At 41.1% G+C, this 130,833-nt stretch overlaps 2 protein-coding genes across 5 annotated transcripts; one reads left to right on the top strand and one right to left on the bottom strand.

Moving 5' to 3' along the window:
* The first annotated feature begins 19,031 nt into the window (after nucleotides 1-19,031).
* atxn1a (ataxin 1a) lies at nucleotides 19,032-112,108 on the top strand. 3 transcript variants are annotated; one of them, XM_006787870.3, is made up of 5 exons: nucleotides 19,032-19,129; nucleotides 45,444-45,630; nucleotides 82,952-83,069; nucleotides 101,036-103,389; nucleotides 107,126-112,108. In XM_006787870.3, exons 4-5 carry the CDS (start codon nucleotides 101,548-101,550, stop codon nucleotides 107,723-107,725), a joined length of 2,442 nt encoding a protein of 813 aa, XP_006787933.2. In that variant the 5' UTR covers nucleotides 19,032-19,129; nucleotides 45,444-45,630; nucleotides 82,952-83,069; nucleotides 101,036-101,547; the 3' UTR covers nucleotides 107,726-112,108. The 3 variants fall into 3 exon arrangements, with proteins under 3 accessions (XP_006787933.2, XP_035762463.2, XP_087691007.1); XM_035906570.2 differs by lacking the exon at nucleotides 19,032-19,129 and adding an exon at nucleotides 24,948-25,048; XM_087834881.1 differs by lacking the exons at nucleotides 19,032-19,129; nucleotides 45,444-45,630; nucleotides 82,952-83,069 and adding an exon at nucleotides 92,976-93,142.
* A 3,048-nt stretch (nucleotides 112,109-115,156) lies between these two features.
* On the bottom strand, nucleotides 115,157-125,542 carry gmpr (guanosine monophosphate reductase). Of its 2 annotated transcripts, XR_015717110.1 has the most exons (10): nucleotides 125,181-125,542; nucleotides 122,612-122,731; nucleotides 122,319-122,402; nucleotides 121,939-122,112; nucleotides 121,772-121,853; nucleotides 119,971-120,077; nucleotides 118,353-118,395; nucleotides 117,543-117,702; nucleotides 116,803-117,179; nucleotides 115,157-115,480 (listed from the first exon to the last, which is right to left on the bottom strand). XR_015717110.1 is itself a non-coding variant. In XM_006787871.3 (9 exons), the coding sequence occupies exons 1-9, from the start codon at nucleotides 125,265-125,267 to the stop codon at nucleotides 116,999-117,001; spliced, it is 1,038 nt and encodes a 345-aa protein (XP_006787934.1). In that variant the 5' UTR covers nucleotides 125,268-125,542; the 3' UTR covers nucleotides 116,405-116,998. The 2 variants fall into 2 exon arrangements, 1 of the variants encoding a protein (XP_006787934.1); XM_006787871.3 differs by lacking the exon at nucleotides 115,157-115,480 and having other exon boundaries at nucleotides 116,405-117,179.
* Between the last annotated feature and the right edge of the window lie 5,291 nt (nucleotides 125,543-130,833).

Below are 130,833 nucleotides of genomic sequence, written 5' to 3'. Positions count from 1 at the left end.
ACAGTGACTTGGAATTAAGACTCAGACCTTACTCATTAACCATAATGGTACAGCACTGGTTCCAGTTGAATCAAACAATCCAGTCAGTCATAACTGAACAAAACGTTTGGATGCTACTTACTGTGCAAAACTCTTGATCCACCTGTCATTTCTTTATTTTGTTTCCAAAGAGCCAGACCTCCCTGTAATTCTTAAAGTGGTCTCTAGTGGCTTTCTGAAGGTCTTCAGTCATTTATCTGTTGTTCACTCATTTTTAGTGCAGTCTTTGTGCCTGACCAAAGACTGGGCCACTTATTACTGACCTAACAAATAACTTTGCAAGGAACCAATTTAACAGATTTTTTTAGCAAAACACAATTTGTTCCCATTTCTTTAGTTGAATCTACCAAAGATTCTGAATTTAACACAGTTTGACAGACATAAAACAGTATTTTTGCAACAACAAGGTAATTCCCAAAGAGCTTCTATCTAAAGTCTTATATCTCACATTACAAAATATGAGGAAACTGGACAAAGAAGTATGTCTAAAAAGCTATCTACAGCAGATGAATGGCATCTGAAAGTCATATCCTTAAGAAATAGGAAGGAATCCAACAAAGACACAGGACCTGAGAGATGCATCTGGCTCTCCATGTGATCCATCTACTGTTCACTGAAGCCTCATCAGAAATGTGTCAGTGGAAGGGAGGCTGACTGGAAGCCATTCTTAAGGAAGTGAGGCAGAGAGAAAAGGCTGAGGTATGCCAAATATCTAATAAGTACCAATACTTGTGGAACGATGAATCCAAGCTTGAAACTTTTGGTTCAAATCATCGGATAGAGAAATACAACAGTAAGAATCTAAAGCCATCTGTAAAACACAGTGGAGAGTCTGTCGAGGTTTGAGACTGCTTTTCCATAGCTGATATCGGGAATCTTGTCAAAATCAACATAGATAAGTACCATCAGATTTTGATCCACAGGTAACAGATTCCTTTTTCAGCATGACAATGATCCCAAACACACTTTCAATGCATTAAAAGCATACCTGGACAGAAAAACAGTGGATTGGCCTCCCCAGAGCCTCAACATTACTGAAGCAGTGTGGGATCATCTTGACAGAGAAATGAACAAAAGGCAGCAAACATCCAGAGAAGAACATGTTCTCCGAGGAGCCTGGTGAAACATTCCTGAAGACTACTTAAAGAAATTAAAGGAAAACTTGGATAAAAGAGTTCAGGCTTTGTTGAAGAATAAAGATGGTCATACCAAATATTGGCTTTCAAGCTTGGTTTTTGACTTATGCGCTCTATTTCTATGTATGGTTGCACATGTTTCAATAAATCACCAAACCTGTTTCCCATTTTCCAAGCAAATATAAAGAAACGAGGGGTTTTTGCACAGTACTGTGCAAAGAAATCTACAGCAGGTATAGCTCCCACTGGCACCTCTCACACATAAAGACTCAAGATACCTGCCTGTCCTTTAGGAAACATGATCAAGTTGTTATTCAGAAACAGCTTATTTAGTTATCATAGGCTCATAAATAACTTCAGCTACAGCTACTTTTTTTCCTAGTGCCAAATTGTTGAATTTTTATGAGCCGTTTTCAAGCAGAGATTAGCTGGAGGCATATTTTGTCTCATGGTCCCATTGGGAAGACACAACGCTCGCTCGGCTCTCCTCAGAATGGTAGTTTTTAAATAGCAACCATTAATCCTAATGAATTAGTAATCATCACCAATCTCTTGCCAACTTTCTCACTCCAACATGCTCACAAATGACACTAATGAGAAATCACAGCCACCATTCACGACTTTTTACTAACTCTAGTCTTTTAATTTCATTGTCTTTACTGCCAAAGCAGATGTGGCTTACCCTCCTGTTTTCATCTGTATATTTCTTTCATAGCTTTATTTTTAAAAATTCTTAGCAAAATCTGGCCTTCGGGGACCACTAGATCAACTTGTAGGTTGCTCTGACGCCCACGTGTGTGGCCTGGAGCTCCAACAGGGGTAGAACATATGTAAATGCATCATCTGAATTATAAATGTATAGCACCCTCCATAAATTTTGAGCTAGTAGAACTTAGATATGAGTTTAAAAAGAGGATTAAAGTCCTTAAATGGCTTTGAGGCAACAGGAAAATTAGCTTTCTGCTGTATAATCTCTGTGCATGGGAAAACTATCCAAACATTTTGTCAGCTATTGTGCATGATTTTAAGAGTTCATCACAGTTCGTCCTTCAGTAGCAAGTTTTTGTGCAGAGAGTCATGAGTTGTTCTCTGTGCCAGGGAACTGAGAGAGGCTTAGCAATAATTACGCCTCGAGTGGCTCTAATACAAATTTCACAGGGAGACAGAGTGGGGAAAGAAAAACAACAGAAAGTGTGAGACACAGAAAGGGATTAAGAGAAAGACAAAAGCCCAAGAGGAAGGAACGGATTGGAAAAGAGAGTTCAAAATGAGAAAAGAGGGAGAGTGCAAAATGGGAAGAGACGATGAAGAGAAAGAGAGGAAGGGAGTGAGAATGAGAAGGAGTGAGTGTGAGAGACTGAGGGACACCATGCTTGAAAATTCTCTCTGATCTCTGAGCTGTGGGACCAGAGGCGATGGAATACCCCGCAGAACTCTATTAAAATTCACCCAGCCTCACTTAAGCTTTCGTTATTATACAAGAGATGCCCTGCAAAGCTCAGCTTTCTCTGTTTGTGCTCTGTCGCACACACGCACACACACAAACATAGTGCATGAATGCACATGAAAAAGACAAACAGCCATGGCCATACACACACACACACACACACACACACACACAGACACACACACCCACACAACACAAACCAGCACTTTGTCCTCACTAGTACACATACTAATGACGGTGCCTTTGAACTGTACTTCATACAGTATACACACATACTTCCTGCCTTTATATGCAGTCCGTTATTGTAATTGTGAAATTTGTACAAACTTTAAGGAGTCATCATCTAAAACACAAAAGACTAAATCGAATCGAGCTGGAAAGACTGATGTTTCTCCAGTGGTTATTTGGGCTGGCTCCAAAAGTGGTATAATGCCATAGAAAGTGCATGCAGCCACTAGATTTTAAAGCATCAGCAGTAGCATTTATTTATTTATATTTTTGTCACACTTTGTTTTGGGGGCTGGAAGTCATGGATGACAGCAGTGGAGTGCAAAGCTTCCTTAGCAAGCTGCAGCCTGTTCAGGTGCAATGCACAGACATAGCGGCTAATTAGTATAGGTAATGAAGTAACTGGCTAAACTGGCCTTAGCCACATTGCATGTCGTATTATTGTTAGGCTAATCCATTAAAATTCTTCAAATGTCACCAACAGCAAAAACATGGCAGAGAGGTTAACTTCTTTGACCCCAATTAGCAGATCCCAATCAGCTCCAGCAGCCTGCATCCATCAGTCAAAAGTGGCTATGCCCCTAAATCTAATATCCAGGTGGAAGAGTTACATAAAAACTCTTCTCTACACTTTTTAATGCTTTAAAGTTTTTATTTTTAACATGTTAACTTTTAGGGAATGTCACACTTTTGGATCCAGCCTCACGTGGCCACTAGAGGAAGTAAAGTTCCTGTAACAAGAGTTTGGGATTTAGAGTTTTTAGCCGTTCTGCACTGATGGGGCTTGATCAATCGTCATAAACTTCCATATAAAAATGCCCAAATTTAGAGCCTGGCTCAAAAAAATTGTTTGGGCTATATCCCTGATTTCCCCTTTCATAACAACCCCTAAGTGGGAGGTGTTTTGGGCGGCATGTCTATTAAAAACCAAATGATACACAATATTACAAGTGCGGGTGCTTTGACTGACAGGTACATGCTGACACCTGTCTGTAGTCTGTACCTGTTAGCTAGGCTTTGAATATGCTAATTCACGTAACTGAACTCCTTCTCTTGCGTAGGCTATTTGCACTTAGTGTTTTTATGCATCTATTTGTAAAATTAAATGGCTCAGAATGCTCTTAATTGTTCTAACAGACTGTCAAAGAAGTGTGTGCTGAATGTTGAGTGATTTAGTAAGTTAGCTAGCATGAATTAGCACAAATTCCAACTTGCTAACCAAGCTAGTTAGCATTAAACGATAACTTAGCACTCAGTCATCTTGATTAAATGCAGTCACTTCTGACTTCATGCAGTGGCCATAAAGCCATCCTGCCAGGCTTCAAAACAGGGCTCACAAACAGGTGACAGTGGCTACCTTCATGTTTTATACAGAAACAAAAGCTGACAAAACTATATGCCTGTTAGCAAACAAATGGACACCATAATAGCTTTCAACATATTTAATATGTATTATATATATTTTAATTGATTCAATTTGTCTTATAAAGTTGATCTGGCAAACTTACACACAGAGTAGTTAGCCTACATTTAACAGTTATGGTGAAACATTAGCTCTACCTTCTAAGGGAATTGTTTAGGTGCTGAATACTCTGTGCCTGAATGTTAAGTGTGAGGGGAACTAGAAAGGTTGCGAGGTTATGATACTATGTGGGATCATCATTTCACAAAACACCTTTAAAGACATGACAAAATTCATTCAGTGGTGTAAACGTCACTAACAGTATTAGAGTAACTTCATCACTGCCTCACAGAGAGACAGTGAGAAGACCAGAAGATTCACCAGGTCCAAAGGAGGTTACGGGACGCACTGGTATAAACTGTGACAGCATTTTCTACTTGACTTGCTTTCTTTTAGTAAACTAAGTAAAGTTTATACAGTCACACACACCCACACACACCCACACACACACACACACACACACACACACACACACACACACACACACACCTGTAAACTCCACACCATAAAGAACAGATAGAACAGGACTTTCCATGTGACTCAGCAAGCTTACATTTACTGGAAAATTTCTTGAAAGGACACCCCCACCCTCAGATAGCTTGCAAAATATTGTTACAAGCCTTTGGATGCTTTCCAACGCCGCACACAGCTGAGCAGAGCCAGGGAGCAGCAGCAAACTGGTTGTGTGTGTGCGTGTGTTTGTCTGCTGTAATAATGAGAACGTTTTGTACTGTGCATCATCTGTGAAATGCAACAGAAACCCATCCCTTTGTGTGTAAAAGTGAGCAAATGCTAAGTTGTGTTACTGTGTCTACTCAAGCGTGTGGCAGCGACAGGCTGTATGGCAGCAGAGCCTCTGTCTGATTAATACTGCTGGAAAGTGGAGGCGAGAATAAGTGACTGAAGAAGAGGTAAAACTGGGAAGTAGGACAGTAGGAAGGGTTTGTATAACTGATAAATTAATATAATGGCTGGTGGGATTATGTCCAATTCAAACCCTTTAATTTCATTAAAACATTTTTATTCTATCTAATCAGATGAATTGAGCCTCTCTCTACACTGCCCAACAGAGGGAGTTCATTTTAAACTGTCTGCTTCCCAGAGCCAGCTCTTTATTGGTTCTCCAGTGGCGTCAGTGTCGGAGGCAGCTCAGCCAATCAGCACTCTTCTGGGCCACAAACATCTGAAGTAGTAATAATGTGGAATGTGCTGGCTCGGCATGAGCTGTCAACTGGAGCATGTAGTACTATACTATATACAGACGGGGGGAGGAGACGTGTGGAGAGGAGGAGGAAGTGGTAAACACTCGATGACAAAGCAGCAGTCTCATTGTGCGTGTGTGTACAACCCGTACTGTCAGCTGTTCTATTGCCTAATATGCAGAAATGCACCACACCCTCTCCTACTCTCCCTTTTCATAAGAAGTCATGCACACGTAAATATAATTTCCTAACAACTGCACTCTCGCACAGCTTAAAATGCCTTTATATTCAAATCCAGGGTCTGGAAGAGCAGTCTATGTCTAGGCATGCATTTCAGGGCTTGCAGCGTGAGAGATGAATATTGCTGTACTAATGTTGCATGCAGTCCTCCAGGAGACTCAACCTGGAGACTGTGACCTCTGTGAGGGTGCATTGCATGTCTGACACGTTGGTTTTGGGCTTCTAGGTCCTCACAGTCAGCAACAAACCAGGATTAGTGCATCTGGTGGGGCCTCAACAAACCCAACACCAGCTTGCCTCTGGTGGAGGTATGCACAAAATGTCAGCGGATTTAAAATTATCCTCAAGTTGGCCCCTGGCGTGGGTGCACCGTATGCCCATATGTGTGGATGCGTGCCTGTTAACAGGTGGCATTTATGTAGGCGATTGTCTGTGGCTTAGTGGTGCCCAAAGGACACAGGAGAGAATCACAAAGCACAAATGAACAGGTTACTAGGAAAGATTAAGTTAGACTTGTACAGATATGCAAATAAAAGTTATATATCGCTGCCAGTCTCCAAGTTAGTTAGCTGAAAACCCCACCCTCCTCTCACAGATGGCAGCGTCTGATAGGTCATAATCTGGCGTGATGATTGACAACATGTGCTAATGCAGTGTCGGCTACTGAGGTCTGCTATTAATAGCAGCAGGCTAGCACACGTGCAAAGAAGAACAGACACAACATATTGCACAGATCAACACTCTGCTGTGTTATTTAACTGCTGGGGTTCATTAAGTACTACATGCAGTACTTAATAATAATATCCAGTTCAGGTAGAACAAGAAACGGGCATACTGAAGGTATCAGCTGCCACTGAAGCTATTGTTAACATTTCCTTCTAAATTGACTCTCTTGTTATCAGAGCTTGTGGCTAGGACTTCCTCTCCAAATGCTTCTTCGTTAGCTGCCAGTGCCCGGCCATAGGATTGGTTGTCTATCCTCCATTATCCATAATACTGTGTCCTTTTTAATTTGCACACACATCTTGCACAGCATGGCGGTGGTGAAATGTGCCTCTGCCCCAGTTGTGAAATAATTTATCCATGTTCGGAGTTCACTGATGGAGGTATTTATAGTATTCGGAAAACACAGTGTTTTCCACTGTAAATGAATCATATGCCTCAGCGTGCGCATGCACACGTGCACTCACGCACACAAGGGGGAAACCATCAGCTGGGATACATGACTCAAAGAGACGTGCCGTTTGGAACGACAGTGAGTAAAGACTTTTGTTGAGTTGTGGGGGCATTTGTAAGGCAAAGTACACGCTGCTACTTTGAGCGTTATATCAAATAAAGTCTGTGCTGCAGATTTTATGAGCAGACAAGAAATGTGTAATCTAATAATGAAATTCCAAGTGGTACATTCAAACAACTGTGCATAGATGAAATTCTACAAATCCGATGAAATAAAGAGCAGGAGAGCTACAGCTAAAGAGTAACCGTCATTCCTAATAAGCTTCTTCAATAATTGGCTTCTTCTAATAAATCTAAGTTAGAACTTTTGGCAGTTTGCAGGTCTGAAGCCAACTGAGGTCAGTGTTGTGTCACAATCTTCCCAGGATTGGACGTCCCAGCAAATTCACACCAAGGTCAGACTCTCCACTGTTTAGAAAAAAACTGCAGAAAACCCAAGAGCTGCATCTCAGACTTTGCAGGCCTCAGTCTTTGGGCTTGTTCTGCAGTCACGGGACTTGGGCACCTTGCAGTCATTGACTCAACCGTGAACGCCTCTGTATACCAAAGTGAGGCAGAGAGCTAAAACTGAGTGATAGATGTGATATTAAGACGAATACTCAAGCAAGGTGTGGTTGCAAATTCTTGACACTCACCCACATACAAGAAAACAAGTTCGATGACATCACGTATGGGAAAACGGTACCTGCACAAGGCTTTATCAGGGCTGCTACTATAAAGTTAGTAACCAGACAAAACAACAAGGCAGTTTTGATTTACACTTTTACACTTCTACACACAATCTTTAGCTTCATGTAAACATATTTATTAAAAAATATGTTAGCGTGCTTTGAGGCATGCATTAATAGTTCACTTTTGTCCAGCCATTGCTGTTACATTATTTAATCTTGTATTTCTTTCTGTTTTTTTAAATATCCATTTTGTTTCTGAGCTCATGACAAGTGGACTGTACCAAGTGTAGAAAATCATGGGGGCCACCTGGAATCGGTTACCTTAAGTATATTGTGTAGTTTATTTGGCAGTGTTAAGTTAAAGTAACTGTTAGGCTACTTGTTTTTGGTTTTGGTTTTTTTGTGGTATTAGTTAAGTTGTGTTGGTTTCCCCCGTGTGTGTCTGTGCCATTGACAGATATTGTCTTAGATAGTTGTAAGTGTTTTATTTACTTAATTTGATTTCTTTTATTTTTTAACAGGGTTAATGATCATTAATAAACTTTGCTGGAAATGCACCAGAGTAAGCGGTTGGATAATTTTCATCCATAGTCACTGGCTAGATCTTGAAAATAACCTAAAACCCAACAATTTAGTGAATAATACCAACATTATAAAAACATATAAAGGCAAAAAAAGGAAACAGACATAATGAAGATGGCAAATAGGGGAATAAAACCAACTCGGCTCAGACAGAATTGATCAATCAACCATGTAACCATTATTAATTAATAGCTAGGCTCTAGTGGCCTTTGTTTGTTTGACCTCTTTTACCTGCCCAGAACTTCATTGTTTGACTCTTTTGGAGCTTGATCAGCCGTTTCTGTGAAAAACACCAGCTTATTGTATTTCAAAGCTTGTGTCCCAACCTCGTCTCGTACCAGCTGAGCCTCTTGATGATAAGCCTCCAGTTCACTGTTTGCCAAATCTATAAAACTTTGGGCTTTGAGATGTCAAGTGAAGCATTCAAAACACCAGGAAATATCTTTGCCACTCAAAATAATTATTTACATTTCGCCCACATTGACTGCACATAAATCAACACTGTTCAGTAAGTGTAAGCAACGTAATCACTTAAAATGATGAGAGTTTCTCACTGAGAAGGCTCTTCTTCACTTATTTTGATGACTGCACATGCAGAGAGGCGCGGTGGTAACGATTAATCGACAGGGTTTTAGCGTTTGTGCGAGCTCAACGTTACGAGGCCTCTTGTGGCCAGACGTCTAGGGAAGCAGTGCGTTGATAAGACGGCAACTTTATTGATTCAAGTTTTTAAAAGGCCTTTGAAATCGAGCGTCTAGACGATCTGGCCTTGTGGATGCTCATGTTCAATTACACTGTAAGAGCAGAGCAGTCAGTTAACTTTGGAGGCAAAAATGAAACGGCGAGAGAGATTACAGAGGAGATGAGGTCTGCTTTCTTTTTTAAAAGTTTGCATCACAGTAAAAAATTTACTCACTCGTTATTGAATTAGACGACCGCTGTGAGCGTCTTGTTCTCTTGATCGCATTGAGAATTTTAAACCTGTTCCACTTGTAAGTGAAATCAAAGTGGTTCACATGAGAGAGTATAATTAGAAAGAACCGATTAAGGAAACTTCGGGGAAATCCAATCCTAGTATGTACAATGCAGGATGACACTTTTATTATAGGAAGAAGACAACATTTGGAAAATATGCTCATTCCCTTTCAGAGAGACTAAGAGAAGATCAGCATCCCTCTCATTACCCTGACTCTGTTAACAAAATTCACCACTGCTAATGCTTTATTACTACATTATAACTTTCTTAAAAATTAAAGGGAAAAAACAAATATAGAGTGTAAACTTCTGTTTTTGATGAAGAAATACTTCAGAAAATCCTCCCTGTACAAAAGATTTTGGTATCACAGTGGTAATAATGTCAGTCCTGGATACAAAGGGGGGCTTATGTATGTCACCAAATGTGCCATTTACACTATTTTTCTCATAACAATGAAACAGCCTAAAACATCTGTGTTTTTCTATCAACAGACTGATGGTGAAAATAACACTGAATGTGTACACATGGAAAAAGGCTGCGCTCCGAGGCGTCTGAGAGACGTGTGAAAAAGCAGCTCTAACCTCAATATACACATGCTAAAGATTGTGGTCAGAGGCTGAAGGCACAGAAGGAGTATTGATCAATGAACGTGACTCGCTGTAATCAATGCCTGTTGGAAGACAGTGCATTGACAGATGTCTCCTGTCCTACTGCTCCACTTTGTCCTCTAACGAGATTTGGAAAAATCTAAATCCAGAACTTGATCTTTAGATTTTTGTTTTCAGTAATGACTTGAAGGGAAAAAAGTCTTTTTCGAGGGAAAAATGTAACTTGTTTTGTTGTTTTGTCTGACCATCAAATTACATTCTGAAGAATTTATAAATTAGGAAGCATTCAAACATTCAAATCCACACACTGGAAAAGCTCGACGTGTTATATTTTAAGATACTCTGTATCAGAATGGTATTAAATTAACTAGCTAGCTTTATAGGTGCTGATGGGTGGAGACTTGTCGGCTGTTTCTCCTTGCCTCCAGACTTGATGCTTGATTTCCCCACTCTGTGCCGAGCATGGCATCTTCCTCTCATCTACTAGTAAAAAATGAACAAACACATGCACTCACCGGCCACTTTATTACTACTTGTTGAACAAAATATCCAATCAGCCAATCACATGGCAGCAAGTCAGTGAATTTAAGCACGCAGACATGGTCAAGATGATCTGGTGAACTTCAAACTGAGCATCAGAATGGGGATGATCATCGATTTAAGTGACTCTGATCGCAGCATGGTTGTTGGTTATTTTTATTATTTCAGAAACTGATTAACTGAGATTTTCTCACACATCCACCTCTAGTGTTTACAGGGAATGGCCTGAAAGGGAGAGAAGCAGTTCTCTGGGTGAAAATGGCTCAAAATGCTTTAAGCTGATAGGAAAGGAAAGTAACAACCAGCCTCTTCTCACAATTGAGCTATGAAGAAGAGCGTTTATGAGGAGCAGGTGGTCTACAGCAGCACAAGCCCACACCAGGTGTCCCTCCATTCAGATAAGAATAGTAAACTGAGGCTACGATTCGCACAGGCTCACCAAAATTAGACACCAGAAGTTGGAAGAAAATCGAGTCTCAGTTTCTTTTCAGAATTTGGCCTTGAAGAATTGAAAGAGTATTAGCAGGGTCTAACTAAAGAAAGTGTCCAGTAAGCGTATCTCCCATGCATTCTTTTCACTTGACTGATCATGCTGTTAATACCGCTCTTCTTAGCAAGAAGAAAAAATTAAAAAAAAAAAATCTGGGCCAAAGTCTAATGTGCAATCATCTAAGTTTAAGAGGAATTTCTCGACGCCCTCAGATGCCGCCATCACAATAAATCAAAAGGACATTCTGCTCTATTTTTCGCCTCCCAGTCTTTCTCCCGCTCACTTGTGTTGCCAAACGTGGCTCGTCAGACTGTCAGTTTTTCTTTCTGTTCCTGCGACACAGTCATACTGTCAAACACGCACAAAAGGGAAAAATCATGCACCCGGGCAGATAGACAGGGTGTAAGGGGAGTGCCACAGATTTGTCAGCTGCCTCTTTCAAGCTCATCCATTATCCAGCTGACTCCACTCTGACCCCAGAGTTAGTGGCCGTGTACTGTAGGGACCTGTCCCCATATCACTCACCTGTGCATGCGCACGTGTGAACCTGTATGTGTGTGCTTTTGTGTGATTCCATCCCTTGCCCGGTCAATTATTAAAGTGACTGCTTAGCAGGATGAGAGTGCCTCAGACATATTAGAAAGAAAAAAAAAGAAAGTGCTTGTATTTTGTTTGTTTGTTTTGGGGACAGAAAGTTGAATCTTTTTAGAAAAAAAGGTCTTCTAGTCTTCTACGGAAGAAGAAATTACGATAAAGGTGAAAGTGAAATTAAATAATACAATCAACATGATTGTGTGCAGAAAGCCAGGGGCTGAAAGGGTGAAGCAGCAACTCGGAATCTGTGTAATAATAAGAAAAACATTCTGTGCCCCTCTAAATTTGCAGTTTCATCTACAAAGGCAGCAGTCTAATAATAAGTTCTAGGTCCAGAACTAAGAGCCAATTATTTTTTCATACAGATGGAGCTCGGCTGTAAGACACACACACGTACACACACACACATCGGCGCTCACGGATCTCATTGTTCTGCGCCTCTCTTTCAAGCTTTATTTATGTTTTATCAAAGGCAAAGTGTAACATTACTGCTGATCTGGTGCAATGCTGACAGCAATGGTGTGAGCACGAGACATTTAGGTGTATCAGAGTTTCTCCTTTCCAATTAAGACTGCGGGGTTTTTATACACATCACAATGAGACACTTTTAGATTACTTCCCAAATTCTGCCTCCCCGAGACAGCCAGACTCAGTTGGTTGCTGTTAATACACAGATTAGGGAACTCTCTTTGCATCCTAATCCTCCCCGCTTTCCTTCTCCCTTGTTGCGGAATAGGGAAGGTGAGTGAGAGCAGGTTAGCCGATAGCAGGCTTTCACTGTAGGATTACACTTGCAAGGGCGACTCTAAGCCTGTGTAATTTGGTTGCTGGGGAGGTGGTGAGAAAATGACGGCACTTTAGCGAGATTTGAAAGGTTACGCACCGATTTAGATGACGCCGAATCATGATTTTAGTTTCCTCAGATTCTGAATTTAGTGAAGATATCATAAGATGCATAAATGGTGTTGCTGTAGAAGACTATATGACAAAGCGGGAGAAATGCCAAAGCAGCTAAATATATTGATGCATGTGTATTTTTTAGTTCACCTTTTGCCTTCGGAGCTTCCTTAATTCTTCACGGCACAGAATCAACAAGGAACTGGAGATTTTGGTCTATATTAACATGATAGCATCACACAGTTGCTGCCGATATGTGGGAAGCACATGCATGATGGGAATCTCCTGTTGCACTAATTCCCAAAGGTTCTCTATTTGACTGGGAACTGGTGATTGTGGAGGACATTTGAGCACAGTGGGTTCTCAAATGTTATGTGAATGGTCAAGAAACCAGTTTGAGATTTGAGGCAGCAGGATGAGCAGCATTACTCTGATAGGCTATGATCTTACTAAGTGTTATGTCCTTGTCCTCCTGTGCCATCCTGTTACTTTCACTTTCTCTCCTGTGTGTGTGTCTGTGGTTGTAATTCTGCTTGTGTGTTTCACTGGCAGAGCCTTCTCCTGCATCACTCATCTTTTTCCTGCCTGTGCACCTGGAAGCAGTTTCATAACCACTCACCTGTGTGCATTATGATTACTCAGACACTACTTAAACCTGAAGAATTCTGTCAGTTGCTGCCAGGTTGTTGTATCTACTGTGGCAGTGTACTCTGGCTCCTCAGTCGGTTTAAGAAAAAGAAAAAGAAAAAGCTGTCTTTGATTTGGACTTACCTATGTCTCTTTGGAGAAGATGCTTCCAGTCATTGTGGATTTGTGGGGAAACACCAGTGTGGAAAAGGGAAAACTGTGGAAGACAGCAAACCTGTGGGGAGAAAGAAACCGTTGAAGGAAAATGATTTTGGAACAGGCTCTGTTTATTCACCTGCCTGCCCCTTTGCTCCCTGCCTAGAATATAACATTTTAGTCATGATTGACTGAGAAACATCAGTGAACAAAATAAATCTGAGCTTTTACTTTTAGTGTCTGCATTTGAGTCCAGGTCAAATCTGGTTGATGACACTAAAGGGCCAAAAGTGCACCATAAAAATATCCTCTGCATCGTTACACCACAAGCAGCAGTCTGAGCGGTGGATACAAGGCAGGATGGATCCATGCTTTCATGTTGTTCACTCCATGCTGTTCTGACCTCACCGTCTGAATGTCACGGCAGAAATTGAGACTCATCAGACCAGACCAATCTTCTGGTGTCCAATTTTGGTGCACACTACTGCCTCAGTTTCCACGTGTGTGAATTTAGAGACGCTCTTCTGCGTACCTTGGTTGTAATAAGTGGTTGTGTGAATTGCTGCTGCCTTCCTCTCAACTCAAAGAAGTCTGCCCATTCTCCTCTGACCTGTGCCAACAACAACAAGAGATTTTCACCCAATAATCACCTTCCAGCCTCATTCTGATGCTCAGTTTGACCTGGAACATTTTGTCTTGCTCATGTCTACATGCCTAAATACGCCTACATGCACGCGAGATACTGACACAACAAAGAAGACTAGAGAAGTTAAAAATAACCCAAGTTACAATAGTGGGTAAAGTTACTGATTAGACAGATGTTAAAACATGTAGCTAGCTAACTCACAGTATCTGATGGATGAATATTTAGCATTTAAGTATAAGAGCTATAAGAAAAGGATAAATACTAGATAATTTGTTCCCCACTGTAATGGGGTAGCCTGTTACTAATGGTGTTCTTGGTGACTGTGGTGCCAGCTGCATTTTTGGCCAAACACAACAGCTTTCTCATGACCATCCTCAACCATGAGGTGAGATCTTGCATGGAGCTCTGAATAATCGCACCAACAGCTGTCACATTGTTAACAAGCTTCTTGCTAATGGTCTTGTAGCCCGTTCAAGCTTTGTGTAGATGTAATATCTTGTCCTTAATGTCCTTTAACAGCTCCTTGGTCCTCTCCATGGTGGTGGAAAGGTTGGAATGGAAGAAATCCATAATGTGGACAAGCCTGCTTAATACATGTAATGGGTTTAGATTTGGAGTATCTGTAATTGACTGATAGTCAGTCTGTGGGAGCCAGAAATCTAGCAGTGTTATAGTGGATCAAATACTTTTATGTCATGCTTGTTTTTTTTCTGGATTTTTGGTTGATTAGAGACTGTTCATTTTGTTGTAAGTAAGCTAAATTAGAAATTTAGCAGGGGATCCAATTATTATTTTCCAGAGTCCACAACAGTTCACTAAAGTAATGTAAAAATTATTGCAATAATGGAAGTGAATATGAAGGAGGATCTTAGTTCACTCCTAACCAGGATTGTGGGATGTGTGTGAAAAAATGCAGGAACCAGTTTACTAGTTAAAAACCAAAATTATTTAAAAGGTGTTTATTTTGTGTAATTACAAGCAAAGCTGTAGATAATTCTGCATTTACGCAACTGTATGCTGCAGTATGTGACATGATAGCATGTAGGGAAACGCTGTAAACCAATAACCACTTCCACATTTGAACAATGGGGGGAGCTGTGAGTAGCTATGAAACACACCACCTCCCCTCTGTGCACAGAGAGGGGACTTGGACAGAGCGCAGCCTTGAAATCTGAAGTGACAGCTGCTTTCAGAGCGCTGCTGTTCTCCTAAAAAAAAAAAGTCTGTATTGGTTTTTTGCAGAGAATGTGAAGAGCTGACACGATGATGCAGAGGTCCACATATACAAATGAAGAAAATGCAATGCCACAATGCCTGGAGAGCTCCAGCCCTTAATAGGTGATTGTAGTGTGTAGAGTAGCATGCACTTCAGACACGCTGCTTCTCTGTCACTCTTTGCTGTCCAAAAAAAGAAATGTCCATGACCATTAAAATCTTTGAAAATTGCTGTAAAGCTGCCTTCAAAGACTGGTGATGATTAATTATATATATCTCCCTCGGTGCCTGCTTTAAGCTCAGTGTGTTATTTATTTATCTGCCAGATAAACTGTCAAATCCCTTATTTGTGCATACTTCTGTCGGTTAAGTGGATGTCTCTAATTTGGAGCTGAAATGCATTAAAGCTTTTCTTTCTGGAAATAATAAAAACAAAAGTGTGTGTGTGTGTGTGTGGGGGGGGGGGGATTATTTTTATATATGACTCATTTACTATGCAGGTACTAAGGATGTCACTCTCCATGTTCAAGGGCTGTTTCCATACACGCCCCACCTGGCACACTTCATTGTACCTGAGTGTATACTGTTCACACCTCCTACAAAAAACACAGGTACATCTCTAGGGAGGAACCCAACCCTCAAAGAATCTGCTCCTCCCATGGATGTAGTTTCTGTTTTATTCCTCAAGCACGCTATGGCCCTGCACTACACACACACTGCTATGGAGTCACGTTGTGCTCTGAAACGGTGCAAACCAATGTCAATATCAAACAGAGGGCTGCTGAACTGTCTGCAGAAGATGTTTAGCATCCTATATGTAAAAATTAGATCGGCGCGTTGTGAGAGTGAGTAGGTGTGAACCTGTGAGTGCATGCAGAGAACAAGAAGGTGCAAGTACATGCTTGCGTATGTGCAGGCCCGTTGAGCTCGAGAGACACTGAGGAAGTATTTTTATTAAACTGGTGATCTATTTTGAAACGTGTGGTCAACTTACTGCTTCCGCTTGACTCTGGCCTTACACATTTGTTATTATAGGAAGTTCTATTTTAGCAACACGGCGTGAAACTGAAACTACGAGGTGCATTATGGGTGGTAGGTTAGCACAAAAGTACGCATACATCTGGCTGATGTAGTAATGACAACAATCAGTCAAATCTCAACGTATTTAAATCCTCTTTATGTCTCAAAGTTGCAGATCACTTCCACAGTTTTGATGGCCTTCTGCATGTTAGTGCACTATTTCCTTTACTACTTGGACTACAAGGGCTTCCAGGATCAAATGGCACACGTGTGGTCTGGATATTAAATGTTTGTTTGTTTTTTTTTATTTAAATGAAGCTCTTCATTCCCTGCGTACACTTGCTTGTACACCGCATCTCTTCATGAATGTAATGCTAGCCCTCTAGCACACAGGGCAACCTACCTCTCTGTCTCTTTGTTTGGGATGCATGTGACAAGAGCACAATAGAGTGCTGGACAATAGGCCACTTATTGAGTGACTCGCAGGGAGTGGGACAGATCCCTGATCGTCTGTCACTCCGCAGCCTCGTGCACCCTTTGGCTCTCGGGCAGTGTCAGGTTGCATTCTCCTCTGACGAAGAGGAAAAGGCACTTGTTGTCACATTGGAAATCTGGGAGAGGTCACGGAGGTCAAGATCATAAAAACACAAAAAAGAGGAGAAGGGGTTAAGCGGGTATTTATTTCTTTCATCTTGATAGCTTATTTCAGTGGCACAGCTTAGTTTTTGTGCTTAGTTGACACATGCTTTACGCATGATTATAACTGATAATAATTAACTTTGAACTAGAGCGAATTGAATTTAGCCCCCTTAAAGTGAATTAGAGTTAATCAGGACACGAGTGCATAAACATCTTTCATAAGTATGTTTTCTAGCATCACTCCATCGTTGTGTTTATGTTTGTAGCTATGCGTGTGTATGTGAAAACAGTCGCTGTCGGCAGCTGAGATGTTCCATCATGTCACTGTCAGCTGACTGTCAGCGACTGCCTTCAGCTGAACAGCTCCTGAACTCTCTGGCTTTAAAAAAACAAAACAAACATACCATGACCTTCTTCTCTTCTGAGAAAAAGCAGAAGTTTCCTGGTGTAGTCAAATCCAAGGATGGCATGTTTTTTTGCAGCAATTCACGCTGAAAACAGGACTAACCTCGTAGCATAAACAATAAGAACAAATATCTGAAGTGAATCTTGAGTTTTTGCTAAATTGCATCCAGAATCCACAGGCCTGCTGCGTGTTATATTTATTCATTCAGACTCCTAATATGCTTTGTGGCTTGTGTTCAGATAATATTCATTAACTTTTATGTTGTCTTCTTCATTTATCACACTTTATGGACTTTGTTTTGCTGCTGTGACACTTTTGTTCCCCTGCATGGGCTAATAAAAAATATCATCTATTCAAATTAGTGACACTAGATTACATAATACACAGATGTACCAATATACTAACCAAAAGAAAAGGAAAAGTACACAATGTGTCGCATTATTATTACATATGTTTTACATAATACATATGATATTATTAGATTTAAATGGTTGAAGCAGTGACCTGCAGCCTTTTGATATTTTAGCCAGTGGAGGTGGATCTACTTTATGACTCGTTATGCCTCCTTGCTGGTGACAGCTATGCTACGAGGCATTCTGTTTTCTGGCTGTCCATCTGTCCATCCTCTCTATGTGAAGGCGGCGTCTCTGCACGTCTGGCACAGAAGTTCACATGCACTGAGGGATGAAAGGATTAGCTTTAGGTGGGAAAAGGTCAAGGCCACTACGACTTTGTAAAAATGTTTTTGGCTGGTGCTGTGCAAAAGTTATTAGCCACATTAGATATTGGCTGCTTTTTTGCTTTTACTCATTTTCAGTCCTTGTATGCACTGAACACTGACCTATGAATTAAATGTTAATTTCTGTCTCTAGGCACTTTGTTACTAGCAGGCTGCTGGAAAAACACATAATTTGTTCCCATTTCTTTTGTTGAATCTATGAAAAACACCTAAGCTAACAAAGTGTGACAGACAGGAAACACTATTTTTACACCTCGAAGAGCTATTTGCTGAAAATCTGGCATGTCTTGAAATGGTGTGCACTGTGTCCTTGAAAAAAAATCTGAGGAAACTGGACAGGTGGAGGACAAAAGAAGAAGTGTCAGGCCTAAAAACAATCTACAGCAGATGAACAGTCTGTCCTTAAGGAATGGGCCCTTCAGCTGATCCATTTACTGTTCACTAAAGCCTCATCAGAAATGGTCTCCGTGGACGGGAGGCTGTCAAGGAGTCATTCTGAGAGAAGGGAAAGTGCCATCAGATTTTAATCCACCAAGCAATACTATTTGAAAATCAGCTGGTGGGCAACAGCTTCATTTCTCATCATGACAGTGATCCCAAACACACTGCCAATGCAATAAATACATACCTGGTTAGAAAAAACAAACAATGGAGCACGATCAGTCATGGATTTGGCCCTCAGAGCCCGGACCTCAACATTATTGAAGCAGTGTGGGATCATTTTGACACATCATCATTTTGATTAATAGATCCCCCCTTTTTAAGTGTTAAGTGTAAATGCCTCAGAATTTTACTTGAGTAATATAAACTCAATGTTGAGCTGTGCAGGGTAGTATTGTAGATAAAGTGTTTACACTGCTGAGAAGCCACTTTTTGAGTGAGGCTGAGTTAAACAGAAATAATAATACTAATATTAACCATTCTTCCTTTCACACAGCGCGCCTTTGCATTTGCTCCTGAAAACGCAGCCCAATCTCCACTGTGAGTAAAACAATCTTACCAATAAAGGAATACTGTGTATTCCCACACTCTGGCACTGTCAGTGAACCTCTCTTGTATCTCTGTGACTGCTTTCTGTGCTCCGAGCTCTCATATTTTTGCATGAGTAGTTTACAAACTGCTCCAGTTTTGAACTTCTCTCTCGCCCTCCCTCCCTCGCTCTCTCTCTCTCTCTCTTTCTCTCTCTCTCTGAAGGTGGGGGCAGAGAGCTATTAGCTGAGCGCTGCAGACATCATTAGGAGGGGAGACGCTTTCCACCGTCAGCGCCGGAGCAGAGCAGGGGAGCCCTGGCAACAAGGAGAGACACAAACTCAACAGCCCGCTACACCCCGCAGTAAGTCGCACAGAACTATTTCCACAGAGCCGCTTTCGCCAACCTGTCACCGCTTTGACGTTGTCACTCTTCTCTTTTGGAGCTGGCTAAATTTTAAAAAATGGCTGGAAGAACTGGGAAGGGTGGCGCTGAAGCTCTGGTTTACTTCAAAGCCTTAGAAAATGTTTACTTCGCACTCTGACCTATTTTTAAGTGACCACACAGTACGCGGCCACGCGGGCTGTGGGTGGGTATACTTGTCATTTGGAAACGTGAACGCAAAGTGTTGTTTAAATGGGACGAAAGAGGGGCGGAGGTTCGGCTGGATTCTGACCGAGCGAGGAGCGCGTCCGCCGGGTGAGTTGGGAGTCGGGCAGGCGCTGTACTTCCAGTAACTGCGCCACTCGACCTCGGCTCAAAACATTTCCTCTTTGCAGACTATTTCTTTGTCGGACATGTCCGAATAATGTCGCTTCGGGCCACATAGGTCTTCTTCTGAACTCTTTTCTTACTGACAGGGACTGTCAGGGGAAAGCGTTACATTTTTTTTTTTTAAAAAAAACATCTACGTTTCACTATCGCGGAAGTGTTTTCTCCACACGAAAGGAGGCGAACTACTAACCACAGTCCACATGATTTCTAGATTAAAAAAAAAGCGTAACCGCAGGTGTTTTGCATGTTTCGATTCTTAGGAAGCATTTATTGTTGCGCACGTAATACTACACAATGTTTTACGTTGTCAGCTGGTTGTAAAGGACATACGGTTTGTGATTGCAGGACTACCCGTGATGTCATTCATCCTAGCATGGACCATTATATAACGGGACTGTAGGGAAGCCTGTGATAGCAAGCTATTTTTACTCTGTTTACACCTCAGAGCAGGGTAGGCTATGCGTCCCAAGTGGTAGCCAATGCTTTCACTCCCACTATAGTTTTTTAACGAGCATTCCTAATGGCAGCAGACTGATTGACAAAGTGAATGCTCAAGATTAAAAAAAGAAAAAGAAAGAAAAAAGCTGCGCTTCTTGCCACCAGCTGCATGCTTAAGTCTTCCTCTTTTCTGATGATATCTGTGCAATTTATAGGAAAAACACGAAAAAACAGAAGTGGGTTTGCATTACTTGTTGATTATGTCATTTCTCATCTTTGAAGCCTGTCCTGTAGGCTTAAGCAATCAATGACTGGACACCCCATAGAGCGCTTTCAACACACAGATATCTCAGCGGACAGCTGTGATCGTGGTTAAACTTGCTTTCTATCTAAAAGGCTTTTGTTTTGCTACTTTTTAAACGTGTTACTGAAAGAAATAGAAAATATTAAAACACCAACAAATTTGAATCTGCAGCTTTCAGTAAAAACACACTTTCTGTTTTATTCCATGGTTCTTGTAATTCACTCACTTGCAGCCACTGTGTGTTAGCAAACTATTGCAGAGTGAACCTATAGAGTCAGTGCAGCCCGTCGGCTCCGATGTTACGGGTTTTATGGTGTTGGACATTTCTGTTAGTGCTGTCGCTAGTTCAAGAACTTCTGTCCTCCGCGGAGGATGCGAGCACAAACATACGAGTGACCCATTAATTAAATTCCTTGCTTGCTTTGACTCTTGGCTGTAAACACATATTTCAGATTTTATCTGCACTGCCTATGATTGTTGTTATCCAAGTACTGAAAGAAATGTGATCTCGTGGTTGCCATAAATCCCATATACAAGCTCTTCCAACATTAAAATAAACAGAAAAAGTGTGAAGAAAAAATGCACACTAGTTTGACTTTTGTCTCTTTTCTGTAAAAAAAAAATACATAATCGACACTGGCCAGCCATTTTTTAGGTACTGGTATTCGGTCAGACCCTTTTGAACACGCAGATCAATGCATTGAGTTGGTGGCATGTGATTGGCTGTTGTATTTGCACTTAACAACATGGCCATTAAGTCTTTATTAACCATACTGAAACTATTATGTATTTTTTATGTGTGACTGGTATTAAATACAGCAGGTTGGAGAAGAGAGGAAGGGGTTGCATCCAAGAGGTACAGCTGAGCTTCAAATCTTTAACAAGGGATGGATTCATGTATAATGATGGGAAGGATGTGGATAATGAAGTGAGTGGGATCCGGTGTTAGCCCCTGTGGGATGCCATGGAAAGGTCTTTTTAATTGAAATAAATTTCTCTGCTAGCGAGGTCAACTAGAGGCGTCCAGGAACTGTTCATGACCGAAGCTTTATAGATGTTAATCCACCGCGGTGCATTTTTAGCACGCAAATATCCACCGTTGTATGATGGCTGACAGCGTGCAGCGCGAGCAACTGGTTGCCTTTTGTCCCGTCCCCTGCACGTTCCACAGGCAGCAGCTTTGTTGAACCGCTCAGAATGTTTCTGGTGGTAAGAATGCTTATGAACGGGTCTGTCTCCTGCTGTGTGCTACCTGTGAAAATGAGCAACTTCCGCCAGTGTGCTCACCTGATTCTCCAGACTCTGGTGTTCCGGTGTGAAAACAGCTTATGGCTGGGAGATAGATGCATTATGAATGCTTGAGCAGAAGGGAGGTGTTAATATAAAGGGAAGACGGGCAGATTTTTAGAAGGGAGGTAAGCAGAGGATGTTGTAGTGATTTAGGTAGAGTGGCAGCGATTTGCCCAGTGCTAATCCAAGACTGTTACCATGAGATGCTGAAAAGTAAACTTAGATTTTGTTGTGCTAGTTCCAGTTTGAATTTCAAAGAGTTTTAGATTGAGTTTCAGAATATTTTTTCCCCACATTTCTCCAAAAAGCGCTGCCTTACTTGTAAGGAAAAGCATGAAGCAAAAGTCCAAACTGTTGTACAAGTCGTGCGGCTGTGAATCAGGCGTGCTGCTTCAGCCGCTCTCCCGCCGCACGCACACATGCGCACACTTTACCACTGCTGCCTTTGATTTGAGCCGCCACTCACTTTCAAATGGTAATGAGTGGCAATTAGAAGCCAATGTGTCCTAATCACAAGTCATTTAACTGAGCTTGGCTCATTTGCCATATGTGTGCACGGACTCACACCGTCAAACACACATGAATACACACATCTGCTAGATCACGCTAGAGTGTCGTCTTTGTGTTTGGAACTTGTGCTGTGTGTGTGTGCGCGTGCGCGTGTGTGGAAATGAGCGGGAGATTTTGTGTCAGTGTGTTTGTGAGAAAGACATAAAGAGAGAGATCATTTCCAGGTAATGATTGGGTGGAGATTTCACGCCTGAATGAATAAGTGACAGAAATGGTTTAATACTCTGAGTGAATGATGGGTGGGAGGATCAAATAGATCGACAAATGTGCGAAACAGGTGTCTGCGTGTCTCTATTGAGCCATTATGTGGAACAAAATGCTTACTCTTTACATTGGGTTGCACAGAAAATTTGACAAGTTGAACTGATCCACTTGTAGTGCAAACATGCCATAAATAAACTGGGATTTCTCATAGAAATGTATTGTAAATTCTAATTGGCAGTATTTTTATGCCAAAAAAAGACAATAAAATTATCATATAAATTACACGTGATTTTTGAGACTACTTGAGGCTACAAAAAAAAAGAAAAATAAGAAATCTATTTGTTTGTATCAATACTTGCAAATTTTCTTTTAAAATTGTGGCATGACTCTTGAGTTTCGATTTGAAATACATTTCATGCCTTCACGTGGGAAAAGTGTTTCAACCTGAACCCAAATCATTCGGGCGCTTAGATCTACCCGCGTAGTTGTGGTGCGTCAACCTAAAGAAGCAGTGAGTGAAAATGAAAGTTGAGTTTCAAATCTCACAGAAGAATATCTAAAAGCGAAACTAATGTGTGGTATTCCAACTTCAGTCTCATTTTGCTGAAAGTCTTGTGACTGGTGGTGCCGCTGCGTGCCTGCTAGTGTGGTTCTGTTGTTTACCGCGACAGTTTGCGCCCATGAAGACAAGTCAGTTAATAAACTGTTGTGACTATTGTGCGAACGGCTTCCGGGCAGTACTGTTCCTGCAACTTTCTCCAGTTTGTCCCTCGGGATCCTCAGCTACTCCCGTGTCAAAGTTGAGCTTAATCTCTCCAGTGGGTCCTACGCTGACCTTTCCCACTTGGCTTTCTGGTAGTTCTCAAACATCAAGCATCCAAATCAGGTGCCAGAACTTCCTTACCAAGCCACAATGTTCAGAATAGTCACTAAACGCCTTCATGTCTGTTGCTGTAACACCAAAAAAAATGTTATTTGCTGTGGGATAATGAAAACGATGCGAATGCAGTTGCGAGTTAATCCGTGGTTTTCTCCTTTTCTGCTAAAAGTTACCCGAGAGCTTGACAGAAAGGAAACAGTGTTTTTCAGAAATGCAGGGGTATAATAAAAAAAAAGCTCCGAAGTGTGGGATCGAATGAGGTGAGCCAGAAAAGAATGACAAAAAGCCAGTGAGGTGAGCTATGAGAGCGACCAACAACAAAAAAAGTGTGTGAGGAAAAATGGTTTTAAAAAGGTAGAGAGCAGTGGGTGGGGATGGGGGCAGATCAAGCGATCGAGCTGTCTTGTTGAACTGTGCGGTGTGCTCAGACCTTTTCAGCTTTTCCTTTTATCCTCCTCTATTCACGAGTGCGGCGAGTACACATGCACGCACTCGAGATAAAGGACACATTCACGTACAGTATGCTGCTATTAAGGGGATCAATGAACGTTTCCTCATGTCAGAACACTTCACCATGTGTTATCATGTTTTTTTTATTGACTAGTGTACAGTCCTGTGTTCCTTAATCTGTCGTTTGTGCCCTTGAATCTGCAGGAAGAGTGAAAAACATGCCACTGTTTGCTTGCGCTATTTGCCAGTATTTGTCCCGATCATAGTTTAGTTTATTAGTGTACAGCTATCACGACATTAGAGGACCTCAGAAAGGATTGCTCTTGTTTGCCACTTTGCAGCATTCGTTGATCCTTGTGTGTGTGTGCTCAGACATTAGAGCCTTTGTGACCCTGTTTCTGTGCTTACCGTCTTTATTTTGAAGTGGCTAATCAATACCAATCTTCTGAATGACCAAGATAGTCCCAGTGCCCGAATGAGCGAATGAGACAGACAGAGGAAGATAAATAGAGGGAGAGAGGACTAAAGCCATCCTACAAACTTGTGTTACGCTGTCGGGTCGATAAGCTGCTGTATGGCTCAATAACCATGTGAAACAGGGAAGCTGGCTTTGGGACTTACTTTGGCTGTGTGCTGGCTTTCGCTCTGTAATGGCTGCCAGTGGAGCTGACATGATATAGGGTCATCTGTTTTCCAGGAAAAAGGTGTAAAAGGCTGAAATAGTCTAAACTCCAGGGTGTCTAAATAAAAACAGAAAAATAGGTAAATGACGAGCACGCAGGCTACGAATTTGAATCTGTAAGCCAGTAAGATCCTCTGAACTATAAATGAAAGGCAGGTGAACATGCATTAGTTTATTCACCATGCTCCCGCTTGTTATCTCTTTTCCAAGAAGGAACGAAAAGTTTTAGTCGTGGGCCTTTTGAATGCTAAAATAAATGAAGGAGAACCAAACAGGTAACGGCTCAGCTATTAGTAGGGAATGTGTATGTGTTATTGGTTTTATATAGGGTGTAACAGAGGAGTGTCTCTTTAAGATGAGGCTTGAAAGAGCCACAAAACATTTGGTGGGATCATTGAAATCTGGTTTTATTGCTAAAATTGTTAATTTGCTTATTTCAAAAAAAATATTCCCACTTATCTCCAAACTACAAAATCCTTCTCTTCTCTTCTCTTCTCTTCTCTTCTCTTCTCTTCTCTTCTCTTCTTTATCAAAGGCAGTAGAGGATTACAGAGGGGAGTTGACGCTGACTGGCAGGCAGACAGCTCCTGCAGACTCTTCTTTTCCCCAGCAGAGCTTCAGGCTTGGGACAGGGATAAGCTGACAACCTGGGACACAGCCAGATAGATAGAGAGAATGTTAGGAATTGGGGTAATGTACATTCATTGGAGCACAAATGTAATGAGTTCTATTATTCAAACATTACATTCACAAATACTGTTTGGGTGAAGGTTATGGCACAAGGTTAACAACTAATGAATTCTCGTGCTCATTCTGACTTTATTGGAGCTGATTTATGAGGCAGTACTACGTTAATTAATCAAAATACACTGTTACTTGTGCTATAATTGATTACATCAGGTCATGTTTAACTTTATTAGTCATCCCAGACAGCTGGATAAACCGAATTGGACCATGCCATTCAAATTCTTCCTTTCATCTTTTCAATTACAAAGAACATTATACCCTTTCTTGCAAGTCGCTTTTTGTATTCATGCATTCAGTTATGTCATGTAAACCAGTCTAGTATGAGGCAGGCGTTTTGTAATTTCCCATTTGCAAATTAAACGTTAAAGTTTAACAAACTGTAGACCGAGCTGGAAATGAAGGTGTCTGGACATGCAGAGAGTCCATTACATCACGCTAACTTGTTTGAATTGTGCATTCCAGTTAAAGTGACTCTAAGTGCACCTCTATTTTTGCTGGATTTACCTCAGTGGGTAGCAAAAGCCCCATGTCCCCAGTTGCAAAGTGGGTGTGTGGGTATCAACAATGACTTAAGTCTGAGCCAGAAGGATATGCATTGAGTGAGAGGAATTCAATAACAGGAAAATGGCCAGTGATAGAAACAATCCCTGGAATACCAAAACCCACCCTTCACCAGTGTTATTCTTGGCAAAACATTGCTTTCCATTACTACTGTTTACTCCTTGTAAGGCCAGGGTCAGTGCAATGCACCAGAAAACTATGCTGCCTGTCATTTCATTGATGGTCCATGACGTGGCATGTGGAGCAAAGACGAGAATTCAAATAAGGGGCTAGATGCTCTCTCTATCTTTTTTTTGACATTGCACCGGTATGTAGTAACAAAAAATCATGGTTAAGCATATGGCCTGGGCCATACATGGGCAAACACTTGATGACAGGTTGAGACAAGTCTGTGCAACTAAACCACAAGCAGTATTTAAAACAGTGAAACTATTTCCTCTGACAAATCTGTGGTGTGGTTCGAATAGATCTGGGTGCAGTGCTACATTTCTCTGTCTATCTGTATGTCAGTCCAGCTGGCTCCCTGTCTGGCTGGTAGCTGCGGCTTGGCTAGTTCACCTTTATACTGGATGGCTGGCTTTGGGTCAGCCTCATCCGGCTGGACATTTGGCTTGATACTTGGCTGCAGGCTAGCTTTTTGACAAGCTTTCAGGGTACATGTCTGACTGACTGACTCGCTGGCTATTATTTCTGGCCTTTCCTTTAGCTATGTAGTAAGCTCATGACATTGGAACAGGGTCATTTGGCTGTGACAGTCAGGGAGGTGTGCTAAAACACTCCTCCGGAGCGATCCAGGATGATACTTGCCTGGCCGCGATCCCCAGGAGTCCATTCCCAATTACAGTTTCAGGACCTCTTTGGAGACAGTGTCTTTTCTTTTTAGTTTGTTATTCTCTTTCATCGGCCTAGACTAGAAAATATTTTCACAAAGTTACAGCATTTTCATACCCACATTCGAGTCGGCACACTGGACCGAGAAGTAGAACATCCAAACACTAATTTTGTGGTAATTTCACCCCAGATTTATTTTTTTTAACTAACATGAATTCACACTCGAATGAATCCGTCGCACAGACACTTGTGGGAATCGAACTACCACCGTTCCAATCAGTAGACAATCTATGTGCTCTATGTGCTGAGCTACAGCCTCTCTCTATTGAGGAATGCAAGTAAATAACTGTAATTTGACATCTTAATTAAAAAGATTTTCTCAGATTTTTGTTGTTTGTATAACAGTAAATTGGAAAATCTTTATAGTTTTGCCATTAAAAATATCATTTTAATAAAAGAAATGTGATAAAATATTTTGACAATGATCAGTACTGTTAATTTAGTGCAGCTGTGGTATAAAGATTACATTGGGTGGTGGTCTAATAAATTTGGTTGGCACTGTAAACCAGTGGCCCGCAGTTCTTGTTTGATGAAAGTCACTGTATTATATGCATTACTGGGTGATGAGAGCTGACTTGTACGGTGGTAGCATCACTCCTGCTTTGAGTGAGTTGACACAAGTATGGTGCAAGACAATTATAGGAATTCATTTCTGTACAATAAAGAGAATTAATTTTCTTCCTGCTGTTTTACCGTCTATAACAGTTTTCTCTTCTATGCTTTTTTTAATAGCGTCACGCTTCTATTATTGATTTGATTGGAATGGTGTTTTACAAGATAATGCGATCTTTGTTCTCAAGTTTAGAAATAATTCCTTGAGTTGAGAAAAACAAAAACTGTATATATTATGTGTAGATGTGTACGGAGCCTGGGAGCTGCCATATGGAGGAAAGAAATAGCTAGTAGAACAGGAGACCGTTCATGTGTGAAGTGATTTTTCTGACACGACTGTGAAGGAGTGAAGTTATTTATAATTTTTGTAGTATTTGTAGTATTGGTGTTGTAGAGGGTTGCTTGGGTGCACGTGGAGAGACGCCTCCTCTTGTTGAAAATGAAGTTGCAGCTTGTTATTCGCCGTGCTGTGGCTACAAAGAGGAGCCGCCCGTGTTTTACCAACAATTTGCTCGTGAGTTATTGATTTGGAAAGCTTAAATTTGTGAATACCTTTCCAACAAAGTAAAAGGGAGACTGCCTGGGCTGTCAGACAGCTCTTATTATTGTGTGTGCACAACTTAACCAAAATGGGGAAACAAAAATGGGAATAAATTGCATCTTGTGGTCACAATAAATCAAAATGCGGGAACAAAAAATGTCAAAATAAGACAAAAGAATAATCAGAAAGTTGTAATTTAGTATAGTGTGGCCTAAAAAATGCCTGCTCCTCGACTCTGCTTTCTATTATTTTTGTGTCTTCAGTTTTATAGCTGTATATTTGTGTGCATTTAGTCAGGCATTTGTGTGTTAGTTTTTGTGGATGCTGCAGCTCAGTCTCATGTTTTCGTGAGTGTGTTCAACAGTGGGTGACTGTGTGGCAGGCCAGCTGATGAGCTATGACACAGATAAATGAGGTCAATGTAAGGTTTCACTGTGGTCAGACCAGGTCCAATTCTCTGACACTATCATCTAATATTAGCTGCCAGAGAGCTCAGACTAATGGGGCCCAGTCTCATACCTGCTATGGGTATAGATATTGTTTAAAGTGAGCCGTTCTTGTAGACACTCATGCTAACATGCAGTAAGGCCGTCATGGACACAGAGTAAGAAACAACATGTACGGGATGGCCATGAATAATCTAACTCTTATTGAGATCAGACATTAACAACCTTACATGCAGCTCAGTATCAGCATATATTTGAAAATATGTGCACGGATACTGTGCTATAGCCAGCGTACACACCTATCCACAGGGACTTGCCCAAGGGAATTACCTGTGGTAGAAAAAGAAAGTTCCCTAATGGGAAATTACTAAGCACCAGAAACTTTTCTGTTTTTGTACATTCCCTAACTTTGACTGCTCTTAAGGGAACTTTGTAACTTCCCTCTTACGGGAACTCTCTTACATCTGGTAATGCATGCATACATGTGCAGTATTTAAAAATACCCGTGTACTGTTTGCAGTATGTCTACAGGGCTTGAATTTCAGCGTAATGTTGCAGGTATTGCGTGTAATTTAATTGATTCGGGCAAATCTAGTGCTGGAGGTTTCAGCACACAGTTACAGAGAGCAGTTAATGTTCAGCTCAGTGCTTCCATCGGTGTAGAACGACCGGTCAGAAGCACTGCAGAAATGGACTGACATCCAATCTGGACGACACCTGGCACGCTCTCTCTCCCTTTCTCTGTGAGACTGCAGACTAGGAACCTGCGAGTTACTATTGCCTGCTCTAACCTTCAGTCTTCGTCTCTGACCCACATGTTATTTCTAGCTGCCCACCCTAACATAGACGCCTAGAACCTGGCCTGATACCCCATCCCCCATAAACACTTCCCTTCTCTTTGGGAACCATTTAAGGTGGAATCCCCACTTAAGTGGTGTGTTGCTCCAGATATGATTTTCCGGCATGTTGTTTAACGGTCTGACAGTCTATTAGAGAAACTAAACCACAGTTCAAATGGCTTCAACTGAAGTCTGGTAGGTGGATCCCTTTAAAAGTATCTAGGTCGAGGGCTTCTTCATGTTGAGGCTTTTCTGCAAATGTTAACTTGTTTCAGTCATAGGTCTAAGCTGTGATATTGTTTCCATTTACTAATGTAGGCGTTGTGAAGAGCTATAAGATCATAACAGTAATTAAGAGCCTTGGAAATAAATTGACTGGGCTTAGCTTTCATTGTCTGCTGTTGACACTGCTTTTGTGCTCTCTGCTATTTTCCTCTGATAGCATGGCCCGTTAAGGCCACAGCAGGGCAGCACTGTTAAAACAATCTGTTAGAGAACTGTATTAGTTTTACTGTGTGTTTTTCAAAATTCAGAAATAATAATTCTGACTGAAGATTTAGTAGTTTGTATATGGGTGCTTACTACGCCTGCCTGTCAGATGTGTAACATTCACCACTAACGTAACTGTGTAACTCCCCTTCTCTTCTCTCCTCAGACCTTTCCCCTTCATTTAGCCTCAAAATTCAGGAACAGCCTTTTCGAGGGGAAAAAGATGATCTCTCTCCCCCTCCTCTCCAGTGCTTTGGTTTTGGAAACCAGCGCCTAGCCAGCTCGGTTTAATGCTACATGATGTGCCATTAGCTCTCCTAGCTATTTGCCCCCACAGCATCTCTAGCAGGGCTGCTTGAGATGAAGCTGAGTGCATTTGCAACCTGACAGGGCATGCTACCTAACTGTTGAAAGGGTGGGGGTTGAGAGCACTGAGGTAGCGTACACCTTCTAAGAGGCATTTTATGGCTACCATTTACATTCTTACCTAAAGCAAGAGAAATGGTGTGGAGAGTGAGGGAGGAGAATCCATGTGTCCATTTGGGTCAAGGGTGGAGTTAAAGCATGCAAAAACTTGAACAAAATACACCTGTCATAACAGCTATTTCAGGAAAGGGCGTAACTGTTGCAGACATCATCGTCTCGAGTTGCTGTTCAGTCTTTTCAGCTTTCATTATAATAAAATAGAAACAACAATGGCATGCTTTAGAGATAAGATGTTGTGAAAGGTAAGTGAGGTAAAGCACCTCAGTGCGTGAATGTAAATGCAGACAAATATGAAAGAGACGCCGTCATAGCGCAGAAACAGACGAACTGGTTCATCACAGCAGATAACTACATGGACACGACTGGTAATGTTAACTACACTGTGTGGTGAAATGCACAGTACTTAAAAACTGCAAGTGCATGGTGTAGTAAACAACATAGAACTGAAATGAATTCGCTTTAGATCACGATCCACTTTTCCAGCTGGAATCAGAACAATATGTGATTCACATAATCAGTCGGTACGTCCGTAGTGTAAACAACATGTGTGCGAAAAAAATTTAAGTTTATCGATAGGTTTTGAGAAATGGCAATGTGACTCTGTGCTATGACAAATGCTTACAGAGTAAGCATGCTTACTTTCAGCCCAGCCCGATTTGCTATCGTAGCTCAAGCCAAACAACAGCTTATAAAAGTTGCATGTAGAGCCTCTGAGATCATTGGTTGCGATCTACCTTCCATAGCTTCATACTATGCCATCACAATGGCATCTTCTCCCAACAGGGATAGGCTCAATCAATTAGATGTACTTTTTGTATTTGTATTGTGTTGTGTTGTATTGTGTGTTGTTGGGTGTGTCTTGTGGTTATATGTGAGCACACTGAGACAAATTCCTATTAGCTGTGTTGTTTGAATGGCTACAGCAAGGTTGAGCAAGTAAATCACAAACAGCATGAAAGGAGAAGCTGGAGTGGAGTTGGGTTGTAAAGCAGCTTGCAGTGCGCAACACATGGTGTCACGCTAAAGCAGCATAAATGTCACACAACCATATGAGATTAGCCAGTTGAATGTGTAAAGGTGCTGAACAGAAAGTAACAGGTTAATAACAATATTACTCAGTTTGCGACTTAACTGAACCGCCCTGGCTGTAATAAATAAATTAGAGGCTATTTTGTTTAATGTGCTTTGGCGTGGTAGTTTTAACTTAAACATGCACAAGAGAGTGGGAGAGCCATTTGAGGATACTCTATGTAGATGTCCAAAGCTTTTCTATTTCTTGAACTTGAAAAACAGAGATAAAACCAACTGGAAACAAGGTCTCTTATTGTGGATATGAAACAAAGCAGGGAAGAGGTTTCCTGGCCTCCTGATGGAAACCCAACAGCAACATTGATGCACACACTGCTGAGTTTATTCACTCAGATAGACCCGAGCTCTGTGATATTTGCTCTTGAACAGGGCGACCCTGAATCACAACTATTCACTGAGCAGCAGCTAACATGTGCAGATACTTTGTTGGTTGAGTTCCTGTAAAACAAATTAGAACAGCAATGGTTGGGTTTAAGCTTATCAGTGCTTATCATGATTCTTATGAGATACTATAAACAGGGCTGTAAGTGCATGCTTCATCTTCCCATGATTCAGTTTGCTAATAGGTTCTCTCCTCTTTGCACCACATTTAGTTTGTATTACACACATTGTATGATGTGGCACTTATTCATCAGTATTGTTTTAAATTGCAAGATGTGAGAAAATCTCGTGTCAAGGTGGGTGTTTGTTTTGAGGAGCTGAGCTCTATATTTAAGATTCGAGGAGGTTAAAATATGAGTCAGCTGTCTTGCACCATGGTTGCTAGTGCTCGTGGCTTGTTTATACTGTGTTGTCTTGGTAATGTCAATATATTGATAGTTAGGGAAATACAGATGTTAGGGATACTGTAAGGCTGAAGTACTTTCAATATCCTGCTCTGTGCCAGTATTCTTATTTAGAAAATTTAATGCAGCTTTTCCATGTTATTTGCATGCTATTCTGCACAATGTGAGCATTATCAATCCTTCTAACTGTGCAGCATATGTGCTTGAATGTGTGTTTTAACACAAAGTGCCAGTATGAGTATGTTTGACTTCCTATCTGCTGACCTGCAAGTCCAGGCCTTATCAGTATGACCCAAAAGCTATCTGTATTTTATCAGTTTCTCTTGGAAGTGATGTTGCATCAACAGTTCCTGAGTGATCAATGTAAAACTGGACACATCCACAACTTCAAAAGGTTCATGTTTCAAACGTGTACTTTCATTTCCCAAAATCACAACACAGAAAAATCCAGTCCCCTCTCCCTGCCTATGATCTAATTCTCAGGAAAATTGCACAAGGCTGCTAAGAAGCTGCTGGATTTGCAGGTTTCTGTTTGAACTTTTTGCACAGGTCTTTCTCGGCCCTAAGTGCGTTTGCCAAGTGCAGCACATGATCGGAGTCGACCAATAGTAATACTACTCGGTCCCGTCTGCTCCAGCTTTGGAAAAGAGATTTGTAGGGTTTTATTGTTGTTATTTACTTCTAATCTTCTAAAACTGAGGCACAGTTTCATAATGCCTCGTAAAAGTAGTAAGCTTGTGTCCTGCACTCATTTAAATGGGTTTCTGTTTGTAAGCCCCGCAAGATGGAAAAAGCCTCGGATCAGTTTGTGTATTTTCTGTCAAAATTGGTGCACGGTGTGCACATGTTGAGAGATTTGTAACTGGCATTATACCTCTACCAAGCATAGCCCAGATCAATTGCTTCATACCTGAAAGCATATGTTCAATACATCATTTTGGGATAAACTGTGAAGTATGATGCGTCTCTAAGGCATTTTTCTCTGTAAAGCTGATAAACAAGAAACCCTGATGCATTTCTCATGATTTCTTTTATTTTTGTTAGTCTCTAATGTGGAACTTAGCATTTGGAAAATCATGCAAATCTGAATTTTTAAATTCAGGGTACCACAGTACGTCTTTGGCACCTCTTGTACAGACATGTAACTGAAAGCCATTTTAGTTTTTTTGTTCCAAAGTAGAATGATTCATGACAGATTTCCAACATTTGTGCGTGACTCAGAATGAGGTGGATCTGCCAAAAATAGTGCACGTCTGTGTCTGACTACCTGAACTTTAATTAAGGATCGCAAAGGTTTGTTTTAGGTGCTGCGCAAAGGCTGCTGAAGGTAAATGAATCGTGCTGCTCCAAAATAAATGAATGGTAATTGTAATAACTGACATTTGGAATTGATTGTTTAACAAAAAAACAAACATGTAAAGCAAACATATATTTATTTAACATGAAATACAGAAAATTAAGCATTTCTGTAATAATGTAATCTGTAAAACATCTGTCCTTTGAACAGATGTGTTTGCTGTTCTGTGTTTGCTGAGTCCTGGAAGAGGTAACTGGCATCTGAATTCCCTGAGAGCTATTTTTAGTGGTTCCAGTATTTGCAGATCTGCAACTTTTCTGTGAAAAGTTCCAAGATCACAAATCAATGGACCAGATCATCTTTTAACACTGGAGGTGCAGTGAAAGGTTTAAGAAATTCTGGTCTTGCACAGAATAGCATAGTGATAGAAGCAAGAAAGAAAAAAACCCAAGCAAAACAAAAAAAGAAGCAAAGAAAATAAATAAATACTGTGCTATTTTCGAAGTAATATCTCAGATAGAAGCATTTTGCAATTCTATAGCAAGGCGAGCATTATGACTGCAGAATTTATTGTAATGATGCCTTTCAATCCCCCCTGGATATTCTTAATCCTTTAAATTGATCCTTTAATTTGTGCTCGCGTAAAAAGCTCAGGGTAAGATGTTCTTAAAATATGCAGTACTACATAGCAAAAGCAGTTTGAATTCATAATCAGCTAGTTTACATTAAAAGCTGACATATATCACATATCACATTCACACAGATGAGACATGAGGGTATCTTTCAGCAGTTAGTGGACACCCACTGAAGCAATAGGGCGCTTTATTTTTTAATATTTGGGGTGTTCTGGATGTGCTGTTATAACATAATTATGCAAAGCATCAAGTAAACAGCATTTCAGTCATTTTTTTGTTCTGCCAGCACGAGTAAGTGGTTGGTTCCTGTACTCTCCTTCATGGCAGGTATCACCCAATTATTAAGCCAACTTATGGACCTGTTATCTTGTGCTGTATTTATGCACACATAATGGACACAGGGCTACAAGTATGTGTGCATTTGAGTGGCTGTGTGTGTGTGCTGAGGTGGGCTAAAAGGAACTGCAGTAATTTCACAGAGAAGAAGAACTGTGCGCCTGCCCCACTTTCAGTCTTTTAATCATGTATAGACACTCGGGGCGCTCCTCTGAGTAAGTGTGTGTGTGTCTGTCTCTGTGTTTGTACGGCACTCGTGGTGTGTGTGTGTGTGTATATGAAAGAGACTTACAGTATGTGTCAAGGGGGGAATGCACTTAGAATTCCCTGACCTCAGACGACCGTGTGTGTGTGTGTGTGTGTGTGTGTGTTTATTTTTTCTAATGCATGCATTTTTTTTCTGCACAGAAAGGCAGAAGCAGTCACTACTAAAACCTGCCCTCATTTAAACTTTCAACTTGCACTCTAAAAGTACTGACAGAATACAGCTAAATACAGTAGCTACAGAAATACTGTAAATGTTAAGGATGTCCTAGCAAGCCTACGCCTTCGTACTTAAAAACAAAAAACCTTGCAAAACAGATGTGATAAGAAAATTCACCATTTATATATTATCTAAAGCACTTCCTTACTTATTTAACTGGGGCCATTAACAGCTAAATACAAATCCCTAAGGGGTGTGTGCGTTTGAGTGAGTGCACATTAAATTTTTGGCCCCTCCAACTATGTAATCTCAGCATGACCTTGTAGCAGTTTGTAGCCCCATGGTGCCCATCCCTGTGACTAACGCCCAGTGTAACAAGCTGCCACAAGCAAATGTACTGTTATACCTTACAAGACCACAATATAATGCTGTCTGTAGCTGGACTACAAGCTCCTACATGCCTCTCTTGCCTGTGAAGTATTTGTGATATATACGTTGATAGCAAAAGGCCATACACCATTTTAATAGCTGACCTCTTTTAAAAATAGTGCCGTATTTAGTCCTCACTCTGTGGAAGTATTTGATCCATAAGTTCCTGTTCCAGAAAAGTGCGCACAGTGAAAGAGGAATTAAGGACCTGACAATATGCAGTTAATTTACAAGAACATGTTGGAGTTTAAACCAAACGTTTGTCCACCTTCGTCCTTGAAGGTACTCTCCATGGGATTAAGAAAACTAAAGAAAACAAACCAATTCATGTATTCAAATTTGATTAATTGCTACTATTAGAGTTTTCTCCAGTGTATAACTGCAGGGCTGAGGAGATTTCACACTAAGGCATGTTTGAGCTAAGCCCCTGGAGCCTGGAGAGCAGCACTGGACATCCAAGTATTGACGCCTTGTCTCACTATGGATTGCTAAGAGGCAGCAGGGTGTGGCCAACACAGGGTTAGGTACTCTGACCCTTTGACCTTGGTTATATAATTGACTGTCGCTCTGTTGTAGGAGTGAGCGGGAGCAGTCTTTTATGATGTGTCACAAGACAAACATAACTCAACAGTGACATAAAGCCTCAAGAAGCAACTGCGCTGACTTGAAATGTCACATTACTGTTGATGTCGAGCTCCATATTTAAGCTCCTAAAGGAGGGAGTGTGTTTTTTTATGGCTTTTCCCCGGGCCTGTGTTTTTGATGAGTTTGCAGGTGTGGACGCACATAATGCATGCTAAAAATACACACGTCACTTGCAGTCAAGGTTAAACAAAGATAACTGGACCTTATTTGGGTTAAGGGCAGTGCAGCATGTTGGAAGCGAGCCATGACCTGTCCCGCACGCATGCACGCGCTCACTCACACATCTCTCACACACATATAGTACACACACCTGTCAGTGTTGGCATCTGCTCAGTTCTCTTTCTTGTAGTCTCTCTGTTCCTTTGTCCTCTCTGTCTTGGTCACTTGGTCAGGGACAGCTGGTGGGGCAGTGTGAGCACCTGTACTTTTTATGTGTGTGCATCTTTTTGTGTGTGGTTAGGCTTATCAGTGTGGCTAGGAGGATGTATCTGCAGTGTCCCGGCCAAATGTCTGTGCATCAGCATGTGTGTATGTGTGTGTGTGTGTTCAGTGTGTGTTAAGTGAGCGTATGAGCACCTGTGCTGCCAGCAGGAACCTGCCACGGGCGTAGTGCTTCCTGACGTATGCTAGTGACTTCCTAAGGTCACGCTGTGAACCCCATAATAACTATTATCTTCTTAAAGTTGAGCACAGTGTCAAAAGAGGGATGGTAAAGTATTTGGTGCAGGACAGATAACGCCTAATATGTGCACAATTATTTTTGATGTGTTTTCTTTGGTTGAACTTTGCTTTGACACTGTGTTTTGTTTTCTACAGTGTCAGTGTCCGCACAATGTCAGCACTACCCTGAGGGCAGGCCACGTGCACACACTTCTGGTGTCAGGTCTGCCTTATGTTCAAAATAGGGCTGCCACAAACGATTATTTTGATAGTCAACTAGTCACCGATTAATTTTGCGATTAGTTGACAAATGAGATGCATTCATTGGAAGTAAACTACAGCTTATTGCACCAGCAGCATCTGCTCTTATATAACTATCATTAGCTTACAGCTTTAAGTGTTTAAGGTATGTGCTAACTAAAAATAAAGACAAGATGATAGTTTATTAAATTTTAATGAAATTTGCAGATTGTTTCGGTGAAGTTTAATAAACTCCTTGCTATCTAAAATATAACGGGACATCGGAGTATATTCTCCAGCATCTCACACTTCTGATAATCATTTATCATTTATTCAGCTGTGTAAAAACTATAACTTTGATCTCAGCCAAACCGATTTATTCAGGAACAAATAAAATACTAAAAAAAAAAAAGCCAAACAATAACATTTTTAAGTTATCTAAGTGACTTATATGTCATGTTGGGTTTGAAAACGATTTGCCAGGAGTCCGGTGTTCTTACGGGCTCTAGTGAGCCTAGCCCCCGGCTAGCTATCGAGCTAGTGGGTAACAGACGTCTCCGAAAACGTCGGAGCGCTTTTAAAAATATGTGGCGTCTTGATAAACTGAACAGATATTAGAGGTTTACACAGCTACATTCTCGCCTGAACATGTGTTAAATGTTTATTTTGTGACCCAGAAAGAATAATAAGAGTAATATTAACACTAACTAGCTGCCGCCATTGTTGGAAACTGAGCTGGGCTGCGCTATGAATTCTGGGACACTGCTTCTTCTTCTTCGGGGTTTAACGGCAGCTGGCATCCTTGTACATGCAGTGCTGCCATCTTCTGTTTCAGTCCGTTATTACACTCTTAAATCCTGCTACTTATTCCTGCGTCTTTTGTGATCTTACAAAACTTCAAACAACGCGTCGACTATTAAATCAGTCGTCGACGATTTTGATAGTCGACGTAATCGTGACTAGTCGACTAATCGTGGCAGCCCTAGTTCAAACCAGAAACTGAGATTTTCGGTCATTTGTAAGGATGAATCTTTTTTTTTTTTTCAAAAACAACTTAAACTTAGTCAGCATACAAAATAGTTTCAAACAAAGCAGTTGTTAAATTAAAAGATTTAATACTGCCTGCAGGCCTTCATAATAAGATATGTATGTTTTTCTCCTCAAACTTTATCTCTCAGCCAATAGCTGTTCTTGTCAGCAGCTGTGTTTGACCCACTTCTATTCAACTCTCAAGCAAACATGCAAATAAAGTGTATGTAATGTTGTATTGCACGAGTATCCCGTGGTACATGTTTTTTTTCTTTAGATGGAGCAATTACATAAGATGCCTTATGCCAGACTAATTTTCCTTATCATTTCCTGCAGCTTTGTCTTTTATAAATTCAGTTCCTGTACATTGAGACACCCCTAATTTCTTTATATTTTTTTTCCAAGGAGCCCACTTTTATATATTTTTTTAAGTGGTCTTGAGCAGCAGTTTTCAAGGCTTTCAGAAGGTTATGCCACTTAACACTGACCTATGAATGATTGAAGCATTAAAAACCAAAGAGTTGAACCGATCCAGGTATCCAGGTAGGTATAATTCAGCACTGAACCAATTTCAAATTGCATCTTCAGGCCCTTGTTATTAGCACCCTATTGCAAAAACGCATAATTTGTGCTTATTTCCTCAGATGAACTCTATTTGAAAGATATTTCCTCAAATAAGAGAAAATGCAGGCATTGCACACTAGGCTTCTGGGTGAAAGCCCTGTTACTACCTCATGTGACCTTCATTGGTCTCCTGCTGGGGAAAGGATGGTTCCTTCAGTACATATTAAAAAAATGTATTAGTAAAAAATAAAAATAGCCGTTAAAGCTGATAGATGAAGAGAGATTTGAGGTTTAGCTCTAAATGTTTGAGTGGATTCATCTTGTTTTCACGGCGCTTTTCACTTTTCTGGAAGATGCCACCCCAACATTTGGTCCGATCGTAGCGTAGTTTCTGTCCTCAACCAGTGAACTTTAACTTTGGCTTGTACAAGCAATTATAACTTCAAGAAGAAACGACTCTGTTGGCACGGCTAAAAGCATGACAGACAAGAAAAAGAGTAGAGGTTGACGCGTCATTCAGCACATTCTGACAGGAATGAAAGTGTGGGGGCGAGTGAGACTAAACGCTTGTGTCAAGGTGTTGAATGAGGTCTCTTGAAACCTGCTCGAACAGCAACAGTTTGGATCCGCTTTGCTCTCCTGTGGTAGAAAGTCCGTAATCCGGCCATTATACGTGTTGTCTGCCTGACTGTCAGATTACTGCTCGAGAGCGCGCCTGTAGCATTAATGCTGTTTGCTGTCCCCGTTCATATTTAACTCAGCTTTGGACTTAATTTTCAGTGGTGGGTTAGCTGGTTTTGAGCTCTCGTTCATATCGGCGTCTCCTATGTCTGGGTGCATCGAGCGTTCCACACGTTTCCAGAACACATGTGCTTGTTTGTGGTTGGGAGTGAGAGAGAAAACCTTTGCAGGGAATCAGTGGCAGAAGATTATTACTATGCATGCGTGGGTAGTTCTTACTGTACAGTATGTCTTTTAAATGTTTGGAAAAATTGCAATTGAAGTAGTGCAGTGTGTGTGTGCCCATGTGTACACCTTTGAAGTGGTTTTTTCTCGGTGCATGTGTGTTCCCTGTAGGTCTTCCTCCCAGCATATTCCCCTTATCCTCGTATTCGGATCTTAGGGAGGCGATCAAAGCCGGGCTCCCTGCGACTCCAGCGTCTCCAGGCTCTCTGTGCTAACGTGGCTCGACTGAGCAATGCTGAGCAATTCCCTGAGGTGGCAACTTGCGCTCCAGTGTTCAACGCTAGTGAACTCTGTCGGCTTCACTTGCACATGTTAGCTCTGTGCTGTACCAGCGTGCCATGCAGAGAAGACCGTTTGTTCACTTTTTCCTCTCTTTTTTCCCTCTTTCACCCAGTTTTCTTCTATGCAATTGCACTTTGGACTGTGTGTCTGCTCTGAATTTTGCTTCACCCCACCCTTCAGCTCACATCTCTGTCTTGTGTCATAGTGATGTTGTTATGTTGTGATGTGTTACCCTGGAGAATACTTGCATCAGTAGACAGAAAGAGAGTATATAAAAACAAAAAAAGAAGAAGGAAGGAAGAAAAAGAGGAAGATCTTAGGGGGGAAAAAGACAAGGTGAGAGTAGGACAGGAAGTAAGAAATGGATTATGTTGGATTTGATTAAACCTTTGTTAGTTTACTTTTAATTTTCTGGTTCAAGGACACGGCACCACATAGTAATCTTACCAAGGAACTGACACCACCAACACTGATATACAAAGTGTGTTTCTACTTGCTTATAGCTTCTTTTTTTTTTAAAGCCTTTTGTAAAATACTAAACACAACCTCAATGACTGACCTTCTAGTAAAGTTCTTTGTTAATATTATCATCTCATGGCTTTAATTAGTTTATTATTATTTCATAAGTGGTGTAACAACATCAGGTGACAATTAATGGCCCCTCCTGCAAAGGCCTAGTGGAGAGGCATTAGACAGTGAGTAAGTGCTTTCAACCTAAACCTCTGAAGCATTTCCCCAACACAGCCAGTTTCTGTTGGTGCCTCAATGCTGAGTGCTGACAAAAATATGTGCACGTGTGTTTTCATCTTAATTTACCTCTGTTGGTAATCTACCTTATGAACAGAGTGTTAGAGCATTGTTTGATTGCCATCTAGGTTTGCTGCTGTCACATCAACTTTATAGTGCATTATATTATATTTTTAAACGAGGTAGCACCATAAATAATGTAAGAAGTTCTGAGTGTGACTTGTGTGGCCTGACCAAGTTTTACAAATTTGATTTCTTTTTTTTATTTGGTATAGCCCAAAATCAGTGCTTGAGCCCATAAACTGAGCATGAAAGTTTTCACTCTTCCTCCTTGTGTCTCTGGTTCTCTTAGACCATAGAGGGACACAAACTGTCAGACCAGCAAATATAATCTCAGAACAGTTTGATGTGTATTTCCCTGCCTTTCCTAGGCTTCACACCCCTCACTATTTGTGGAACATCCCCGGGCCTCCCTGAGCCTGGTTCTGTTGGAGGTATCTGCCTTCCTTGCCACCGTCGCCAAGTGCTGGCTCACAAGTGTTTGTCACATCATTGGGTTTCACTGGCCAGCGATATTCTAGTCTCGACCTTAAAACACTGAATGCCTTGAGATTACTTTTTTGTAAAATCATGAAATTGATTTTGTGTCGACATGTGACAAAGTTTGTTTGTGAAAACAGCACACAAAGAAAGAAATTACTGTCCTCAAAGTTGCAAGACTCTCTTGATGAAAACAGTAATTTGATGTCACAGACATGGAGCTGTTGGTGTACTGCTATGTGCCTTTGTTGTTTTAACACGTTCATTTTAATCTAGATTAACCCTTTAAGTGACAAACGTTACACAAATACCCAAGCAAACTAACCGTTTGAGGCAGAGGTAGATTTCAGTATTGTGTGGGATAAAATGCTGCGGGCAGAAATAAATTTTGAAAGCCGCTGTTTGTCAACACTACTCTGACTCTCTGACTATAGTGTAGAGTTAAATTAATATTCGTGTTTCCAGGCAGCTAAAAAACATAAATAACTCATACATACCCCTCCTCTTTAAACAAACTGTAACTAAGTGGAAACACTGGAATTAAATATTCTAATCTCAGAATATTTTAACAATAGTGCTTCTGACATCTGACATGTCAGAAGCACCAATTACTGAGATATATATGGTGCATGTATGAATACTGCATGAATGGCAGTAAAGACATATCTGTGTTTGTCAGCAGGAAAAAGCCCGATCATCAGGTACACAGAAGCACATTTGGGACGCTTTTTAGAGTGCTACACTTTGACCCGCAGTTGTAGTGCTGAGGGTTGCTAAGTGAGTTGCATAACCAAGAGTTCATGTTCCTGTTACAGCTTCATTGTGTGTATGGGGCTCTTACTTTCTTTCACTGTCACTTGTTTCTTTTCATTTTTAGTTAATTTAGTTTTACTTGCATAATACTTAATGAATAGAATTGGAAAAGCAAAAATCTGTCATTGTTTTGCATGTAAGAATATAAAAGTTTCAATTTAATTCAAATGAGTGAAATTCATTTGGGGATATATTTGACTGGAACGTTACTTTTGCAGGACTTAAGCCATTTGGTCATAATTCCACCTCTCACATGCAGCCAATCTTACTCTTTTGGCACATTTCAAACTAGAAAAACTGCTTGTTTATAGGAGTGTATGTTGTGCAGAATAGCCAAGTACTACTCAATTTCAGCAGAGTTCACTTCCAAGGCCATCTGCCTTATAATGCCTTTGGATCCAGAGTTTTTGAACTTTGCAAAAAGTTCAAATCAAGTACAAAGACAACACAAATGAAGATGGCTTAGGCAGGAAATCAAGGACACATGGAGTTCCCTGCCAGCCTTTTAGGAGAGATTTATTACATTTATCATATATTGTATTAGGGTGATGGTGGGAGGAACACATCGTGTGAGAATACCAGAGTTAAATTGAAGTGACATGTAACAGAAATGTGCAAGCTTAGAGCTTTTATGGGAAAGAATGTTATAAAGTATGTAGAGCGTCTGCTTTCTTGTGTCCTCTTGCTTTAGCAGCAGCAGTACTGTTGCGCTCTTTATACATATATATTTAATTGTGTCATTGTGAGGGCACTCATCAATGCACAGTGCACTGCTTTTTTTATTATGCCTCTCATCCTGACCTTAACCATCACAGCTAGATTACAATCTGACCTTAACCCACAGTCCTAATCTAAACCGTGTCACCTGAACCTTTAACCTTGAGCTGTTCTCAGATATGCACCACAGTGCTGAACTTTTCTAAACATTACCCGACCGAGGTACACGCAAAAAGGCAAATGTCCAACGCACGTGGTTCGGACACACCGGGTCTTTAACCCGCTGCTTCTTTTAACCTGGTGCTCAGGTTGAAGCTCATATCGGTGCTCGCAAAGATATCACTAAAATTTGTCCCTGTCACACGTACGCGCACAGTCTCTGTGTGACAGAGGGACGCCAGGCAGGAGACCAATAAAAAAACAGGCTGAAAGGGGCAGTGCACAGTTTCACAGGTGCACATGGAGACACACACAAAGGCACAGACACACACATTGGGGCTGCCAGTATTATTGAGTGCCCTTTGCAACAGATGGAGAACTGAATCCGAGGCTGCTGAGTCAGAGGAAAATCTTGCAGTCGTAAGTGTGAGCATTTACAAACCTGTGCTTATGTGTAAACTTTTCACAATATTTAGAACACCCCCCATTTCCAAGAAGCACACAGGCAAGGTGAATCCAAGTGAAACCCCCCCACATTGAACAAAGAGGAACATTTGATGATTTAGTGAATGGAGACATTTAAACATCCCTATATCCTGATATTAAAAAAAAAAAAAAAAACGGGACTGAAAGATGTAAATTAATGGCAAAAAATGTCTGTTTATTTTGGATTGTTGACATGGGCAACAATAGACATGGACATGTTTTGAGACCATTTTCTGAGGATGTGTTCTGTATGTTTGCTCTGCTAATTAAGCTTTGAATCCGATTTTTGTATTGTAGGCAGACTAGTACTGCCATACTTTTCATGTCTACATGTATGTGTCACTCTTTCTTCTCATAGTATTTTTTACAACATCCAATACTGGGAAAAGGACTTGCACAGCTGATGTCCAACCATATATGTTAATAGCTTCATACTTTATTACAATGCATGTGCAGTTGTTGAAAATAACCACTTTCAAGGCTTTGTCTGCTTTAACTGGGGATAAAGGTGACTTTATTCATCTATAGGAAGTGCTTATGGGTGCGAAGAGCATGACAGCCCTAAATCTGGGGCTCTGAGGCAGATGATGAGCTCATGATTTGTGCATTTCAATCACTAATAAGCACGTATTTCCTCTTTGAAAGACCCTCACATAAAGTCATCTTTGGTAAAGTTGTTGTCCTGGCCTCTGTGTATGCTGTTGCTGTTTTTTGTGTACCTTTTCCCACGGCTGTGTGGCTTTCTGTGTGTATACGTGACTCTACGAGCTGGATGTACACACCATGTGTTTTGCTTCTTTCATATGCCTGGGTGCTTGTGTGTATGTGCTTGAATTTTGTGTTAAGTTAGTGCAAACAAAAACATGCATGCTTTAGTATCACTTTCTGTCCCCGGGGTCGGGGGTACTCTTGGTTGTCACATGATCGGCTGACCTGATTTTGTGTTGCTGAGTCAATGTGTTGTTTCGGGGTTCAAGTTAACGTGCGACTCGGCCCTGTGACCTTGGGACATGTCTTTGTCACTGTGGTAACAGCCTCGGGGGTTACTTAAAATAAGGGAGCACACTGGATGGGAGCACTAAGTGTTTCTCTATGTGCTTGTGCATCAAATTAGGCACTGTACCACATTTTATTTGCCCGGGGAACATTAACTCACTTCTTTTTAATGAACATCCTGCAACAAAGCCATAAAGTTGGATTCACACCTGGGCGATAAATGATGCAACAGCGCCCTGCTTTAGGTTATGGTGGAGTGCCACTACAGTAGTTGGGAATTAAGTGCTTTGCACAGAAGATGCAAAAGCAAGTGTATTGGTTGCCTGAGCGTTTGATGCAGGGAGCTTGAAAATGGAACTTATTTCCCTGAATGGTATGCATGCAGAGTAGGAAAGCAGAAGTGCGATTCTTTCGGTATTGCTTTAGACATAGCGACTCTCGATCAGAGCTTTCTGAGAAAATGAATTGTAGCGTAAAATTGTTTAACATTTCCAGGCTATGAGATGTGGTTTTCACAGAAATACTACCTTCATTATGAGGGTCTGCTCTCAGTTTACTAGAGACATTTGGTCAGAGAAAGAGAAACACTGTCCTTACTGGAAACTGAGCTAAGTTAATGCGCAAGAACTAAGTAGTTATGATTTTTGTTTAGAGAGGTAAAAAAAAGAGGACACGAGCCTCAAACCGTGTGTCTCATGTGGGTAAACAAAGCGTGGTTACCATGCTGATTTGGCGTCAGTGTATAAATAGCATGGGTGTTTGTTCTGAATAGTCTTCAGAGAGGGAGAGAGCACAACAGAAAAAGGGAAAAGCAGAGGAAGAATCACAAGTGCAGACATTTACAAATGCACATGGTTTAAAGACTTCTATTTAAATAAGGACTGGGATTTAGCAAGTACTACAGGCATTGTGTGTGTGTGTGTGTGTGTGTGTGTGTGTGTGTGTGTGTCAGCTTTGTCAAGAAAGGCAGTGGTAGCAATTACTCTGTCATAAACAACAACATATCTACAATTTTCCTCTTCAAATTGGCAAAACCATTTCTTAACACAGAAGGCAAGTGGAGTTTTCTTGTAATAGCAGCATCACCCTGCACCTCACTAATAGTTATTTATGTAGTTTCTCTTTGTTATTTCATGAAGTTTTATGAACGAAGATTGCTTCGCTATCAAGCTCATTGTTAACGTCGACCTGTTTTGCTCTTTTCCTGCTTCATATTTTTATTCCTGGACTGTATGAGACTTGCTTTGACTCAAGTTCATCCACTGTCTGCAACAAAATGTTTGAGCTGCTCTCGCTTGAAGGACACCCTCCCTCCAAGCTAACTTTCTTCTGAATGGCTGCCCCTCGTGAACAGGGGGGGCTACTAAGGCTACAATATTACAATTTAATGGATATTGCTTCTCTATGAGAGCTTAATGTTCGAAGAGTAGCAGTGTTTCTGCACAAAACTGAAATAATTAAGAGGAAAAGAATACTGAATGATTAAGCTGATTGTTGTACTTGCAGAGCACTGGATGTGGTTATTATGCTATGATAATTGAGCTAAAGTAAGCAATAACCCAGACCTAAATAATCTCAGAGGATGTAATATTGAAGAGAGAAATAAAAGCCTCTCTGTCTCTGTTTATCTGCAGGGAATTGTGACCACAACTGCCGACATACAGACGTGAATAGACGGCGCACACTTCTTCTTCCTTCCTTTCTGCTGGTGGAGAGATCAAGGCTTCACATCAGGAACTACGACTGCAATCCGTTGTCAGCTCTCAGCTGAGCAGAAGGCTCCACCTACTCGGCCAAAGTAGCTCTGCCTCCTATTCTCAGGTAGGATTCAAAGAGGATGGAGTCAGGGAGTCAGTTGTCTCCTTCCCCTCACACCTACCCAGTCACAGCAGATGGCTGTCCCTCACTGAGCTTTCTTCCTGTGAAAAGGGAGTTTTTCCTTCCCACTGTCGCTCCAAATGCTTCTTCATATGGGTTTTCTGATTGTTGTGAATTTTCTCTGTATTTGTATTTTTTTTTCTTACCTTACAATATAAAGGGCATGTTGTTGTGATTGGGCACCATATAAATAGAATTGAATTGAATAAATTGGATTGAATTAAAAAGACTTTTAACATGTATGTCTGCGCTTTATTATCAGGCAGATTCTGGTCCAGTTGATCTGTTATGATAACCGTTATGAATACACAAGCTAAGCTGCTATTAAAATCCAGTAAGACCTGTGGTGCCCGCACAGTCTATGGATATACATGCGTTAAGTTTTAATGGGTTAAATCCATCTGCTGTATTCAAGCTGTCGAGGGATTGTTTGTAGAGGAGGCATGTATTTTTATGCCAGATCAGCGGTAACCATGGAACCATGCACGGTAACATATAAGCATCGCTTATGGTTTATAGCATGAAGGATTGTGATTATTGACCAGTTAAACACAGTCACCACACAGTAACTACAGTAACCACAGTAACTTTTGCTTCATGAGATTACTATATGAGGAAGTTGAAGCTCCAGCAACACTTGGACTATGTAGGACAATTTAATTACTTCCCCCGTATTGCTTATTATAGATAACATTTTAAATAGTGTATGAGTACAGTACAAAAAAACAAAAAACAATCGTACAGCGCCTCAAACATCAACAAGCATGTGCTGGGTTTATGATATTATGGATTAGAGCCAGTCATTCTCCCTGGCAGTAAGTCCAGTGACATCTCATACATGCAGTTATAAGCAGGAAAAGTAATATTACAATATGAAATGTAGTTCTAGTACAGGTTTTGTTGTGTTGTAGTTTTCAACACTTAGTGTGTTCTTGAAAACCCACGCTAGAGACCTTGCACTGCGTGATTTATGTCACTGTGAACGGGGCAAAAACCAACAAACGATCCGAGAGCCTGTGCTAGGCGAGCTAGCTGCATGAGCCAAACTATTCTCCGACATGACCACACGTAGCAGGCTTTACTCCAGTTCAGAGGGGTGCGGTCATGGTACACTGACACATCTCTTCTCCGAGTATATCAAGAATCAGTTATATGTTGTTGGTTCACTGTGCAACCTACGTGAGTCTGAACCAAACGAGTCGAGCTGCAGGTATGAGAGCAGATGGATCGGGCCTGTCCTTTTTCTTTTCTTCTTTTAATAGCAGTTTTCCTAAGATCTGAGGTACTTAGGTGTGCTTTGGGTGTATGTGCGTTTCTGTGACTCAGAGGATAAACTTCTTTGAATGGAACTGAGCTCCTGTCCTTCTCGCCGCCCTCCTTCATGCTTTTTGACTTTTGATTTTCTCGTTTTCACTCTTCACTTTCAATGGCCCATTGTGACGTCCCTCAACTCCTTCTCCCATCAATATTGCCTTTCTCTCTCTCTCTCAGTTTCACTACCCATCCTCTAGCTGAAGAAGCTTTCCGCTCTTTTCCCTCTTACTGTATCCTCGGCCGCTTGTATTGAAGCTTCTCTGCCAGCCCTTTATCGCCGTCTCGCCAGCTGCATGTTGAAGCTCCATTCTCTCCTATGAGGGATAGCAGGATGAATAGAAGGGCTTACTGAGGGAAAGAGCGAGAAAGCCAATCCCTGCTTTTTGTCTCACTGAACATCTTTTACTGTCTTCCTCTCTCTCCTCTCCCTGTCCTAAACTCTTCTGTGACCAATACCGTCACCGCTTTCTCCTGCTGCTCATTCTGCCTGCTCTGTGAGAGGGGCTGTTGTTGTTATGGGATAGTTGTAGACACAGACAGTATAGAAAGCTAGGATTTTTTTGTACCAGTTATTTAAAAAAATATATCATAAAACCCAAACATGATTTTTGGTTCTCGTCCCAGTTGCAGCGTGCCGCCGGCTGCTGCAAAATAAGTTTTTGTTTATCGCCCCTCAGCGTACGGTTATACTCGACTCACCAACAGCATCATTTTATTTTTGCTGTGAGCTACTTCAGGGACTTGCTTCATACCTCTACAAATATGTTTTGAAGTACAGACTAATTAGCTTATTAAATTAACATTGTACCAATTTATAGAGGACTAGTTTTGTGGATGGGGTGGGAGGAGTGTAAGGATAATAAATCAAAAGGTAAGATAAAGAAGAAACAAGGTTGATAATTGGGGAAAAAAAAGTGAACATAAAGTAGCCTTTTTGGATATTTCTTTTCTCTAAAATTCAGTCGCTCCCTGCTCCCCATGTCCTCTTCTCTTCCTCTTTCTTCAGCCGTCATTCTCGCTGACTGGAAATTACACATTTCACTCCCCGCTGCTTTCTGCTCTCTCTCTCTCCATTGTAAATTCACTGTTGACAGTTGCCTTTCTCTGAACACAAAGTCTCAGAAATGAGCAGATGGAGGGGTGACAGCCTAAAAGCTCAAACAATGACACTGGGCGGCAAGTCGCCGTGGCTGTCGGTGTACCATATAGAGACTGCCAGCTATAAAGAAGCTAAAGATGTAGAATCAGAATGAGAACGCATGACATAAATCAACTAAAATTTATGTGAAAACATTTGACACGTGGCTTATGTTGTATCATGTGAGTCTAAGAGGAGAATAAGCTTATGTTACAACACAGCTAACAAAGAGGTACCCAGCTGACAAGTGACATGTACACCTCACCTGTCACTTCATTAGGTACGCCTTGCTATTACTGGGTTGGACCCTGTTTTGCATTTAGAACTGCTTTAATCCTTTATAACATACATTTAACAAAGTGCTGGAAACGTTCCTCAGAGATTTTATAGGGTCACACAGTTGCTGCAGATTTGTCGGCTGCACATCCATGACGCAAATCTCCCGTTGTTCCATGTTCCACCCGATTGAGATCTGGTAACGGTGGAGGATGTTAGAGTGCAGTGAACTCACTGTCATGTTCAAAAAACAGTTTGGGATGATCTGAGCTTCGTAACATGGTATCCTGCAGGAAGTAGTCATCAGGAGATGGATACATTGCTACCTTACAAAGCTACCATAGAGTGGGAGGCGAGGCACACCCTGGACAGGTCGCCAGTCTGCCGCAGGGCTAACACCGAGACAGACGTCCATTCACACACACATTCTCACGTCTTTGCACTGTGGGAGGAAGCCAGACATCGGTGCCTGAATTCCGACCTTAATATCTGAATCTTGGAACAGAAATCGAAACTCATCAGACCAGACAACTTTTTTGCAGTCTTCTGTTTATCATTTTGATGAGCCTTTGTAAATCGTAGCCTCAGTTTCCTGTTCTCAACTCACATAAATGGGACTGCTGTAGCCCATCCACTTCAAGGTGCTTTCAGAGATTCTCTTCTGCATGTCTAGAGCGTTATTTGAGTTACTGTTGCCTTCCATTCAGCATGAAGCAGTCTGGTTATTCTCTTCTGACCTCTGGCATTAGGAAGGCATTTTTTAGACCGTTCTCTGTGAACTCCAGAGATGGCTGTATGGGGAAAATCCCAGCTGACTGGCAGTTTCTGAAAAACTCATATCAGCCCATCTTTTACCACGCCACGTGCAAAGTCACTTAAATTACCTTTTGTCCCCATAGTGACGCTCAGTTGGAAGTTTGTAGGTTGTCTTGGTCCTCCAGATGGGTGGTGACCATGGTGGCCATTTAGAAGTCGGCCATCTTGGATACAACTTTAGTTTTTTCCATAGGAAGAGGGCCATGTGACACATCAAACTTATTGGTAATGTCACAAGAAAAACAATGGTGTGCATCATATTGATCTGCTCATTCATTTTGTTTTCGGGGCCTGTTTGCAAAATGCGCTTGGCTTTCATTAAATTATTGCATGGAAGGGTTAAACTTATTTATGTCTTGCAGGGGGAAGTCTGACAGCTTTATGTGGATTCAATCAATTTTTTACAGATTGATTAATTTTTTTATTTGAGACTGGAATTACTCCTACCCACTCTCACTCTTGTTCACGGTTAAACTCAATGCTGCCTACAGCAACAGCTCACAGTAATCTCGGAGATGTCAAATGACTAATTAACCCAGTGATGCTTTCTGTAATACAGTTTCACAGGAGCCTCTGGATATCCAGCAATGCCAGGGGCTGTGAGTCCTTGAACAAATGCTCAATATATAAAATAAGCCGACCCAGTCCCTTTTGTTGGTCACAGGCTAAAAAGTTTATTGCCAATTACGTGTCACTTGTACAATACGAGAATGTAATTAACATCAACTCCTCTAAAGTAAGAAATCTAGTAGATCTGGGGCACAGTGCTGCCATGAGTATGTACACAAGTATATAGAGAAGTCATCCCTTCTATGTGTGTGTTTGTGTGTGCGTGAGAGGGAGGATGGATTTCCCCTTCTCTGTTTTCTTGTAATCGCTACGCTCTGCTTTATTTGATCTGGGCCCGACTCTCATAGTAGAATTGAATTGGGTTTGGAGAGCACGGGAAACACACACAGACACACACACACACACCTGAGAGTGCCAACTGCAACAACAGCTGTCACGAATTATAGTGACAGAGAGCAAACGAGAAGAGGGACAGCGGGAAATTAAGGTAGAGTTTTTAGAGTGACCAGATATTATGGTGGTATCTTTGCATCCCTTTTGATGTTGATAGAACAATTAGCTGATAAGTAAGATCATATCTTTCTCTGTACTTCTGCTCTTTCTGCTTTATATGTCTTTTGTCTCGCTGTCTTTGCTCGTCATGCCGCCGCTCTCCACAAAAACACTGACGCACACACACACACTTGAACTGCCTCTGCACACTAAACAGTTAGTTAATTACCTTGCTCAGTGTTGTTGAGTTCATCCAGACTGAATTACTGAGAAGAGAGGATAAAGGTAGAGAGCAGAGGAGGCAGAAAAAAGAAGTGAAGTGTGTGTGAATGAATCGATATAAAGAGAGACATTCACAATTGGAGGAGCGACCTGATTTGTATACGCAAGAGAGCAAAGAAAAAGGAACAAAACTTATTTGAATTTTTCATCCAAGTCTGTTCTTTTCCAAGTAAAAAGCCTCAAAATTTGGTAAAGAAACGTTTGTACGTACATTTCAGATCATTTGAGAAATGCAGCTTTGTCTGATTCTTACTTTACCCCCTAGAACTTGCTTGTTTTTATACAGTAGCTGTAAAGATGTTGAAGTCTGACTTAATAATCAATCCACCTATTAGTTAATGAGGTCAGTATAATTACCTATTTTTATGGATGTTTATGTGCATGTTTATTTTGTTTGTCTCTTTTTTACATACTGAGGTTGTGTAAAAGTATTGAGCCGGCCCTCATTTCTTTATATTTCACCTCCAAGGAGTCAGACTTTCTTGAACAATATGTCTCTGAAGGCCTGTTTTTCTTCGCTGCATTTTCACTAATTTCATGAATTTCAGCTCAGTCCTTGTTCTGGACCATTTTAGAGTCGAAAATCAGCCTTTGCTACATTTTTTTCTGACACACTCATTTCACTAGCCCCTCAGTTGATCCATCCACCGTTCACTGAAGCTTCAATAGAAGTAGAAGGCCTTGGATGTATTCCCAGTTACACTGAACCGAAAATCAGTGGCAACAGGCTGGATGGAGTGACTGATATAAATTTGAAAATTTTGTTTCAAAATGTTGTAAATGTGTAGGGAGCGTCTACAGCTGTCTGTAAAACACGGTGAAGGCTCTGTCATGGTTTGGGGCTGGATTTCAGCCAGTGCTGCTGCTGGTCAAACTGTAAACGCAGACCCCAACCGCAGCAGATGGCCCCGCCCCTCCTTGAGCCTGGTTCTGCCGGAGGTTTCTTCCTGTTAAAAGGGAGTTTTTCCTTCCCACTGTCGCCAAAGTGCTTGCTCATAGGGGGTCATATGATTGTTGGGTTTTTCTCTGTATCTACTGTACAATATAAAACGCCTTGAGGCGACTTTTGTTGTGATTTGGCGCTATATAAATACAATTGAATTGAATAGAATTGAATTGAAGTACGGTCAAATTTTAATCCACTCTACACTGCCAATGCAGTAAAAGCATAGTTGGATAGAAAAACACACAATGGAGCACTATCAGTCATGGATTGGCCTCCCCGGAGCCCGGACCTCGACATTATCGAAGCAGTGTGTGATCATGGTGACAGAGAACAGAACAAAAGGGAGAAACATCCAACATCTGTGAATGTCCTTCAAGAAAACTGGAAACTATTCCTAAAGAATGCTTGGAGAAATGACGAGAAAGCTGCCTAATAGAGTTCAGGCTGTGTTTAAGAATAAAGGTCGTCACACCAAATATTGACTTTCAAGCTTTCACAATTGTACACTGAATCGCTAAACCTCAAAGACCTTTACACAGTATTGTATTATACTTTCACCTGCAGCTGCCAGAAGAATGGGTTACATGCTATTTAAATGGTATCAAGATATGTATTTAACTAAAATGGGTGGGTGCTATTAGGTTAAAATACTTTATAGTTATAGCAGCTACTGCCAGCATTTTTTTTATGTGTATAAATGGCTAACAGGAACCATAATCTACTGAGATAAATGATCCAGTTTTATTTGGTTTGGTTGTACCTCCGGAAAGCATCTGAGGAATGCATGTGGGGAAAAGAAAAAAATCCTGACGCTTGGGCCTATTCGGGGTCAACTCGGATCCAGTGGGCCGCTGGGCTTGTAATACACTGGCAGAAACCCTGCTGTACAGTACGACAGTGTATTTGAGCGAGATCACCCTATAACATCCTGACTGTACATGAAAGTGAAATGTGAAAATGTCATTTGGAGCTGTGGGGTATTGACTGTAATCGGTGTGGAAAAACATGGCGCTGTAGGTCATTACTAATGAGCCATACGCATGCTGGAACATTCAACGTGCTGAGGGTGGATGCCTGCATCTTCATCTTTGCTGTGTACTGTGTCATTGTGAGCATGGCTTAATATATCTAAACATTTACTCTTAAATGTGTATGTAAGGGTGGATGAACTGTGTGTGAGAGAGATTTTTATTCAGCGTGGGTGCCATTATTCACATAAGTGTACTAGTCTCTGTTTGGTGTGATTAAGTGGGCTCTTCTCAGCTTAAACCCACTTTTGTTGCTCTTTTCTTTGTTTTCTCTTGATTCCCTTCTGCTTTATAGCATTAAGCAGTGAGTAATGACGGTTGACATCATCTCTGGCTAGGCTAGTCTGACTAATTGGCCAGAGCAATCTGATTGCATTAGATGTTATTCCTTCAGGGCATTCCCTGTCTTCCGCGCCTGCTTTGAAAGATATCCCTCATTGTTTGCATGGAGCAACATATTACTTTTGTGCGGCGTTAGGGTTTTGGCTTTATTGTATTCATAGCAGGGTGAAACAAACTGCATCGGATGTGAATTGGTACGTTTGATTTATGGTTTGTGTGTTTTAACCCGAAACATGAATAATTTTAAAAGCGGTGATTGCTGTCGAGCCCTGACTCGTCTCGTTAATTGCTATCATCTAGAATGCACGTCTCAGGACACCTCAAGGATATTACAAACGCACTACCGGGACGCTAATATACCGCTGAAATGTCTTTGGTTATTGTGCGGATGCTCTGGGTGCTCGTGCGAGAAAGCAATAAAAGTTGAAAAATGAAGTTGTGCTTTAGATTTACTAACAGCCATAAGAGCCGCTCATCTCTCTTCGCCTCTCTCCACGTATTCTCCCATTCTTGTCTCCTCCACAGAACCTGCTTTAAGAGCCACCTTTTCAAGTGAAGTAAAATGATTATAGTAATGGACGCCCACCCCCTCCCACTCCAACCTCTCTCTTGCTCTCCTTCACAGCTGCTGCTCTGTACATTCTGTTCTGTACATTAGTGTAGCCCATGGGATGCCCTCTCGCTCTCTTCTCTCTGCAGCTTAATGCAATCATACCTCCTGTATAAGTGTGCTGTGAGAGATGGAGAGAATCGAGAGGAGCGACGAGGGAAAAAGGGAAGGCACAGGTGGGTGGCAAACTGGCAAGAGTGATCACATCATAGGATGATAATTACCTGCAGAAAGGAATCAGAAGTCATGCAAATTAGATAATTGACAGGTTTCCCTGTCAGTCACGGTAGGTCTGTACTTTCTTGGAACAAATGCCATCTGTACGATTAATTTCCTGTTGCCTGTGTGATGTTTTGATGCACTTTTTTGTGTGTCTGCAAGATCGCATTCAAGCAGCAAAGAAAAAGGAATCAAATAAAGTACAAAATAGTTCCAGCCACTGCTAATAGCTAGCACAGTTCAACCCCAAAACCAAACTTATAGTTTGGCATTCAGCGGGACAAAATGCAGGCGAACTGAATAAGTTCAAAGGCAACTGAAAACATGCAGGCACACTTCTTATCTGTTTTTATGCCTGGATGTTCTGAAATGGTCAGAAGTTCACAATGACAAACACTTCTCTCCAGGAGGAGCTGAGCTCAATTCAGCAACTTCAGCTTTTAGTGAGATGAATGAGCATGGCCTTTGTGGTGCCTGGGAAGTCTTTATGCTGAGACCTATAGAGAGTTTATTGCTTTTACAACAAGGCTGTATGATAAAGTGCCATCTTTGTCGCCACCCACACTCTCCCACTCACTATCCCCCCCACATACCTCACTGTCTCTCTGTTACTGCACCTCTGAGTCTTGTTCCCTTTGTTATCGCCTCCTTTTTTTCCTTTTACCTCCTTGTCAACTTTCCCATCATTTTTCTCCCTTTCATCTTTCCAAGTGTCCTGACTTCCCTTTCAGCTTCTCTCGTTGTTGACTTTGTCTCCCTTTCTTCACCTTGTCTCTCTTTGGTTGTGCTTTTATTTTAATGCTGCTATATAATATCCATTCCTAACCTCTGCACTAGTAACGGGATCAATCTAGTTCTTCAGGTGAGCTGACTTACCTTTTCTAAAAAATCTTTTGAGCACACAGGAAGAGCACAGGAAACCAAAATATTTTCTTGAAAACAAATGTTTTCCTGTGGGAATCCTACTGACTGTATTTGAGAGGAAAAAAAATCACCATTATTCTTGTTCTCAAGAGTGCTGTTTATACCAAGCCTTCATGAAATAGTGTGTACAGTGTGTGTGGCAGGGCTGATGGATTGCCACTTACCAATATCCCTAATACTCCACAGTTATGCCGCTGTACTCCATCCTTTTATGTGTGGAGAGGTGGAGGCTAATAGCCCATTGAGCTAAACTGGTTTTCCTTCACTTGGGGGGGGGGATGTAGTGAACTCAGGGCCCTGTGGTTTCCTGAATTGTATAACAATGGCAGATAGGCCTTGGCTGAGGAATTTTAATGGAACAGTGGAGGGTGATAGCCAGCAGACATTATTCAACACAGCCACCTGAGACATGCTCAGACTTTGCACCCCTAGAAAAAAAAACTACTGTCATTCAGTTTGGATCTTTTTGTGGGTCTCTGATTGTTTAATTTAAAGTTTTGTTCCCCCCCAAGAATGTCCTTTTTATAAATATCCTTGCAATCTTTTTCAATTCAGGGTTGCAGGGTCACTCAGCTGTCACAGAGTGAGAGGCGGGGTACAGGTTACCAGTCCATCGCAGCGCTATAATATAATATAGCCAATCAAAAAGATCATTCATTTACCATCAGATAAAAACAGTTTGCTACTTTCTTTTTTTGGATATGGGAAGAGAAGATAAATTACTCTCATCATTAGAGATATTCTGAATCTTTTACATAATATCTTCTTGTAGGTAGCCATGCATATCCATGCTTAATTGTCTGTTATATTCTAAATGAGACCATCATTTACACCCCTTAGGAAAATGTTTCCTGGGGTCATAAATGACATGAGATGTAAGGACGTTTTCTTTAAGATGTCTTTATAATCAACCGGCCGAGTCACCTCCTCCTGGGACTTTTCAGACCTAGAAAATTCTCAACATACTTTCTCTGCATCACTCAAAGAGATCATGCCACCTACTCATGTGACAATTGTTTGTGCTTATGGACGGTTTAGAATCACCAGTTATGTATGTGTGGATTGCCTGAGGAAGGACCTTCTTGCTGTGGGGCTAACCACTTCATCATCATATGATCTTTGCCTTTTATTTTATTATTGTGTAAAATTAGTTGGCTTCTTAATGTATAAAAAGTATTTAAGGTCCTTTACATATCATCAGAATTTCTCCTGTAAATAAAATCTGTTGGTTATGTTGAAACCCCCCAAATTTATTATGAATCCATTCAGGGACTTCATCCGGCCTTGGAATAAAAACATGGAAGTCCACATCACACATCAGCATGAAGCCTTCAGGCTGCCACTGTACATAACTGTAGGTTATGCTGATTAGTGTGTGGGAAGCAACATGAACATAAAGTGAACTGTCATACTGTCATATTCAAAAATATGTGGAAACTGGGGTGGGGGGATGAAGCACAGTTCTGTTCTGCATAGCCTTCTGTAGATTATTGGGATTGCTAAAATAATTTAACTGTTAGTATAAGTGGTGATGAGAGCACAGCAGGCATCAGACTTGAAATATTATTTACAGCAGTTAATTTCTTACCTTCTAGGGAGAAATTGCTTCCTTCTTGGTTGTGCTGACGATACCATTGCAGGGCTCTCTCACCACAACTGGAGAATAACCTCAGCTCTGTTGGAAGACAGTAGTGTGTGTGCGTGTGTGTGTGTGTGTGTGTGTGTGCAGGACATGTGTGTCTGCGGAGGTGTGTGTGAATGGGATTGACAGTAAGGATTACATAAGCGCAGTGCCTGCTGGTGCAGGTCGCCGTGAACAACATGAGCAGAATGACACTCAGAGACCTAAATCATTACAAATTCCTACACACACACACACACACACACACACACACACACACACACACACACACACACACACACTCAAACATATACACGCACATACGTGACAAAGAGCAAGAAGGCTAGTGTATCTCCATGTGGTCTGTGTGATCAGCTGCCAGATTATCTGAAAGAGTGTGATGAAATTTTTTCCCAGTAAGGAGTAAGACTTTTCTGCTTGTTATCCTCAGCAGGTTGACATTTTGAGTAATCACTTCTAGGGAACTACATTTATTTCCCTCCCACTTTAGTGTCTTTGTTGCACTTTAGATTGAAACGGCTGAGTTCCTGGAAGGTGTTTAGGGTGAAACTGAGCATGCAAAAAAAAAAAAAAAAAAAATCCCATTACGTATAAGTGCATGACCAAGCATGCAGGACAGATCAAGCGCCTACAAAATGTACACATGCTCAGATACTCACACACACAGTGAACACTTTGTCTTTTGTTATAAACATAGCTTCTATTGCTACACACTTAAAAACCCAAATAAATTACAGTTCTTTTGTTTTTAGCTCTTGGCTAACTTAAAGGCTGTAACAAATACCACTTTTCGGCTCTTGAGATTCAGTAGTGAACCACATTAAACATTTAATAATACCCTCCTGTATCTAGTGTGCTCCAAAGATTTTTCACTAGCTAGAAGCCACTAAATAGCTATGATAGCTATTGTAGCTTAATCAAGTTGGCAATAGTACGGTGAACTGAAGGGTGAAGGTTATGATTACAAGTGAAAACCCCCAAATATATGTATCACAAAAGAAATATCTAAATAGCAAAAAACTGATACTATAGCTCTCACTGACATTCTGCAAAGGGTTGTTAAGAGAAAACACTTCAAATTAAAACAATATTTGATGCAATGTGTGTCGTCAAAAGCTAAATGCACTTGTGGCTTTTAAAAGTAATTGTTCGTCTTTACCAGGCATTTAAAAAGATAAAAAACTCAATATAATGTATTTATGTCATCCCAGCACCGACTGTATATTAAAGATGGAGGTACTCACTGTTGCATAACCCATTGGTTTGTCCGCATCGCCATTTTTATTTTTAGAGACACAGAAGGGCACTGCACACTCACAGGATAACCACGCCCTAAAGCACAGTCTAAGCTGTAATGGATTTACTGAGAGTGTAATTCTGCCAGTTGATTAATAAATGTTGTCACCAGGGAGGCCTCGCAAATGTTTATTGAAATTTAGAGTAAATTACACCTCTAGTCTTGTCTGGCTGTGTATAGTTCATACAGGAAATAAATGGCATAATAAATTCAGGCTGTCATATACAATGTAACATGTTACCAGCTAAATGTTTAAACTTGATGCCCAACACAAGCAAGCATAAGGATATGAAATGAAATGAATTAAACCATAGCTATGAAATTAGTACACAGGAGCGCTAATGAGATCTCACTGATAAATAGCTCTAATATTTACAAGGTTATAAGCCGTAATTAAACCATCTGATGACACCATTATATAAACCAGCAATCACAGACAAGCAGCAAAGTTAGACAAGGTTACCTTGTAACAAACGCACTATAAACAATGAGGTAACTTAACAACAGTTCCTGGACTTACTCAGTGGTTAGCTGCACGCACACATGCCTGACAAAAAAAAGCATGCAAACACAAACTCTGAGTAATGATTCACAGTCCATCAGGAGCACATTTTTTCCTCTACTTTTGCACACTAACCACCAGCAGTCTCCTACGTGCCAGCATGGAGCGTTTTGATTAGCCGCTCCTGAGCTGCCAGTTTAGTATATCTTAGGATGCTGTCCTTCGCCACCAACTGGTTCATGTAACTCTGCTTTGGGGCAATTATTTGCAAACTGAAAACTAGCAATAGCAATGACACTATAAACTCATCTGGGAAATGTTTGCTGAAGTTATAAATCACATAAGCAATAAAGTTATTTTTCCTATATAACCAAACTTTTGTTCCTACAAGGGGAGTTGCCCCCTGCTGGCTATTAGAAAAATGGAGGTGTAAGACATGTAGTGGCTTCAGACTGCTTAGTGTTATTGCTGAATAAGATTACTTGCTCAGATTAGTTGTCTGCACAATACGCTAGGAAAGGGGAGAGTACATACGCTCACACAAATGCAAGGGAATCGTTATTAAAAAAAAGTGTTATATAGTGTACAAATATAATGCTGTCTGTTGCTAAGCCCTTCCTGTTCTTCCCTCTCACTGCAGCAGCTCTGCTAATGAACCTACATTACTCCTTTAATAGAAATCCGTGTCTGCTAGCCAGCAAAACTCCACTCAGACGCTCATGTTCACAAAATAGCACCATGTTTATACATCGTTTTGCAGGCTCAGACACACATGCACAACACATACTGTGCATGCAAGGCGAGGCTGCTGCAGATGACGTGTCATGTGTGGAGGACACACGGGTCCAGTTTAGGCACAGATTTTATTCTAAATGAAGCAGGAGTTTGTGAATTATTGAAACACTTGTCCTCTTTTCTTCCTTCCCCATCTCTCTCTCCCCTTTCCTTCTTTAGATCTTTTATAGCTCTGCGTTCCTTTTTCTCACGTACACTCCTATGTTCCGCTGTCCTTCCTTCTTTTTTTTCAGTCCCTCTCTTCGGTTCTCTTCTATTAAATAAGCAGGAGGGAGGATCAGATTGATTTGTGAAGCAGTAGTTCTGTTTGTGTGTGTGTGTGTGCACTTGTGTGGTTGGAGGGATGTTGGTTAATCCGATGTTGTCCTTGGGGACAGATTTGGCCCATATTACAGCCCGCTATTACAGTGTCAGAAATCTCCTGTGCATTGAGACAGTCATTATTTACTGCCGTTCTTCGTCCCAACTCTCTCACTAGCATTTTTATTATACAGCTCCACCCTGCTCTGCAATTGCACGCACACAGAGCCACAGTAGGACGGCCTACGACAAAATCCATTTACACGCATACACTGGGGCTGTTCAGTATTGTTGAGCAGTTATTTGCACAATTACTCATTTTTTATTATTCTTTTTTTTAGTGGCTGCTTCTTCACCAAATTTAAATTGGCACTCCTCATTCACATTGTTTGATCGCAGCTCTTTAAAGAAGAACAGCTACTTTTGGCCGCTCATTTATTCACGAGGGGTCGCCACAGCAGGTCGCTTCACACGTTTGATAAGAAGAAAAAAGAAGTTCCAAAACTTGAGATAAAACTCAATCAGCAAGGCGTTGCTTTCATTTTTACGTTGTGCTAATTAAATTTTATAAATGAATCGTTGCAGACAAATGATATAAAGTCTTTCACACCATTTGTTATACCTGCATGATGGATGTGAGTAAAACTCACAGCAGAGTATTCTACAGCTCTGAGGTCCCTCTTTTATTCCCCTGCAACGTTTTGCATACAGCACAGATTTTGACCGTTTTCCTGAAGCCTTTGTTGCTCAGAAGATTCATGTTAGCAACCACTGCATTGTTTGTGTTGCCTTCATGCATTCATTATACATTAAGGTAAGATAAGATAGCCTTTATTAGACCATAGTTGGGAATTTCACGTTGTTATGGCAGCAGAGTGGACAGGGCAGGAATAAATTATGTAGTTTGATTTGTGTTGCTTTGTGTTATAAGCACATGTATTTCCAAACAATGGATGATGATCAACTTCGAAGGATGAGCTCTCTGTCTTCTGTTGTGCCAGGAAGACGGTTATTTTTTTTGTCTTTTAATTTAGTGCAGCGATGTCAAACTCATTACACACACTGGGTTTTTCTACTTGATAAAGAAATGCTGATGTAGTCAATGAAAGAAATGTGCCAGCAGAACTCTTTGGACTTAAATTGTAAGAATAAATATGTCAAATTACAGAAAAAGAAAAAGAGAAAGTTTCTGTTAATTTACAAAAAAACCTTCTCTTGATTTATTTTACCCTAGACTTATTGTAAAAGAAAATCCTATAGTAGATCGTTAACAAACAGGAAGTTTTCTGTCATTTTAAAAGCTTATATATCACGTAATTACTTTGGTGTAGGATGATTGGCCATGGGGGAGGCCTTTATCAATAGAAGAAGTCGCTGGACTGATTCTGGCCCCTGGGGCTTGTGTTTGACACCTGTGATTTGGTGTTACCGGAGTAGTCCTATGCCGGGAACAGCTGTGATTGGCACATTCAGACATGTGGTCAAGTGCCAATTTAGAGAGCGCTTGATTTGCTTTGTGTTTTAAATAACATGGCTTGGCTTGCTTTTCAAATACTGCTCGGTCGTGCTCATTTAATTGTCTCAGGCCAAAATCATGATCGAGATTAAAACTCGATTAGCGTTGCAGGCCTGTGTGACAAATGCTATTTACAACAAAGGAACAACTCTGGGAATTTAATATATAAAAAGTGACAACAAGCGCCATCACGCTAGCCACATAACCAGGTACACCGCTACTGTCCTGCGTATCACTGCAGATAAACTCAGCTGTCACATCTACTGTACTGCAGGAATAGGTGGGAAAATACATTACATATATTCTTTCCTCACCCCCATCATTTATCATCCAGAGCTTATCTTTTCTAATGGCTGTGGCCTCTCATTCTCTCTCTGGCTGTCACACAAACTTCCAGATAAAAGAGAGATGAGATGGTTGTATCGATGCATGCAAAATTCAAGAAAATACACAAATAAAAACCTAATGTTGAGGTTTGTTGCTTTTTTAAAATATATTTTTAATTTGAATAAGTGGATATCTATTTTAGCACAAGTTAATTAATTTGGATGTTACAGATTTAACTAAAGGAGTGTTGAAAAATAATCACATAAAATAACACTTTATACACCCAAACAATCAATGAATTAATCAAGCAATCAGCAGATTTATTTATTTTTTCAATGAAATTTGCCATTTAAAAGAACTTACCTGAGTACATCAGTTATGCAGTTATTGGGCAGGATCTGCTTTTTCTTCTCTCCCTCCCTGTCTTTGTGTCTTTTTCACCATCATCGATTCCTCTGTTTTTTCTGCTCTTCAATATTGATACGAGCTATCATTGGTCCAGTTATTTCTAAAATCCCTCCCTGCTGTTTTTTCATTGGCTTAGGTTTTACTGTAAAATTCAAATAGAACCCAGAGCACCAAAATATTCTCCACTGTCACACCGCAACAGAGTCCAAAAAAAGCTCTTTCAGCTGATACGATGCGTTTACACGCACATAAGTATGTTGTGTTTTTGACTCTCTAGTTCTTTTTATTTTCTTTCCCTCCCTATTGAAATTGCGGCCAAAGGCTCTTTCCCATAACCTTTTCAGACCTGTGTGTATGTGTGTGCAATTCTGCACAGAAGTCTTAAATAAGAGACAGATTGAAAGGCATGTAAGCCTCACACATACACCCACTTGTGTGGGCACACAGATACAGTTGTACTGTTCAAGCCTCATTACACGATCCCGAGGGATTTATGTAGGAGATATTTCCTGTTTGGGGTTAGGGAGCGAAGGGAAGTAGTGAGGATGAAATATGACGTAACAACAGCGGTGGTCTTCCTGTGTACTCTACTAGAACCAGGGTGTTACCCTGATTTTAGTCTTCCATGGTCATTGCAGTCGTAGAGCTGCCATTAGCGCGGTGCGGTTGGTAATCCTGGGGCAAACAAACAGGAAATAGTGGTATGACTCACAAACTGCAGATAAATTTAAGCGGCACACAGCAAATGTACAATTATTCACATTCAGATAAAAAGTACATGCAGGGTCAGTAGTTTGTAGGGCATAACAGGGCTTGCTGCTTATCTGAATAAATAAATGAACTGGATTAGATTTTTGCTCATGCGGCTGGCTGTCAACCAACCAACTGTGAAGCCGCTGCATGTTTCAGAACGACTGTAGTCATGTAGCAAAATAACCCACATCCTTGAATTTTGTGAATATTTGAAGTTTAACATTAAAAAACAGGAACTACCTCTTAATCTTTTCACTGTTTTTCTAATGCTAACATCAAGTTGTACGAGCGTCACATCAAGTTTTATGTTCAGTACATAATTACTTGGAGTGAATTAGGTTTTCAGTCGAAAGACTGGGTTCACTGCAGAAGGCAGGATGTGAGCGCCACTGATTTCCTTTAGAGGTGTCAAGTCGTGTGCTAAAAACAGAGGCAATGTAACACCTCGCTTGCTGTGTGGATCTTACACATTCACCTTGAGACAAAATAGAGGAACACCCACATCCGTGTGCACACTTTCACATACACAAGATGTCAACAATGATCACTTCATGTACACAAAACAAACTAAAAGTTGAACGGTGTGACAAGTCAAACAAATAGCACTGTAGTTCAACAACTTGGGATTTCTTTTGAATGTGAATAGAGGCGTTCAGTTCTCCTTCATATCTGGATGTATGATTGTCCGGGATTGCTGGCTTTATTGTAGAATCTGGTCAGCTAATCAGCTGCAGCTCCTGAGGAGCATAGAGGGCAAGTTGGTAACTGGTAATTTTAGTGGCTGGTAATTTTTATAAGCATCTCACACCTGCTATACCCTGTAGGGACAATGCTTTGCTATCACATGTGTAACTCTGATATATGCAGGGGGGAAAAAAAGTAACACCAGTCACCTTAAAATAGACTAGAAAGCCATGCTTTTGCTCTCCATAGCAACAGTTGAGCACTGGCTCGCAGTTGATGGAGTGGGCTCTCTCAGCACCATATTCACACTGTGTGCATTTGCGTTTGCATGTGAGTGCGCTGTATGTCTTCCTGTGAGTGTGTCTCTTGTTTATTTGCGGACGAAGCGTTCCAAGACGTTGTTTGTTTGGTTGACTCCATCACTGTGGAAACCCAGAACTAGGAGTAAAACAGTGAGACTTTGTCTCCTGCTAAGCCCGATAATGAAGTCCTCGCTGTCTCTTGTCGGCTGTGAAACCCCTAGAGGACATCGCCACACAGTCTGTATGCAATTATTTATACTCCTATTTCTGCAATAACACATTTGTAGTATTAATGAGAATGAACAAAGTATGAATCTTAATCAGTCTCGCTTTGCAAAACCTGCTCTATAAGGACTATGTACAGGACTGCACTCAGTTACCTTCCTTTAATCAGTCATGTACTGTACGTGCACCCAGGAAACTAACTACTGTAGATGATGCTGTATCTATTTGTAGCTCCAGGGCGGACACAAACACATAGAAAAGGGTGTGCACAGACACACGCACACATACAGTGTGTAGCGTCAAGCACAATATGGGGTTGCATCTCTCCAGATGGCGGGAGCCGCCCACACACTGCCAGTTGTTATACAATATGCATTGTATAACAGCACAGAGCAACAGGCCCCCTCCCTGAAACAACACACACAAACACACATGGAGACACACACACACGTGCGTCCCTGTGCACATACAGGCAGTAAACACATAGAATCCACACAGACATGCACTTGTTTACATGGAAACATGGGACTTTTTTTTTTATTGTTGTTGTTGTTCTTGTGCTTGGAGACTATTTTTTTATAGCACATGCTATTTTAGATGCATTGTCTGCGATTCAGTCGCAAGATCCCAGCAACCTACTTAGATACCTTGATCAGTCCGCAAGACAGCTGGCCAGATAGCCATCCAGTGAGACAGTTAATAAATGTGTCTGTTAGCCAGTCGTACAGCTGTGCACAGAGTCACACAGCTGTTCTGTTGACCAGGCTGTCAGCCATTCAGCCAGCTGTGCAGTCAATCAGCCAGACACGTTTTAGCCAGTGAACGGTGGGATGTGCTCGCATGCATTAAGCTAGAGTAAGTTATTTAAATGGCTTTTTATGTTTGGAGGCTTACTTTCTACAGATAATTAGACTTCCGATGCATTTTAGATCACAACTGACAGCAAATTACATCAACCAACAGTACAAGTAAGTTACTCAGTAATTTCAGATTGTTAACACAGGATCGCTGATACAGAACATTAAACACGTGGCCTTGTTAACGGCGCTCTAGATTCAGACTGCTGCTTGGCACAGAACCATCTAGAGCAGGGGTCAGCAACCTTTAACACCCAAAGAGCCATTTGGACCCGGTTTCCACGCAAAAGAAAACACTGGGAGCTGCAAATACTTTTTGACATCTAAAATGAAGATAACACTGTATATATTGTTTTTTTTACCTTTATGCTTTGTGTGAACAACTAAGGTGTGTTGCTTAAATCCATGAAGTGCTATAGAGAAAATTACATTTTATTTATGTGATTAACACATTTTGAACTCTTAAAGAAATATAACAAAAGGAAAGACACCCAGCTGAACTAAAATGATCCAGCAAACAAAAACTGTTGTGAGCCGCCACCCTTATATCGCCTTTGGGATTTTGGAGCCTTGACCTGACTTTTAAAAAATAATTTGAAAAAAAGCACTATGCTGCTGAAAGATGAAAAATAGATGTGAAATTCTGCCTAAATATGTATTTTACCTGGTTAATGTGTGTGGCGGGGCGTGGTCTGCGGCGCCGCTGCAGGGGAGGCGGACGCACCTGAGCAGGACCCGCAATCACGCCTCGCCGCCTTTACGTCTGTGCTGTTGTGTTGGTGTGTGTCGGGCTGTGGGCTGCAAGGCTGCAGCCGGCTGTATGCGTACAGCAACTGTGTGTGAAAGGTGGTAAATAAAGACATGCTGAAAAGCGTGTTCATGCGGACATCGTCGGGTCTGCCGTGATGTGTTTACAGTGGGACTTCTGCTCCTGGGCCTCTGCGTGCGGCGTCTGTGGATCGGGGCTGTGCGAGGTCACTTTTATCTTTGCGCGGGACTGTAAGCTGTCATCTGTGAGGCGTGAGCGGTGGTTGTTTTTAACATAGTTCACAGTGGAGAATGGCTGCTGACATAATGTGGATCCGAAGATCCATAATTGGCCTACCTGGGGTTGAAAGTCTCGATAAATGCACGGCGTTTCGGCGGGTACACCGGCTTCCGCGAATGTGACGCTTATTTTGAGCGATGAAAAAATAATAGAATATAATTTTATTTTTATATTTCAATATCACAATAACCTTCCAATTTAGAACTACAAGTTAAAAAAGAACTAACATAAATAAAATACACTTCAGCTAAATACTTCTAATTTATTTTCCCAAACCAAGCGGAGCCGCACAATAAGGACTAAAGAGCTGCATGCGGCTCCGGAGCCGCAGGTTGCCGACCCCTGATCTAGACGCATGCAAGAGACATGGAGTAAGCACTGATTTTGTTCCTATTATTCTGTTCTGTTGTCCTTTCTATCTCTATTTTAGTTCTCGCACAAGCTTCTCTGTTTTGTCTCAGCATCACTTTGTTTACTTTACGTCTGTGATGGTGGAAGACGCCACCACTCACCTCGTCTGTCCATCTTTTCTTTCTTCCTTTCATGTCTTACACCAGTCTGTCCATATCTACTCAGTAATAGATACTGAGGAATGTAACCTTTTCACCCAGCTTCCTCGTGTAGACATTGAACAGGTGTGTGTGGGTGGTTGCACGTGTGTGTGTGTCTGTGTGTCTGTGTGTGCGTACACGCCTAAGTGTGTGTGTCTTGACCTTTTGTCAAGCACATTCCATTCTTTCGTGGCGCGCTGCTGATTTGGCTCTGCATGTTTCACAGCCCTGATCCGCGCTGACGATTTTTCTTATCGTGAGCGACTAGCGTGCATTAGTCTGATGTCATCTTTAATCTTAATGTCACTGAACACTTTTTAGGTACTTAAACTAGAGAGTTGTGAGGGGAAAAGAGCAAGAAGTGTCACATTTAGTTTTTTTTTCTTATATCTTATACCTCTTAGTACTTCTCCTACCTTTTTCCAGCTTTACAACTACAGTCACTTGTTGCACTGCAGACTCGGGTTTATATGTAAAACATATGACTCAAACTGCAACTACATACGAGTGTGCAGCTGAAATTTAGTTCAGAAAAAGTTTTCGAACATAGCTATTTTACTTTTATTAAATTTGATATTTAAAGCAATACTGAAATACTTCTCACAAGCTTATTTTTTCCCTTCCACCTCACTTCTCCTACTATCCCTCCTCGTCTCCTAACCTGATTCACTTGCCCTGTTTTCTGTGTCTCTCCACTCCACCGGCTGGTGCTTCTCTCTCTCTCTAAGTGCATTAAGAGGGTCATATTGAAAAGGTATTATAAAGGCTCTTTGAGAGTCAACCAGTGTGCCCTTGCAATCTTATGACTTCATTACAGTTTATTCACACTGACACACATGAACACTTGCTGCACAGCTGCAGTTAAAACACATTTTATCTCTGTCTGTATTTGTGCCTGTGTGTATACCAGCTTGTGTGTGTGTTTCTTTTTTTTTTAATGCTAGCAAGCCCAAAGCACCATGTGATGATGTAACGAGATACTGAGCAGAGCAAACAGTGGAATCCCCTAAACACACAAAAACACACACACATGCGCGCACAGGCATGCATGCACACACACACACGCACACACACATGTATGCACATATACTGAAGTTGTTGAACTAAAAGTAAATGGAGCATATAGAAAATTCCCTCCAGTCAAACACTTGAGTTTTTCCTTCATTGAGTTTCCTGCAGTAAATTGTTGTAGTGGCTCCCCTCTGTGCTCTCGCCTTCAGCCCATACACACACACACACACACACACACACACACACACACACACACACACACACACACACACACACACACACACACACACACAGTGGAAACTCTCTTGCATTCACTCTTTGCTCTGTCTCTGGGAGTTTTCTGCCCAGCACCATAAGTCTGAATGACAGCATTGTCAGCTTTATGATCGCCCTGTTTGTGCTCAAAGGGTGTGTGTACGAGCGTGTTGGGAGAGTTTATGACTATAACTGGGATTACCTCACCTAACGACTCAAAGGCAGACGGTGAAGAAAGTCGCCCTCGGTGGAAGGTGCGCTGGGCTGATACAGAAAGGTGGGAGGAATTGAGAGTGCGTTCAAAAAAAAAAAAAAGAAGGGGCCAGGCGGAAAAGAAAGTGGAATGAGGGACAACCACAGGGAGGAGGGAAGGAAGGGAGATATTTATACTCAGAGTGAGATAAGAAAGAAACATTTAGACAAGAAGTCAGTTGGAGGAGATAAAGAGAGAGAGTAAAAGAGCTAAGAAATGAGAAGATGACTATGCGCTGTCTCATTCTGACAAGAATCATAGATTTACTAGGTAAAGGAGGCATAATTACATGCAATAGTGTTAACTCTGGATTTGGTTATTTTGTATGTAGTATGATATTGAGAGGAGATGGATCAGGTAAACAAATTGAGAGATCTTTGCATATAAAAGGAGGCGATTTCACATAGAGTGAGCCTGTGTGGGTGTACATTATGTTTATGAGCTCAATAAAATATCCCCACTGTCCCAGCGAAGAGGACAGAATGCACCCACTCATGCACAGTGGTGTTCACACTCTCAGAGGCCCATAAACTAAGAGCGAGTGGCAGGAAGCCATGATGACCTGCCATCAGCCAGCGCCCAGTCATGATAATGATATCATCCTCTCTGTCCCTCTCACACGGACACACACACGGACACTATTTATAGCATCACATATTTATATAAGAAGAAGCTGCAGGTGGACACATCTGTGCATTTCACAGTAGAGCCTTTCATGTGTAGGGCTTTAATAGGATAGCGACTGTAAATGTGCTCTGATCAAGTGTTGCAAACAGTGCATCTTAAAAGGATGTGTGGTTTTATTATCGGCCACTGTGTAAGTGCACTCTGCTATCCTCTTGAGTCAGTCTTTCACTCTCTTTAAATTTAGTTAGTGCTTGTATCAGTCAGGCATACATGGGAACCATTTGGTTTGACTTCTTTTATATACTGTGAGATGGTTCCTGCTGACAGCGCAGTGCTAACATTGCGAGACAGTTCACGCTCACATTCACACCTTCTTTAGAGCCATCAGTTAGCATGAGAGGCATGTGTTTCCACTGTAGGACAGTGCTGGAGCATTATGCAATATATTTTTGTATTACTTTAAAAAGGTAACACACAATGAGAAAATGGAGAGAACATGTATATCTGGTCGCCTTTCTACATTTTGAAAGTGTAAAGATGGAGTATCAAGTGAACAGCTGAATTTAGCTGCCTCATTTCCAGGGTCCTGGTATTATGGCGCTGCCATATAGAGAACACTTGGATGGTAAAGTGAATAAAAACACCTGTTGCACTCATTTTGCACTCATATTTCACAATCCCTTGTTTAGTAAAGTCGTCTTCAACTAAGGGTCGCTAACCGAACGTTGTGTAGCATCGTGAATTGGAGAGATAAAGGAGAGACAGGAGAGGTAAAAGAGAGCTGGATATCACAGCATAAATACAAGGTATTTGTGTTGGGTAAATAAACTCACTACTATCATATATGTAAATTATTTTGGTTATTTTATTTCTAATCACAGAGCAGCAATGATGTACTTAGTATAGCAGAAAAAATGATGTCAGTATTGGTTTGATTAGCCTTCTAGATATCACTCTTACTGAATGTAACAAGCAATGGGCAGCATGCCCCGTGAGGATACCCTGAGTAATCCTCCTTTATGACACTTACTGTTGATAGAGATTTCATGTATTATAGTCTGTGTCTGTGTTTGTATGTGTTTGTTTCTTTGCCCTCCCACAAGATCAGTTGAACAAGCAAGCTTGGGACAACAGTGCATCTTAAGCCCCTGAATGTTCTTGTCATTATCATCATGTCATCACCTAGCATCATGCTGAAATAACCTACTTTAAGCTTTCATGCACGTATAATGCCTTATAAAAGCATCGTATCATTTTTATTACATGACGATAACATCAAAATTATATCCACAAAATTTCGGTAATGCAGGTTTAATTATGATGCCATCAGGTTGCCTGGAAACCGTCCAGCAGTCAAAAGTTACTTGCCTTTTTTGCAATTATAACATCATATGAAAGCATCCTGCCATTTTAATTTAATAAGAATTACATTTCATCTATATCCACTAAATCTGAATTACACAAGATATTTTATAACGTCCTGACGTTTTCTAGCAGACACATAGCAACATGCTAATTAGCACTTTTTTGCATTCATGGATGAAACACTTCGTAAAAGCATCGTATCATTTTCGTTAGATGGCAAATAACAAGATCAGTTTCCAGAATAGTTTAATCAGTGAAATGAACGACTGGGCCCATAAACTCGTCAGGACCAAAAGTTTCCCCGCAGCCTCAAGTATCGCCCCCTGCTGCCCATTAAAAAGAATGCAGGTTTAAAGCACCGCCACGTTTACTTCACTTCTCCGACCTGGTAGCTAGTTTCACTTTTTATGTTGTCTCTGATTAAAACAAGTACCTCTGAAACAAATCCAGACCACACGGCCACCTGTGAACATGTGATGTGTGACTGGGCTGATGGTCGAGCAGCGTCACACCTTTACTGCCAAATCAAGGAGGTTAAGTGACAGTCCCACGAGCAGTGTCAGGAAGTGTGAGCGGCCAAATACAAATGTGTTAGTGAGAATGTACAGCGGTGTGTGCGTACAGTCTCCAATGTAAATATAACAGAGTACTCAAAAACAGCTGGGTTATTAATTGATTTCACACAAACACACACACACACACACACACACACACACACACACACACAAAGTTAAAGGACTGTCACACTCATTAGCGTGGCTTTGTTCAGCTTCATTCAGTTTTAAATGCAGGTAGTGAGTCTGGTACTAACTCTGTGTTCTTAGACCACAGTAACAAAGCAACAGCCTGCTTTCTGGCTTCTTCTCATATTTGATACATACATGTATTAAAATCCTTCTAGAAGTCCTGTTAAAACCTAGTTAAGTTTTAAATATGTGACAGCTCAGAGGGTGCAGCGGGAAAATCTTTGGCTCCTTTAGGTTATTTGTTCAGTTACTTAAAGCGTGCGCTGCACTGTCACGGTCAACATGCTGTACGTTACGTAGTATGAATGGTAAGGCCTTGTCATTTGTGTTAAACATCCCTCAAGTGCTCCTTTGACAAGTGTTCACAGGCCATACATGTTACGTTGTGGAATTTGCAAACGCGGCTTGTTAATGGTGGGCGATGGCAGATAGACGAAAGTGGGTAGGTCAAATAAGGAGAGGATGCGTAGAGCCGACAGCCAGCATGAGAGACGAGTGACAGATTTCGAATGACAACAATAAAAATAAAGCGAGGTGGGAGGATGAGAGACAAGGAGGCGGTTTGTGAAAAGAAAAAGAAAGAGGAAAAAAAAAAAGAGCCAGACAAAGAGAAATTGCGGGCGGGTGGAAGGACTGAAGAGAAACAGAGTTAACAAGGCATGCAAGAATATTATTTCCCCAGACCAAGCAGCCGCATTAACAACCACGGCAAATAATGAGTCCAACTTTATCAGCCGTGCAGATAAGTGATAAAGCCTTACGTGTACAGCAGCGCACATTTTTATGCTGCTGCTGCTGCGAGACTCATCTTCTGTGCGAAGCTGCGAGAAAGAAGACAGCGATGCTAGATTAGAATTTTCTCCCAGGGCAAAAATGAAGGAGCAGGAGGAGGCATGTGTCTTCATTGTGTTGTCTTTATTTTTTGTCGCGTTTCAGTCAAAGATAAGAGAAAATATTTGACAAGTGAAATAATACTGCTAGTGAAGATGTCAAGCACTCGGCATAAAGACGCTGTGGTGTGAACACTGGTGTTTAATGAGAAAACAGTGTTAAAAAACAACAAGAAAAGGGGGCATTTACTGGAGACCGACGAGGATATTACTACACAGCACACACAGCCCATGCTTTGTGTGACACTGCATTACGTTTGGTGAAATTCTGTCACAGTTTGAGTTTGGAGCTCTTTACTTGTTTCGTTTTTTTCCTTTGCTAAATTTACATATGACAAAATTGTTAACTGATTTTTGCAAAAATACCTAGACTTCGAGTTGTTCGCTTGAAGACGGTGTATCTAATTTCTTCCTCTTTCCTTTTATGTCAAAGGTTCTTCTCTGCCTGACTCAGCCACTTTTCTTTCCCTTCATCTGTCTGTCTGATATTTCTGTGTATCATTACTTTGGTTCAGAGAAGGCTTGTGCAGAGCTTGTCTCCCAGCTGAGTGTGTGTGTGTGTGTGTGTGTGTGTGTCCCGCCAGTATTGGTAGCAGTCTCTCAGGAGTGCTGCATTAGTCTTTGAAGATCTTAGAATAAAAGAGAGCGAGAGGGAGGGAGAGAGAGAGACTCAGACGAGGTCCTCGTTCTTTTATCATATTCTGCCACAACTCGGTTTCTTTATTTCTTCGTTTGTGTTTCGTCTCTGTCTTCTATTCACTCCCTCTGTTATCACCCCACCCCTATCTGTCGGAGCATTTTTTTTCTCCCCCTCCTGTCTTTATTTTATCTGCTTCACAGTCAAAGACGCTCTGTTTTCATTCTGCAGCAGTGCAGTGCGTTTGAGACTCGGTTTAACTACTTGTGATATTTTTACTTCAGTTGCAGACACAAATCGAGTTTATGTTGCCGTCCACGTTATTAAACATTCATTGATAAAATGTGACCCACCGCATAAGCAGTAACTTAATCCGCAGCGCATTTAGGCTGATGCATTTCTTTTGAAAGAAAAGAAATAGGGAATGATTTCTCATTCAATAAGAGGCGAATTACTCTTACATTAACTTGTGACCTTTCTTTATGAGATGGTCAGATGAGTCTGCACTGCTGCCCTAATCTGCTTAATTTTTCATTTTGTAACATGTGACCTCAGCAGGAGCACTCTGCTAGTCAGGTGATTGACTCAGTGAGCACCTGAGGCATACCATACACATATATTGTGCAGTTTAACACACTTCACATGTATAATTTAGCCACAATAAATAGTCATTAAGTCAAAGACATGAGGTAAGAAAAATAAACAGGATTTTCACTGTAATTTAAATGGAAATCTACCAAACTGAATGTGTAATGTTTTTTGCAGTTTTAGCTTTAAAATAGCTTTAAAATATTGCGGTCTTGTTTATTTGCTCCTGTGAGCTTGTTTTTAATTATTCCTGTAAGATTTTCAGGCTCCTCGTGGTGTTTGAAGTCTGCTGAAGAGCTCTGGTTGCACAGGCAACATCAGAGATGGTTGAGCCACGATTGTTTTGTGTGTTTTTGTTTTTTTTGTGACGTGATGCTAATATTGTGTCTCCTTCTTCTGCTTCTCAATGGGAGGTCATCTGAGTAGCATGAGTACATGTGTGTATGCATACGTGTGTGTGTGTGTGTGAGATTGATAACCTGATAGGGCAGGGAGTGAGGTTGAATGGACTATCTGCTTACAAGTGCTACCTAGAAAAGGTTCATACAGAATAAACTGTATCTGATGAGATTATGAGTATATAATTACCAAAACAGACTAAAGATGTAATTCTGTAATTATGTAAATGAAGCCGCTCCAGAGCAGGTTTCAATAAAAATATAGACACAGATATCTGCTGTTCTTTTTATTAGGATTGAAAACAGTCCTGTAGTGTTTGTGTGTGTCTGTACCTATATTTTTACATCTTATGTATATGGATATGTGGATTTATGGATAGTTTCCATTTTATCAATTACTGCTATTGCTTACTCAGTTATTAATAAATAATAATTGTTGTGACAGCAGGTAATTATGTTACAAACTTGCCTTTTCAACAAATGGCTAATGTATCCTTCCTATTTATCATTTTACACGAGCTGCATGACACACACACGCGCACCCACACACGCGCAGACACACAGAGTGGTAAGGTCCAGCTGCCTAGCTGGCGGGCACTGAGCTCGCAGCAGTCGACCATAACAACCCTTTCTCCATCAATCAACGATAGAGTGCTCGGCTGTAGTAATGATGTCATCACACTCACACAAACACGTGCACACGTATAGGCCACTCACCACACACTTATCTCATCCTCTTTGTTTTGACCTTGAGTTGCTGGTAGGTGTGTGTGCCTGCGGTTGTCTCAGTGTGTGCAGAGTGCAAAAGGAATGAGGTTTTTTTGTCACTGCTTTGCAAAGATAGCAGGCGAGGATGCAATCTGTTTCTGATATCAGGTACATAAATCTTGCACACATCAAGTATATTACAAATGCACGCACAGACACAGACACGCACATGCGGGCGCGCACACACACACAGTCCCAGACAGACCATTACAAATGCTTTTCAATTGCAACTGAAGTCAAGGTTGTCTGAGTGTGTGTATGTGCATGTGTGTGTTTAGTTTCTTCTTTTCTCTGAAATGCTCTGCAGCACACTCATGTGGTTACATAGAATCAGACATTTAATTTAATTGTATACACTGCATGCATGGATTCAACCTGGAAATATACACTGGCTAATTTGGCTGGCTAAACTTTGCTAGTACCAGAGCTGCCTTAATTTCTTAATGGCGCAGATTGAACAAGGTGCTGGAAACATTCCTCAGATTTTGGTCAATTTTGGTTGACTTGAGAGCATCACACAGATGCTGCAAATTAGTTGGCTGCACATCCATGGTGTGAATCTCCTGTTCCACCAAATCCCAAAGGTGCTCTCTTGGATTCAGATCTGGTGACTATGGAGGCCATTTGGATACACTGAACTCATTGTCGTGACCAAGAAACCAATTTAAGACATGTGTTATTCTTGAGGATGACACATGTATGTATACTTACACTGACACATGCACAGATCTTCTAAGTCCAGTTGTGCCTCTGCCAAGCTCTGAGGCAGGGGGCCAGCACAGTGAGGTGAAGAAAGTGGCAAGAACACTTACTGGCAAATCAGGGGCCAATTAAAAATGCTCAACGCTGTGTGTGTGTGTGTGTGTGTGCATGCATGTGTGTGTGTGTGTCCTTGTTTTACTGCCAAGGAGAGGGTTGGCAAAGAAAGCACGCTTCCTATTCTCTCAGCATGCCCTCTTAACGCAGAAGCTTACACACACACACACACACACACACACACACACACACACACACACAGAGCCGTGGGATTGTCTTACCCCATTGTCTTTATTTAGGGCAAATGAATGCCTGTCCTTTCTCGCTGTGTGTGTGTGTGTGTGTGTGTGTGTGTGTGTGTGTGTGTGTGTGACAAACACACAAGTGTAGTTTTACAAAGTAATGCTAAGGCAGGACAATACCCTGCCTGTGAATTTGTGTGGGATAAGTAAAAACAAAAAGTAGAAGGGCTGTCAACCTTCACTCAACTGATCTGGCATTAGGGTCTTAATCAGTGAGGAAATATTAAGTTAGTTGCTTTCCTAGATTTTATTGACAGCTAGTGGTACAAAGTGATGATTGCAACCTCGTTCCTTCCCCAGCTGATTGTGACTGATTAAGTAACGTGAAGCAACATTTTCCAACTTGTTAAAAAGATGTTCTGTTTTGCCTTTTTTTGCAAGTGTGGAATGCTCCTCTTATTAAATTACAGTGAAGGCTTTTGATTGCTCGAGTCACTATTTTGTTTATTTATATGATATTTTACTGTCACAGAACACTGAACATCAGCTGTCATGTTCCCACGTTTCAGAGCATTTTATTGGGTTTTAATGCGTTAGCTAACATATTTCAGAACTTTCCTGAACTGTATAGTACTTAATCTATCAGTGTAATTACTGACCACTAAATGTGGTGGTAAGCAGTTTTAACTGGACAGTGACACTAACATATAGTGCTGCGCAAAGGTTGTGAGTCACCTGTCTTTTCTTTATATTTTGGTTCTACGGAGCCAGGCTTTCATATGGTCAAGTGTTCTTGAGCAATAGTTCTCCAGGCTTTCTGGTTTACAGTCCAGTCCTTGTACCGAACCTTTTTTAAAGCAACGAGTTAAGTGGCTTTACAAGCAAGAAATAGAAAAAAAATCCAGCAAAGAGCAGACACAGTAACTCTGTCTGGTCTCATCAGAAATGGTTGGAAGGTTGAATGTCAACAAAAGAATGAGGTATGCCAAAATACACAAGAAGTGAAGTACAAACAGCAGCGAAACAAGTCTTATTGAGTGACAGAGGACTGAACAAAAGGCAGCCAACTTTCAAAGAAGAACTCTAAAAAGTCCTTCAAGAATCCTCATGAAATACTGGCAACTGCTGAAAGAAATTACAAGGAAACATGTTCAAGAGAGTTTAGTCTCAGGTGTTGAAGAATAAAGGTGGTCATACCAAATATTGGCTTACAAGTTTGTTGTAATTGTACAAACTCTGTTTTGGCCTTACCTGCATATAAAGAAATGAGAGGTGGTTCCAGAGTTTTGCACGGATTTGTGTCAGGTTAATTAGGTCTGTGATCACAGCAGCAGTATTGGTGTTCCAACTCTTATCCATACTATAGCTTAGCACTCAATTACATATTGATTCTTTGTTCTTTTAATATAGCCACACACAAAAAATGTCCTACATGAGATCAATTCTCATTTACCAGTGTGTTTGAAAACTATGACCTCCATCTGTTAAACTGTTCTATACTCTCAGCCTTATAATGGCATTGTTGTTCCTTTAGACTTTGAAACGACTAAGAAGGAAATGCTTATATATTGGGTGAACTAGAAATTCCTCTGAGGTTTTTCTTATTTTTTCATGTGCGCATGTGCATGTGATTGTTATTTGTTCATCTTCCTACTTTTCAAAAACACATGTTAAGGTTGTATGCTAAAAATAGTCCAGGCCTGTAACAGGAATGATTTGTTTTTGGCACAGACTCTAACACAGCTGCCACGTACACACTTCCAGTAACACGGCAAACATTAAGTAAAGGATAGTGATGATTACTGAAGGACACGGGTCTTTCCAAACACATGTGCGCCTATGATAACATTCCTGTTCTCAGCACCTTAAACGTGCAGAGGGCTGATTCTTCACTTGTGGTATGACAAGATTGTTGGAGTCTAGGGAAATAGGATTGTGGTTGAGGAAGGCATTTCCCTTAAATTACAATGATGGTCAGTCACTCAGTCTACACACGCACACGCACACACACACACATACACAAGGACTCAATGCATTCTTCTGCCTCAAGCAACCAAACAGCTGTCAGACACTACGTCAGCTCCTGAAGTATTCCGTCTATGTGTTCTTGGGATTGTGATCGTCTGCCATACTTATAATGATGAATTGTGTGCTGTACTACAGCAAAGGTAATTGGTCTAAGTAAGTGAAAAGAGAAACTGGATTCTTGAGGCTTTGAAATGGTTTTACTTATCCCTCGGTATTTACAGGAAGATAAAGTGCAAAAATCTAGACTTTGAAGGCTTTTTAACCTTGAATTTATCTACTATATACTAACATTCTGCACAATTCTGAAAAACATTGTTGAATTAAGGTCTGGTTGATCTCGGCTCTTGAACCCAGCATTTGTGGTTTCTACAGTCTACAGCAAAAAAAGAAAGGAAAGGGAAAAAAAATGCACCATACGTGTTCGACCAAACTTGTGCAGTAGGCATAGGATTTGGCTGCAGTCATGGTAGATGTGGGTGGATGTTTTATTTGATACACTTGGCGAAGAATGCAAGCACTTTAACAGATGAAGTGATGGTTGAGTGGACAAAAGCATTCATGCCGTAATCACGCCAGCATGCAGTCAAGTACAGCGAAACATTCACACAGAGAACATTTGTTAGGCGTGTTGAATATCATCGCCTTTGAAAGAGAGAGCCACGCACTGTTACATGCATCATTGTGAACCCGCTTACCCAAAGTGAGGGCACAGAACAGCAGCAAAGTCACACAAAAGACTGCAGCTTTGGCGTTTGGTCATTTGTTTACTGGCTTCAACACTTAAAGTAGCTGCTTTGGGAAAAGGCTCTGGGCAATATACCAAACATTTGTACTGTATGATCACAAGTTTGTCTTGATGACAGTGTCAGACAAGTGAATCAGCATACATAAAATGTCTTTCACCGACTGCTGTTGTACAGGGTCTGTTGTTGAGATTGAGGTAGATTAGCAGCAAATACATGAATGCTGGAGGCATTTTGATCATATGAGCGTTTGCATGGTAGCACTGAATGTGGTCTTTGTTGGTTTGGAGGTTGAATGCACATATTGCAAGTCACTTTTGACAAATAAATGTAATGCTGTATAATTCTGGTACAATATAATGGAAAACCTTAAGGCACATTCATTTTCAGCACACACAATAAAACAACCTCTCATAAATACACACAGGAGCTGGCTACTCCACTGCGGTTTGGAATTAGATCAGCTATTTATTTAATGTGGTTTACACTTAACCACTCCTGACTAATTTAGCCTTCCTAATTTATGGATGTGATGGATTAATACAGCGTTTATAAGTGTAAAATAGACAGCGTACAATGTGGAGTATGGAAAAAGCTTTGGTAGGGGTGGGGTAAGAAATAATTATATCGTATTTATCACAATTTCATTTAAAATTTCAAGTGATTTCCTTCTCTTTATGAAAAATGAAATGGAACAACAAAACCAAGATTAGGACTGATAAAGTTGTGTCACACTATATTTACAGTATTTTACTGATAGATTTTGTGTATTTAAAGTTAAATTAAAGTTTTGTTATTTATTTTAATTAGCTTGTGAGTTATTTAGTCTTCTGGATTCATCCCAAACATTCATTTTTATTGCTATTACTAGTGCATGCCCATCCCACCTGTATTGTTAGCCTGTTTGAGCAGTGAAATTGAAATGGTACTATGCTTGTATAAGGTGTTGTAGCTGCATAAATGAAAAAAAAAGGATAATTTTAGCAAGTGGTTGCTAGGCAACATGATGATGATATAATATATTATGTGCAACTGAGCCTTTGTGGATATAAATGAGATGTTATTGTCATGAAATTAAAATGACAGGATGCTTTCTTGAGGTGTTTCTATGTAGGTAAAGGCAAAAATAAGAGGTCATTTCAGGTTGTTGCTAATAATTTTTTTGGATATTAATTAGAGGTTACAGTCATGAAATAAAAAAAGTTGCTTTTATAAAGTCTTATAAGTCCCCCAAACAGGTCATTTTAGCCTGTTTTTGGATGGTTGCTGGGAAACATGATGACATCATAACGTCTGATATACAGGGTGGGCCATTTATATGGATACACCGTAATAAAATGGGAATGGTTGGTGATATTAAAGTCCTGTTTGTAGCACATTAGTATATGTGAGGGGGCAAACTTCTCAAGATGGGTGGTGACCATGGTGGCCATTTAGAAGTCGGCCATCTTGGATACAACTTTTGTTTTTCCAATAGGAAGAGGGCCATGTGACACATCAAACTTATTGGTAATGTCACAAGAAAACCAATGGTGTGCTTGGTTTCAACGTAACTTCATTCTTTCATGAGTTATTTACAAGTTTCTGACCACTTAAATGTGTTCAATGTGCTGCCCATTGTGTTGGATTGTCAATGCAACCCTCTTCTCCCACTCTTCACACACTGATAGCAACACCGCAGGAGAAATGCCAGCACAGGCATCCAGTATCCATAGTTTCAGGTGCTGCACATCTCGTATCTTCACACCATAGACAATTGCCTTCAGATGACCCCAAAGATAAAAGTCTAAAGGGGTCAGATCGGGAGATCTTGGGGGCCATTCAACTGGCCCACGACGACCAATCCACTTTCCAGGAAACTGTTCATCTAGGAATGCTCGGACCTGGCACCCATAATGTGGTGGTCCACCATCTTGCTGGAAAAACTCAGGGAACGTGCCAGCTTCAGTGCACAAAGAGGGAAACACATCATCATGTAGCAATTTCAAATATCCAGTGGCCTTGAGGTTTCCATTGATGAAGAATGGACCCACTATCGTTGTACCCCATATACCACACCAAACCATCACTTTTGTTGTTCCAACCGTCTTGGAGGGATCCATCCAATGTGGGTTAGTGTCAGACCAATAGCGGTGGTTTTGTTTGTTAACTTCACCATTCACATAAAAGTTTGCCTCATCACTGAACAAAATCTTCTGCGTGACCTGAGGGTCCTGTTCCAAGTTTTTGTTTTGCCCATTCTGCAAATTCTGTGCGCCGATCTGGGTCATCCTTGTTGAGATGCTGCAGTAGCTGGAGTTTGTAAGGGTGCCATTTGTGAGTAGCTAATATCCGCCGAAGGGATGTTCGACTAATGCCACTCTCCAGTGACATGTGGCGAGTGCTACGCTGTGGGCTCTTGCTGAATGAAGCTAGGACAGCCATGTTATAATGTATGTAATGTTATGTAATGTTTCTTCATTAGTGACAGTTTTCTTGCATCCACATTTTGGCAAATCCAACACTGAACCAGTTTCACGAAACTTAGCAAGCAGTTTGCTAACTGTAGCATGGGAGATGGGTGGTCTCGTAGGGTGTCTTGCATTGAAATCTGCTGCAATGACCCGGTTACTGCGTTCACCAGATATCAACACAATTTCGATCCGCTCCTCACGTGTTAACCTCTTCGATATGTCAATGGCTGTGAACAAAGAAAAACTTGTAAATAACCCATGAAAGAATAAAGTTACGTTGAAACCAAGCACACCATTGTTTTTCTTGTGACATTACCAATAAGTTTGATGTACCACATGGCCCTCTTCCTATTGGAAAAACAAAAGTTGTATCCAAGATGGCCGACTTCTAAATGGCCACCATGGTCACCACCCATCTTGAGGAGTTTGCCCCCTCACATATACTAATGTGCCACAAACAGGACTTTAATATCACCAACCATTCCCATGTTATTATGGTGTATCCATATAAATGGCCTACCCTGTAGATAAGAGCCTCTAGGAGCATAAGATGTACCTATGTGCCAAGCTTGGCTGGTCTACTCATTACGGTCTAGGAAGAGTTGGCAGTCAAAGAAACAAACTCATAGACAGAGATTTCCTGTTTCATAGTAAAATGGTACCAACCCAAACAGCCAGAGAGATCTCCTATTCCTTATTGCTCATATTCAGACTTATTAAATTCATTACTTTGTTGTCATGGACAACAACTTTAACAAAGCTATTAAGATGCACAGGCTCTACTCCCATTATTGGTAAAAGACCAAAGTCAGAACAAGACAAACTGATGATTAATGAACTCAGAGTTCAGATATCCATTAAGCTCTTTATTTTCGTTTCTTTAAGCCTTTGAACGAATCTACTCCCTGGACTTGCTGAATAATTTTCAGCTGGCAGACATTTCTGGTGTATTTGTTATTATTCTGAAGATGTGCGGATTCAAAAGTATCAAACTACCGTGAACAAGATGTTGCTTTGAAATAGAGAAAATATTCAGTCAAAACAATCTAATTTTGGACTTATTTGGACACCTTACAAAAGATTATACCACATTTATTAAGCACTGTTAAGGGAGACGGACTGCTGTTGCGGTACTGCCACCTTAAAAGCCGTACTGAGCAAAGCAATTCAAGTGCAACAACTCTTACAATCACTTACAATAAGCGTGATTAGGAGGTTAATGAGGTAAAACTCTTACACCGTAGATTTCTCATATTTTCTGTGTGTAGATATTAAAAAGACATTATTAAGTACTTTATTTTATAATGACTAATAAATAAGTTCTGACAGTATTGGTTCTGCTCATGAAGCTGTAGAAATCATGTTACTTTTGTTTTTTTACCCTTCACAATCTAGAACAGAGATTTATCTCAGCTTGTGTGTGAGGAGAAAGGGGCAGGTGTCTCTGTTTAAGAGACCCCAGGTAGTTGAAGGATTAAATAGACAGCTGATTCAGATTATAGGCACAGTCTGAAGTAATTAGAGCATCATGTGAAGGGTGATTTAGATATCAGTTATATGATTAGCTTGTTTGAATTGTAACAAGTCTATTTTATCGCAATAATTCTGATTTATAGATATGAGAAATGAGCAAATAAAGCAGTGTTAGTTAGTTGGTTTGTTTTTTGTTTTTTAATAAGAGAAGTTTATAAGCTGATAAATTGTGTTGATAAGATGAGAAGGTCTGTTTTGTTTTCCCTGAAAGTTGGTGCAGCGTTAGATGAAAACCCTCGCTGTCTGTCCTGCTTTGCCCTCACTTCTTATTATCCTCCTCCCTTTCTGCTGACATTTTTCAGCTTTTCATACTCCCTGCTGTGCCTCGCTGGCTATGCCAGTGTTGTCATCCCATTGAGTTTCTATCTGCCTCTTCTCTGCCACCATCTGTTTCTCTCCTCTGCCTCTCTGTTGTCTCGCTCTTCCTCCCTGCTCGCTTTACCTCTCTGTCCCCTCTTTTCTCTCCATCTGTCTTTATTTTTCATCACCTCTGGATTGTCTGTACTCTACTTTTTCTTTGGTCTCTCAACATTTTTTTTGGCTCTCTGGCACTGGGTTTTCTTTCTCTGTGTGTAATGCTTCTTCCCTGCATCCCCCTTTTCTCCCTTGTATTTTTTATACCATGTGATCAATTCCTTTGCCAGTTGGTGTTTGCTAATCCATGGCCTCAGTGCTCATCTATTTTTTCCTCTTTCTCCTCCTTACATAAACACATTACAAGTCTCTGTAATACACAGAACCCCTCTTGCTTTCTTTGTGCAGACACTTTAACGCATTTGTAAATGTTTAAGCCTGATTCTGTTGCGCACTATCAGTTTTAACCAGATATTTATTTTCTCTCTTCCTCTCTCCGTCCCACAGAGTGATCATGTATAACTTGTGAATGGAATTACATATTTTACTATCACAAAACCAGCCAAATGCTGTAATCCCATCTCGGTTTCTTATGAGCTGCAATGAAACACTTTCCCACAGCTAAGACAGCTGCATACAAACTTCCCTCCCACACCTCCCCACCTCTTTTCTTGTTGTCAGACATATAAGAACTAGGTCAGTAGGATGTTTGGCATCCCACATATACCCCATAAACATTCATAGACACACACATACTGCCGCTGACTAACAGCAGGGAACATGTGTCTTGTATCCCCATAACATAGCCGTCACTCCAGCACAACCTGCCTAATTAGTCCCACAGAGTGTGTACACACTGTCGACAATCAGCTAGTCTGTCTCTTATGTTGGTGCGTGGGCGTCTGCTCGAGTCAGCTTGTTGCACATTTGATGTCTTTAAAGATACTCTGGAGTTTCTTCCCCGAGTATGACATGCACTGTGTATAATGATGACCTGCAGTTTTTAAAACAGCGAAGCACTTGAAGCTTCTCATAGATATGGAAGTGCTAGATGTCCCCCACCTTTTCTCTAACAAATCTAACAAATCATTTTGAACTTGTGTTCATGCACAGCAACAATCGCAGCATAAAATCCACCTATTCACACATAATTCATCAACATCCACATAATCATGACAGAAGTGGGGTTTTTTGTCTTATTGTGGGACTTTTATTTACTTGTTTGTAGCAAAATAATCAGAACCACGGTTTTTCTTCTTGTATCAAAGAAGAGCAGTGATTATTTTTATTGACGGAACAATGCAGTCTGTCCTCAGCTGTGTGTCCAGATCCATTCTTGCTATTGCTGACACAGCGTATATGAGTATATGTGAATTTATATAAACATATGCGCTTTCCCCCTATATTTCCCTATAAATTTTGAGTAACTTTGTTTGTTGTTTTCATTCACCAGGAAGTGCTGTGTCCCTGAGTCAACACACACTGCATTCTGGGATAGTCTGGAACCCTCTCCATGGGCTGTACCACCTGCTGACACACCTGGGGGCTCTGGAGGGGTTGTGTTGAATGAGGTAAAATTGTCTTTGCATTGATACCATGGTGAAAATTATTTTTTAAAAAGCATCTTCTGTTCTTTGCTATGTAATCTAGTTTCGTCTGCGCATGGCGACCCGCTGCGTATCGTGTTTTTAAGTTGCTAGAACTCAGGTTGTGCTTGACAACCTAGGACACAGTAGTTGGCTCATTACTGCTGAATCACAACTGACAAACTGCTATCACATTGTTATTTCAACATAAAAGCTGTTAGTCTGCCACGGTTAATTTAATGTTATTAGTTATGGCATCAAGGACTTTTCCAGATCAGTGTTTTCTCTGTGGCTAAGAGTCCAGTTTTGCAATAAACCTGACATTCCAACTGCTGCACAGATGCGTGTTTAGCAAGGCTCAAATCAGCGACTTCTATATGTAAAAAAACAACACACCAAAAACCACCTTTCATATGTGAGGTTAATGTAAGGCTTGAGAAGGAATTGTTTGGTTTACAGCTTTGTTTGCGTTGCATATGTATTTCTAATGTTTTTCTTTCAGTATCTGCTATCTAATATTTCTCTACAAATAGAGCTGTCGTTCTTCAAGTTTCTTGAAAAGCACAGACTACAACTGCTTTGATTTTCTCTGAATTACTCACTGCGAAAGTGCTGTCTTTTTGTGGTAATATCGATCCCCAAAGGGGAAATTCTGTTTCGCTTCCTACCCTTACCGCAGGGAAGTAAGATGGCAGGGTCAGCTACAGAATAGCACCTTTGGAGCTGCTGCCGATTATCTCACTCACAGACATTTCAGTGAGGTCAAGGATTTGAACTCGGGTCTTGTGTTTGATGGATAGCCTCTCTGCTCACTATAAGCTGTTTTCCCAGTGAGTCACAACTCCTTTTAAGCCCAGCTTTGGCAATCACATCTAGTAGAGATGCTTAAACACTGGTTTGAAGACAAAAAAAGTGAGCTGTACTGTCAGTAAGGCTGGTTCTTATACAGTATGTCATTGCTTTTTCTTTTTCTTTTCTTGGAGTAGAAAACATGTTCCTGCTTGTTGTTGTGATGCAGTGGCAGTAAGGGAATGCACTGTGGTTCACATCTCTATCCACCAGTTTACTGCTGCCTCAAAAAAATAAGAAAGAAAAGAAAAAAATCACATATACTGTAAGTACACATCCACAGAGAGAACAACAAACCCATTTACCCCACAGGGAGCAGCCAGCGCGGCAGTTTCACTGCCTCTCTATGCTTCTGTATGTCTCTGTCTTCCTGCCTCCCTAGCCCCCCCCCCCCTCCTTCTCTGAGTTAATTGAAACTCAAATAAGTGGAAATTTATTAGCGTCATACTAATCAAAACATATTGTGTCCTAAAAAACGTCCCACTGCACTGCTTGTTGAAGAGTACAAATATGAATTTAGAAAATGTCCCTCTTCTTCTTCTTTTTCTGTCACGGTGTTGAAGTGCACACGGCTGTTATTTCCTCCTTCACACTATCACCCTTCTTGTCAAATCCAAACACTAAAAATGTGTGAGTGCTCGTGTGAGTGTGGGTGAGAGAGAGTAAAGCAGAGAGACAGAGAAAGAGAGTGTCGGTGCTATTCTTGGCTGGTTGGGGAAGTCTTGGCTCCCTGGCGTATGGGAAAAGGGCTCTTGGCAAGTCTCGAGCCGAGGCATTCCATTATGCTGTCCTCTTGAAACACACACAGACATGCAAACTTGTTTTTGCCACTTAAAAAGACGTCGCATTCACCAAAACTTACTCAAAGGAGATTTTAACCATAATCACTATGTGCTAAATCCAAATCGTTACATTCACGAAACATCAAGAATTTACCCTAAAATGTGATGGTTTACATTTCGGTTGTAGAAACACACTAGTGGATTTCTAGTACTAGTACTTTATGCCCCGAGGCTCAAAGCTAGAGTTTCACTGTCACTCAGTTGCGCACACACGCAGACAGCATTCAGCACAATATCCTTCGAATCAATTGCCTAAGGAGTGGGAGGCTGTCTGCATGGCTTCTATCAGCTAATAGATCTCTCAACATCCCTTTCTCTCTCCCTCTGTTACTCGCTCTCTTTGTCCGTCTCACTGCAGCGCAAGTACAAGGTGACATCACTGTCTCGTTCACCGTCTCTCTTATCTTCTTTCTGCTTCGCCATCATTTACTTGTACTTTAATCCCGCTCCCCCACTCCTGGTCCCGGTGTCCATCTCTCCTGCCCTCTTTTTTTTTTTTTTACCCTCTTCTCTCTGTCCCTCCCTCTGTTTCTCTACCACTGCAAAGGCTTACATAACTGCAGTCAAACCCTCTGGTGTTCCAGGCAGAGATTGGGTTTGGCGTTGAAATGGGGTCATGGTCAGAGGGTGTTGTGTCTCAGGAGGACACGTACGACCATCCTGAAGGCAATTTGTGAGTGTTTGAGTGTGCGTGTGAGACTGGGGTTAGGGGGAGTCCCAATAAAGATAGTAAAACAAGGGTGTGTGTCTTTCTAAAACACGAGACAGCTGCATGCATACGGAAGCATATTGCACAGAAATAAGCTTGTTTTGCTAACTGCACACAATTTGCTGGTCTTTCAGTTTGTCTGTGTTTGTGTGTGTGAATAAAAACAAACCGAGAATAATGATGTTAAAAGAAAGTGACAGATTAGTTGGGAAAGTGAAGCAAGCAGTGACAAGCCTGTGTGGTCAGTCTGTCTGTTTCCTTTTTGTCATTCTAGCTTCAAAGTCTGAAGCAGTGGGAATGTTGGAGTGAACCAAATCCAACTCACTGTTTGTGCATACTTGAAGCTTTTTTCTTTACCACAAGTCTCTAAATATAAATTGCTTTGTCAGGTCAGGCAAAGTTGGAAAAATGAGATTGAAGCACTAACATAAACTTCAGTTGGTATTTCTAGTGTAAGCTAAAGAGTCAAAGTAATTCTTTGGCTCGTATTATCAGCCAAGACGTTGCATATATAGCTGGGGAACAAATTGAAGGCCAGAAAAACCACATAAAGTACGTTGGCAAGGTGCTTAACGTCACTACAGCCCGTCAGAACAACTTCAGTGTAGTGGTGTTTTGAAGATGGTGGTGGAAAGTGCGGCGTAAACACACAGTCGCATTTAAGAAATCTTGAAATGCCGTAGTTCCTTATCAACAAATAGGCAGAAATTGAAGCAGCCTTTAGAGTTTACACATGTAAAGACTTCCACTTCTTTGTTATGTGTGTCCATTGATGAAATCAATCAGTCCTGTGAGGTCTTTTCTTAGGAAAATGTAGAAATACAGTTACCCACTAACTGCATGCTTTCTGTCTTAGTGAGAAAGTTTCCATCTTTATTTGTCTACGCACATATAAGATTTAAAATGCAGCATTATTTTCTGTTGCAGTATTTTCAGTTGATCACAGATTTTGAAAATAAAATATTATCCCTTTGTTACCAGCACAGAAAACCTTATTCCCTTCTGGGAGACCGAGAAGACAGAGCACAGCTATTTTCCATACTGTACAGGGTAACATGAATGGAGGGATGTATGGATTTGTATGCTACGTTAAACTCTATTCTTCTTTTCATCACACAGTTTTTAGCCTCACAAGCAGGGATGCTGCTGGGCAGCATGCAGACACCTGTGGAGCGTGTAGCCTTTGTGTTTGTGAGAGTCTGCCTGTGGAATTTGTTTGTTTGGATGATTGCTGAGTACTGTACTGGCTCCGGTGTGCGCTGCACGTGTGTCCTGTTGAGTCTCAGGAGTGTTGGATGTGTGTTTGTGTAGAGCAGAGGACTTTGATGAATGTGTGCTCAAGCAGTGGCGCTGCCGCACTGACATTTTTGTCCGTGTGCCTTTGAAAAGGTGGAACGCATTATTCATAGACAAGGACACATGCTGAGCAGCCGCTCACCTCTCCTTCATCCACAAAAGGCCTGCTGCCATGCCCATTCATGCCAATTAGTGCCAGTCTGCCTGTCTGTGTCCATTACAGCGGGCAGTTCACCTTCAGCGAACACAGCAGTATGGTTCTCTGTCCTAGATGTCGACACATGCAGCGACCATCCTAAAATCTGAGTGAATTCTTTTTTTTTTTCTGTCAAGGAGGGAAAAAAATAAAGTGTATGTGCACTGACAAACAAATCCAGCTACATTATGTATTAATATTTGTCAGCCACTCTGTTTAGTGCTGTGATCTCTGCAGCACCTCAGACTCGCGCATCACATGCACCTGTCAGCATAGTTCTCAGCCTGACATCAGATTTTGAAAGCTCTTACTCATGTCAGCGGAGTCTGATTTTTTTTTTTTCTTTTCTTTTTCGCATTTCTCCCACTTACATGAACAAATCACCAGATAAACATGGGCATCGGAAATTTACTTTTTGTGTGAGAAATGGGATGGAAGGAAGGAAATCGGTTTAATAAGAAAAACTCTGTCAGTCACACTCTACATATGTTACATTGTAGGAGATAATAAAAGAATTATAGAGCACAACTTTCTTCCCATCCAATTGGAAAATTTTATTTAGGGTGAGCTACTAAAATTCTTTATAGGTGCTGTTCACCTGCAAGCTACTTCTCAACCCACCTCCACTTCAGCTCTACTAAGTACAAAGCTTACCTGATGTATCTGACTAAAACACGCCTGCCACTGATTTCATATTTATTCTGAATTGCTGTTGCTCTCCCCACCTAATGATTTGAATGTGTGCAGACAGAAGGGAGGGAATGCCCTAGAACAGTGCCATATTGGCAAATTACTGCATCAGCTTTAACTGTAGTGGTTCTGACTGAAAATTTTAATATGGGAATTTATTTATTCTTTTCATCTTGAGTTTGATACCAGTAGAAGTACTAGTACAGGCCTGTGGTACTTAGTGCATGATGTGTTGTTAGGTGGTTTCTGGGCAAAATACTGTCATCATAATACCATGCTCATTTAAAGTTTTGTGATAATAAATTTGATGTTTTTGTTATGAAATTAAAATTATTCTATGCTTTATAAGGCGCTTTGGATGAATAAATGCTAAAAAGCCTTTTAGCCTTATGTGATATAGATAAGAACCTGAAGGTTCTTATCTATATCACATATCTATATCTACATAGTAGATTTTTTTAACTGTATTTTCATTAGTTTTACTACCAAAACAACAAATACTACATATTTATGTATATATGTATGTATGTATATATAGATATGTATAGATATGTTCATTCAATATTTTTATTCAGACATCTCAGGGATTAAATATATAAACCTCTAAGTAAAGTAAAGTAAGGGGTACAGTATTTCTTTTTTTACTCCTTTGGCCGGCTCAAGATAAAAATGGGCTGCATGCTTGCACTAACTCCATAGGACCACATGGGGTCAGCGTATGTAATTTACAGTGACCTTATTGGTTGTTGGTTTTTTTCTTCTTTGTTTATTAACTACAGTCACTGGATAACTGGTTCATCTTGTGAACCCTTTTACATTACACAATAAATTATGATTCAAGCTTGTGGAGAAATATTTCGATGCTCTTAAACACTAATTGAGTCATATTTAGAATTTAAAACAGGATTACTAATTGTATGTATTGCATTTCTTGAAGGGTTGGGGAAGGTGGTTGAATGGACAAAAGGGTTCTAGTTGTGTGGGCAGAATGAATGAATAGATTGCATAATGGTGTTTGGATTACATTTATCTCTCTTTTTTACGCCTCTTTTCTGTCTTTTACTTTTATCTCCATTTTTCTCTCTTCGTTGGGGTCTTTTTTTTTTTTTTAACAGAAGATGAAAAAAACCCAACTCATGTTTCTGTCTCCAGCTGCCTCCCATCCCACATTTCTCTCTTACTCCCTTTTGTACTGCAACACACATACTCCGAACAGGATTATATATTGTCTTTGAAAAGATATCTGGGTGTTTATGTCTGCATTTGTTATTGAATAAGTGTGTTGGACTTTTGCCTGCATATTTGTGTGTCTGAATGTCAACGATGACTACTATTGTTTGCGTGAGTGGGCGTGCGCAAATACATTCTTTGTACGCGTGCGACATTGAATGAGAGAGCACTTGTTCGTTTTGTGCGTGCACATCTGAATACATGTTTGCATATTTACATATTTGTGTGTCTCTATTTCCATGCATGCTTTTGTGTATGTGTGCCTGTGTGTGTGTGTGTGTGTGTGTGTGTACTCAGTAGGATTATGCAGCAATAGAGGAGCTTAGCAGTGATTTGCCCATCCATTCCAGTCCCTCCCTAATCCTGCAAACACACACATGCATACTTCTTTGTGTGTGTGACTAGCAGGGATCTAATAGTGTGTGTGGATTAGTAGGTTTGTGAATGGGATGTGGCTTGGGCCGAAGTAGCGCACTACACTGCCAGCAAGTTAACACAGTCTGGCAGAGGGTTTGTGAGCGAGACAGAGATGAACGGGTACGGGGGGGTAAAAATGAAAGATATTTGCAGACCGTGTAAATGCCCCAAAGTTCAGAGGGCACTATTAGCATAATTATGAAATGATTACAAAAGGTTCTGAATAATAGATTACTGACAGAACATTAGTTCATAAAGTCTGTCTGGCAGACACAGTTTGTGTGTGTGAGTGTGTGACCATTAGATGGCTCTACACCTGCTCTCTCACCAGCTTGCGCACACATAGTCACACATAGACCCAGAGACAGATGGAAAGACATGGATAAACAAGGGAGCTGAGACTTTTGCCGACAGAGACGGGGGAGGGGGGGGGGGGGGGGGGATAGATGGGTAAAGAGAGTGTAGGATGGCGGGGGTTGCTGTTGTCATAACCACAGCGTGTGTGAAGTTTGCGTGGGCGACTGAGAGAGAGCGGCACAGAGATTCAGTGTGTGTGTGACAGGGAGAGAGAGCAGAGCAGTGTGTGATATGTATATGGGTGTGTGTGTATATATAGAAGCTTTTCATCAGTTTCCTTAGTGACTGGCTGTGACTGAGACTGTGCTCTGCAGAAAGGCAGACGGCTGAGACAGAATAAGGCAGGTTTTGCAGAGAATTTTTCAGTGCACTTAACAATTCATTGATTCTTGATGAGAGGAGATCATTGACTGAGGTGTCATGTTATGAGTGAGTCTTGTTGAAAAGCTCAATGCGTGTGTTTTGATTCAACCTTAATTCTGGCCATTTCTAATCAAACTCACTAAGGAGTGTGGCTTGTCAGTTAGGTCTGCATTAAAGTGCTTCTTGTTGTATAAAGTGAAAAGATTATGTCAAATTATTGTCAATCAAAGAAAAGCTGATCTAAAGCTGGAGATGTGCGATGATTATGATGTCGTGTTATACACATACAGCACATTCACCATGAAGTAATTATGTACATTTGTAGGGATTCAACAGGACACTTTTATGCTAAAGGACAATGAGAAATGGGTTTTGAGGAACACAAGTCGTGCCAAGATTGAGTAATAGTGATGTTTTGGAAGCGTATTGGTTTCCAATTTTCAGTCACACCCAACTGAATCAGTTGTCTTGGTTTTGGCTTCAGGCTAAATTTGAAACAACAGATATCATTTATCTTTAGATTCAGCTGTTGGCGAAAAGTTTCACCAAGGCTTCAGGCGAGACGGTCCACCTGATCAAAGGAGGGAGGCGTGCAGGGCTAGACTTCAGATCGCCAAGCAAGAAGCTAAAATTTCTCATTTCTTTCTGCTCCTTCTCTACTCCCACTTTCTCTCGCTCTCTTTGTCTTATCCTGCTTTCACTTGTAAACAAACCCACACAAATGAATTATGATTAAATGCAGAGAGGCTCCAATTAGCTGCCAAGGAGACAGACCAGTGTTGCTTTGCTGCTGGGGTCAGCTGACTTAACAAGAGCACGGTCTAGTCTGGTTTTCTAGTCTGTCTTTTGCTTCACTTCTTTCTTTATTTATGCATCTTTTCAGCCCATTCTTTAAAGCTACATGTTGACATTAAAATACTCTTCTTTAATATTGTCATATTAAAGTGTTCCGAGTAAAAAATGTACTTTAATGTACTGAGACTTTATCATAGTTTGCATTGTATTTGATTTAAATGGAAAAACGAATGACTTGTTCTTCTAGTGAACTCTTCATACAATGAATTATGATTCAAGCTTGCTGAGAAATATTTCTATGTTAGAAGGCTACGGGCTTACTTATCATATTGCATTTCTTGGGTTAGGGCAGGATGTTTAATGGGCAAAATAGGCATAGTTGTGCAGTTTTTTGCTTTGCTTTTCCTCCTCAATCAGATATTTTGAGTTAATTCTTTTGAGCTTCATTTTGATGTTAAAAGACTCTTCGTTAACAACTTAATGTTACGATTTTATGCAGTGCATGCAGTGCATGATTCCTTCATGATAAAATGCAGTGGTGTTGGTTACATTTCCAAAACTGCCTTCAAATTCCCCAATCTTAACATTTCTAAAGAAATGCACAATATTCAATTTCTTTAGAAATGGGTGGAATATTTTTGAAACAGGAAGGAAATTTCGCAACTTTCAGTGCCATAGCAAATCACGAACTGTGCTGTCAACATGAACGAAAGCCCAACCGTACTAGATGATGGCTTATCGGTAAGAATGCCCTATGAAAAACAAAATAAAAAGACTACAAATAACTGTGACATTCCTGCTTTTTAAAACTCTTAACATTGAGCATTTTACTCTGTGTTTTATATGTTACCACATTCATTGCAATTATTGAAATGTCTCCTGCTGCCATAAACTATGAACACCCAGTGTTATTTTACATTGGAACCCTGGAATGATATCAAGCTGACAGGAAGGCCAACTAAAACAAACAGGATGTCTTTTTAGTGCATGTTTAGACCAACTAAATCTTTCGGGAATCATTTTTCCGTAAGTTAGTTAGTCATTGCATGTGTGCGCACGTGTGTTTGTGTGTGTGTGTGTGTTAACATCATATAAGAGAGTGCTCATTTCTCTTCTGTGCGTGCTACATCTCTTAGCATTGAAGAGCACATTTCATCTATATTTACTTCCAAATGGTCTTTTAACTAGGTCAGCTAACTAACGGAAATAGACTCCTCTACAATTGTAATCAGTCGTACCATCTAGTGGTCAAAACTGGGAAATGCAGGCTTGTCGAATCCGAGCATGAAACCAACTATATCTGAAAAGGGGGACGAACAGAGGTTCTGATTTTCCTTTTGCCTCCTTGATTTAATTCACAGACCCTTACACCTTTATAAACAAGACACCTTTCCTCGGTTCCTCTCCAGCATATATCAAATATGTCTGGCGTCACCGTGATCAGATCAGATCAGCCTTATATGCAAGTCTATTGGTGTGTCTCGACAAGTTTTCCATGTGTCACTCTTTCATGCGCTCACTCTGTTTCTGTCTGCCTCCCTCTCTCTAATCTCTACTACTCACTTTCTCCCTCCCTCCGCTTTTATCTCTCCCACAGTCCCCTCTCTGCCCTTCTCACTGTAACACCCTCCCACCCAGCCTCTCTCTCCCTCTCCCTCCCTTTCGTTCTCTTTCTCTGCTTGTAAGCGGTCTCTGGGCGTGCAGCCAGCTGGCATGTGTGTGTTTTTTGAATGAATACCTGATGAAGTTGGACGAGCGAACTGTGGGAGGGGCCCTGTGTGTGCTTGCGTGCGTGTGTGTGCGTGTGTGTGGGGCAGACAGTGTGAGAGCTCTGGCTCGCATTCAGCCCCTTGCATAATACACGTTGGAGCTCTGCATGCGGGACTCCCTCCCTGTGGGCGTGTGCTAGTGTGTGCTACCAGTTTTGTGTGTACGTTTGTGTGAGTGTGTGTGTGTGTGTGTGTGTGTGTGTGTGTGTGAGATCACCTGAGTGCTGTATTTCAGTGGTAGTGAGGGAGCTTCCTGCCTGCCAGATTTAGTAGAAGGTTGCTGGCTCTGTGTGTGTGTGTCTGTGGTGTCTGTTTGGGGGGAGGGGGGGGGGGGGGAAGAGAAAGGCAGATAGCAGTTTGTAGCACAAGTACCCTGCTTGGGATTTACCGCCTGAGAGAGAGAGAGCGTGAGAGAGGGAGAGAGAGAGACTCGGGGTGCTTTACAAGGGACACAGCAGAGCAGGAGAAGGGAGCAGTTAAGGGAGCAAAGGAATGAGAGGGGGAGAGAAAGCATGCTGCAGAAGTGGGCTACTCCTGCTACCCTGGTAAGTACACTTCACACAGTTTTGCGCTCGCTCTGAATGAAGTGTGTATGGGAGCAGCAGAGTCAGCCTGTGTGTGTGTGTGTGTCTCAAATGCTTGTGGTGTTGTCTCACAGTATGCCTTTTGTAAATGCGTACTGCCCTAGTTTATCCTACAAACGTCGTTGCTTGTTTCTTGCATTCGTCCGTTCTCCTGAAGCTCAGCTCTTCTCTTCTCTTCTCTTCTCTTCTCTTCTCTTCTCTTCTCTTCTCTTCTCTTCTCTTCTCTTCTCTTCTCTTCTCTTCTCTTCTCTTCTCTTCTCTTCTCACATTTTTCTCATTCTTCTCCTTCCATTGGCTCTCCCTGCCTGCCCGTCTGTGTGTCTGCCCCCTCTCCTCCCTACCCCAGCCTCCATCCACCCAACCATCCAACCAAGCTCAGGGCTGCCGAGGGGTGAGAAAGTGCAAGTCATGCAACACTGCCTAAGTGTTTGTTTTCTGAACAAGACTCTCTCTCTTTCTCACAGTCATTTATTTCTCTCCATCTCTATCTCCCTTTGTTTGTGTAACTCTTAACCACTCTCCCTCTTTCTCAGTTTCTCTCCGCCTTGCTACTCTCTCTCTCGGCCCCCCTTGAGCTTCTCTAACTCCGTGCCCATCTGTCATTGGCAGATCCTCCATCACTCTCTCACTATCTGTCCGTACTCCTATATGTGTGTTGTTTGTTGTTGTTTGTGTGCAATTACGAGCGGAGGATGACAGTGAATAAAGTGGCAGCCTTGTCAAAGTTCCCAGTCTGGCAAGGGTTCTTCTAATGTGCACACGCACACACATATGCAGCGCTGTGCTTGCAAACACACACTCACACAGATGAATGCAAAACTACGTCGACAAAAAGCTGCAGAGAAGCTTAGATCAAGAAATAAGAGAAGGAGAGACAGACAGTGAAGTATAAGCCTGTAGCAACACTCTACTTTCTAGTTGAACTATATTTAGCTGTGAGATAACACATCACGTTGGACTTATCCCTTTGATCATGATTATGATTATGACTGGGCAATCATGCACCCACACACACACTGAAAGGCACATACATTATGTGCAGCAGCATTTGCATAAAAAAAGTTGCAATAGCATGTAAAATGTAAACAAAACCCGAGTGAGATGATTTGCCTTCATTTAAACTGTTATTTCATAAAAATATCTTGAAATGAGAAATGTGTTTATTAGAAAAACACTTGCTCATTTAACATTTGATGTCTGAAGAACAAGTTAGGATAATGTCACGTTCACCACTGTGTTGCATCACCCTTTTTTAACAATACTGTAAGTGTTTAGCAACCAGTTGTTGTAATATTTACCCATTCTTTATAGGATTTCAGCTGCTCAGCAGTTTACTCTTTTGTCTATTTCCTTTCATAAGGGTGAACCAAAGGGAGTTGTTTAGAAGCAGCACTCGTACCATAGAGCCAGTATGTTGGTATATGTGCAAAATGTGGTTTGGCATTATCTTCCTGAAAAGGTTTCATCTGGATGGCAGTCTATGTTGCTTCGAAATCTCAAATATTTCTCAGCATTAGTGGTTCTTCACAAATGGCCCCTGCCATGCTTCCCTATTTGAACTGTGTGCTGATAACAAGTCAGATCGCCCCTCTTCTCTGTAGTCCAGAGGTCATTTTCCTTATAATTTCCAAAAGATGTTAAAGTTGTAAAGTTCTTTATTTAGGTTGTTGTCCCAGCTTTCTCTCATATGTCTTTCCACGTCAAACTTTAGTATGTTAGTCTCCTTTGTCCTGTTTTACATTTTGTAGATAGCTGGATGTCTTCTGTGTTTTGTGTAGTTTGACATTGCTTGTCTTGATTGTTTTCTGCTGTGTCTTGCTACCCAGGCATTTCCTGTTTCCCCGATTACCCCTTAGTGTGTCTCTGTGTGTATAAATAATCATGTCTTCCCATTGCCCTTTGTCACAGTGTCTATTACCTATCTTGTGTGCCGTCTGCAAGTTTTTGGTCATCGGTTGGATTTTTGCATGGACTTTCTAACCGCCTAATAAAAGGTGCATTTTCTGTTTAAATGAATCTGCCTCCTGAGACTGCATTTGGCTCCTTATCCTGCAACTCTCGTCACCTTTTAATCTTTCTATATGTTGTATTTCACTCACTCTGTAGCAGCAGAGATGCCATGCTGGCCTGCCATTTTCAGCATCTTGGGACTCAGTGTCTTGTCCAAGACACTTGGGCTTGTGCAGGAGCCTATGATTAGTGGCCAACCCGCTGTACCATCTAAACCGCAGCTGCTCAGAAAGTGCAGGCGCATTTCTGGATCTTGTTTATATAAATATCTTTTTCTTTTTATGGTAGAGCTTGAGCTGGCATTTGTGGATACGACGATGAAATGTGTTGACTAGGACTGGTTTACGACTGACAGGAAATACCACTACAGAGTCTTGTGCTTTTGGCCTCATCCCTTGCATGCAAAGATTTCTCAGGGATGATTGTCAAATTAAAAGACATACTTTTTTTAAATTGCTGAAATATTTGACACCTTTCCAGAGTGGGTAAACACCTCCCCCATCTTTAACTCTGAATGTCAGGTTCCCTGGATGTTTTATGTAATTGACCTGTTTCCATAGCTCTAGGTGCTTTTTAATATTATGCTTTTTTTTTTTTGGCTTTTTACTTCTTCACTAACCCTTTTCAAACTTGCTTCTGGCATCAAATTCATTATTTAAACAGCATCTCAACTTTTTTGGAAGATCAATTGTAGTTTAGTTTTGCTTGTTTACCAATGCTCAGTTTATACACTACTGATTTATTTATTTTTATTCCTTTGCATATTGACTTGTTTCCAGATCGACACAAAGTTTCATTTTTTATATGCCATACATCATATTCTAAAATTGAATGATAAATTGGAATGTTTTCAAAAATTGTAATGCAAACAGATGCACTGTAGCAAACACTGATCGTGGAGCCTCACCAGAATTTCTGTGTCTAGATATCCACAACGTGTCTGCTGTATGTTGACTTAATAAGCCAATATGCTTATTACAGTGCTCCTGGGTAGAGATGCAAAGTATAATGGGTTTTTCTTGCTTTGATGGGAGTTTAATTGGATTTTGTTTATTCTGTAGTCACTACAAGTCACTGTTATTTAACAAGATCATATATTTGGGTCATTAGTGAACTGCATTCTGCAGATGTTTCATATAACTCACCAAATAGAGAATGTAAATGTTTGATAAGGGATCCAGTGGTTTTAGAACTCAACAAACATGGGAATTTTCCCAACTTGAAAGCAGTTACAGATCGAAAGTGACAACTACAACTAGAAACTGTAATAATGGATGTATTGGAAAGATAACATCAGCATTCAACATATTTAGTATATTATAGAGGCCTGTTTGACAGATGTATGCAAAGATTTGAGTGAGCAGCTTTTAAAAATATCCTTCACTCTATTTGTAGATTTTTTAAAGAACTTCCTCATCAGTTTGCACATAGTTTTGCATATAATTTGTCATTGTAGGGTTAGGTCCTCCAAAACAACTGAGAGAACTCTCCAGAAGTTCTTCTATGAATTTGAGTTGTTTCATTGTTTTCCCATCTCTTTGTGTAATCCAGGACTGACTTTGTAATGCTGAGATCAGTGCTCTGTGGGGACCATACAGTCTGTCACAGGACTCCTTGTTCTTTTTGTAGCTGCAGATTTTTCTTTCTCTTTTTTTTTAGGTGGATTCTGGCCACTGGAACTTTTTCATAGCTGGTATAACTCTTAAAAATAAGTCATCCCTGTCGATGTCTGCATTGCAGGAACTAGAACCTTTCAGAGTTCTTAAAGCCCTGCATTTTGGGGTCTTTGACATACATGTGTGGTGGAAAAATCCAAGTAAGCAACAAAAAGGGGGAAAGGGAAGTCATAAAGCATATGTCAGATTTGCTAGTTCAGGCATCCACCCACAGTGAAGCAATGTAGTATGTGTAGATCAAAATTGGCAGCTTTTTCAGTGTACTATATATGCCACTAAGTTAAACACAACAACTCAACTTTAATGCTAAAAAGAGACTTTTTTTTGTATTTAATATGCCAGTTTTTCAGCGATAGTTTGGAAGGATATCGATTCGTTAGAGGTACAGTATGACAGTCCAGTCCAGTGTTTAAGTAAATATTTTGTAATTGTTATATTAAACAGTCATAGTTGTGGGTGGCCTTATGACTTCTGTTGTGGCGCCATAACCACAATGCACTCCATTACTGTGAGAGTAAAACATAAAGTGTTTATAAATTATAGATTGCCTTCTAAGGTGAGGGTAAGTCTCCAGGAGATTAATGTTCATGAGTACCGTGTCCTCTGAAGTAGCAACTGTAAGAGAAAGGTGGCATATACGAACCTGCAGTGAGTGAAAAATTCCAGTATTTGCTGACCTGCACACAGGTTTTGGTAAGGTGGAGAAGCGTGTTTGTGAGTGCGTGTATAGAGAAAAAAAAAGGCTCAAGCACATGGAGGACAGGCAGCTTGGGTTACAGGTCATCTGATATCTACACACACCCACACCACAGCGCACAGTCCTGCACGTACACACTGCAAGCTCAGCAAGATTCAGGTGACTTAGCTTTTCAGCGAATGTGTGTTTGAGTGTCACTTTCAGTGAAGCAGTCCTCTCTTTGTGCAATGTAGGTCAGCTGAGCCTGCTCTCTCGATCCCTCTCCATGTCTCCCATGCATCTTAAGCTTTTCCTCACTCTCATACTCTCTGCTCTCCAGTCTTTCTCACCTCCCTGCCTCTGTTTATCCCTTTCTCGACCTTCCTCGGTCTCTTCCCTCATTAACTGTTGTTGTAGCCATGCTGTTTTCTTTTTTCTTTCTTTAAGATACCAAAGTTTCCCACAGTGGATGCGATAAGGGGATTTACAGTGAGAATTACTCTTTTGTTCTACTTTGAGTTCTTTTTCTTTCTCTTTTCCACTATGAACACTTCTTTCTGGCTCTTAGTAACACTGCAGGATAAAATGGAAACAACCGGGAGGATTATGAAGTTAGCATTGGTGTCTCTGTTCCCGCAGCACAGCTGTGATTTCTAGTTATATTTGTATATTTAAATGCTTTATAATTTCCCACATTACCTTTAATGTGACATGATAGTACACTTTTCCAGCAGAAGTTGTTCAGTAGCTGCTATGCTATTGTTGTCATGACTTGTTTACCTGATTTTTGTCTAAGGTTAACTATTATTTTATGTTGCACATATAAGATTTCTCTTGGAGTACAACCATTTTCATGTGTCTGAATCAGTTGTGACAAATTGATGCTGCCACGATAAAAGCTCTCATAGACAGCAGCATGAGCAGATCTGAGCTGCATGTACCGACATTGTCCGTGTTTGAGGTGACAGCTGATACGAAATGTCTCTCATCTTGGAACACTCTGGCATATAACGTTCCCTTTACCTTAGAGTCTTAAGTTGAGCAAGAGCTTGTTGAGTTGTTTTTACGTAGTAGTTTTGGATTCCTTTGTTGTCAGTCAGTCAGTACATCACAGATGTGTTTCTGAATGAAGTTATGAGCACAGAAGGGAAGAAGAACCACCAAAAACATCACAATAAAGACAGAATGAGGTTAAGATTATAGGGCAACTGACTATTACACATGAACAGTAAAATAAGATAAATAAAAATAGTATTGCACGGTGTATACAAACTCTTTAAGGCTGAGGTGAGGTCAGCTATTGGATTGATGTGCATTATTGTCTTTGTTTTTGTATTTTGTGACTAAACAGTAGCGTGACTGAGGTTAGGTTTGCTGAAGAGACATGTCAAAGATTTATTGCAAAAGGATTCCAAGAGTGCACAAGTGAATGCTAATGTAGAAAATAGGGAGCATAAAACCATTAAATGGAAGAATGATAATTGAGAATGGTTATGTAGTAGGAGAGGTGGACAGGCTGAGGCAAGAGAGTCAAGTGGAGGTGGAGTGACAGAGAGGAGAAAAAGAGGGAGATGCAGAGAGTGCATCTCAGGGCTAAAAGCTCAGCGATCAACATTCCCTCTCAGCACACATCTGAATCATGCCGGCTCGATTAAACAGATAAAGTATATACTTGAATAAGTGAGTGTGCGCTCCGTACCATGAAACAAAGGCTGCTGTGTGCTCCGTGCGAATGTGAATATGCATGTGTGTTTACTCCTACGCCTGTTTCTGCAGCTGTGTTGTAGTAGCATTACAACACTTCTTAAATTACAGGAATCTGCTTGAGCTGCATGATGTCCCTCGCTCTAGAGAACACACATTTACACACATACTGTGTGGGGGGGAATTAGCTAAGAAGGCAGTGGAAGCCTGCAAAGTTTGGTTCAAAAACTACATTTTTGGGGGTTTTTTTTAGCAACTTTAGAGTAGGACTCAAATTGAGAACCACTAACTGTTAAAATTCAGTGCAGTATTGTATTTTATTTGATGATATTGCCAAACCGGCTAAATAAATGTGGCTGTAACCTGTTTTTAATCAGTTTCCTCAGTCCCATTTGACACGTTTTAGTGGATGGATGGATGGTCCACATCTTCCATCCATCTTCTTCATTAAAGACGCTTTTAGAAAAAGAAAAGTATTTTCAGATGTTAATCATCTGGTTCCTTAATGGGCAAAAATAGTGAAAACCTTTACTTTTATTTTGTCAAGTCCATCCATTTTCTTAACTGCATTTCCAGTTAGGGGATTGTGGGGTGCCGCAACCTGTCCCAACTGTCATAGGGCCAAAGACAGGCTACGCTCCGGACAGATTCTTAGTCCATCCCAAGGCTTTTTTCAGTCTGTAGCATCACTTAGACGCTGATATAATTTGCTGTTTTACTACAGAAATGGATGGTTTTCTAAATGTGTAACTGTGCAGGCGGTCACAGAAACCAGGGACGGTACAAACTCACTGACTCTACAAAGAACAAATAAATTGGTGAGCCGTGCAGCAGTGTGCTAGTGAACGATATGTGAGCTACCTGTGCGTGTGTGTGTGTCTGAAGTTGTGCTGTGCTTCAAGAAAAAAAACATGTGTCAGCATAATTGAATATACACAGGTGTCAGTGTTTGAGTAAGCAAGCAGTTCATGCTTGGTGTTGTGTGTGTGTGTGTGTGTGTGTGTGTGTGTGTGTGTGTGTGTGTGTGTGTGTGTGTGTGTGTGTGTGTGTTGGGGATGTATGTGCTTGAAATTCCTCTACATTATTTATGAGTTTCACACTGAGCTTCCCATCTTTCACAGTAGGGGATGCTCGCAAACAGATGGCACACACAGGCACATGCACACACATGTGGTACACTCTCATTTATGGTATACACTCAGGCTTCTAATCAAACTGTTATTATTAGTAATTTACTGAAAGTGCCTGGTTATTGTTGCTTGGAGTGGTCATTTTTATATTAGCAGGGTCTCTTTTCTTGAAATTGCAGTTAACCATGACTGACCTGTGTTGCTGTTATTCACATTGTTACATAAAACACCTCCATATCCACAGAATCTACAGGTCACACTTGTTGCGGTGGGCTTTTTGTATTTTTTAGCCTCCTAATTCTCATCTTTGTCACCGTTTTAGAGCTGTTACTTGACCTCCCAAGTGTCCTGCTGGCTTATTCTTCGTAGTTCAAAACGTTGTCCTTTTATGGATTTGTTGGTGCTAAAGTGTTGTTCCATTGTTAAATTTGTTGTTGCAGAAGCTGTTTTGCTCAGACACATTATTAACCTGTCTGTCTTTATAGGTCTGTAGATGCGCTGCATTCACTAGAAGGGATTTTGAAAATGGCTCTGTCATTATAGTTGCCGTCTTGCTGAAAAAAAAAGCACAGAATAAGAATTATAAAGTGTTCTCCTATTCATCAGTTAACGATCCACACCTTTTCTAACCATCTATTTTTTCCTCTCTCTTCCACAGGATTGTGCTGCGTGCGGGCAGACTTTCTTTCACAGGGAGATGATTCCTCATGAAGTGCGACGCACTCGGCCCCCCATCGTCCTCTGCGACAGCGGCAGGTGTGACGTTGTGACGCTCTCCACCTCCACGCTGAGCTCACCCATCAGTCGCTAAAGATCCCCGGACGGAACGGACCGCCCTCCCCCCTCCCCTTTTAACCACCCCTCCATATCGTCATCCCCATCTTTAATCCTTCCTCACCTGCTTGTTAGGGCCTGGATTTTCTTTGTCAAGAAAAGGCCTTGGGTGAAGTGGATAGAGAGGGAAAAGAGACAAGATTGGGGAAGTTTCATTTTGTGGCTAATTAATGTGAAATAAAGGACCGGACATCAAAAAGTGAGAAAGCGAACAAAAGTGACAACGAAAGTGAAAGAACGAGGAAGCAAAAACAAGGGGAAAAAAAAGAAAGCTGTAGTCCAAAACTTGAGGAAGGATAACGCAAGTATAGTTGAGGGGCGTGAGGTGAAATCAGCATGAAGTCCAATCAGGAGCGCAGTAATGAATGTCTGCCCCCAAAGAAGAGGGAAATCCCCTCTAGCACGCTACCATCTGAAAATCGCTCACCTGTCATGCCACCTGCCACTGAGAGCCAGCGCTCAGAAAACATGACCTGGCTCGCCAGTGTGGCTGGTGGGAACGAGAGCAGTGTGGGTGCGCACCGTAGCTCCAGTCACTCTGACGGATCGCAGTATAAATCTCCCTCCTCCATATCAGACTCTTTGACCTCTGCGTCCTCACTGAGGGTGGTCTCATCTCTTCCTACAGTGTACACATCCCACCTGCCACAGACCACAGTTGGAGGAGCTGTCCATTACACCCATCTGCCTCACAATATGCAGTTTATAGCCTCACCTTACACTGCCCCATACAGTTACATCCCCTCTCAATTGCTTCCTCCTCCTCCACCTCCTCCCCCCCTGTCCTCCTCTTCCTCGGCTGCACAGAGACCCTCACACACAGAGACGGCCTCTGCTCCTTCACAGGCCTCCAAGCAGGACCAGCAGCGAGCATCCACAGGACGTACCTCTATGCCTCCTCCTTCTACAGACCCTGTCCCTCACCATGTTCAAATATCAACATCCCCACGGACTGTGCCATCATCCCATCACCAAGGAGGCACTCACCTTTCGCCCCACTCAATGTACCCTCACCATACTTTGGGACACAGCATGTCTCAGGTGGTGGTGCAGTATACAGATGGACCCACCAGAAAAGAGCAAGGTGGCTCTCAGAGACCCAGAGAGCTCCACAATGGAGAGCTGGAAAGGGGCCGGCGGTATGCCGCGCCACTCGAGTCTAACATCTCCAAGTCAGGGAGCAAATCACGGGATGCCACATCCTCTTTGTCTTCCTATGAGGCTCGACAGATGGTTCTGCCAACAGACTACTCTCCGCATGATCCATCAGGGCTGAGAACCTCTGTCATGTTAATGCCCAACAGCCATGGGGACCACCAGCTGGTACCACCCAGAGCCAGCCCTGAGAAGGTGACAACTTCAGCCCCTGCACACCTGGAGAAGAGTGGCAACATCATGGGCAAGCCTGTCAGTCGTGCTCCATCCTTATCCAGCACCACCTCCTCTTTTACATTTCCACCCCCACTAAGTGTAGACAGCCTGAAAGCTGCTGTCAGCACACTGCCACCCCAGACCGTCATCCAGACCACCCACAACGCCACAGAGCCACTCTCAATGGGGCTCTCTTCCACCAGTATCTACCCTCAGCAACCTATTATCGGCTATATTGCAGGAGGCAGTGGTAGCAGCTACCACACCAGCCTACAGCAACACTTACTCATTCCAGGCCCCCAACCGGTCATCATCCCTGTCAGTGGAGGTGGAGTCACAACATTGGAGCCTGTAACCTCCCATGTTACATCATCTACCCAAGCTGCACCTTTTCCTACTACACTCCCACATACGTACATTGCCGCCACCGCACCCAAAGGAGAAACTCTGGAGACCCACAGTGGCTCATTTCACCAGGATGCCCCAGGTGCAGTGGTCCAAGCCCAGCTTCATCTCCCCATTGTTCCTGCTCCGCCAGGGCTGGTGGCGACCTCCGCCGCACATCCCCCCTCTAGTACGGTGCTGCCTCCCTCGCTCCCCCCATATTTCATCAAAGGTTCCATCATCCAGTTGGCTGATGGCGAGCTGAAACGTGTGGAGGATCTGAAGACAGAGGACTTCATCCAGAGTGCTGAGATCAGCAGCGAGTTGAAGATAGACTCGTCCACAGTGGAGCGCATTGAGGGGAGCCACACCTCGCCCAACTTTGCTGTGGTTCAGTTCTCCGTTGGTGAACACCGTACACAGGTGAGGAAAAAAATCTGAAACATTTAAGAGACATCGCAGATTCAGGAGTCCAGTATCGCAATCACACGTTTTCTTAATCAGTTTATCACGTACAGGGGTGTTTTTACAATTTTGAGAAACGAGCTTATTTGCTTTCTTGCTAAGCAATAGCATCAAACTCTAGCTGCTAGTTAGCTTAGCTTAGCTAACAACAAGATTCTTAAAATTCACTGCTCTAGCACGTAACCTCACCATGAAACTGTGATGTGTTTGCCTTTTTTTGCAAAGGAATTAAACAAACAAGATAGAGGTAGAGCAGGTCGTTTGCTAATCGAAAGGTTCCCCGTTCCTTCAGTCTGCATGACGAGGTGTTCTTTCCCAAGGCACTGACCCTGATGTGTTCACTGATGTGCGAGTGGGTGTCTTTGATAGGTAAAAAGTGCTCGAAGGAATAAAAAGTTACACTGCTGTGTGAATGTGTGCGAATGAGTAAATGCGACTTACAGTTTAAAATCACTTTGAGTGCTCGCTCTTTAGCAGCAGAAAAGTGCGAGTAGTAGTAGTAAGTAGCAGTCCATTTATGGTTTTAAATTTAATGTGTTGATTTGTGTTTACCTTCTCACACAGCTGGGATATTTGTTTCCCCTTTGCATACATTGTTTTAATGTTTGTAATAATGTGATTTAATAATTTCTCAAAATGTTCACACGTGGTTTCACGATCTTTACAGAGCTCTGTTTGCATGAGGTTGTCAAAGTTTGATTTATCTCATTCATGCACACAGAGATGTAAATGAAAAGTTACTCGGTCCTTTGGCATTTTCCAGGTGGGACCAAGGTACCAGCACACCTAAATCTAGTATGTGACTAATCTAGTATCTGGCTAAACAGTCCAGTTCTGGTTTTATTTTTAAGTTCTGAGAGCTTAAAAATAATCTATAATAAGGCTTCTATGTGCATCATCGTCTTCCACAAATGTTTAAAGTTTTCAAGGTATTGAGGACTGGAATCTACTTCAGGTTGTCTTAGTTAATTAAAGCCATGTAAATGTGTTGATGTATTGCTACATGTAATGCTTTGCATATTTAAAGTGCTGATTTATACGTTTGAATTAGCAAAGAAATAGAGCTTTCTGTAATTTATTCTACCAAAGTAGCAGCTGTTGTAAAGTTCTTCTGTAGGAAAAGTACATCCTTGACTTACTGAAGCTACTTTTAGCAAGATTAACTTTTTCACACAACTCTTCTTTTGTACATTTGTCCATCAGTCTTTGACATTTGCTTGCTGATGTTTTTGACCTCTCTTCATCCTTCAGTTGCTAGGTGTTTGTAGGTTTTCTTTATGTACTGTCTATTTTAAAGCCTTCCACCTCATTTCAGTTGGATTGATGTCTAGGCTTTGACGAAGCCTTTCCTTAAGCCTTCATTTCTTATTTTGCCACCAGTGCTTGGTAGATTTGCTCCTGTGCATTAGATCGTTATCCTGTGCAGAAATATTCAACTGTGGGTCAACTTGAACTTTGGTAAAGGTGACTTTATGTTTTCTTCATATTAATTTATTGTTGAATCGGTTACTGTGAGCTGCCCCAGTCCAACCTCCAAAACCACCAAGTATCATCCAGCTGGTATAATGCTTAAATCTGTGCCATCCAAAGCACAGATTTCATAAAGTCATTGTATTAATAGGCAGATGTTTGGCTCTGATGTTTTTTCCCCTTCCACTAAAGTTCTCTTTTTTCTTTTATCTCTTTCCGATCAGTCATGTGCAATTTGACGCTAATAGTTACCTGCAGACCCTGAGATGACATGTTGGTGGTCTTTTTTAAAAAATTTTAATTTTTTAGTGGTTAAATTGTCCTTTTTTGGGACATTTGTTTACTTATTTTCTTTTCTACTCTGCCGTAGAGTTAAATACAAACATACTTGAATCTCTCATTAACATTGATTATTGATTTTTGGGGTTTCCTCTATATTATTGTAGAGTCTTTACCTTATAGTATAATATGTGCCTTGAGGCAACTCTTGTTGCGATTTGAAGCTGTATAAATACATTTAAATTTGAATTGCAGCAATCTCTTAATATCCGATATTATGCCACAGTTTATCTTTCCAGCTTTTTTAGGCACACTTGCGCTCACGTACACTCTCATGCAGCCTTCGCCCTGTCTTTGAGGATGTGCGTTGAAGCCAGTTAATCTTTTTCATCTGTCCATGCTGCGACTCGTCCACCCACACAGCACATCTCTAACCATCTCTCTCGCCCCCAGCTGCTCTTTGATGTCGTACCCCACAAAAGCTGACCATCTTTCAAAGACTTCTCTTTCTCTCTTGTGCTCCTTCAATGGATCCGCTTACTTTTTTCCTGAGCGGCGGTTATAGCTTTGAGTCCACACTCAGAGAACTTACTCCAAGAAGTCAAAAGTTATATAATACAGGAGAGGAAAGTGTTGCCTGACGTAAGATTTAAGATTTGAGATTTGGTACTTGTCACGTCTTTCGCTTGTATCCTTCTTGACATAGCTCTCTTTTCATTTCTTCCCTCTTCTTCTTGTCCAACCTACTCTCTCTTTGTAAACTTGTCTTTTCATCTCCATCTTAGAAGCTTCCTCCACTTCCATCATCTCACTCTTTTACAGTATCCTATCCCTGGCTTTGCCTTCTTTCGGATGTTTCTGATGTTTATTTTCCTTCTCCTGAGCCTGCAGCTGATCTCTTTTTGTCATGCGTTCATTCTTTTTATACATTCAAACACTAATACAGTCCCAGTCAGGGCTTTAAGTCCACAGTTTAAATCAGAAGTGAAAGAAAAATCATGATTATTGCATAAATATCTTTTTTGACTTTGCACAACACTAACAGAAAACGTTTGTATTTCTTTCTAACTTAAAGTCTTAGAAGACAGGAGCAGCTGGATACCCTTACTGCTTCTTACTGCCATTATTCTCACAATAATGTGAGAGACTCTGAAAGTTGTACAGAGAACAAGTTATTGCTGCTAAAGGTGTTTCTACAAGCTACTGAATCCTGGAGTGGACCTCAGAGTTCTGTGAAAACGTCCTTTTTCAGATGAGAGTTTCAGGTCTCAAGCTGACACCAGTATTAGTAGTATAGCAGTGTAGTGTTTTCAGTATTCGTCATGACAAAAAGGTTAACAAACAGTAATAAGTAATATGCAGCAGATTTTCTCCATGTTTTTTAAAATAATGTGTACTTAACAGGGTCAGTGTTATAGGAGATGGTGTCAACAGGATGCCACAGAATTTCAGATTTCAGTTAAGAAAATGGTCAAACAGAGGCATGGCAGGTTTTCCTTTAAAACTTTTCTCAAATAAAATTTGACAGCTGCTGTCGTGCTGCTGGGCTAGTCTGGGAACTGGGTTACATTCAATTTCCTGTATTTCTTCTTCTTTCTTCTTTCTTCTTTTTTCTCGTTATCCTTTTTTAGACACTGCGTTCTTATCAAAGCTCCAAAGCTGAGTGGAAAATAATGTTAAAGTCATGAACTTTCATAATTAACATGTTAAAACCATGGTTTAGTTCATGCCTTGATTTTTGGACCTGAGATTCACAAAGAAAAAATTCCCCATATTCCGATCTAATTTCCCGAAGGAGCTTTAAACATTACAGCTTTCGGCTCCACGTGAGATTGTTTAATTTAAGAAAATCAAAAGATCAAGAAGTTGATTTTTTTTTTTGTAAAACAACAGTATATAATGTAAATAAGGTATTCATTCGTTTGTCCCCAATTCTCTTCTCTAGGTGAGCGTGGAGGTCTTGTTGGAATACCCCTTCTTCGTCTTTGGCCAAGGCTGGTCTTCATGCTGCCCGGACCGGACCACCCAGCTTTTGGAGCTGCCTTGTACCAAGCTTTCTGTAGGCGATGTTTGTATTTCACTCACGCTCAAGAACCTGAGGAACGGATCTCTGAAGAAGACTCAACCCCTGGAGCCGGCCGCCCACGCCTCTGTCCCCTCCTCCAGCCACGGACACCTCAAACCCCCTAGAGCTGTGTCGGACGCTCCTCAGAGCTGCAGTGGAGGAGGTCCCAGGCACAGAGAGCGGGAGAATGGCATCAGCCAGCGAGGGAGTGGGGAGAGTGGGAATGGAGGTAGAGGGATCTCCGGTGTGGAAAACGGGGATCTCGTGTTTGGGGAAAGAGTTTCCAAAGGTCAGGTTGTCGGCAGTACAGAAGCTGGCTCTACTAAGCCATCGGGAAGCAGGAAGCGCAGATGGTCTGCGCCTGAGGGTCGAAAAGTAGAAAAATCAGAGGAGGAACCACCTTTGACCCTTCCCAAACCTTCCTTCATCCCTCATGAGGTGAAAATCAGCATTGAAGGAAGGTCAAATATTGGCAAGTGAAGGCTAGCAGGACTGTTAACAACCCATGAAATAAAAAAAAACACAGCTAAAAAGATTCTACAAAAAATAAATGTCCACGGTAAAGGTTCATTTGTCGTGATTTTGTTTTTTTGTTTATTTTTAGTTCACATCCTGTACTGTAGCGGTAACCTTACCCTACACCTTACATTAAGTCCATGTAGTTTAACATCTTTATTTTTTTTTTAAATAGATTGATTAATTATCACATGAGCAATCTGTGCAGTTTTGGTGATTTTCATGAGAAGATTTCTGGCGAGGGATTTCTGACCTGTGCGTTGAATGTTTATCGGTTGCTCTGTGGCACACGGGTGCGACATTCGATGGCTCTGCTTGGCCGGCGACACATTACGCTGAAATTTCCACCCTGATTGGTTCACAGTCGCACTCTGTGACAGTGATGTTACCTGTGTACTCGGGCAGTAAGGCTGCCTGGATTCGCATCAGGTAATAATGAAGGATTTGCGGGTAAATCGTTAAAAGTTTTCACTTGCAAAATCAGACCAGAAGTTAATATGATCTGATCGTCACTGTGTCATCCGGGCCTGTGGCTGACGGGAACCAGAGGTCATCGGGTCGATGCCCGTGTGCCGCACACAGTTGTGAGGGAACAACACTTACTCTGCTCAGTTTGTAGACAGTGGAGTCTTTGCTTTCATTTCATGTTAGTGTTTTTCATTTGACGTTTTTTCTTCTTTAACCCCTCATCTCCCATCTCACCACATAGGTTTTACATTTTTTTTCAAGATTTTTTAAAACCTTAATCAGGGGTCCTTTTTAATAATCAATCGATCACGCCTAGGTGGGTCAATGTTCATGTATCAATATGCGATGCCCCTAACCTTAAGCAAATGCAAACACACTGGGTTGGTGAACCCAGTGTGTTTGCACTCGAACGGAGTCTTCGCATACGATCCTAGCGGTTTTGTTTCAGTTTTATTTAATGAATCACTTTATTTTTTCTTTACAAATCCAGAAAGGTCGCGTGAGGGGAAGCGAGAGAATCTGCACGTTAGCTCTGAGAGGGTCAGGATGTTTCAAAGCACTTAACACACCTGTCACTCTCATCATACAGCCAACAAAAAGAAAAAAAAAATGATGATGTTGTGTGTTTATTTACAAAGTACTGTATGCTCTTAGATTTTTTTTCTTTCTTTTTTTAAAGACGAAGGCAGAAAGTAGCAGAAGCACTTTGTGAAAGGTAAAGAGGTTGTTAAGTAACGTGGGAGCAGATGTGCCATGAAATCACAGAGCAAGGGACAAACGTGAGAGCGAGAGGAGTTTCAGTTAGTAGGTTAGGGTAGGAGAAATGAGATGAAGCGGGAGGTATCGCGGTTTTCGGCATGTGCGCGGCAGGAAAGTATCGGAACGTGTCTGTAAAGTTCGATTAAGACGGGAAAAAACAAACAAGTCTTTGAAATATCCTGCTCAAGATCTGTTTTAGACTGAGAGCAACAATCAGAAGCTCACACCCACAGACTTGTGAAGATCAACATATATTTGTAATATGTGTGTGTATGATGCTGGTGTGTTTGCTCACACACACACACGCGCGCGCTCACACAGACACAAAATAGTCTCTAAAACTCAATACGTACTGTACTTGGCAATCCATATTTAGACAGCTGCAGAGGCAAGCGTTTATTTTGGTGCATATTGTCCCTACTGCAAAGACACTAGTGGACTGACGTTGGATTAATGCACGCGGCACTGCTACAGTGCAGCCGTGCAGAAAAAAGTGCTCTGAGCTGTGTTTGTGTATGGGTGGGAGTTTGTATAAGAGTGTGTGTGCACTGTGTATAGGAAAATGATATAAAGACAACGCTAAATGTCCAGTGTTTCTACTTGGAGTCTTTAATTAAGAGAATCCTGCAATTTGCACATCAGGAAGAGGGAGTTCAGTCGAGACGTGATTTTTATTTTTTGTTTTATTTTATTTTATTTTATTATTTTTTTTAAGGCCCTGTCCCAAAACTAGCCCTAGAGCCACATGTCACACTGGAGGAAATCAGGGTTTTTGTTCCTAAGCAGGCACTTTCCACACTGTAGAGGAAACGTTTCTGATCAACAGTTATGGCAAACATGTGCCTGCCTACTAAACTGAATTAAAAGCCGACCATTTCTCGGGTTGCTTAAGGAGAATATCTCCCCCTGCTGATTAAACCGGGGTGCCCAGAGTGTAAAGGGGGGCTAGGGTTTGCTTTTGAACACGGCCTGTGCTCAGCCAGCCAAAACTCATTTATCCCTTAGATAGCAGTTACCTCAACAGATGTGCTTGCGTGGTCAGTCGGTCAATCGTCCTCATGGAGTTTGGGGTTTTTCTCTACTATGACAGCACGAGCCTTCGGTGTAATTGGCCATCCTTGATCATTTGGCTGATTCTTCTTCTTCTTAAAAAAACCCAAAACAAAAAAAAAAAAAAAAAAAAACCAATTGGCCGGTTAGTTTTTTTTAAATCTATCCCATGTAACATAGAGGTGCCATACAACATGTAAACATATCTCAGGTTATGTGAGATTAGCTTTGACATGTTGCTGGCACAATACTGTTGTTAGGGAGGCAGTGGCTTCCTGCAGGCATGTCTGTTGAGCATATCTTTTCCTGCTCAGCCTGTATTTATGTTTAATGGCTGTTGCTGCTTGCCTTTAGAAAAAGAAAAAATAGAGGCGACAATGTTTCAGGTGGTGGGAGTTTACCAGGGTGATGGCAGGATGGATGTGTACTCAGATGGATGAGGAATGGGTGGATTGGTGGTCGAATGAGCAGACAGACTGATAGTGAAGGCGAGTGAGTAAGAAGAGCCCCGAATGAGATTTGAAAATGCTTTATTTTTTATAATAGAACAGGGTTCTCAGATCGACACCCACACAGCAGCGCATTTTCATTTGGTCCTGTTCCTATTGAAACATCTGGTAGAAATAGCAGTAGGTTATATGTGTGTGTGCGCATGGTTAGGAACCGCTGTGTGTGCGTGTGTGTGTGTGTGTGTGTGTGTGGCAGTGGTTTATAAATGTATGTCTTTTTTCTACATGTTTCTCCAACCCCCTTACCAACAAAAGGAAAAATAGACATCTGAACAAAACCGTCAGCCACTCAAACCATTCAGACTCTTACTGTTGATCAGGTAGATTATTAAAAATAATAATAATAATAAGCCAAAGCCAAGCGACGCTGTGGTTGCTTTGGTTACTTTAGAAAGCAATAGTTAAAAAGTATTCAGGCAGTCTCCTTGTATTCGAGTGGAGCGCGCGCTCGGCGAGTCATTCCACTCAAAATCTCTGCAATAAACATTTTAATAACAATCCTCCAGCACGACAACCAAAAACAGTTCTTTTTGCCCAGAGAAGAAGTACAATTTTTGTCTCATACTGCAAAAGGTTTGCAGACGTTAACACACCTGAACCCAGCTCGCTCCAGGTACCGCAGTTCCCCTCCTCATGAAACTCATTTGAATCCTCAGAAATTGCAGTTGCAACACCAGTTGCTGATCTTTCAGGGAAGTTTCTCATATATGCAGTAACCCAACACAACCCCTGAAACCTCCTCTGTCCCTGCTGGTCAGTCACAAACACTGCTGTTACACTGTCAACGCTGAAGGCGAAGCGACTCGGTGTGGCACGAAGCCAACCAGCAGACTTTTTTTCTCTTCGTTTTTTTTTTTGACTCCGCCAAGCTCTGCCTCTTTGCCACGACTCCCGTAGTGACCTCTTTAACTTTGTTTCAGGTACCCAATCATAGCCAGCCAGCCTCACGAGCACCTCCTTCTGAGGCAAAGCAATCTGTTTAACCCTTAACGACAACCGTTCGCTACCTTTCAGTGTGGCCTGATGCGGATATAGGAGGTCTGCCCTCCCAATTACATCGTCTTTTCACATTCGGTCTCCTGTTCACAGTCAGCTTAAAAAGGCCACTGAGTTTATATTTTACTATAGATGATAACATAAGTCAATCAGCAAGGTTTTTTCTTTTTTTGAGGGTCTAGTGTAGTTATCATTTCCCAAGTCTTTCTTAAATCCCATTGAAATGTACCACAATGTGCAATACTTTGATTTTGTTTTCCCCCTCCTTACTGTGCCAAGTGTATGTAGCAAAAGTTCGACTCCAGTGTCTGATCCTCGTTAAAGGCTCGTGTATTTCTTTTAAATATCTGTTGACGTGTGTGTCACATCTGAGTCAGGATGTTTGTGAGGAGAAACAGCAAAGCGTTTTTCCTGTTTTTCCTCTCTTCCCCTTTCGTCCTCGCGGCCTTCCTCAGTTGTACTGCGTGTGAGTCTGCACCGTGTGAGTCTGCACCGTGTGTCGTCGTGCGTGTAGGATGTATGCTTATGTACACCTGGTGTTCAAACGTGTGTGAGTGTTTGTGTGTGTGTGTGTGTGTGTGTGTGGGGAGGGGGGGGGGGGGGGCGGAGTGTTTTCTCCTCTAATAGTCTGTGAGATCATAAACCCTGACCCTCAACGGTTCACGGTGAGACCCACAGGAAAAAGAAACCTCATCGCTAGTGGGGACCACTTTTTTTTTTTTTGTAGAAAAAAAAAGAGAAAAAAAAAGAAAAAGAAAAAAAATAAAGATTCTAAACCAACCGAAAGAGATGCACATGTATGTAGATGTAAAAGACTTGATAATGTTTCAGCACTTTCTAATCCTGGGACGGGGCTCGGTCTAACCCCTCTCTTTCAGGCCGAGGCCTGTCCCGGGGGTAACATTCATTCAAAACAGACAGAGAGAATGAGAAAACAAACAAACAAAAACTAAACGGGGTGACTATTGATGAATAAAAAGAGAGAGAGGGAGAGATGGCTCAAGTTTGCACATCACCTTGCCGTAACCTTGTGTTTTATCTGTCTGTGCTCCATCTCGCTTGGCGCCCGGCGCGTTCTTGGGTCCAACGGGCCGAGGTGTTAGGTGATTCCTTGGTTCTTTTCTACTAGGAAAACCCCTTTCTCATGGAAAGCGTCCCCTCTTTCGTTGCGTTCATCTTTTCCAGCGCACACCGCCAACCGGCCTGAACGAATAAATTTGGTTTCTTGATGTTCACGGCTTGGTTCGGTTGTGCGGTGCGGAAAGAGCACGTGCAAACCTTTGCTTTGTTTGCATTATCTTTGGTGCAGGAGCTTTTTTGTTGTTGTTGTTTTGTTTTTGGTCTCCTTGTAGCACTCAGTATAATGTCAGGGGACTTAAAACTATGTAGAGAATGTGTCATTGTTGAGTTTTTCAAGACAAGCGTCCTCACTGGAGGAACAGTGCTAATGTCTTTTTTTTTTTTTTTAAATTGGCTTCTTGCACAACTTGACAAATAAAATGAATGTTGGTGAGTGAGCTTTGACTTTTTTTGATCAAAAAAAAGGCATGTGTGCTCTTTGTTTCTTAATGTTTGTACTTTCATTTTGCGTAAACAAAAATGTGTTTTTTGGCACTTTTGTTGTGTTTTAAAAGTGAACAGAATTCGATCAGGATTCCACTTTTTTTCATGAATTTATTTTTCTTTTCTTTTTTTTTGTATGATGTCTTGTCGATGTCCATAGCGCTGGATAACCAACTCAGGCAGAAAGAAGAAAAAAAAAAAGTGTAGAGGCCCACTTAACAGTTTAGTTTCACACCAGTCAATTTGCATAGTGGGCTTTTTGATATGGGTTATAAGATATGTAAATTTATTACCTATAATTTGATATTTGAATTGATTTGATTAACAAATGTTCTTATTGGAAATTAACTATAAATTATTATGATATTATGTGTATTATGCTGGAGATGGCTTGGATTACTCTTTAGTGTACTGATCATCTCTGGGCGGCCTCTCTGTGGAAGGCGATAAAAACACTTCAGCGGGGGACAGGCTGTGTGCTTCTTGACCTCTGACCCTGCCCACTGCCAGGGAGGGGGTGGAGTTGATCTGTCAGCTGTGTCCTTCCTGTGATCTGAACACTCAGCCCTGAGGCTAGCAACCTGTCTGTCAAGATGTTTCTCAGTTAACCTGCGTCACCACGTACTAAAGTGAGACTTACTGGCCTGTGAGATGGTGGCGGAGAACTGGACATCAGCGCAGACCTGCATGGACAGTCTGGCCTCCAGGGGGGGCCACAGCAGTTCCCAGCCAACTTGTTTGTACTATATTGTACTCACCAAGTCCCTGTGTCTCACCACCCCATTTCCTCTATAGCAATGGAGAAACCCTGTTGGTGTATGTATTTGACATCTGTACAAACGCACCTCTTTGGAAAAACAAAATGAAACCTTGACATATCTGGAACAAATGGGCAATTTGTGTTTTTCTTTGAGTAGCAATGCATACGTGAACAAAAAATCTAGATATCTGTACAGAACGCAGCTACTGTGATTTCACCCAGTGCTGAAATTGGTACCTTTTATAATATCTCCCTCTAGTGTTTAGTGGGCTACATAACGCTAGCCCTATAGTTTTGAGCCTTTCCGAAGCTTCGGAGTTATGGAAGTGCTTGCTCTGTCTAAAAGCCACACTAAAACCAAAAAGCTGGTATAGAAGAATACAAAATGAAACATGGTACTCAAACAGATTAATATTTGTAGCCCCTGAAGGTTATTGATTTTTGCCTCCTTGCACAGAGCTCACTGTGTGGGCTTAGCTAACTATTACAGTTTGTCCTATTTGGACACTGACATTGTGTCTCTGTACACAATCACAGTGGATTATAAATTGAATAATCAAGATGTCATTGAATTGCAAACTTTCAGCTTTAACTCAAAGGGCTTCACAAAGGTTTTGCATTAACTGTTTAGGAATTACAGCCATATTTAAAACACAGTCATATAATCCCAAAGCTTGAAAGTAATTGGACGACTGGCAGGGAAGCATTTTTTGAACCTGTTGAGGCCTGTTTCCCCCATTATTTCATGACAAATGAAGCAGATAAAACTCTGGAATTGATTCAATCTGTTGACCTTGTATTTGGTAGCTGTTCACTGGAACTCTGAATAGGAAGTGCAAAGACATGTGAGGGAGTCTATCTGAAAAAAATAATAAATGAACCTGTCAGAGGCTTCTTGATTGATTTAAAATCCACTGTGGTGCTGTACACAAGCAAAATTATAAAAACTCAAGGACCTAAATATACATTAGAAACACGTTTTCAAGGACCCAACATGTGACCAGCAGCACAAAAGAAACGACTGTTTCATTCCATCTTCAGTTGTATTACTCTCCCTCCTGATCTTATAGCAGCTACTCCACTCGGCTTTGTTTTCACAGGAAGTGGCAACACTGGCAACAAAGAAATATTAGAAATATGTGAGCAGTAAGTGAAAGAAGTTTTGTTGTAATGCAACATGAATCTAAATGGTCTTAACTCCAAGCCAGACATCTTGGTAGTTTGTTTACCACTTCTTCTTTTTTTTGTTGAAACTGTTGAATCAGAAAAAGAAACCGAAATCTCAAAAGCTTCTAGTTACACATTTTATTGTCCAGAAAGAGGAATTATGTTAATCATTCACTGATTAATTACTTCCATTTTCTGTCTTGACTGCAATATTCAATTTATTTATATAGCGCCAAATCACAACAAAAGTCACCTCAAGGCGCTTCATAGATACAGAGAAAAACCCAACAATCATATGACCCCGTATGAGCAAGCACTTTGGCGACAGTGGGAAGGAAAAACTCCCTTTTAACAGGAAGAAACCTCCGGCAGAACCAGGCTCAGGGAGGGGCGGCCATCTGCTGCGACCGGTTGGGGTGAGAGAAGGAAGACAGGATAAAAGACATGCTGTGGAAGAGAGACAGAGGTTAATAACAGATATGATTCAATACAGAGAGGTCTGTTAATACATAGTGAGCGAGAAAGGTGACTGGAAAGGAAAAACTCAATGCATCATGGGAATCCCCCGGCAGCCTACATCTATTGCAGCATAACTAAGGGAGGATTCAGGGTCACCTGGTCCAGCCCTAACTATATGCTTTAGCAAAAAGGAAAGTTTTAAGCCTAATCTTAAAAGTAGAGATAGTGTCTGTCTCCCGAATCCAAACTGGAAGCTGGTTCCACAGAAGAGGGGCCTGAAAACTGAAGGCTCTCCCTCCCATTCTACTTTTAGATACTCTAGGAACAACAAGTAGGCCTGCAGAGCGAGAGCGAAGTGCTCTAATAGGGTGATATGGTACTACAAGGTCATTAAGATAAGATGGGGCCTGATTATTTACGACCTTGTATGTGAGGAGCAGGATTTTGAATTCAATTCTGGATTTAACAGGAAGCCAATGAAGGGAAGCCAAAACAGGAGAAATATGCTCTCTCTTTCTAGTCCCTGTCAGGACTCTTGCTGCAGCATTTTGGATTAACTGAAGGCTTTTCAGTGAGTTTTTTAGACATCCTGATAATAATGAATTGCAGTAGTCCAGCCTGGAAGTAATAAATGTATGAACAATAAACAATGTAATACCGTTTGTAGTCACAGTATGCATTACATAGTGTAGGTTTTCATTTCCTGTGTTTAATGGCGTCGTTACGTTACTTTGCAATGCAGTAAAAGGCACAAATCTCTAGACTTGCATGATTTAAAATGAGGGACACATTTTTAAGTAAATATGTCTCAAATATACCAAATACTTGAAATGTACAAACTGTGAAGACTCATTATGAAAGCGTCCCAACTCAGTTGAAACTGAAAGACCAACACCACTGAGGAAACCAACACAAGGTTCTCCATGCAGTTTATTGCAACACAATTTCTGCCTTGACAATTAAAGGCCGGAGTCTCTGGATCTCGCATATCAACTTGCACATTCGTTTTAGGATACACTTCAGCAAAATAATTGATCTTACCACTAATACCAACACGTTCCTGCTGAGTGTGTTTTACAAATCTCATATTCTTGCTTGCTCTTGATATGTTGTTAATGTTGAAATATCCTCCAGTAACAACTTTATATATATAAGTTTCTGAAAGATCTCTACTGTAGTAGTTTCACTGCCGTTTCCCAAAACTGAAAGGTAGCAGGTGAAGCGTATTTGCACATTCCCATTCAAAAACAATGTCTGCATAAATTACAACAGTACTTTATTGGTTTCTGCAAGCATAGAAACACACTCACTGTGAGATTAAAGAGAGTAGAGTGTTGTTATCCATCTGGGTAATTCACGTCAAATTTTTGAGTTGGTTTAATTGCAGCCTGAAGGAGTTGAAAGCTTTCGGACAGCAGATATCCTGAGAGAAACAGGTGCGTGGTGAAGTGAGGTGTAGGTCTGTATGTGGTCCTGCTGCTACTGGGAGAAAGTAGTACCACCCCCTTAAGTGAACATATAGCTAGACTGCTGTGTGACACGGATAAAGGTGGTTCTGCGGCTCAGCTCTTTGAGTTTGGCGGCACCCACATAGGTGCAGGTGGAGCGCAGTCCCCCCAGCACATCCCGGATGGTATTTTCCACATCTCCTTTGTAGGGAACCTCGACCGTCCTCCCCTCTGATGCCCTGGGAGCCAAGAAAAGAGGTGAGAAGGTAGACTTTAGAAACTTTTCTTTGGTAAAATATCTGCTCATCTATTCTAGTACAAGACCAGAGCATGAAAGTTTAAAATGGGCTCATCTTTTTTTTATAAAGGCAACTTTTGGAGTTCTAGAATTCTTTTGTCACCGTTATGAATCATCAAAGTATGAAATGGATTCAATAAGAAAAAAAATGTTGCAAACACCTGAGTCATTAAAGTGTGTCTATAATAATACACTGTTACTATAAGCAATCAAAAAAAAAAAGGAAATCCCATAGCAACACAGATGAAGCCAAAATGAATGACTCACAGGTGTTGCTGCGAGTCTCAGGGTATCACTATCTCACCTATACTCGGCAACTCCCCCAGTGTATTTCTTCATGGCTGTGTCGGAGCTCATGCCGTAAAATAGTTTGTACTTCTTGCCATTTTTCTCAATGACCTCCCCGGAGCACTGGTCGTGGCCTGCGAGCATTCCTCCCATCATTACAAAGTCAGCACCGGCACCTGAGGAGCAGAGGCACAGCCAGAGTAGGCACAGAGGTAAGATGTATAGAACAACACAGCAAGTTTGAAGAGACAAACACAGTGCACCGTATCAAACTGTTGTAGACATACGTACAGTTTTGTTTGTTTCTTTTACAGTAATTTAATAAAAAATGCAGCTTTTGCATTCAGAATCATGATTTGAATCTGTAGTGCCAAAGACATTTTGCTTTTCCAAGATCAGCTTGGGTGCGGGGAAGGTGAAGCCTCCTTCCATGACCACGTCCGACAGGCGCCGAGGTTTAGCAAGGCCCGGACCCCAGCCCAGCCATGGTTACACAGACGCACACACACACACTCAGTGTTAAGGTGCCATGTTGGGTGGGTGTGTTGTTGACCACAGCATTCCCGTAGCCATGCAGTGTGAAGAATGGGGAAGCACAAGAAGCTGAAGTCAGGGAATTTGGACAAGGACATGAAGTCATGGAGATTATATCGTAAAAGACTAAAAGAACAGTATAATCACAATTGTATGCGACACCATTATGTAAATGTTTTTACCTCAAGATATGTTTTTTGTAGATTACAGCAGGTAAGCTGTATATACTACTACCACTATTTCACTGTAATTTAACTGGGACATTTCTTACAGCGTGGGGTTGGTTACTCACCAAAGGCCTTAGCTACATCTCCAGGGCAACTGCAGCCACCATCCTTAACAGAAGTTAAACACATGTCAGTTTACTGGTTCACATTAGGTCAGAGAAGCAGGTTTAATGTTTAATTTTAGGACTAAACTGCTCCCCCTATTGGCTGGAAACCTTCAGTAACATGCATGAACAAATCTAGTGATGCATAATTGCACATGTTTTTTGGTTTTTGCACGTGTTTACAGTGTGTTACACCTGCTGAACTGACGAGAAAAAACCTGGTCTTTCAAGCAATAAATGCTCTTCTGTTGCTCACTGTTTGCCACCCTATCCTCCAAGTACAACACAATTTAAAATGGAAATCTCTTTGATGCATTTTCAGTATCTACATGAAAACCACATCATTGCTCTCTGCTCTGCATCATTTTCATTTCCAGTGTTGGTCAAGTTACTTGAAAAAAGTAATCAGTAATTAATTACTGATTACTTCCCCAAAAAGTAATCCCGTTACTTTACTGATTACTTATTTTCAAAAGTAATTAATTACTTAGTTACTTAGTTACTTAGTTACTTTTTAAAAACATGATTTACAACCTGAATAGGTGATAAAGCGATAGATCTTTCAGCCCAATTCTACTTTTTCTACATGATCCATCATACAAAATGTAATCAAATGGAAAAGTCTCTTTTTAAAACTTGTTTTGTTAGTTTTAATCTTTTAACTTTATGCATGAAGCAAAATTTTAATTATATGCACCATTCTCTGACTGGAAGAAATTTGTTTAACATTTAAACCTATTTTCTGCACATTCCAGCACGTAATATATATATATATATATATATATATATATTTTTTTTTTTTTTTTTTTTTTTTTTTTTTTTTGTGTTTACACTCACTCTTTCAGATGCAAGTAAAACACAGCAGAAAATAAATAAAGTCAAAGACTAGCGGTCCTTTTGCTCTATTTTCACCTGTAAAGCAGGAGTAGAGTAGGCGGAGGTTTATCCTGGTGCAGGTGTGCCACAGCGGTCAGTGGAAGGATACGGCAGTTTCTCTGTGAGTTTCTCATTACGTCGTAGCTACTCGGTGATTGCTCGGAAGTTTAGGGGTTTTTTTCGCTGTAAAAAGAAGTTTTCTTCCCACGCACAGCGGACCCTAATGTTTTTGTCACTTTTTATGGAATCAAACTCAAAATAAGGTCAGTACTTCCACGCTTTAAACGCTGCACGCTCATACTCTCTCCCGCACTCCATATATGATCCATTGTTGATCTGCACACAGCTGTTGTCACGAACGTCACACTCGCTTACATCACTGTCATGAGACATTCTCGCAAGAAAATCACGGTTTTAGTAACGCAGTAACGCAGCGTTCCTACGGGAAAGTAACGGTAATCTAATTACCGTTTTTGCAATAGTAATCCCTTACTTTACTCGTTACTTGAAAAAAGTAATCGGATTACAGTAACGCGTTACAAGTAACGCGTTACTGCCCATCTCTGTTCATTTCAGCCTCTTGCATATTTGCAGCATATTCTGCAGACAGCTTTCCTACTGTTGCAGAAATTGCCAAGATTTACTTTGATTACTGTTTGACTTCATTATTTTTATTAAAAAAAAATTTATATTATGGACTTACAGAGATAATGTGACCTTTGAGTCCATGAGCTGAGTCTGCACACTCTATAACAGCACTGAGCTGTGGGTAACCCACTCCTGTCTTGATCCTTGTTGTGCACACAGAACCTGCAACAGTCAGAGCACACATTAGAGAACCACATCTTTATCTCTCTCTCCGTCTGTGCTGATTGCTGCTGTTGTAACTACAGAAACCTGCCGTCTTTTTTAATCTGTTCAAGTCAGGTGACTACTCTATCAGCAGGAGCGCTAAGAAGCACCAGATGACGTGATGCAGAACAAGCGAACAGAAGAGAAATATTCAAATGCCAAACCAGCAGGAAATAATACAGGACTGTACCAAAGTCTTCAGCCACCTCTCACTTCTTTATATTTTCCTTCCAAGGAGCCAGACCTTCTTATTGTTTTTTTAATGTAGTGATAGTTACGTAGTAGGTGGTTAAATAGTAACAGCTCTTTGGGCTTTCTGTTTCTTTACTCGTTTTTAGTCCAATCATGTACCTGACCTTTTAAGGAGTGTTTTTGTTTGTTACATCTGTGAACCATAAAAGCACAATAAAGACACCCATGTCAAGTGTTGTGTCTGCACATAAAGTTGTATCTTAAGGCAGCGGTCCCCAACCCCCGGGCCTCGGACCGGTACCGGTCCGTGAGCCGTTTGGTACCGGGCTGCGAGAGTTGAGGCTCAGGTGTGAAATGTATGGTTTTCAGGGTTTTTATTGGTTTTCAGCGTTATTTTGTTATCGTTTTGATCGTTAACTCGGTTTTCCTGGGTCTTTTTACGTGTGTTAGGAATAAATCTTATTTTTTTCGGTACCGGTACTAGTTTTATTTTGTTGTATTTATCCGCGACACATTAAAGGCCGGTCCGTGAAAATATTGTCGGGCATAAACCGGTCCGTGGCGCAAAAAAGGTTGGAGACTGCTGTCTTAAGCCACATTTTTACTAGCAGACTGTCACAAAAACCGCACCATTTTTGGTAACAGCACAGTTTTACAAGCATAAATAAGGAGTTTTGCACCATCAAGGTGATTCGCAAGGAGTTAATAGCGAAAAATTTGCCAAATGTTGGCATGGTGTGCAGTGTAAAAAACAAACAAACACAACAGTACCCCAGTGAGTGCCATTTTTACACACAGCGTCTTGGTTTGGAGCTGTGTTTCAGCCACTGCCGTTGGGAATCTCCAAAAATGATGGAATTATGAACTGTACGAGCAAAAAACAACTTTTCTTTAGTATTCAGCTGCTTATTAATGAATGTGATTTAAAGGTGCCCCCATTAGAAAACAAGCAGCTTCATCTTATTGTTTTTGCCATTTTTATATTCACTCTATGAAACTCAGTGCTATCTGTGTAAGAAAAATAAACCCTCAGCTTCTTTCATGTTTATGTCGTGTTGTTGTTGTTGGACTGAGTTTGCAAGTAAACCCAGGAAGGACAGATAAGTCTGAGGCTGGGAATGGGAATCCTGATTAAACAAACAAACCGTGCAATACCATCTGGAAAGTATCCGATTGGCGACGGCTTAATTTGTCAGCATGACAGTGATCCCAAACATTAGTCTGCTGTAATCGTACCAGTAAAACCACATTTTTCATGTCTCCACAGCAACGTTAGAGTGGCTACATTAATCATGCAACGAGTCAGTAACTTAATGGCGTGTAACATGACCGCTATACTTGGTTTAAAATGCTGTACGTCTCTGTCTTATGTCTCATCTGTGTTTGCATGCCTCACTGCTGGTCTCTTTGTGTTTGAGGACCGTGCAGCTTTGTGTTAAGAGACCTTCGTACCCACTCACCTGGCCCGATGCCCACTTTGATGATGTCAGCCCCAGACAGGATGAGTTCCTCCACCATCTCTCCCGTTACCACGTTGCCAGCCTGCAAAACCAGCACACAGTCTTAAATATCCCATAATTCACCAGGAGACAAACTGCCAGCCAACGTGAGGCACTGTCTTTCCTACCATGATGGTGTGTTTGGGGAACTTTTCTCTGACTTTCTTGACAAACTCCACAAAGTACTCAGAGTAGCCATTGGCCACATCCAGGCAAATGTACTTGAGGGCAGGGACGGCTTCCAGGATGGCACACAGCTTCTCCAGATCTGCACTGCCGCTCCCTGAGCTAGCAGCTACATGCTATGGGGAATGAAAATGTGTTTTATTTTGATTTTCTAGTTTCTTATGAGAGACAACCTACATGTAAAAAGTCTTAAGAGCTTAAAAGAAGGCAACTGGACTTCTTTAAGTTCCAGTTCCTTCTTTTTCAGCTCTTAAGGCGATGACCTGGATGACTGAAAATCCACACACACAGACTACGTTAAAGCAAAGACTGGAAGTCTTACCTCTAAGCACTCTGGGTGACTAGCAGCAAAGTTTTTCCAGTCTTCTACAGAGTAGTGTTTATGAATGGCTGTGAAGAGGGTGTGCTAAAGAATGAAGCAGTCAGACAGAAAGGAAGACAGGAAGAAAATGAGAGATTCAGAAATACCTTAGATACTCTGGGCCACTGACATTCTCTCTATCATCAATCATTGTCCTTCAACTTGAACAGAAGTAACCTGCTGATGAATCCACAACCATACAAAATAAAACAAATGTATTTATTTATTTTTTTATAACTATTTTCTTCACTCACTTTACTGAGAACTTGTGCCATCTCAAATGTTCCTGTGGTGTCCATGTTGGCTGCAATGATGGGGATACCTGTGTAGGTCTGCTTAGAGTTGCGGAATGTAAAGGTCCTCTGAAGATCCACCTGAGGACAAAGGAATTTTTAAAAATTTATTAGTATTTTTTTATCTTTGCGATTTTTCTTGGAAATATGAGAAGGCTAATACTCATCTCCTGAGTGTGCATGGGTGCACTGAATCATTTAGATCTAATGGACAGCTTCTAATGGATATGCCTGTGCTGAGCTGAGCTCAATGTGACACACAAGCTGCACCACTTTCAGGAAAGTGTTTGAGTCACTTGCGGAAATTATTTCTTTCAAATTAAATCATCAAAATAAACCTTTTTTCCAGTTAACGATCTAAACGCTGAACTTTGTTACTACTCAAGAATCTTCTCCAGAACCATCATTCAACAGTCTTGGTGGCTTTACTGCTGTACCATTACTTGGTCTGGTATAGCTTACTAATGTTAGCTAATGTAAGCAATCTAAATGTGTTTACTGAGGCTAATATTATTGGCTGATAATAGTTATTTGCCGATATTTCAGTATCTGCATTTAACGGCCAATAATAAAAAATTTAAAAACTAAAGAAGAGACAGCAGAAACACCCTTCACCATGGTGTGAGTGATATTGCACAGTTTGTCCACCAGAGGGCACTCTGAAACACTTGTAAATACCTGTAATAGCCCTTTTCCACTAGTACTTAAACGACTCATCTCGGTTTTGGATGTTTTTCATTACAATTGAGTTCCACCTTATGTGTGTGGGGTCGTTACACAGTCCTGTGACATAATTTGAACACAACACAACAGTGGAGGACGTTAAGGCGATGGTATACCTGCTGTTCCGTGCATGGCTTCTAGTCAGACTCTGCGACCACATTGTTGTTTTTTTTTGTAGCCATTTGTCCTCCCTGGCACAGATTCTACCACCTAATGGAAAACCCTAAAAACCGAGTCTAGTTGAACCATGCCGAGTAGCTACAAGTGGAAAAGGGCTATAAATGCCAAAAAAAAAGAAAGAAAAAAAAGAAATTAGGTTCAACAAATGCCAAAATATCAGAATATTGGGGTTTTTAATCACCAACTATCAGTATTAATCTGAAACATGTTTTATCATTCTCTAATATGTAGAAAATGTAGAAATGTGCCTAACTGGTAAATTTTCAAACTAGAAAAAAAGAAGGTAAAGATGGTCGGCATGGTTGTCAAAAAGTGGGACATAATGGTGAGTTGCCTTGCCAACAGTTAAAAACAAGTTTTCTAAATGGCTCCCTCTTAGTGCTGAATGCTTTTGTTGACTAGAACCAAGACATTTATTATGCAAAGCTACTTAAGCTACAGACTTACCGTACGCAATGCACCATAACTTTTAATGTGGGCATATAATGAGGTCATACCTCATAATAGTGAGGGGAAGGAAAGAGGTGGAAGACATGGACGAGGGAGATAAAGTCTATATTGATTCGCTCCAGCACATCAGCAGATGCTGCACACTGACTCAGGACTTTCAGTTTACTTCCTTTCTATTCACCGTTAATAATGAGAAAGTAATGATGCTGGTGTAGCTCACCAGGTTGAGCAGCAGACCCATGCGCAGCAAGGCTATTGCAGGGCCATTTGCTGTGTGTCTTCCCCCTGCAGTCTTTCTCTTCCTGTCTACTCTCAATCTGTCCTGTCATAATAAAGACTAACCCCCGCCACCAACACCACCAAGCTGAAAATAAACCACATCACTGCAAAATATGTACTTAAAATAAATAATGACAATGTCTCAGTCGCGGCCCGCTGCCCACATTACGATCTGAAATATCAAAATAACCAAACAGCATTCATCAGGTGCCACACATGTGTCTGAGACCTGAATCGATGTGATTAAAGCTGCTGTTATACTGATATCTCTGTGGCATGTGGAATGTGCTCTGGTTGGCTGCAACACGCTCCGTCCTATTTTTAAACAACTTTTCTGAGAAGTCTCCTGTGTCTCATGTTCCTTGCTCCCTCAGAGGGCACAAACTCTTTGCTTTAGATCTAGTGCCACCACAAGTATGGTGATGTTGGACACAATGTGGCCTGCTTAGTCTGCTTTAGATAATAATGACAGGTAACTAGATCAAGGCCAAACAGATCAAAATGTTCTTTTATGCCTGTGTCCAGCCTGTTTCCTGTCACCTTTAATAAGGTCACTCCGCTGTTACACTGTTTCAGCCCAGCACAGAGGCAGTGTACACCTGATAGCTCAACAGTAAACAAGACAAGGACGCATTTTACTCCTTCAACGAGGTATCTTTGTTGATTTAGGAGTAAATGTAAAGTATTTTTCGCATTTGATCAGAACTAGACAGCTCCAAGACGCCACCCTCATCAATCTGCCCTCATGTACAAACAGTTAACACGATATTGCGTCACGCGGCACAATGCGCAGGAGAATACACCTGTCTAACCCAAAGAGCTGTTCTGATGGTTGATTACACTATACCTGTAATGCGTGGGTTATGCGTAATGAGCAGACGTAATTAACAGGACCGACCTCTGAGCGGCTCTTCAGGCTGCTCCTCTTGGGTCTGAAAAGGACATCCTTAAAGTCCAGCTTGAGGTCTGCGTCCACTCGAGGCATCTTGAATGCCCCCAGAAATGATGACCAGGACGATGATGGTGAGTATGCAGAGGTAGCTCCCCCGAGGAAGACTGCAGCAGCTGTGGTGGTCGCTGGTCCCAAGCCCCAACCACCAAACCCGAGTCTCAAGGAGGCCAGCGTTTTTATAGCAAAGCGGGACCCAGCCCAGTCCTGGCCCCCATGGCTTTATTTGGGCCTGGACTCTCTCTGTCCCCCCTCTTTCTCTCTTTTCTCTCGCTCCAGCCGCGCGTGCCTCCCCCCTCCGCCGCTCTTCAGCTGAATGGCAGGAGCAGCAGTGGCTGAGCTGGCAAGCAGGTCCGGGCTGTCCCATCTGCAGACGCGCGCGCGCGCACACACACACACGCACACACACAGACGGCAGCACTGCAGTTGCTCGCGTGCTGCAGTGCTAAAGAGCACACCTGCTGTCCAGCTGGGGCATTGCTCCCTTTGCTGTCGATGGGCAAGACAGCGTGAGGACAAGCTAACAAACAAAAGCGGGGAAGAACAGGAGGAGAAACTAAATCAGTCACGTAGATTCATATGCACACATGTGCGGCAGTGTGCAAAAGTCTTGAGCCACCTTTTATTTCTTTATATTTTGCTTTCAAGGAGCCAGACTTTCTTGTTGTCAAGTTGTCTTCAGCAATAGCTATCAAGGCCTTTCTGAAGGTGTTTCAAAGTGTTTCTGTGAACATTTCCAGAGGAATATATTTTTTTGTTAACCCTTTATGAATTATTTAAGCCTGTGTTGTGATTAGCCAAAAACAACAACAACAACAACAACTCGACAGGTTAGAAAAGAACCAGTTTTAAATCTTTCCATCTTTAGACACTTTGGTACTTGCAGCCTGTCACAAAACACATCGTTTATTCTTTAATTGGATCTAGAAAAGATGCTAAAGCTAACACAATCAGACAGGCATTACATGGAGTTGTAGCAACAACAAGGTGATTCTTAGAGAGCTATTAGCTGAAAGCTCAGCATGGTTTGAATTGTGTCCTTACAAATTTGAGGAAACTGGATAAGAAAATAAGGGAATAAGTGGACCCCCTCAAAAAGAAAAAAAAGAAAAAGGAAGGCAATTACAGTACATGAGGAGACTAGGAAAATGTTACAAAGATCTTACAACCAAGAGAGAGGGGCAAGAGACACAAAACATCAAGGAGCTGACTCAGAGGAACGCAGGGGAAGAAGCGCAGACAGACTAGCAACAAACAAAGGAAAACATGGGGCTTAAATACAGAGGCAGTAATGAGGGAGTGAGAAACAGGAGGGAAACACAGCTAGGACTAATTAGACATAAAGAGACGAAGCAAAGCAGAATGCACCCCACACAGGACAGGGACTATCAAAATAAAACAGGAGACAAGAGACATTAACAAACACGTGGACTTGACACTGAGACATAGAGACATAACTGACTGGGGAGACAGAGGGAACATGAAGACGAGTGGTTAGACGAGGAACACGGGGAAGGCAAAATAACAGAAACCTAAATCCTGGGAACTAAGAATAAACACAAGCAGAAAACCAATAATGACAATAATCCGAGAATATAAATTAACCAATAAACACAAAACCCTGAGTCACAGACCCAGTACCAACGTTTCTGTGTTTGACTAGAAATTTCTAATTACACCTAAACCATTTTGTCTCATAAAAATAAATCATCTTTCATAAGCAACACCCTAAAAATGCATTATAATGATTTCTTACCCTGCAACCTTATGCTCTGAATCAACTACATTTATTATATTTATGTTATTAATTATATTTATTATTATTAGTCAGTGTATTTATACTAAACCCAGTAGCATCTTTTAAATAGCAGCTGAGAAAATAAAGAGCCCCGCTACAGTTTCCGGTCATACCAGCAGATGTCAGCAGAGTTTCAGAAAACAGATACTATATGAATGTCAGAAGAGGAGAGTCAACACAACACTTGTTTAAGTTTTTCCTGGGAACAGGATGTCCCGTCCTGATGTTCACATGCAGTCATGGAAGAGGCATTCTTCTGTCATCTCTCAGCTTTTATTTATTTTGTGATAATACCAGTGCAAAATATATAATTGAATTGTAATTGGTTTTAGTAATGCATTATTAAAAAATATCACTTCATATCGCAGCTGCTAAAGGTGAGGTTAATTTTAACTACGGTATAACTCTATTTTAAAAAAAAAAAAAAGATTAGGTACACCGATCAACTGAGTGTTAATGCAAATTTCTAATCAGCCAATCACATGGCAGCAACTCAGTGCATTTAGGTCAAATTGAGCCTTGAAATGGGTGAGAAAGTGACTTTGAATGTGGCGCGGTTGGTGGTGCCAGACAGGCTGGTCTGAGTATTTTACAGAGAGTGGTCTGAAAAAGAGAAAATATCCATTGAGTGATTTAAATGCCTTGTTGACCTCAGAGGTCAGAGCAGAATTCAGACTGCTTCTAACTGAGAGGAACAACTGCAGAAGAGCATCTCTGAATGCAGAGCAGATGGGCATCCGCAGCACAAGACCACATGGGGGGTCACTCGTGTCAGCTAAGAACAGAAATGTGAGCCAGCAGTTTGTACATGCTCACCAAAATTGGAGAAATGTTGCTTGCTTTGATGAGCCTCCATTTCAGTTCACGTAGAGGGTAGGGTCAGAATTTGATGTAAACAACATGAAAGCACGGATTCATCCTTCCTTGTGTCAAGGGTTCAGGCTGCTGGTGATGCAGAGGTGTGGGGAATATTTTCTTTGGGCCCCTTAGTACCAACTGAGCTTTGTTTAAACAAAGTCTACCGGAGTATTGTTGCTGACCAAGTCCATCCCATCACAGTGTACCCATCGTCATACAGCTGCTTCCAGCATAATAAGACACCATGTCGCAGAGTTCAAATCATCTCAAACTGGTTCCTGGAACACGACAGCTGTTCTCAAATGACCTCCACAGTCAACACATCTCAACAACAGAGCACATTTTATTGGAATGGGAGATTCATATCATGCATGTTCAGCCAGCATATCTGCAGCAAATGTGTGATGCTATCATGGCAATATGGCTCAAAATCTCCAGGAATGTTTCCAGCACCTTGTTATATCTATGTTACAAAGGAGGTCTAACCAGGTACTAGTAAGGTGTATCTAATAAAGTTTTCTAATAAAGTTTTTATACATAATGTACACTCCAATGAGTGTATATTATGTATGAAAACTATATTGTATGTAAGATTTTAAGTATTTTGTGCAGATTATTTGAGTCTGGAAAATAGTTAAATAGAAGTAATAATAAGAATATAATTAAAAAGTAAAAATAAGTAATAAGTAATAAGCTTCTATTAATAATAGAAGTAAGAGTAGCTGTTACAACAATTTCATGCAATAAGATTAGCAAAAATACTACCGACAGAACCAGGTATATGGAACAAAAACATTTGAACTACTGAAACAAATGCTTCAGTACTTTAGTGCTTAGTTGCTTGAGAGTTAAAATCATATAACATATAATAGTATGTTAGAGTATTATATGTTATTAATGTTATATCAGTGTTATTAATAGTATGCAGCATGTTGTTGCTGCAGGTCGTGGAGCTTAGAAAGAGACTGAGTCATGCAATACCATAGTTTTTAAATCTAGAGCACAGGGTTGTGTAGGATCAAGGAGTCGGACCTTTTTCACAGATCCAGTCTCATATTACTCAGCCTAATGCAGAGATAAAGTCTCATCAGCACTCTTAGCTCCAGAGTAACGTTAATGCATGAAACAGATTTCGGAGGGCTGTAAAGAGATGCTTTTTTGAAAGATATTTTAATGGATCTCTAAATAATACAACAGTATTACACTGGTGTAAAAAGCATGTTTGCAAATATGTTTAGAAATGTCACTGTTTAAGGTTAAAGTTTAAATATTTCAAAATTTAAAAGCATACCAGAGGATAGATTTCAGTTTCCATAGCAACGTGTTTGTTTGTTTCGCATTTTTTGTAGTTTGCCACTCTCTGTGTCCGTGTGTATGTTAAAGAATAGACAAGAATAAGAAGAACAGAGGAAGAATCTGTATCATTGGTAAACCTGTTCAAAGAATGTTGCACTTTTAATAAGCTGTACTTCATAGAAGTGTAATGCATTCACTAAATAAACATTAAACTAGCTGAAAAGATACAAAGGTTTCTTTGTTTTTATCAATGTATGTGAGGTCTGTTTATTTTCTCAGATTCACTTGATTAATTTTTCCTTAGAAGAAAATATTATTTAAAGGGGAAACAAATATTCTTTTGAACCATGTGAATGAAAAAGACAAATGACTGAGTCAGTCAGTGTCTCTGGTCAGTTTTTGTTTGTTTGTTTGCATTAAACTTTTAAATACATGTCGCAACATGAATACACGTTCAACAATTCAGTGTCTGACAGAGACAGGAGAGAGGAATCACACAGACCTCCTGAGTCAGCGGAGAGAGGAATAGTCCAGCGGATGGAGCCCCAGAATATTCAGGAAAGAGAGACACAGCAGGTATCCCTGAAGATAGAACTGCAGATCAAAACAATTCCGAATGACCTGATTGTGCTTGAGAAAAAGCAAGAGTTTCTCCTTGAGCGGAACAGCAACATTGTTGCTCTGCTGTCCAAATTTAAAAGTGAGAGAAAAGAACAAAAGACAAAGAACACAAATCTCAAGAAAGGTTTGGAAAATCTTCCGTGCCAAATGGAAGAAATGCAGCATTTAATAATGAAATGAAGTAAAAGTAGAAGAAATCCTACTGACCCTGAGTGACTTGAGACTCCTGTCTCTGAACCACCTCCTGACGAGGTTCAGGACGTGGTTCAGCTGCGCCTTCTCAAAGATGCTCAACTGAAGTGAATTTCCCGGCTGTTCTTTGTAGGATTGTGTTTATGATCTACTTGAACCCTACTACAATTTCAGACGTGGACCTGTTATCTTTCAAAGAACAGGAATGATGTTGCCAAGAAAATGACTTCAGACTAGCCAGAGCCTCACATGAACATTTTGTCTGTGTTGATATGAATAAAGGGACAGAAATATCTCAGTCTAGAGAATTAGTCCAAATTAGTCTGGTGTGGCTGAGACAGCCAGCCCAAGTTTGTTTCCTTCTGTTTCTGGTCCTGTGGAGTTGCCCATGTGTCTTGCCTCTCAGCCTGCTATAACTCATTTTTCAGTGAGTGACTTGGGACGAAGTAATAGACCTATAGACGCTGTTTCCATGGACATTTGTGCTACGGATGTTTTTTGTGTGGCTGAACCACACTGTAAACCCGGATTAGTTCAGTTTACTAAAGATTCGCATGGAAACCCTTCTATGGTTTGACAAAAATAAGAGAAATAGAGGAAAAATCTATATTACTGTCAAACTGGTTCAAAGAATAGTGAACTGTTAATAAGTTGTACTTTATTGAAGTGTAATCCTTATTTATGTAAAGATACAAAGGTTTCTTTGTTTTTATAAATGTATGTGAGGTCTGTTTATTTTCTCAGATTCACTTGATTAATATTTCCTTAGAAGAAAATATTATTTAAAGGGGAAACAAATATTCTATTTACCTTGGGCCTGATATACTGATGACCAAC

The sequence above is a fragment of the Neolamprologus brichardi genome, chromosome 22, assembly GCF_056152115.1.
Source record: "Neolamprologus brichardi isolate AB-2024 chromosome 22, ASM5615211v1, whole genome shotgun sequence".
Taxonomy (NCBI): Eukaryota; Metazoa; Chordata; class Actinopteri; order Cichliformes; family Cichlidae; genus Neolamprologus; species Neolamprologus brichardi.
This window is presented reverse-complemented; position numbering and strand designations above follow the sequence as displayed.

Bases quoted from the DNA above. Each gene is read 5' to 3' on its own strand.
- atxn1a (XM_006787870.3), top strand. From the start codon at position 101,548: ATGAAGTCCAATCAGGAGCGCAGTAATGAATGTCTGCCCCCAAAGAAG. The intron at 103,390-107,125 runs GTGAGGAAAAAA...TCTCTTCTCTAG, and splicing joins TTGGTGAACACCGTACACAG to GTGAGCGTGGAGGTCTTGTT.
- gmpr (XM_006787871.3), bottom strand. From the start codon at position 125,267: ATGCCTCGAGTGGACGCAGACCTCAAGCTGGACTTTAAGGATGTCCTT. The intron at 122,403-122,611 runs GTGAGTGAAGAA...TTCATTCTTTAG, and splicing joins TGGCACAAGTTCTCAGTAAA to CACACCCTCTTCACAGCCAT. The intron at 122,113-122,318 runs GTAAGACTTCCA...CATTCCCCATAG, and splicing joins GTCACCCAGAGTGCTTAGAG to CATGTAGCTGCTAGCTCAGG.